The 144,179-nt window shown below is 33.3% G+C and overlaps 3 protein-coding genes across 17 annotated transcripts; all 3 read left to right on the forward strand.

Moving 5' to 3' along the window:
• The first annotated feature begins 15,423 nt into the window (after positions 1–15,423).
• LOC127810544 (caffeoyl-CoA O-methyltransferase-like) lies at positions 15,424–30,348 on the forward strand. 3 transcript variants are annotated; one of them, XM_052350083.1, is made up of 6 exons: positions 15,424–15,595; positions 16,176–16,233; positions 25,350–25,435; positions 29,236–29,380; positions 29,674–29,808; positions 29,912–30,348. In XM_052350083.1, the coding sequence occupies exons 2-6, from the start codon at positions 16,183–16,185 to the stop codon at positions 30,215–30,217; spliced, it is 723 nt and encodes a 240-aa protein (XP_052206043.1). In that variant the 5' UTR covers positions 15,424–15,595; positions 16,176–16,182; the 3' UTR covers positions 30,218–30,348. The 3 variants fall into 3 exon arrangements, with proteins under 3 accessions (XP_052206043.1, XP_052206041.1, XP_052206042.1); XM_052350081.1 differs by lacking the exon at positions 15,424–15,595 and adding an exon at positions 15,628–15,746; XM_052350082.1 differs by lacking the exon at positions 15,424–15,595 and adding an exon at positions 15,647–15,746 and having other exon boundaries at positions 29,927–30,348.
• A 3,420-nt stretch (positions 30,349–33,768) lies between these two features.
• Positions 33,769–94,002, forward strand: LOC127809780 (caffeoyl-CoA O-methyltransferase-like). Of its 12 annotated transcripts, none has more exons than XM_052348855.1 (7): positions 66,407–66,422; positions 66,705–66,870; positions 90,252–90,309; positions 91,614–91,759; positions 91,900–92,044; positions 92,274–92,405; positions 93,655–94,002. In XM_052348855.1, exons 3-7 carry the CDS (start codon positions 90,259–90,261, stop codon positions 93,943–93,945), a joined length of 765 nt encoding a protein of 254 aa, XP_052204815.1. In that variant the 5' UTR covers positions 66,407–66,422; positions 66,705–66,870; positions 90,252–90,258; the 3' UTR covers positions 93,946–94,002. The 12 variants fall into 12 exon arrangements, with proteins under 12 accessions (XP_052204821.1, XP_052204822.1, XP_052204815.1 ...); XM_052348858.1 differs by lacking the exons at positions 66,407–66,422; positions 90,252–90,309 and adding exons at positions 67,533–67,594; positions 68,906–68,970 and having other exon boundaries at positions 66,461–66,870; positions 91,679–91,759; XM_052348854.1 differs by lacking the exon at positions 66,407–66,422 and adding an exon at positions 66,461–66,599.
• On the forward strand, positions 50,154–55,851 carry LOC127809779 (putative late blight resistance protein homolog R1A-10). 2 transcript variants are annotated; one of them, XR_008025244.1, is made up of 3 exons: positions 50,154–50,357; positions 51,025–54,666; positions 54,852–55,844. XR_008025244.1 is itself a non-coding variant. In XM_052348851.1 (2 exons), exon 2 carries the CDS (start codon positions 51,042–51,044, stop codon positions 53,784–53,786), a length of 2,745 nt encoding a protein of 914 aa, XP_052204811.1. In that variant the 5' UTR covers positions 50,154–50,357; positions 51,025–51,041; the 3' UTR covers positions 53,787–55,851. The 2 variants fall into 2 exon arrangements, 1 of the variants encoding a protein (XP_052204811.1); XM_052348851.1 differs by having other exon boundaries at positions 51,025–55,851.
• Positions 94,003–144,179: the final 50,177 nt, after the last annotated feature.

A 144,179-nucleotide genomic window follows, 5' to 3' on the forward strand; every position in this document is an offset into this window, starting at 1 on the left:
GACGCAACCTGACCCTATTCGATTCACCTAGACCTCCCTAACTCTACTGACAACCTTGGTGTACAGGAACTCGTCCCCCAAAATTAACTTAAACTATGCTCTGATACCAACAATGTAAGCACCCCCTCCCAGATATCCCCAACCACCCGGACTACCCAAACGGGAGTGCTTACGGAAGGAGAAAAGCAGTATTCTAAAAGGCGCTAGGCGCTAGTCGGGCGCCAGGTTAGGGCCTAGCGCATAGGGGGCCTAGGAAAACTGCTGTTTTTTTTTTTTTTTTTTTTAACTTTGTAATGTAAACTTGATGTTATTTTCAATTAAATCAAAGTTGAAAAGTATCAATAATGCAACATAAACCAATAATACAACAATAATGGGATGACAAGTGAAATATAGAATTAAGCATGAGAAAACAATTGTTGTAGATCAGTTCTAGGTTCAAACTTCAATAAGACAAAAGCAACAATAATGCAACATAAACCATATTTGAAGAATCTAAGTATCTAACTATCTAATTGGAATTCTTCCTCTCCATATTCTTCCAATACATGATCTTCATCAGACTCAAAATCAAATTCATTGAGCTCTTGCTCATCTTTTTATTCTTCTTCTGATTGAAAATCATCTTCATGAAGCTCTCTCATCCTAGAACTTCTTCGAGGTTGAAGCATCTCGTCTGCTCCGGATGCTTCACCAATCACTTCCCAAGTAAGCCTCGTACCAGGCTTAATTTCTTCATCATCTCCTCCTTCAACAATCCATCCTTGTGCATTACTGGCATCACTAGCAAGTAGCATATCAACATTCTTTTCCTTCTCCCTCTTTTGCTTGTTCATCAGTTTTGCATTAAATTGGACATAGACAAGATTGTTCAATCAATGCACATCTAGTTTATTTCTTTTCTTCGTATGTATCTACATAAATAAAATAAAAGTAATATCAATTTAAATGATAGATAAGTTATTGGTATTAAGGAAATATAGTTCTTATTTTCATATGCACTAACCCCTTCAAAATTGCTCCAATTCTTTCACAACTGGATGAACTACTAGTTAACGAGAGTATTCTTGTTGCCATTCGTTGCAAGTTTGGAGTTTAATTTTCATAAGTCATCCACCATATAACTATTTAAGTTAACAAGTATAAAGTAAACAAATTTATACACTAATACACATTAGGAAATAAGAAAATAATTAAAGGAATTTTATATCTGGATTATAATTGTCATCATTTTTTGCACAGCCTTGAGCTGCCCACACTTTTTCAAAAGCTCTCTCTTTACGAGTATACTTTGGCAACTCAACATTTATGACATGACCTTGCAATTCAAAATGATCATCACCATGATAAAACATCTCCACACAATTAAAAAACTCATCCATCACTTCATTATCAAGATATATAGTCTTATTCTTGAAAAGGTAGTAGGGATTCAAAAGGTAAGCCGCCAAATGCAATGGACTATCTAGCCTATCTTTCACCCTTACTTCAATAATCTCTATAACAGGCTGATAGTTTTTCTCAAGATTATTTAGGGCCTACTTAATATCTTCATTTGCTTGCTTAATCTCTCCATATAAAAAACCCATAGAAGGCTTTCTATCTGCATCAACAATTCGAAGCACCTTCACCAAAGGTGCAAAAACCTTAAGGCATAAAGTTACACCATTCCAGAAAGCAATGCTCATCACAGTAGCATATGCTGCTTTCTCTTTAACATTCTTTGACCATTTACACTTCTCCCATTCAGAGCTGGTAAACATTGACCTCAATTGGGCTTTTTTCTCCATCAAACTTTGCAAAGTAAGAAAAGAAGAAGCAAATCTAGTGACTCCCGGTCTCACTATATCCCTCTTCTTCGTAAATGACCTCATTAAGGACAAGGTCTTATGGTGTGCATAAATGAAGATTGACAAACTCTTTGCCTGATCAATAACTTTCTTATATCTTGCCATTTTTCCAATACTTTCAAGCATCAAATTGATGTTGTGAGTAGCACATGATGTCCAAAAAATATTTGGCCTCTTCAGCTTCAATAATTTTACCGCTCCCATATTGTTGGCAGTATTGTCGGTTACTACTTGGACGACATTTTGTGGCCCAACTTACTCAATGCACATGTCCACATACTCAAATATGAGTTCACTTGTATGTGCTTCGTCTGATGCTTCTTTTAAAGAAAGAAAAGCAGTGCCCATGCTAGAATTAGCACATAGGTTCATGATGCTCCTTATTTTTCTGTCTGTCCAAGCGTCTGTCATAATAAAGCACCCATTTTGTGCCTACTCTTCTTCATGCTTCTTCAGTAAGTCTTTCATTCTGTCAACCTCTTTCTTTAATAACGGTTCCCTCAACTGGTATTGATTAGGAGGTTTGAACCTCGGCCCAAATTGACCAACCACTTCAACGAACAATTTGAAGCTATCATGATCAATAGCATTGAAAGGTATACCAGCTTCGTACACCCATCTAGCACAATATCCTTGTACAGTTTGTGTTCTCTCTTTAAACAATGCTTCACTAATATTTTGCTGTCTTTGCGTCATTCTTGAACTCAAACAAATTTCAAGACTAATGGAGCTTGCAAACTTATCTATAGGGCCAAGAGTACGAGGTGTTTTTTTACTCACTAACTTTTCCAATTCATCTTCATCATCCACCCCTTTCCCCTTGTCAGAAATATTAACTGAGGATCTTATCATATCTTCCTCTTGCTTCTTCTTCTTCTTCTTACTCTTTGCCTCAGCAATAGCATTCTTGCATTTAGCTTTATCATCCGGAGAAGATTTTAGACATGTAGAAACATTTCCGGAAATGTGGCCGATGTGTTCTTTGACTCTGTAAACTCCTCCAGATATAACTTTACCACACAATTTGCATTTAACTTTATCCATGTTATTTGGATTAATTAACATTCCATACTCCCATCCGATATCATTTGATTTTCTTTTAAGAACTGAGGCGGCATCGGACGATGCTTCCGTACTCCCAATTCCATCCGACATGACTTTCTTTTTTCTTCTTTTTTTCTTGAGTAAATTGACATTGAATGATTGAATTAAGATAGATAATTAGGCTAACTAGCTAACAAACAAAGCCAAAAACTAACAATACAATAGCCAGCAACAGCAAGCGGCAACAAAGGCAGCTTGCTACATTTGTTGCTTGCTTGCAAGTTGCAAATATTAAGTTTTTAAATACATTAATAATAATAATTAATAAATATTTGAATAACAAAATATAAATAATCAAATATTAATATAAATACTAAATTAAATAACAGCAAAATAAAAAGAAAACAAAAACAAAAGGGGGAGAGGCAACCGCAAGCAAGTAGTAATGTTGCTGCTTGCTTGTTGCTGGCTACTACTTACCGAAGGAGGCGGAGGCCCGGAGGGTGAGTGAAGATTGAAGAAGATGAAGGCTGAAGCTGCTGCCTGCAAGAGCAAGAGACAACCGCCAACCAGAGTGTGGCAGTGTGCGAGCAGCGAGCAAGAGACGGTGGCGATGACGAGTGAAGAAGGTGAAGCTGCAAGAGCAAGAGACAACCAGAGTGTGGCATGGCGGTGTGCGAGCACGAGAGGGTGGCGATGGGCCGACGACTACTCTGCAACTACAAGAGACGGTGGCGGTGTGCGAGCAAGAGAGAGGCGACGACGATTCAGCAATAGACTGTCGATGGCTGTGCGCGCGCACGTGAAGGGGAAATCGACGAGAGAAAGGGATAATGGGTAAAGAAACAAAACCCTAATCAATTTATACTAAATGCTTCACGCGGCCCAAGCGGTCGATTTGGCCGCGTTGGCGTCCGCCTTGGCTAGGCGATTCAGGCGGCTAGGCGGACGCCTTGGCCGCCTAGGCGCCACCCGGTACCGATTAGCCGAGCCGGCGCCTAAGGTGGCCGATTTGGCCATAACCGCGGTAGCCAGCGGCCACCTAGTGCCTTGGCTCCACCTAGGCGGTCGCCTAGGCTGCGTTTTTGTTCACTGGAGAAAAGAGTGAAACACAAGACGAAAACCATCCTGGCATACATACACGAAAATAAGGACAGCGGAAGCGAAGCTAAACACATGTATTCGCACTACGGGTATCTCGCTAACACAGCGGTCACATGATAAATAAATGAATTCAGACTCCCGTGTCGACATACATAAGACACGAGGAAAGACCCGGCACAATATAAAATAATAGAGTAAATCCTACTCAGTCATCAGAGTTGACAGGGATTGACGGGACTGTCTATACACCATATCGACCCTGCCGCTAAAAGATGACTCCCTTGCCATGGCCCACACTGCTATTACCTGGAATGATGGGAAGCAAAGTGAGTCGAGAGACTCAGCAAGCATAAGAAAAGAAATGCTGAAGGATGTATAGAACCAGTAAACTTCCCCAGAATAAACCCCTAGGTACACATAAGCCATGAGACGCTACAACACAATAGTATAGCATAATAAAAGTACATACCGGTTCTTGAGGCCCACATAAGACACCTGGCACTCAAGTCCCATACTAACTTGCTGCTGCCTTGAAAGGTAACATAAATCTCCACAAACCTGCGTGCGCTGTCCCGGGTCGGTACTCCCGTCATCCGTCCATGTCGGTATTCCCGACACCCGAGCCATAGGCTCCCTCGGAACAGTACTCCCGTCCAAGAACTAAATACTATCAGTAGCCATGCAATGCATATAAAATGCAATGGCGTAGTGAGCATCAACGTGATACACTAGCTCCCATACATCCAGACATCAGGCCATGTTCCGCCCATATAGTAAACCACACGCGATGCATATGCCTGTGCTGGATGCAACCTAACCAAGCTAGAATGTGTTAGAACAGGTAGGTTCTATGGCACACACCAAGAGGGGGGGTGAATTGGTTATTTTAAAAAACCTTTGATAGAACTTTGAAATCCTTTTGATAGAAAATTCGATGCAAGTGAGGATTATTGAATTGCTTGAAATAATAAATGAAATAAAACCACAAGCACAAGAGAAGAACACAAAGGATATATAGTGGTTCGGCTTAACCCAAGCCTAATCCACTACCTTAGCTCCTCACTAAGGATTTTTCAAACCATCCACTAAAACCCCTACTTAAACCAAGTAGGTCCTCTAGTCCAAGATTAGGAATTACAACCTCTTGCTTATACAAGCAAGCCCTCTAGCACCTAGCTAGGAATTACAGCCACTTGCTTCAACAAGCAAGTCTTCTAGCACAAAGCTAGGAAAATAAGAACGATATAAATGAAAGAGAGAAGCTAAGAGTTAACACTCTTAGTTATAAGTTCTCTCACAATGAAAACAAGGCTTAATAATAAATTTACAATGATAGAACAACAAAGCCTTGGATAGAAAATACAACAGTGAAAGTGCAAAGATTGTAAGCTTCGAGTAAAAATGATTTGAACTCTTTAGATCAACTCGTTCCCATCCATTCGCCTCCTCTTGATCATCTATGACATGTATATATAAGTGTCCCACGAAGTTGAAGAGAAATATAGCCGTTTGGAGCCGTTGGAATTTGAAAAAATAGCCGTTGGAACTTTCTGCACAAAGAAATAGTCGACAGAAGAAATATATAGTTGACTATTTTTACAACTAAAACAAGAAATAGTCGACAGACAAAACGAATAGTCGACTATTTTATAACACAAAATTTCAATAGTCGACAGACACATTCCAATAGTCGACAGATGCTGAGATATGAAGAAATTTTTGAAACTTATGAACAAAAATAGTCGACAGATCAAAAGGCATAGTCGACTATTTTTACTCGATAGTCGACAGATGCTAAAATAGTCGACAGATGCTTAAATAGTCGACAGAACATCAAAAATAGTCGACTATTTTGAAGCATAGTCGACAGAATGATCCTGATAGTCGACTATTCTATAGAAAATCTTGAATTTTCAATTCATCCTTATTCGATTCTTTTAAAACCTCATTTTGATTATCTTGAAAGCAAGTTGAGATTATCAAAAGTATATTTTGAAACAAATCACTCTCAACAAGCAAGTTTTTCAAATCACTCTCAACCATACTCAATATTTCTTCTATAAGTTTTCATATCTTGCTTCAAAGCTTATATACTAAAAATTCATTTTCTCATTCATATAATCCACATGATAGAAATTGATTTTTATATAGACATTCATCAAAACCATTTCATTACTAAGAGATATTAGATATCAAAATACTAGGAGATATTTTTCTAAAATGAACACTTTCTAAAATGAACACACTTTCAAAAACATGTTCTAGTTGGTCTTTTGCCTTAGAACAATTTTAGCTCTATGTTGACCAACGACTTCAAAGCTAATTTGAAAATCATTTTAGGAGATTCTTTTAAGACTAAAAACTTGACTTTGCAAATCTCTAACTAAAATAGAAAATCATAAATCTTTTTGGTTTTCATTTTAACAATGCACTTGAAATTGATTTTGTTGAAAACCACCACCTTGATTCATGACTTAGGGATTTAATAACATATGTTTTTCATCATCAAAACTAAGCACAAGGGTAGAACATCAGAATGTCCGTGTCCAACCATACTCAATAAATGAATATCCCAATATGCAACCCGTACCTATGTACATATCAAATCATGAACAGCAACATAACGAATCTAAACGTGCAGTAAATCACATACTGGTAGAGCTAGTCAACAGTGCCCGGCATCGGTCAACGGCCAGTGACTAGGAGTGTCCACCCGACGGTCCACATCAGGGCCGTACAATAGTCTACTCCAACGTCACCAAACAGCCGACCCTTGCCCTACTGCTCGATAGCTCTAACCGAACCATAAATAAATCCAAAAAAAATCATAAATAAACCTGCACGTCTAGGAACCTAGTCCCCAAGCTGGGTTCAGCATCATCCCGAAAGAAATGGGGGCGATACAAACCCTCGTAGGCACTCAACAAATAAAACTCTAGAAGTCTCGGATTTAATTTAAATTAAAACAAATGAATAATAATTCAACAAATAAGGCTAGGCACCGAATTAAAGTAAGGGAGGGCGTAAAATATGAGAAACCACGGAGTCTCTCACGGGAATTAAAGAACATGAAGAGAGGATTAGGAGATTGCCTTTACACGGCTGTTTCATGCCTATCTTGCACTCCCGCTACGAAGTAAAATGCTTCCTTAGTAATTAATAAAATCACGACTCATATTAATTAAATCTAATCGTATAATATAAATAATTTAACCGTCTAAAATCCTACGCAGGCGCACTACAAATAAAATCCCAACGAGTCTCATATTTATTTTAAATTAAATCACGCTAATAACATCCTCAATTTATATAATTAATACACAACACCGAAACAAATTAAGGGAAGATGAGGGGTTCACCAAATGGAAAGAGATCGCAAGGGTAGAGGGAGCTTACCTCGTTTAAGCTGATTACAATGTTTTTACGCTTGAATGCCATCAAAATAATATATGCTGTAAAATAGATTAAACTCCCAAAATTAATAAAATTGAACGCAAAATGAAATTTCGACTATATAAAATGTTTAATACATATTTATTTACATACCTGGCTAATTAAATCGTGATTAAACCACATTAAATTTTGAATTTTTTCCCCAAATTTCCCTCTTTTCTTCACTGTGCGCGCCATCTTCTTCCGCCATTTTTTCCTCTGCAATTTGCTGCTTGGAGACGGCTGAAATCGGCCTTTAAATTGGCCAAAATGAGAGGCTGGGGCGCGGCCACGTGGCAGCCGCTGGGCTGCACAAAGGGCCACTGCCTTTGGGGCTGAAACGACGTCGTTTCGGTCCTTCCCTTAGCCAAATTAAATCAGCAAAACCAAGTCTCGCGCGCGCCCACGCGGATTCAATCCCGCGTCCTCCGCAGGGCAGCTCTCGCGTGCGATCGCCCGTGCCACACACGCCTTTAACATATATATGCATGCGGTTATATTTAAGCTAACTCGCGACCTAGTTTCGAGAATTACTCCAGCACTTAGAACTTTCGAAAATCGGCACTTGCACCCCCACTTCACAATTACCCCTTATTTCACTTTCACACCATAATTTTCAAAAAATTCACTAAATTAATTTATTTTCTTATTTCCATAAATACTTCCAAATTACTAATAATTACTATTAACACCAATTAAATTAATTAAACCTAAATTTCCTATTTTCTCAAAATTACATAATTAAACATTTTTCTTAATTCTCCAAATACCCAAATAAATTAATATTTTTTTAACCCACAAATATTCAATAATCACTGCAACCACAATAATTAATAATTAATATTTCTCTTAAACCCAAAAATATTTAACAATCAACTTATACGCAATAATTATTGAGTATCAACCATTCACCAAATTATTCAATTTCAATAAATCAATATCACTTCAAATGTAAAATTTAGCAATTATTAATTATTCCCAACTAAATTAATAATCATTTATTTAATTCTCAAATTTTGAATTATTACACTGGATATTAAGAAATAAGCGTTTATGTAGCTATACAACTCATATAAAAAACTTTCAAAGAAAATAATTATTATAAATCCCCCTTTTCTGAAAGTAAGTCAATTATTAAATAGGTAGACATTTCTCTTATTCTTGAACCTTCTCCTTTTCTTTGGAGGTACTCGAGCTACCTCACATGTTGAATAGTTGGTTATAATCGTTAGGCTCACTAGTAGTTATTTTCAATGTTAGCTTAATTTTAGTTTGTGTTGTTTTGACAAAAAATTGTTTGTACTTGAGAGTTAAACTTGTATGATTTTGTTAATGGTGAACACTATGTCATCAATTTGTTTTAACTTAATTTTGTTTTGTATTGACAATTTATTTCGTGAAAAATAGTCACGATCAAACCTTGCCATAATTTTTTGAACTTGCAATTTTGAACCAATTATTATAGTTATTATTTACTTAATAAAAATGCAATAAAGGTTTTGCAAAATGTACCCCCCCAAAAAAATAACTAAAGTTAAGGATAAATCAATGTTAATTTATTTTCACTTAATATTTTCATGTAAAAAATTTCCTGATTTTAAACACTTTTTCTCATTTTCTAAACACTAATAGAAAACGTTTTCCACAAGTAAATAGCCCTTTAGTTCTTATTCAAGAGCTTTGACTTTCTTTCTCAAAAGATTTCTTTTTCAAACTTTCCTTTTTCAGAGTCTTCAACCAACTCAATAAAAGTATCATACAATTCATTCAAAGTAAATTTAGAATGACAGAAATTAGAAAATTTAGAACATATCTCATCTTCCACTTTAGCCATGAGGCATCAGTTGACCATTTCTTGGTCACTTAAAGAGTTTCACTTGAGCAGTCTTCGTCACTTCATATAGCTAACACCTTTTTCTTTACCTTCCTGGCATGCTTCTTTATGTTAGGACACTTTGTCCTTATATAACTAAATTGTTAGGATTAAACTAATAATCCTAAATAGTAAAATAATAATAATAAAAGCAAGCACGAAGAACACATGAGATTTATAGTGGTTCACTCTCAATGTGAGAGCTACATCCATTTGCCACCGTTGCAAGATTTTTCACCATAACCAAATTAGAGATTACAAGAGAATACCCACTTATACTCTTTAAGAACCATCATAATATAAGTAAGATTTTTCACTATAACCAAATTTGAGATTACAAGAGAATACCCACTTATACTCTCTAAGAACCATCATAATAAGTAAAAATTAGGGTAACAAAAAAACATGTGTGAAAAATCAAAACTATTCATATTATAAAATTGTATACTAAATTTCACCCAAGAGGCTCTGCCCCCTACAATCCTCAAGATAAGGGTTTATCACCCCCTTTCAACCCCTAGGTTAACTTTATCATGGAGGTCGATCCATGTACTAACTCTGTGTAGGAGCAATGTGTGCCAATGTGATAATTAGGCTCTGCACATTAACATGAAATTTTTGCATTCAAATGACTTAATCTCATTTGTGCCCCCCCCCCCCCAAAAAAAAAAAAAAAAAAACAAAAACAAAAAATTGCTTGTGTTTTTTCTCTTCTTGCATTTTTCCTTTGGCTAAAATCTTCCCAATAACTTGTTGAATTTCCTTGTGGAAAGGGCTATATCTTTATTTTCATCATTCCTTTTTTCCTCACTTTGATCCTTTTCAACTTTAAGTGTCAGTTCTTCTTTTTCTTTGACTCTTCCACTTCTTCCCTCTTATTATGATTTCATTTCATGAGTCATCAAAAGGCACAGAAATTCATCAAATGATAGAGTATTCAAATCTTTTGCCTTTTGAATTGTTGTCACCCTTAAGATTCCATATGCTTGACAAGCTTCTAAGGATCTTCCTTACTCTTTCTTCATTTGAATATACCTTCCAAAAGACTTCTAGGTTAGTGGTGCTATCATTGAATCTTGTGAGCATCTCTTTGATGGTCTCTTTATCCTTCATAAAGAAGAGCTCGTGGTCAGGAGTAAGCAAGTTAGTTTTTGTCTACTTCACTTGATTTATGTTCCTTCATGTGTGACTTCCAATTTGTCCCAAATGTCCTTGGCTATCTTGCATGTAGATACTTCATTGAATTCTTCCAGGCTTAATGAACAAAATAGGATGTTCATTACCTTTGCATTAAGCTCATAATTCCTTTGATCCTCTTCACTCCATTCATTGATATTCTTCATTAAGGGTATTTTCACTCCATTAAGTATGACTTTCAAGATTTTTGCATCTTGTATTAAGTAGCAAAAGATCATTTTCTTCTAATAGCCATAGTTGGTTCTGTCAAAGTAGCGTGGCCTCATGGTACTTTGCCTTTTGGCTTGTCGAGCTCCAATAATATGTGCCATTGATAGAATCCTCCTTAAGCTGTGAAATCACAAGAGACAAGAAAATTTTAGAGTAGTTCGACTATTTCTCAGTCTATATCCATTACTCTAACTCTCAGTTAGAAAATTTTAAATTCACTAGAGATAATTTGAATAAATATAATTTCTAACAATCCACGCTAACCTTCTAACACGCCTAACTTCAAGTTTCAAGATTAATGAAATGAAACATGCAACTCTCAACATAAATCTCATGAAGGTTGAAAATAATATTTTATAGAAAATAAACTAAGTTTTGTGAGAGAAAATATCAATCTGAAAGTTTTTCACTAAATAAACTAGTTGACAGACTCAGAGAAGAAGTCGACAATTTTGAAAAACCAATCGTATACATATGGAATAGATGGGGAGTTTTTCACTAAATCTGAAAGTTTCAACATTTTTTCTTTCTCAAATCTTTTTTTCTCTCCTTTTTTTTTTTTTTGAAAATCAAACAACTGGTATTTACAGCTTTTGAATTTTTTTTTTCATTTAATATAGCCGTTAATAATTTTCTGATTGAAATAGTTGACAATTTCAGTATAATAGTCTATGGTTTATTTTTAATTTTTTTTAAAAATAGTAGACGATTTATTTTGAAATTTTAAAAAACTAGTCAGACAATTTTTTAAATTTAAAAATTAATTAACAAATTAGTTCTAGAGCATTGATCCAAAAGATATGCACTAAACCGGTCAACTTGTTTTAAGAAGCAGTTGATAGTTTTGAAAGACCAGTCGAAAAACTTAGATAAGAAATGGACAATTCTAAAAAAATTAGCTGATGGACATATATAATAGATCAATAGTTTTTCATTAAATTTAATATTTAAATAACTTTTACTCTATTTTAGAACTACTTTCTTTGTCTTTTAAGAACTTTGATAATATTTCATAATCCCCACGATTTAATTGATTTAAAAGACAAGATCATAACCATTTTTAAGAAGCATTCAAAATAATTTGAGAAGCACTTATTTCAAAATCATTGAGGAGAAACTCTATGTGATTTATTAATATGCGCAAACGATTTTCCTTATTTGCATGGATCTCTCTCCATTTAAGTAAGAGCCCCCACTTGAGTCTTTACGATTTGTATAAGGAATTGGTGGGATCTGATTAGTGAATTTAAGGCATAAATAAACCCTAATAACTTTGGATTAAGGAAGATTAATTAAGGAAATGGGATGAATTTAAATCCTAATGACTTTGGATCTGATTAGTGAACTTAAGTCATAATGGGCTAAATTTAAATTAATCATCATAAGTCACATCACCAAATCTAAAAAATCCCATAAATTATGGTAGAAACTTCCAAATCAAAGATACAATCCAACCGACAAAAGAAAAGGGGACACCGCAGGATCAGGAAGAAAAAGAAGAAAAAAAGATTGATTGGGATCTGAATTTGATCGCATTCATACGAGAGCGTTTGGCCAATCATTGATGATTTAAATAATGTTCTTTTATATATGAATTAAGTCGTTTTCACATTCTTAGCAACAAAACTTTTTCACGTAAAATATTATTAGTAAAATAATGCAATGACATATCGTGACAATTAATACAATAATTATTGTTTAAATACAATAATTAAAATTTAATAATTATTTGTATTAATTGTCAATCATTGTTGTTTAAATACAATCATTATTGTTTAAATACAATAATTAAAATTTGTATTAAGAAAAGAGTTTTGAAAATTGGCGAAACCTAGTGGAAAAACAAAACTTGTCTGGGAGAGTGTCAGGAAATGCTCAATCCATTATTCGAGAGAACTATCTAGGAGAAGTTGATTGTTCATGGGAAGCTGGCTCAGGGCAAAGTAGTTGCAAGACAAAAGCAGGTTAGAGGCACACTAGGATTTCTCTCGTGCGGTCTTTTTATTACTTAAATTAGAAGAAATCATGGTGAAGTAAAGATGTAAGTGGAATGCAAGTGAAGGGCGTCCAGGAGAAATCAGGTTGTGCAAGTGGTTGGATTGAAAGGCTTGGAAGAAACCCTCTAACGTGAAAGGTCGAGGGGCATTTATAGCCTAAGGTCATGATTGGGACATGTGACAAGCATACATAGGAAACATGGTGCTCTTCTGCTCACAAGATGCAACATTATCCTAATCACACATGGTTGTCCTAGAGTTTGAAAGAGGGTCTAGTGAGAACCCTTCTAGAGGAATGGTCCCCCAAAGACAAGAGAGCCTGTGCTCAAGCATGCCATGTTGTCTAAGACAACGTGAGGTAAAATTGTTCAAGAGAAAGTTCTTTCGGGTTCTTTCTTGAGAGGTTGGCTCGACCAAGTGGATTATGGCATGTGTGTTGTTCCTTTTAGAGAATGTCGCTTGGAAAAATTATCTGTGAGGTCGTCTGGGCAGAGCCGACCCTGGCCCAGGGCTACCAAGGCTACAACCCGGGGCCCACGACTGAGGGGGGCACAAAGTTTTTTTTTTTTTTTAGAGTAGTGCTACATTCCTTATCTTCTAAATTTTAATATTTCCCCTTCCCCCACTCATTCTTTCTCACAGACTCTCTCCCTCTCAGCTCTCCCTCTCACGAGGCCCCCCATTTTTCTCACCCATTATTCCCCCCTTATTTTTTTTTCTCTCTCTCTCTCTCACATTACTCTCTTCCTTTTGCCTATTTTTTCCCTCTCTCTTTCTTTCTCTCATGAACACCCCATATCTATCTCATTAATTAAACACATCTAATTAATTTTTCATTAATTAAACAAATCTAATTAACTCTCATCTCTTTATCTTATTAATTAAATACATTAAATTAATTAAATATTTAAATTATAAAATTAAATAATAATATATTTATAATACATGTTCTCTATTAGTGATATTAAATTTTTGTAACTTAATAAATTAAATTATTTGATCAATCTTCATTTGATACTATATTTTACTCTATTATTTTAGAACAAATAAATTACATATTTGAAAAAAAGTTTTAATGAGACTTCAAAATATGTTCTTTATCTTTTGTAAATTCTTATAATTTTAATAAAATTAATTAGTTGATAATTTTTATTTTTTTTTATTTAATTTATATAAAAGGGCACACTTGAGAGAAAATTTGCCTTGGGCCTTAGAAAATTTAGGATCGACTCTGCCTCTGGGAGAACTTCTTTTCCCGGGAGAAGACGTTCTTCTCTCAGGTATGATATTTTCTCCGGGATAAACACAAATTTGATCTGTTTTCCCAAATTTTGCCTTTTTTTTTTTTTACTTTTTTTGGTATAAAACTTCTAATACTTGACAATTAACTTAAACTTATATCAGTGATGTGTGCTCAACTCCTAATTTTTAGGTATCAAAAGGAGACAAGTTAGTGGACACAAAAAACAAATGTCCATAAAGTTAGTTTTTTAAATAAAAATAATAAATTACATAATTAAACGGGAGATAATTTGATGAATGATTGCATGTTTGTGTAAAATCATGGATAGTTGTAATAATATAATTGTACATTTAAAACGTTATTACAAGTATAGAAATTTTTTTTTTTTTATTTCATTTTGCTTGATACTTATATTTAGTTGACCATTCTAGTTTCAAATCAAAGCTTTGCCATTGCTTGGGAGATGTAAAAGTAATTTCTATTTATATATTGACATCAATCACATTAATAATGTTTTAAAAATTCAAATTACTCAAAACTTTGTTACATTATATATTTTTTAGTAATAAGTTGTTGACTTTTTGAGAAGGTAAAATCTTCTTTTGAGGTGCTACTAGAAGCCTAAAAAATGGGCTTGAAAATCTACTTAAATTGTTCTATTGACCTTCACAGGCAAGCGCATTTGGTCTAATTTAGAAAAAAAGCATCTCTATTCAAATAAGAGGTGCTTTGTATAGATGTGTCAGCTTTCCTTAATTAATTGCATATTGTTGTGACTGACAAATTAAGTATAAGTCCAAGACAAGTTCAAGAGGAAGGAGTATTAAAAATCTTTCCGTTAATTTTTGGGAGATTCTTTTGGAGGCATTTTGTGGGTAAGTATAGGAGATTGAGTTTCTCCCAAATCTTAAAAATACAATTTCAAGGAAATCTTTTAGTTATGACCCATTAAAAATACATTAACTTACGTTTAAAATTTTTACTTAGAGATTAAAAATAAATAATCTCTAAAAACATAAATTCTCCTTCATATATCAATCTTGACCCTTATAAATATAGAATCATTCTTTCGGTTGAAATTTTCAAAATTTTTTATATAAGTTAGTTGGATATTTCTTTATTTTTTTGGTTGAGACTTACTTAAGAATCAAGAGCCCGAGACACCCTGTGCCTCTTACCATTTTCTATTTTACAAATATCTTTAAAATTAAAAGATGAAAACGGACGTTTTTTCATAATTATAAATTTATTGTTTTATTACAAAAACAACACATATATTTTAACTTTTATCTTTTTTTTTTCAAACAAATCCTAGCTTTTCTTTTCCATTTTATTTACTATTTATATTGCCATTTGAATCAACAAGATCATGACGAATTTCATGTTTTTGCTGGTCCATGTGGAAATAGCCGTGATATGAATCGCTGAGCGGGCACCATTAAATTTAATGCAAACGGCCAATTGGCCAATGGATGGTGCAGACAGCATTTGCAACACTTGGGACGTTGTGACGAGGATGGTGAATAAACAAATCAGAAATGGGGATCTTCATTTGATGCGGTTGGTATGAGCCATGGCGCAAATAAATATGCAGATTTCATGCTTTTGGCAAATCCATCTTCTTCTGATCGGCGAGCAGAGTCGGGTTTGGCTACCTTTCTCTCTTTATTCTCTCTATCTCATGGTTCTCTCGCAGAGATTTCGTTAAATATATATGGATGGATGTGTCAATGCAGTTTAAACAGTAAAGAAAAAGATGTGGTTGAAGTGTGGTTTAAAATATTTACGCCCATAAGGTGTTTGATTAATTTCCTTAGGAGCACATCGTCACTAACAATCCAGTGCTAGCTAGATAGTGAGCTTGAGTTTGCGTGTACTTGAAATGCATACATGGCTTACAGAATTGGAATGGGTGCTTAAACTCATATCGTCGCATCCATACTTCATATAATGATTACATATAATTTAGAAATAGAAATCTAATATTGGAATGCATGCATGAGGATCAGATGGCTCTTTTCAAATGACTAATCTGAAACTTTGTAGTATGATCGGATGGTGGAATTTACGAATGATCTGAAACTTTGTAGTATGAGGATCAGACGACTCTCTCTCTCTCTGTATTTCTATCTTTAAAATTTAGTTGTTAAAAGTTGAGTGAAGTTACCTCTCCTTAACTTATAATGTTTACATTCATTCACAAATCGTTGAGTTCTTTCATGCAGCTTAGTCATGGCTGATGCAGTTTTCAAGACCCTTCTCAAGAGCGAGGCTCTTCAAAAGGTTTAATCTCTGTTTTTACCATTGTCTTCTCGCGGCATTTTCCTATCCTTTTTCTCCGTACCATGGAAACCAATGCAACGATAAGCATTACCATCCTTTATCTTATACATGAGTTCGGTTAATTTTTGTTTATTCCTCTATCCTCTCTGTAATGGCTCTTGTAATATTTTGTTGGGCAAATTACACTAATTAGCAACTCCCAAGGTTACGTAAAATTTAGGAGATTTCCCATGCCATTTAAAATTAAGATAAAATGACCATTTTTTTTTTCATACAATTCTCTCACTATCTCATCTCTCCCTTTTCTCTCTATCATTTAGAAAAATCAAAAAATAAAAAATAAAAAAATATTGGTAATGGTCGCTACCTCATTCTCAAACCCTAGCCATTGTGGGGGTTCTGCCAGCAAACCTAGTGGCCTGGGTTCCAGCGATGAAAAGAGAAGCAGAGGGGAGAGAGAGAGAGAGATGGTTGTATTCAACCTAACCACCACTAGTTGCTTTGAACCCAAACATTGCTAGCGTGAGGGTGAGGGTGGGGGAGGAGGGAGTCAGGTTCTTCCAATCGAAGATCCCAGATCTAGGTTCTTTGATCTGAAGAACCCAAATGTTGGGTTCTTCAAATTGAATAACCTAGTCGTTGTTTTCTTCAAAAATCAAAGAACCAGCATCTCGATCGAGAAGAAGGGAGGTTGGAATTGAGGGAACACGCGGATGTCGACGTTGCCGCCGTCACTGTCATCACCAAAGGAGAGAATGAGGGGGAAAGGGGGGAGAAAAAGACATCAGATAGGATAGAGAGAAGACACAGAAAGAGAGATGCAAATGGAAGGGTATTTTTGGTATTTTGGAAATTTTAATTTTCATCGTTTTAACAGTAAAGGTACCAACTACTACAACTTTTAGACCTCAGCAGTGGTTCCTGCAATTTTTCCAAAAGAGATGGGAGGTCCTCGTCAATTTAACCTAATCTTAGGAGGTGTGTGAGTAATTTACTATTTTCTTCCTTTTGTCAATTGTAATTAATCTGTGCACATGGCGGTTTGTGGGTAACTTAAAAAATAAGCCTCCAGTTGCCAGAACAAGAGTTCCTTCTTCATCAAGCTCTCTCTTTCCCTCCCTCCTTTTGCCGAGTTTTAATCTCCTATCAGTTTATATTGTTTTAGCTCCTCTTTTGATCTACTAGTATTAGCATAGTTGATTTTCTTACAAGTTTTATTCGTTTTATAAATATAAGGAATAGTAATTTGGTAATCCATGATTTGTGAGTTCTTTTGGCTTTGGTTTCGTAATTAAGGGGCGATATTACTAGCACAAAGATTTCAACGTCTTCAACAATTTTTTGAGTCCAAAGTTATCTAAATCTGTTTTCTATGTATTTTTATCTATGTAGGTAATTGTTGTAGATGTTATTAGTCAATTTTTCTGTTTTAGACTTTGTTATTTTTATCACGATGGATGTGTATATATATACACCTAAACTCAATTAATAAACTCATGGCAAACCTTTTATGGTTTTAGGGCCTTTCTTGTGTCAAATAAGTTTTTTTTGTTTCTTTTTCACCACAACTTTCATTCTGCCATGGCCAAAACCACACCATCTGCTGCCAATTCAACCTGTGGAAATTGTAAAAAATAACTCCCCCATAAATACAAAATTTGTTTTTATCCTTTTTTTTACAAAAAAACGTTTTTAGCCCCTCCAAACAAATAATTACAAAAAATAACCACTTTACCGCTTTGAACCATAACCTTTGACTTTTCAACAATCCACTTTTATTAAAAATTAAGAATAAAGACAAAGATAATGAATTTTCAAACTACCCTCAATACAAAAAAAAAAAATAAAAGGGTTAAATTTCTATTTAACCCCCACACAACAGACCCGATAAACCTCCACCCCTTTTAATTATTAAATATATATGTATTATTACATATAAATAAAATTAATTAATAATAATAATTAAAAAAATTTAAATATATATGTATTATTAAATATATAATTGAAAAATTGTTATTCGATGATTATTATTTAATTTTTAAATTGTAATAATAATTGCAAATCATAATTATAATAATATATTTTCAACTATTAAATTATTATTATTTTCTAATAATTACTATTATTTTTTAATTATTATTTTTTTAATATTTTAATAACTGGTTGGGTCTCGAACACATGTTCGGTTCCCCCTAAAAAAATAATTTACTACTAAAGACATTTTTTAATAATTATTATATTTTAAATTTTTAGTGCTAACACACTAATTTGAAAAAAATCAAAAAAATTTAAAAAATTTCATTTTTGGCCTTTACAGACCACAAAACCCGATGGCGAACTTTGTGGCCCACAAAACCCGATAACAAACTTTGTGGGCCACAAAGCCCGATTTTTTTTTTTTTTTTTGTAATGAGATATTTTCAAAGTTGCCCAATAATAGTCTCAAAAAATAAATTATTGTTAAGAAATTACACTTTTGTTCTTGAGTAAATTTATTACCATAGCATTATCTTTGCTTTGTCCAATATTATCTAGAACAATTGATCATGTATTGATTGTGTTGATAGTTGATGGACATTCTCACACAAAGTGAAAAATAATGATGTTTGTTATGATATATACATTCAATTAACCCAATAAACATAAAAAAACATTATTTTAGTGCTAATGGAACATACTAATTTGAAAAAAAAATTAAAAAAATTAAAAAAAATTAATTTCGAGCTTTGTGGGCCACAAAGCCCGATGGGACAAAGCCCGATCGGGCTTCGTGGACCACAAGGCCCGATAGGGGACTTTGTGGGTCACAAAGCCCGATGGGAAACTTTGTTGGCCGCAAAACTTGATTTTTTTTTTTTTTTTTTTGCAATGGGATTTTTTTAAGTTGCCCACTAGTAGTCTAAAAAAATAATTTATTGTTAAGAAATTATACTTTTATTTTTGAGTAAGTTTATTATCATAGCATTATATTTGTTTTGTCCAATATTAGTTAGAACAATTGATCATGTATTAGTTGTGTTGATAATGAATGGACATTCTCACACAAAGTGAAAGATAATGATATTTGTTGGAATATATATATTCAATTAACCCAATAAACGTAAAAAGACATAATTTTAGTACTAATGGAAAACACTAATTTGAAGAAAAAAAATCAAGAAAATTAAAAAAAATTAATTTCGGGCTTTGTGGGCCACAAAACCCGATGGGACAAAGCCCGATCGGGCTTCGTGAACCACAAGGCCCGATGGGGGACTTTGTGAGTCACAAAGTCCGATGGGAGACTTTGTAGGCCATAAAGCCAGATTATTATTATTTTTTTTTTTGTTTTTACAATGGGATTTTTTTAAGTTGTCCAATAATAGTCTCAAAATATAAATTATTGTTAAGAAATTACACTTTTATTCTTGAGTAAGTTTATTATCATAGTATTATATTTGTTTTGTCCAATATTAGTTAGAACAATTGATCATGTATTAGTTGTGTTGATAATGGATGGACATTCTCACACAAAGTGAAAGATAATGATGTTTGTTGGAATATATACATTCAATTAACCCAATAAACGTAAAAAGGCATCATTTTAGTGCTAATGGAACACACTAATTTGAAAAAAAAAATCAAGAAAATTAAAAAAAAATTAATTTCGGGCTTTGTGAACCACAAAACCCGATAGAAGACTTTGTGGGCCACAAAGCCCGATGGGACAAAGCTCGATCGGGCTTTGTGGACCACAAGGCCCAATGGGGGACTTTATGGGTCACAAAGCCCGATGGGAAACTTTGTTGGCCGTAAAGCTTGATTTTTTTTTTTTTTTTTTTTGCAATGAGATTTTTTTAAGTTGCCCACTAGTAGTCTCAAAAAATAAATTATTGTTAAGAAATTACACTTTTATTCTTGAGTAAGTTTATTATCATAGCATTATATTTGTTTTGTCCAATATTAGTTAGAACAATTGATCATGTATTAGTTGTGTTGATAATGAAAGGACATTCTCATACAAAGTGAAAGATAATGATGTTTGTTGGAATATATACATTCAATTAACCCAATAAACGTAAAAAGACATCATTTTAGTGCTAATGGAAAACACTAATTTGAAGAAAAAATCAAGAAAATTAAAAAAAATTAATTTCGGGCTTTGTGGGCCACAAAACCCGATGGGACAAAGCCCGATCGGGCTTCGTGAACCACAAGGCCCGATGGGGGACTTTGTGAGTCACAAAGTCCGATGGGAGACTTTGTAGGCCATAAAGCCAGATTATTATTATTTTTTTTTTTGTTTTTACAATGGGATTTTTTTAAGTTGTCCAATAATAGTCTCAAAATATAAATTATTGTTAAGAAATTATACTTTTATTCTTGAGTAAGTTTATTATCATAGTATTATATTTGTTTTGTCCAATATTAGTTAGAACAATTGATCATGTATTAGTTGTGTTGATAATGGATGGACATTCTCACACAAAGTGAAAGATAATGATGTTTGTTGGAATATATACATTCAATTAACCCAATAAACGTAAAAAGGCATCATTTTAGTGCTAATGGAACACACTAATTTGAAAAAAAAAATCAAGAAAATTAAAAAAAAATTAATTTCGGGCTTTGTGAACCACAAAACCCGATAGAAGACTTTGTGGGCCACAAAGCCCGATGGGACAAAGCTCGATCGGGCTTTGTGGACCACAAGGCCCAATGGGGGACTTTATGGGTCACAAAGCCCGATGGGAAACTTTGTTGGCCGTAAAGCTTGATTTTTTTTTTTTTTTTTTTGCAATGAGATTTTTTTAAGTTGCCCACTAGTAGTCTCAAAAAATAAATTATTGTTAAGAAATTACACTTTTATTCTTGAGTAAGTTTATTATCATAGCATTATATTTGTTTTGTCCAATATTAGTTAGAACAATTGATCATGTATTAGTTGTGTTGATAATGAAAGGACATTCTCATACAAAGTGAAAGATAATGATGTTTGTTGGAATATATACATTCAATTAACCCAATAAACGTAAAAAGACATCATTTTAGTGCTAATGGAACACACTAATTTGAAGAAAAAATCAAGAAAATTAAAAAAAAATTAATTTCGAGCTTTGTGGGCCACAAAGCCCGATAGGGGACTTTGTGGGCCACAAAACCCGATGGGACAAAGCCCGATCGGGCTTCGTGAACCACAAGGCCCGATGGGGGACTTTGTGAGTCACAAAGCCCGATGGGAGACTTTGTAGGCCATAAAGCCAGATTATTATTATTATTTTTTTTTTGTTTTTACAATGGGATTTTTTTAAGTTGTCCAATAATAGTCTCAAAATATAAATTATTGTTAAGAAATTACACTTTTATTCTTGAGTAAGTTTATTATCATAGTATTATATTTGTTTTGTCCAATATTAGTTAGAACAATTGATCATGTATTAGTTGTGTTGATAATGGATGGACATTCTCACACAAAGTGAAAGATAATTATGTTTGTTGGAATATATACATTCAATTAACCCAATAAACGTAAAAAGGCATCATTTTAGTGCTAATGGAACACACTAATTTGAAAAAAAAAATTAAGAAAATTAAAAAAAAAATTAATTTCGGGCTTTGTGAACCACAAAACCCGATGGAAGACTTTGTGGGCCACAAAGCCCGATGGGACAAAGCTCGATCGGGCTTTGTGGACCACAAGGCCCGATGGGGGACTTTATAGGTCACAAAGCCCGATGGGAAACTTTGTTGGCCGTAAAGCTTGATTTTTTTTTTTTTTTTTTTTTTTGCAATGAGATTTTTTTAAGTTGCCCACTAGTAGTCTAAAAAAATAATTTATTGTTAAGAAATTATACTTTTATTCTTGAGTAAGTTTATTATCATAGCATTATATTTGTTTTGTCCAATATTAGTTAGAACAATTGATCATGTATTAGTTGTGTTGATAATGAAAGGACATTCTCATACAAAGTGAAAGATAATGATGTTTGTTGGAATATATACATTCAATTAACCCAATAAACGTAAAAAGACATCATTTTAGTGCTAATGGAACACACTAATTTGAAGAAAAAATCAAGAAAATTAAAAAAAATTAATTTCGGGCTTTGTGGGCCACAAAGCCCGATCTGGTTTCGTGGACCACAAGGACCGATGGGGGACTTTGTGGGTCACAAAGCCCGATGGGAAACTTTGTTGGCCGTAAAGCTTGATTTTTTTTTTTTTTTTGCAATGAGATTTTTTTTAAGTTGCCCACTAGTAGTCTCAAAAAATAAATTATTGTTAAGAAATTACACTTTTATTCTTGAGTAAGTTTATTATCATAGCATTATATTTGTTTTGTCCAATATTAGTTAAAACAATTGATCATGTATTAGTTGTGTTGATAATGGATGGACATTTTCATACAAAGTGAAAGATAATGATGTTTGTTGGAATATATATATTCAATTAACCTAATAAACGTAAAAAGACATCATTTTAGTGTTAATGGAACACACTAATTTGAAGAAAAAAATCAAGAAAATTAAAAAAAAAATTCATTTCGGGCTTTGTGGGCTACAAAGCCCGATGGGGGACTTTGTGGGCCACAAAACCCGATGGGACAAAGCCCGATCGGGCTTCGTGAACCACAAGGCCCGATAGGGGACTTTGTGGGTCGCAAAGCCCGATGTGAGACTTTGTAGGCCATAAAGCCCGTTTTTTTTTTTTTTTTTTTGCAATGGGATTTTTTTAAGTTGTCCAATAATAGTCTTAAAATATAAATTATTGTTAAGAAATTACACTTTTATTCTTGAGTAAGTTTATTATCATAGCATTATATTTGTTTTGTGCAATATTAGTTAGAACAATTGATCATGTATTAGTTGTGTTGATAATGGATCGACATTTTCATACAAAGTGAAAGATAATGATGTTTGTTGGGATATATACATTCAATTAACCCAATAAACGTAAAAAGACATCATTTTAGTGTTAATGGAACACACTAATTTAAAGAAAAAATAAGAAAATTAAAAAAAATTAATTTCGGGCTTTGTGGGCCACAAAGCCCGATGGGGGACTTTGTGGGCCACAAAAGCCGATGGGATAAAGACCGATCGGGCTTCGTGAACCACAAGGCCCGATGGGGGACTTTGTGGGTCACAAAGCCCGATGGGAGACTTTGTAGGCCATAAAGCCAGATTTTTTTTTTTTTTGTTTTTAGAATGGGATTTTTTTAAGTTGTCCAATAATAGTCTCAAAATATAAATTATTGTTAAGAAATTACACTTTTATTCTTGCGTAAGTTTATTATCATAGTATTATATTTGTTTTGTCCAATATTAGTTAGAACAATTGATTATGTATTAGTTGTGTTGATAATGGATGGACATTCTCACACAAAGTGAAAGATAATAATGTTTGTTGTGATATATACATTCAATTAACCCAATAAACATAAAAAGACATCATTTTTGTATTAATGGAACACATTAATTTATAAAAAAAAGTCAAGAAAAATTGAAAAAATTTATTTTTGGGCTTTGTGGGCTAGAAAGCCCGATGGGGGACTTTGTGGGCCACAAAGCCCGATAGGACAAAGCCCGATCGGGCTTCGTGAACCACAAGGCCCGATGGGGGACTTTGTGGGTCACAAAGCCCGATCGGGCTTTGTGGCCCACAAAACCCGATAACGATGTGCAGTTCCGAAAATTTTTTTTATCACCCAAATTAGTACATATTTAGAATGATATCTATCAAAATATGTTCTGTTCACAATTACAATAATTTTACACGACCTTAATAAGCAATGTGAACACAAAAGTTATTTTAAAAAATAAAACAAATACAAATCGAATTGATATCTTGAGATTGAGTGAAATTGTTTGTTGGAGAGAAAAAAACTTGTTGAATGGCGCTGCGATTGATGAAGAAGATTGAATGACTCAACAAGCAAAAAGATTGAATATATAAAGAATTACTGAGTTTTGATAGTTTGATAATGGAGAGAAAGAGACTAACGTGAATGTTGAAAGAGGAGAGAGAAGAAAAGTGATATGAAAGAGATAATGGTATTTTGGTAAAAGAAACTAAGGACAATGTGGGTTTTCTATTTTAAAATCTCATTAAGGGTATTTTTGGTATCTTGCATAAAAGTGGCTATAAGGTGTAATTAGTTTGTTTGAATAGTTAAAAACGTTTTTTTTCTATAAAAAGTACAGAAACGATTTTATACATTTGAATTAGATCAAATATGAATTCCTCCCTCTTTCTTTTGACAATGCTACAAGATTGGTGTTAGCTGCGGTACCCCAATCTTGCGGGGGCATACTAGCACAAATGTCTCAACTTCCACAACAATTTCCTGAGTTCAAAGTTATCTAAATCTATCTATTATGAATTTCTATTTTGTAGATAATTGATGTAGATGTGGTTAGTCATTTTTTTTCTTTTTTAGTCTTTATTATTTCTATCATGATATATATATATATATATATAGCTAAGCTCAATCGAGTGGCCATTTTATTCAACTCATTAAACCTCTTAAATATAGCTGCAAATGCTAGATAATTTTGAAATAGAATTCATTTTATGCATTTTGAAATCACAGGCCCTAGTTTCAGTTATTCATCCTTTAACATCCTAGAGAATCTGATGCATAACTGGACATCACATTAAGCTATATATTGCTGCATTTAAATGCTCAATTGTGAAATCAGTCTGGAGAGCTAACTGTGCCAACTTATTTGTAAGTGAAATTACGACAGTGTGTCCACGTTAGATGGTAAGATAGACAATAGAAAAGAATTAGATGGTTTCAGATTTCAACAAATGCTAAGAAGTTTTTGACGATGATTGGAAGAAAATGGAAGATAACATGCCACATGAATAGATATGTGTATACATATGCATTGTTTTTTATGGATAAAACTTGTTGTTTATATGGTTTTAATTGAATAAAATTCATCTTAGAGAATAGAATGGAAGTACTAAAAAATTTGACAGGTAATAAACCAAGTATCTTGATAGTCCACTTTGTCTCTCAATTGCTGTTTCATTTCTATTTTCCTTTCTAACTGTATTTCTATCTCTTAATTTACACAGATTTTGGCTTTTAAGTCAAAATTCATTTTCTTTTGTGATTATTTTGGCAGTACATCGTGAACACAACTGCATATCCAAGAGAGCACGAACAACTCAAGGGCATAAGAGAAGCAACATTCAAAAAATATGGCCCAAGGTAAGGGTTTGTATATATAAATATTACACTACAAGGAAAATGGGATTTAACAACCGATTTCTAGCTATAAAATAGCGACGAAATTGTGATGGATTACAAAAAATTTTTTTGAGAGAATTAGCAGTGAATTTTAGCGACGGAAAAAAATTCCATAGCTAAAAAAATAAAATAAAAAAATAAAATTATTTTTTAACGACAAAAACAATAATCTGTTGCTAATTTTAGTGACTGAAATAATTTTTCATCGCTAATTTTTAATAATAATAAAAAAACAAAAAAAATTATATAGTGACAGAATTTATTTCTGTCACTAATTTTAGTGACTGAAAATAATTTTCATCGCAAAATTTAAAAATAAAAAATTAATTTTAATATTAATTTTAATAATTAAAATAAAATTTTAATTTTAAATTTTTTGTTATTAAAATTTAGTGATGAAAATAGATTTCTGTCACTAAATTTTATAACAAAAAATTTAAAATTAAAAAATTAAAGTTAGCGACAGATTGTCCAAATCCGTCACTAACATTAATTTTTTAATTTTTTTATTCAATTAATTTATAAATATTTAAATTTGAGATGAATATTTAAATATATAAATATTTAAATTTTATAAAAAATTAAATATACATTTAAACATGAGATTAATATAAAAAAATTAATTTATAAAATTTAAATAAATATATTAATATTAAAAATCATAATATTGCTAAATTCTAACTGTATCAATTAATATATTTTATGTGCATAAAATAAAAATATATTAAATATATAATAATTAATTATTTGTAATATTTAGTAAATGTGTACAAAATGTAAACAAACACTACATTTGACAAATAAATAAAAAGTTTAAAAATCTTAATATTATTTAAAAATCATAATATATGGATGACATTATGTCTTATACTTGATAACAGTGTCATATGTCACTATCTAATATATATATATATAGACATTGTAATACAATTAAATGTACAATTAAATCATTCATAATAAACAATTAGAGAAATGACATCTGTTGATCAAGATAAGAGAGTATCAAGATAATTCAGAATGGTTTTCGAATGAAGATATGGAACAGTTTTTTCCTTTAATAGTTATACTATAAAAAAACTATAGAGGTTAATTTTTATTTTTAAAGTTTAAGTGTTATGTATAAAACATTAATGTTGACAAAAAAAAGAAAGAATATATCTCTTTATTATTTGTACTCTTTAATTTTATCTCTGAGTTATAGATGAAATTCAGTAATCTGGAATGCACTGTATTGATCAAATGGGTTCTGCCATTAGTATTGTTCTACTCTGTAATTGGGAATCCTAAGTGCGATGGAAGTTTTGAATTTTTATTTTTTAATTTTTTTTTGTGAAACTTGAAATTTACCCTAATAATTTATAGATGTTAGGTAGGTTTCGTTTAATATAATTTTTATTTATAAAAAAAAATTAATCTTTTAAGATAACAAACTATTAATAAATAATTCAATATATCAAATTAATTTATTATAATTATTAGATTTATAATATAATTAATTTTTTTTTGATAATTACAATAAGATTTTATTTAAATTATTTAATAATAAAATTTTATTTAAATTACATTATTTTTATCAATTAAATGATTATTTTTATTATTTTTATAAATTATATTATTTTTTATTTAATTAATAAATATTAAAAATAAATAAATGCAAGATGCGGGAAACTCCCCACCTCTTTCTTAGCCAAATCCCCTCTCCCCTTCTCTTCCCCCCCAAAAATCCCTAAGTCTCCAAATCTCCCCCCAAATCCCTAAGTCCTCTCTTCCCCCAAATCTCTAACGCTCTCTAGTTTTCTCTGGCTTCTCGCCCTCTCATCTCGCTCGTTGCCTCGCCCTCGCCCTCGCCCTTGCCCCTGCTTTCGCTCACTGCCTCTCCCTTCCCCCGTTCTCGCTCGCTGCTTCACCCTCGCTCTATTTCGCCTCTCGCTCGCTGTCTCGCTCTCGCTCGTGGCCTCACCCTCGCCATCGCTTTCTCGCCCTCACTTGCTGCATCGCCCTCGCCTCTCGTGCTCGCCCTCATCTCTCGCTTGCTTGCTTTGTCGTTCTCGCTCGCTGCCCCTCACCCTAACCCACGTCTCTCGCTTGCAACCCCTTGCCTTCGCCCTCGCCCTCGCCTTCGCCTTCGCCAAGGTTAAATTACTTTTTATTTTTTATTTTTTGGATATTTATTTTATTTTTTGGATATTTATTTTACTTTTTATTTTTAAAATTTGTTTACAGCTCATGTTAAATTAGTAAATTTATAGCATTTTTAGTATTAGTTTTTTTGTTTAATTTTTTTTATTTTTCTTTCTTTCCAAACAAAAAAAAGAAATTATTTATTTCTTTTATATGTTTTTTCTGTGAAAGAAATGTTCTTTTATTTCTTTCATATGTTTTTGTTTATGTTATTTCATTAAAAAATTATTTGTTATGTTGTTTGCTGCTCATTTATTTTTTATGCTTCTTTCTTTTTTTTTGTGTGTTATTTTATTTATTTATATATTTTATTTATTTTCAATAAATTATTAGAAATGTTTATTAAGATTCTAATTTTATTCTATTTTTTATTATATTTAAAGTTTAAATATTTAAGTATTAATTAATTATCTTCTTTTTTAATAATTTTATTTTTGTCATGATTGTAGTGTTTTTTTCCTAACGTAGTGAAAATATTTTTTTTATTTTTTAATTATTATTATTTTTTATTTTTTATTTATAAATATGCTTTAGCGACAATTTTTTTTAATTTTTAATTTTATAATTTAAAAATAAAAAAATACATTTTATAAAAAAATTTTAAAAATAGCGACGGAATATTCTATCACTAAAATAAATTTTAATTTTTTTATAATTTTTTTTAAAAATAGCAACGAAAATTTCCGTCACTAAATTTAAAAAAAAATACATTTAAATTTCTGTCGCTAATCCATCGCTAAATTGGCGATGGATCTGTCACAAAAAAAGATAGCAACGATTGCTCCAACGATGAAAAAAGTCTGTCGCTAATCCACCGTTAAATTGATTTAGCGACAGATTTTTGGATTTAGCGACAGAAATATTTTGTCACTAAAATCCGAAATTTTTGTAGTGTTATTAGCATCTTCCATCCAAATCATTGAAGCAATGATAAAAGGAATTGTTTCTCAGTAATGCTAATTATGAGGAAGAGACAGAGAAGGAGAGAGAGGAAGAGGGGAATACCCTGGCTAGTTGAAAGAACATATGAGGGTGAATCTTGGTCATAACGCTAAAGTAGTTTTTTTTTACAGAAATGTCCTAAGTTTGGGTTAGGAAATAACCTGTTTTGCAAAATGAGAGTAAAACTACTTAAAAAAAATATCATCCGCCAACCTAATTAGCAAAGTGAGGACCGAAACCTCCAGAAATATTAATATATTCTAAATATATACTACTCCCTGAACTTGTGGACAACTCCTATGATACTTGTAGGAATTTGGTGGCTGACTTATCCGTGGCTGTTAAGTTTTAATTAGAAAATTAGAAAATGTGTGTGGATGGTCCAAAAACGCATTAAACTGTTGAGTTACAAGCATCATTATTTACTATATTAGTCATGATCATAACTCTAGGCCAAATTGGACTGCAACTAGTGATTGCTTACTTGTAGGATTGTGAGAGCTTTATGTGGTCCATGAAGTATTTATATTATGTATATGTATGTATATATAAATATAATATGTTTTGAAAGTTTTATCTTTTCTGTTGATTGACGAGCCCAATTATTGGATAAAAAGTTGGAAAATTTTGAACTGTAGAACGGTGATTATGGTACCACCTGATGAAGGACTACTACTTTCAATGCTTTTGAAAATTATGAATGCAAAGAGGACAATGGAGATTGGGGTTTTCACGGGCTATTCTCTTCTTACTACAGCCCTTGCCTTGCCTGATGATGGCCAGGTAATTGAAACTTCTTTAATTATCTTGTATGCAGCTGCTGGTGACATTGTACGCAGTTGGCCTGTTTTCACTATTTATTAATTAATTTGTTTGGCACTGTTCAGTTAGAACAAGTATATTCGACATAGGAGCCATGCGAGACCAAGTTTTAGTGAGACTGATTAGAAAGCTAAAATGCTGGGAAATTTATAAGAAAAGTTAAAAGACTTAAGAGGGGATATTTTGTCATTCTTGTTATCCTTTAAAGTAGCCACATGTTTTCTTTCTTCTAAAGTTTATGCTTTATTTTACAGGTAGTTGCAATAGACCCCAGTCGAGAAGCATACGAAATTGGACTTCCATTCATTCAGAAGGCTGGCGTGGAGCATAAGATCAACTTCATACAGTCAGAAGCCAATTCAGTTCTGAATGAAATGTTATTAAGTAATGTAAGCTTCACTTGAGACTTTTTATTTGGAATGTTTATGCCAATCACACACGCACGCACGCACACCTGTATGTTAAAATCTGTTTACTACTGCTGCTAGCTAGTTTACTTTAATGCAGGACAAATGCAAAACGGAATTTGACTTTGTGTTTGTGGACGCTGACAAGGACAACTACATTCACTACCATGAGAAACTAATAGAATTGGTGAAGATAGGTGGCGTTATTGCGTATGACAACACCCTGTGGTACTCTACAGTTGGTAGTGAAGAGGAAGAAGTTCCGGAGCATCTCCGAGCAAATAGAAAGGCCATAATGGATCTCAACCATCGACTAGCCCATGATCATCGGATAGAGATCGCGCAGATTTCCATCGCTGATGGTCTCACTCTTTGCAGGCGCGTCGCCTAATGATAAATTGCATGCTGATTGTAGCAATATTAATGGATGTTTTAACTAGGGGTTGGTGTGTGTTAAGAGTACGTACTGACTGCTCTCAATGCATGGAATAAATGTCTGTCCCCCAGGGATGATTCACGATTGCTCTTGTTCTTGTTCTTGGCATGTTGTTTGTTGTTATCTCTCTTAGCCTTTATCTGTCAAGACTGTCAACCTCAAGACCCATTCAAACTTAGCCGTACCAAAATTCCTTCCTTTCTGCAGGACCCCTTCAATTTCCTCAGAACAGGACCTGTCCAACATATTCCTTTATTTTTCCATTATCCTTTAGTTTCGGTTTGTTGTCCTTATTTCTTGAATCCTTACCCTGTGAGTTGTTGGGACTCCTAGTATAAATGGGGAGACAAGTCTTGAATAAAGAGGTAAGCTAAGTTTTCCACTTTATCTCTCAAGTTTACTGGATCAAGCTATCCAATTTAGCCAAAATTCTCTTCACAGCCTACAGCCTGAGCAAAAGATTTTCTACTTCCCATTTTGACTTCACTGTTTGTGACATTATCCTTCCATCTCTTAGGTTGGATAGCAGTTCTTTTCTAATAGCCACGCTTACATGGTTCCCTCACCATACAAGGTTATATAGTTTCTCCACATTAATTTCATGTTGCCACTGAGCTTAATTAATTATTGAAGCGTGCCCAGTCATGATTTTTGTGGTCAAATATTGTTTTAAATGTGTGCATTAATATAAACATACATGGTAAAATATGAATTTTAGATCTTACTAATAGTATTATTATTATAATAGTCATTAACATTATAATATTAATAACAAAAAATATTGGTAAAATAAAAGGTAAACATAATAAAATTAAAATTGACCATAATGTTAACAACACCAATAACAATATTGTATACTTTTTAAAGTTTGACTATACAAATCCATTGGGCCGGGGCCCCAAAGCCTAGCACCGAGCTCGGCTCCTTGCTCCAGCACAAGAGGAACTTATAACGACTGTTCGATCATCTAAAAGGAAGGCAAACATGTCTTGTTGAGAGGTTACTTTGAAGTAGCCGACCTTGAAGTTCTTGTATGAGTTGTCAAAAGTCTTCAACAGCTTCCTCCTTGGCAACCCATTCAAAGAAACTCAGCTACTTTTGCTGATGCCCTTCAACTGGAAGAAGGAAAAGAAGACTCTCGTGCTTACTTCCCGACCTAGGAATGGACAATACTTCGAAGGCTCTCACAAATGCCTAATTGTTTGGGTGTAGTTGAGTCGGGGCAACATTCAATATTGTCAACACTGAACTTTGGAACTCAATGAACGGAAGTCAGTGTGGGTCAATCGTCCAAGTACAAGGAAGTGAAGGAATGATCGGGACTATTATCAATATGGGTCGTCGATGTGGCTCTGACAAAAGAGATGAAAGGGATGGCCAAACAACGAAAGGAAATGCAAGGGTGACCAACTGCCGACGGCAAGGGAACAGGCGTGGAAGGCGGAGATGACCATTACTGATGGTGATGCGAGGGTCTCTCTCTCTCCATATATCAGTTTTGGTCTCTAGGCTCCAGGTGAGGTGAGTGGCCGAGAAAGGAAAGGTTAGGTCACGAGTAATAAAAATTAACACGCGAGAGTGTTACACGGTGTAGTATTGACTCGATTTGGAAAGTGTTTTACAGTGCATTTTAATTCGATTTTTTAATTATTTAATTTGATTTTCTAATTATTTCAGTAAAATAATTAAATTGAATTGAATAATTAATTTAAAAAAAAACATAATTGAATCGAATATTTTTTTATGAAAAATCAAATCAATCGATTTTATTAATGGATTTGATTGGATTAATTCGATTTATCGAAATTTTCCTACCCATGATTATGGGAATGACTACTGCAGCCAACGCAGGCTGCACCTAGAACATTGTGCCAAGAAACTTAGAAAAGCATTCCCCAGGCATTATTATGTTGCCCACCGTTGGGTAGGCAACATAACAGTTGCCAGCATTCCCCATGCGGACTTGGATGCGTGACTTTTACTCCAGATGATGTTATCACAAGCCCAGATCACGAGCCTAGATCTATTGTCTTAAAATGCTGTCCCTGGCTGTCCCTCCAATCACAAATGGCCACCTCACCAGATAATTAAACATCATCAAAATGCTGTATCTCCAAGTTAACCGCAGCCAAGTTAACGTCATCTTCCAAAATCTGCCAAAGAAGACATTGACCTTCTTCTTGCCCAGATCTTCTCAGCCCAGATTTGGTCGGGAACCGGCGCCAGAGCAACGGTGACGTCTCGGCGGCGTTCGAATGGTCATCCTCCATCATGTCAGTGATCTTACATAAATTCCTTCTTCGCAGAGTCACATTAAGGGTGTTCAAAAAAATTGACAAATCGTGAAAATCGATCAAATCGAACCACATTGCACTGCATCGTGTAGTTTTTTGAGATAAACAATCCGACACGGTTTGAGAAATCTTCAAACCGTGCGATTTATGATTTGAGAATTTTTTGGTTCTATTTAAAATTGAACCGCCCGAGTATAATGTAATAATAAAAAAATTATAAAATAATTTATTTTCAAACTAGAAAAATAGATCTACTAAACACTAAACAAATTGTAAACAATCTGTTCTATTTGTATAAACAAATTACAGATTAATAAACAATCTGTTTGTTTATATATAAACAATCAAACTGATTGTTTTGTAAAACAAACTGTTTGTTGTTAACAACCTGCTTACAAATTGTATAAATAAAAGATTATTTTATTTATTTTGATTTATAAATTAAATAGTTGATGAAACAATTTATTAAATAATAAAAATTGTACTACGAAAATGACTGAATTAATATTTTGAACAAATCGTGGAAACCGCATCGAACCGCACTTCGGTGCGGTTTCTACTCACCAAATCAGACTGCGTGATCTGTCTTGATAGAAAAACCGCACAAGCGGTTTGACATATTAAAAATATCAAAAACGACCAAACCGGACCGTGCACACCCTAAGTCACAGCAACAAATTTTCCTTTCTCACTAGAAGCTGCTTGTTTGGGGAAGTAATGCACACTAGGTGTTTGAGAAAATGTCTAGTTAGTCTTTAGTTAGTCTTGAACACGAGAGATGGAAATGTAGAAATGGAAGAAAGAGAACTGGGTTTTAATAGTGCTATATAGCTTGTGCAGCATCAAGAATTACTAGATTTAAACTTCTTGTAGCCTGAAAATGTGTACATTAGCAAGAAGTCTCTTGAGTTTGTATTTTTTAGTTATTTCTTTTTTAATGGTATCTCTTTTAAATCATAATCTTGTATTGAAGTCAATTATAGTCATTTGAATTATTGGCCGTATCTTTGTTGGCTGATATAGCTTTCAGATCCAGCCTCAACCAGAATAATCCATATCAAAGATCATAGCTGCCCTTTCTGATACCTGATTCTGTTAAGAATCCCAGAAAACATGTTCATGCTTTGGTGAATCAACACTTGAACAAGAAGTGATAATTCGAACATAAAAGAAGTTATTCACAGTGAACCACTCACAATTGGGCATAAATTATTTCTTAGCTGAAATTAGTTGTAAGTTGATATTTCTAGAGTTCACAGATGACCAAATTTACAAAGACAAAAAAAGCACCCGAAAAAGAAGAGATTGGAAGTAAATAAAATAGAAAAGCTGCTCAACCAGCAACCCCAAGTCTTCTTCATGCAACCAGATCTGGGCTGACGACGGAGGTGGCGGTGCTGATCGGCTTCCTTCTGGTGCTGGTGTGGCGGAGGTCGTCCTCCGGGAAGAAGGTAAAGGCGGTGTCGTGGCCGCCGCTGGTGACTGTGGAGCCGGACCCCGAGAGGTGGAAGAAGATCTGGGCAAGAAGAAGGTCAATATCTTCTTTGGCAGATTTTGGAAGATGACGTTAACTTGGCTGCCATTAACTTGAAGAGACAGCATTTTAGTGATGTTTAATTATCTGGTGACGTGGCCATTTCTGATTGGAGGAACAGCCAAAGGGACAGCATTTTGAGACAGCAGATCTGGGCTCATCACCACGAGCATCATTTGATTGTCACCTCCGCAACGCACTTGGGGAATAAATATGCAGACTTCATACTTCTGATCGACAAATCCATCTTCTTCTTGTAGGTGAGGAGGCTCAGGTATGACTCTCTTTTCTCTTCTCCCTCTCTCGTTCACTAGCAGAATTTACTCCATATGGCGGTTGAGGTGTGGTTTGGATTGGAATATTTACGCCCATATGGTGTTTGAGGGATTTCGATAACGCATCATCACTAACAAGTGATTGCTTGCTAGATAGGCTGGCATGAAAGGAAATAGTGAGCTTAGAGGGAGTTATGCCGGTTAATTTTCATTTTCTAGTGTTTTGAAGGAATTTTTATATTGTTTCTTGTCTCCTTGTATGTGGTTTTATTTGAAGTAATTGGGCGCGTGTGTGGTTGAAATACATGGGTTCCAGAATTGGAATGGATGCTCAAAGCCCCGTACTTAATATAACAATTAGAATTTAGAATTAGAAATCTGAAGTTGGAACGTTTGCATGTGGGTTGGACGACATTTTGTTTTCGTTTTTGTCTTTTTTTGGGAAAGTGACTACTCTGAAACTTGTGGATCCTAAAAGTCACAAAAGACAATAATTTTTGGGTGGTAGTATTTACGAAAAAAGAACCGAATTGGCATTAAGCAAAATGTTACGCCTGGTTTAGTTAGATCATTCTCTTTCTCTCTCTGCCTTCCTATCCTAAAGTTTAGTTGTTAAAAGGTAAGTGAATCCATCTGCCCTTAATTGAATGTTTACTTTCATTTCCTGAATCATTGAGTTTTTTTATGCAGCTTAGTCATGGCAGATGCAGTTTTCAAGACCATCCTCAAGAGCCAGGCTCTTCAACAGGTTTAACATCTGTTTTCAGCATTTAGTGTTTCTCGTGGTACTATCCTGTCCTTTTACTCCACAGCATGAAGACCAGCAAAGCAATTAGAATGACCGTTATTTATCTTATACATGATTGGATTATTATTATTTTTTTTCTCCAAAATGGTTCTGGTAATATTTTCTCTCTCTCTCTCTCTCTCGCTCTCTCTCTTCTATGTGGAAATGGGGGAGCGTGTAACATAGCAAATAAGACTTCAATTGCTAGGAGAGTTCATCTTCGTCATGCTCTCTTCTTCTCTCTTGTTTTGCTATGAGTTTTGGTTAAGCATGATTCACAACCAGGGGCGAATGTGGGGGGGGGGGGGCGCGCCGTGTCAGCCCCAACTGAACAGTAATAAATATACATACATATATAATATATATAAAAGTCTAGGCAGCCCAGCCCAACTAAATATTAATATAGCCCACCCCCAGAGCCCGCCTACATCCGCCCCTGTTCACAACTCCTTTTGGCTTTGGTTCTGTATCTAAGGGGCAACTAGGATGCAAATCCTACCCAGACGGTAGGGGAGATACATGCATTTATCTAGGAATAATATAACTTGCCTGAAGTGTGAAAATGAATTGGAGGAGACATTTTTTATTTAATCACCTGCAAGAATCATCATTTCATCATAAGGAGCACTATGGTTGGCATTTTGAAGTCATCGCCCTGTTTCAGTTGTAAAGCCATATCTTATTTTGGCTCAAGTCACAAGCCCCGTATTTGTACGGTTCACATTTTCAGTTCTATATTGAAAGCCCTGTATCTCTATCTCTTTACATGTAGATGTTTTAGTTAAGCAATTCATTGACTCTGGCTCAAGTCATAAATCATTTACTTTTTTGATTATTTTTTCAGTATATCTTGAATACGAGTGCATATCCAAGAGAGCACGAACAACTCAAGGGCATACGAGACGCAACATTCAAAAAATATGGCCCATTGTAAGGGATTTGTTTAGATATTATTGGTATCTTCTCATAATAACTAAACTAGTCATGATAACTCTAGGCCAAATTACAGCAGAGAATACTGCAGACTTGTGACTGCACCTAACTAAGCTCCTAATTCTGCAACTTCGGCCTGTTCAGTTGTAGGATTGTGAGAGAAGTGTGGTGGTCCAGGAACCATTTAAATATATGCTTTCAGACCTTTTCTTTTCAAAGTTGGGGACGAATGTGCTAGGTTTACCAGAAAGTTTCTGTTCATTGACGAGCTCAATTGTTGGATAACAAGTTTGCAATTTGAATTGTAGAATGGAGATGATGGTGCCGCCTGATGAAGGACTACTACTTTCAATGCTTTTGAAACTGATGAACGCCAAGAGGACACTAGAGATTGGGGTTTTCACAGGCTATTCTCTTCTTACTACAGCTCTTGCCTTGCCTGATGATGGCCAGGTTGGGACTTCTTGTCGACTGCACGTGCTGTTATTTGTCATCAAGCCAAAAACAGTTGGTTGCATTAATTATAGTTGGCCTGTTTTCACTTTTTTATGCGTTTTGCATTCTCCATTTAGATCAAGTATATTCAATATTTGAGCTACCTGGCGACCAAGTTTTAATTAGATTAGAAAGTTAAAATTAATGCTGGTGAAATTTACAAGAGAAGAAACAGCGGATATTTTGTCATTCTTCTTACCCCTAAAAACGACTTTCTTTTCTTTCTTGTGAGGCCTATCTTTTATTTAACAGATAGTAGCAATAGACCCAAATCGAGAAGCATATGAAGTCGGATTGCCATTCATTCAAAAGGCTGGCGTGGAGCATAAGGTCAACTTCATACAATCAGAAGCCAATCCTGTTCTCAATGAAATGTTAAGGAATGTAAGTTTCACTTAAAGACTTTTAGCTTGTCATCATCACGGGATATTTACCCACATAGACATATATGTACAAATTAATCTGCTTACCAGTCTTAAGAACCAAACCCATCTTCTAATGCAGGATAAAAGAGAAATGGATTTTGACTTTGCCTTTGTGGATGCTGACAAGAGCAACTACATTCAGTACCATGAGAAACTGATAGAGTTGGTGAAGGTAGGTGGCATTATTGCGTATGATAACACTCTATGGTACTCTTCAGTTGCTAGTGAAGAGGAAGAAGTTCCTGAGCACCTCCGAGACAGCAGAAGGGCCATAATAGAACTCAATAATCAACTAGCCTTGGATCCCCGGGTAGAAATCGCTCAGATTTCCATCGGTGATGGTGTCACTCTCTGCAGGCGCGCCGTCTAATGGAATAGCTATTGTACTACTGGCTGCTCAACCTTATGCAGAAACCAAGGGTTGGTATTAGGAGTACTGACTCCTCTATATGCATGGAATAAATGTCTTAAAAGGATGATTGCCCTTGGTCTTGTTATGTTATTTGAAGGCTTTTTATAGGTTATTTCTCTTCATCTTTACTATTTTGTTTCGATGTGGAAAGCATCATTACTTTCCTATATGCAATGGACTGATGAATGGAGCAAGAAGAGAAGGAACAGGATTTGGGGGTTCTATTTCATCCAAAACAGATGCAATGAATTAACCAAACATACGTATTGGTGGTTGTGGTGTACTCACCCCCGAGTATGCATATTTAAATACTATTTGAGTATAAAAGATACTATCTTCATCAAATTATTTAATAAAAGAATAATATTAACAAGTGTTTAACTTTTTCAAACTTATAAATAATGTTAAAATTGAAATTATTTATAATATTTTAAAATTAATTAATAATTTTGTAAAAAAATATTTATAATTACTTTAAAAAATATTATAATTTTAGGAGCCTTATTTATGTATAAATAGCATCTCCGATGTAAGAAAACGGTTGGGATATACTGTTTTGATATTTCTAAGACATTTCTCGTTTTGAAAACATTGAAAACGTTTAAAAAAAATTTTTAGGTCATTTCTATAATTTTAGAAACATTTGGGGGACATTTCATAATAAACCCAAATTATTAAAAATTTTCTTCCATCTCTCACGAGAAAATATATTTTCAAATCAATCGATTTTGCATGCTTTCTTCTCTTCAGTCCTCACGCCTTAACCTTAATTTTTGAAGTTTGAAATATCTCTCAACTCAATCCTTTCATTTTTGGCCATGACCAATCATTTATTTGTCATCGCTCCCTTGCTAGTCAGTTGCTTAGTGCTTGGTGCCTTTGTCAATTCAGTTGCTTAGTGCGATTGCTCATGAGGTCCCTGTTTCTAACTCCGATTGTTAAATTCCATCTCACCATCGATTGCTCAATTCTTGGTGTCTACGTCGATTCAGTTGCTCGGTGCAATTTTTCGCGAGGTTGCTATGTCCAACTTTGATTGCTTGGTTCCCTTTGGTCGCCGATTGCTCGGTGTTTGTGTTACCATTGATTTAAATTAATCATTTTTTTAGATTAAATAAATATTTTTTATATTAAAAATTATATTTATAAAAAAAAAACTCATATTTTTTATGTACACTTTTACTTTGTGTTTCCATTTTCTATTTTTTTTAAAAAAAATATCATGTCTTTATTTTTATTTCGTATAAAAAATATTTATTATTTCCATTTCTATTTTTCCTTCCGTGCAATTTAGAATATCATTAGTCCATAAGAAATTGCTTACAGGGCTTTAGTTTCTGTATAATCCTAATATATGCAGCATGTTGGGTTTGACCTTTCGCCGGTGAACCTTTCAGCTTCCCTCCCTGCCACCCGATCTTATTCTCCGACAGTTCCCTTCGTCGCCCCCAGTCTTGCGACGCCCACGCCCTTTGGTCAAGCGCAAAACTAGGCCTTCGCTAGCTCCACGGGTAAGATCAGTTATTCCCGAAAATTATTGTTTATTCAATGGCTGCTTGACCGACCGTGGCGCTCAGCCTCTCCAAGCACGTATAGTGACTACTGTCTAATGATAAATCTAGTTAAGATTATGTGAACTCGCAATCTAATTTTTTACAGATTCCATGGATGGACCTTGTTATGTAGGATCTGTTTCATCGCCACTTAAGTTTACTCGATGCCTGTTATTGTTCTGGTGCTGTAATCCTCTTTTATTCTACTTGCTTCTAATTCTATTTGAATTCTTGAACAATAAAATAAAATCCCAAAATGGTTTTTGACTTTGTACGTTATTAAGTTATTATAATAGTTTGGTTGGGAATTGAAAGACAGTTGCATCTCCGCCGCCTTCTTGAGATAAACATTAGACACAATGGTGTCTGAAATTGCAGTCAATTCTCTTATGGAGAATTTAATTAGAGCAGGTATCAAATTGCAAGAAGTTTATGATTCTTAGAGTAAAGGGTGGGATCAAATTGAATCTCTTTAGATCCATGCGCACGAAGAAGTGAAGAATTTGGGCAGACGAATCAAATTAAGAATGTGGTGTATGCGGCAGAAAACACCATTGACTTGATCGTATTTGATTCCATCTTGTAGAAGTTGTCTTGAGAACGTGGGCATTATTTCTCCTAGTATCATGATGAAGAAACAGATGACTGCGAAGAATGTGGCTGACAAAATTGATTTGGTCTTTGATGGCTCATCAAACCTCGAGAGGGAGGTTACAGAAGTGCATGAGAAACATATTTGTAACACCAGTGTCGTAGAAGTTGGAAATTCACCGAAAGCAAATGTGCCTGAGTGGGAGGAGAAAACAATGGTGGGATTTGTCGAGGAAAAGATGATGATCATATTGAATGAACCTGTTGGAGTTGAGCTTTATTGAGCTTGGGATCAGCTCAATGGACAAGTATTGAGCTCGAGTTCGAATTGAGCTTGAAAGTTTGTTAAATATTGAGCTTGAGCTCAAATTGAGTTTGAAAGTTTGTTCAAGCTTGATTTACATTAATCAAGCTCAAGCTCAACTCCCAAGTAACTCATTTAGCTTTTAAGTTCAAACTCGCGATATTATATTATTGGTGTGAATTAAGGGAAAATTATTGTTTTAATTAATTAAGGGAATACTTTATTTTCTTGTAAGAGATCTTTTCCAGATAGAAAGTGTGAACAATGACTCTACATAACAAAATTTTTACACCCTCGTATAAATCATGTGTTAGAAACTCATATTAAATTTTTTTCAGGCTCAAGTGGGTTCATTTCACATTGATGAATTAATGCGAAATGTTTAAAAAATACTTTTATTATTTAAGCCGCAACAAAATATAAACAAAACAAAAGTGTTTTGTTTTTTGTTTTGAGCTATTACCATTCACAAATGTATTTAGAAGCTAAATACGAAAAATGAGTTTTATTTTTATTTTATATTTTTTTATTTACAGGAGTCGTAGAGTTAAATTGACTTTATATTTTGAAAAAATTATTAAAATTAAAATGACTTACAATTATAGAAATCCACATATCTTATAATTTTTTTTTATAAATAACCTTAGATTAATATTATTTTTTGATAAATAAAAATATTTCTTAGTATTTAGTAATGCTTATATATATTAACAAATAATAATTCAATAAAACTCATAATCGTAAAAAAAAAGTTCATAATGTGTGTACCCTAAATAAGTATTATTTTACAAAAATATTTTCACTATACATAAACATGAGATGTAAAAATAAAGGGTAATTAATAAAAGCAATTTTTGAAAAAAAAAACCATTTCCAGAAGCAACGAGAGCACTTACATAGTATTATTAATTGAAATGTTTGATGAGTCCATCGATCATTCAAAGACTGAATTCAATTGGGTTTCACGGGGACTGTAATATTTACGAACTTGTCTGGGAAAGATAATATAAAGGATAATGATTTTAATGGAAGAAGTCAGCGGATTTGATTGGTAATTGTTGTGGAAAACTCTGCAAAACAGTGGATTAGAACTCAATCAAAATCAAACAAAAAATAATTGAATGTAAGAACAAATCAAGGCAGAAAATTAAACTCCTTGTTCAGCAACATTGCAGTCACGAAGACTGCTTCAAGCTCAGATCTGGGCTCGTTCAAACACTACTTAGGTAATGCCAACGAATAGGGACACCAAGCCACAAATGAGCCCAAAAGCCCTAAGAACCGAAGCCCTCAAACCCCCAAATCTCTCGACCGATCGACACCCCTTACCCAAGCCACACAAGCTTCCACACACAGTAGGATCCACCAAGGAACAGAGGGAAATCACAAAGATATGGGTTCAACAATGGCCGAAAAACTTACCTCAAAGAGAAGACCAAGGTTGTTAAAATCGAGATTTTAAGTGGGATCGAAAAAGTGTCCATAAAATCGAATCGTAAAATCGTAAGATTTTAGAGATAATTAAAAACACCTTTCAATTTTTGTAAATATATGTTTATAATAACATAATTTTGTAAAAAATGAATTAATATCTTTTAATAACCTGATTATTCCTTATTATAGTTCAAAAAATGATATTTCCAAAATATAGCTCAAAAACTAACAGGTTGGTATAGACAATTTAGAGGCAAAATATAGGTAATTTAGAGTTAAAATATAGCTTAAAATTCTTTACAGGATTCTTTCAACGTCTTCCATTAGATTTATGTTGCATTTTTTTTCTTGATTTAACATTGATTAAATCAAGTAAAATCCCGATTTGGGGTTTGGTGGTCCATTAATTAATTACTTGTTTGTCTTAATTTACTTATGCAATCAATGTTAAGTCAAGTAAAAATTATAATTTAAATCAAGTAAATTGGAACTTATGCAATTAATGTTAGATGTTATGTGACATTGGAACTTATGCAATCAATGTTAAATCAAGTTCCAATTTAGAGGCAAAATATAAAAATTTATTGCATAAGTTCCAATGTCAGATGCTATGTGACATTGAGACGTTGGAAGCATCCTCTAAATTGTAACTTAAATCAATGAAAGTCTTTGAATCGTAAAATCGTTTAGGGATATCTGAAGCGTAAAATCGTATATGTAAAATCGAGATTTTATAGGATTTTATCTCAAATTGGATTTTACATGGGATTTGAATCGATTAGGGGTCTTTGAATCGTAAAATCGTACTCATAAAATCGGGATTTTAACAACAATGGAGAAGACAACAACTCGGACTAAATAGCCGTTGCAAACGCCATTGACGAACAACCACCACGCACAAGGAAAGTGCAACACACAGCAAAGGAAAGAAGCATCCATCCAAGAAAGAAAGAAACCCCAAGAGGATCGCCATCAATGAGAAGAGATTCGGCCGAGAGAGGGAACAAGAGAGAGCACACAATCGGCCGCCACACCTAGGGCACAAACTGGGAAAAAATCCCTTTTATATTGTGGGCTTAGGGCAAGAGAGGAAATGGGCTTGGGCTTCATGGGCTTCCTTCCTCCCTCGAGCAAATGGGTCAAGGCCCATTTCTCTTCCAAAGGGAGGGTTAAGGGCTTATGGCCCGACTCCTATAAATGGGCTGCCAATAAGTGGGTTGAATCGTTGCTTCAATCCTGAGTCGAAGCCTATGAAGCTAACCTGAACCATCGTCATCGCCTTGGGCCTTATTAGGAAACACAAAATCCAACAATCTCCACCTTGATTCCTAATGAGGCTAGCATACACAGGCAACATGCAACAAATGCAAAGCATGCAACAGATGCAAAGCATGCAACAAATGCATAGGATAGGCAACAAATGCTTAGACTAGCAACAAAAGCTTAAATATGCAACAAATGCATGAACTTGCAACAAATGCATATTATCCACATAGGAAATGCAACAAATGCATATCATTCACATAGGAAATGCAACAAATGCATAAACTTGCAACAAATGCATATTATCCACATAGGAAATGCAACAAATGCATATCATCCACATAGGAAATGCAACAAATGCATATACATGTTTTTAAGGCCTTTTCTCATCCTTCCACTTAGGCTAGGATCTCTCTAATCCTCCCACTTAGACTAGGATCTAACTCATCCTACCACTTAGGTTAGGATCTTACTTTAAAATAAGTTGGCTAAGACTCTCCACCTTGCTTGAGGTTTTATTCATGACACTCAAAATGCTCTAAAAGTGTGAACACCTAACCACCCTCACTAGGATCATAGGAAGTCACTACATTAGCCTCTTCTTTTTCTTTTCTCGTTTGTTTGTCTTTCTTGACATAACAATCCTTAATAAAATGTCCGATTTTCCCACAACCATAACACTTCTTACCCTTCCCTTGGGTTTTGGACTTTAACCTACCTTTCCCTTTCTTGCTACCTTCCTCTTGACTCTTTAATTGAGACCTACCCCTCATCACGTGGACCTCACCATATTTTCTCTCACTTTCAAGTTCCATTTCTTTACTCCTAAGAGAATCTATGACAATTTCTGGTGTTAGAGTATCCCTAGCATACTTAATGACATTTTTTACCTCCTTAAAGGCATCAGGAATGGCATTCAAAAGAATTACATCCTTATATTCCTCTGACATTTTTTCACCACAATTCGTGATATCTTGAACCAACTTGTTAAAGACATCTAAGTTGTCATCTAGGTCCCTAGAGGGGTCAATCTTAAAACTAAAGAAACTTTCAAGCAAATAAAACTTATTAGGAGTTGATTTCTTAACATATAATTTTTTCAATTTTTCCCAAAGTTCTTTAGTTGTATCAAGTTTTCCTACTTTCCTTAACATTGAATCAGAAAGATGCAATATTATAGAAGTATAGGCAAATTCATCTATTTCTAATTTTCGTTCAGCTGTTGTGTTTTCAGGATATTTGCCATCTATGGCTTTTGATACTTTTTGTTGAACTAAAATCCCTTTCATTTTCTATTGCCAAATAGAAAAATCACCTTTCCCATTGAACATCCCCATTTCAAAATATGTAGCCATGTTCTCAAAGAATATGCTCAACACACAAATAAGTAGTGCAACCTATAAAACACTAAGTTTTTTCACACTGTATCCTAAACAATGGGTATGCACAAAACAGATTCAATCAAAAGCAGATTTTTAACAGGGATAATACTGATTTAAAGCACTAAGTAGTTAAAACAGTCACAAGTAAATCATAAAATATCAAAACAAACACTGGATACCCACCAAGAGTATAAGAAAATAGATATGCAACCTAAGGAGATTTAAAAGAAAAACACAAAGTTTTAATTTAAACAAAATTTAGGCAGCAGATTCACAAAGAATCAAAGATCGATTAGAAACAGATTTTTCAAGCACTTAGCAATTTTAGTAATCACATAGATTAGCATAAGTTTACTCAGTAATATTGAAAAAAAAATACTAAGCAATTTAGATAACAGTAAATCATAAACAACCACTGGAACCCACAAAGGATTAGACTAGACATAATTCACACACAACACTAAGCAACTGATTTTCTAAGCAAGACTTAACCGCATCAAAACAGGTTATGCTAACATAAGAAAATCACAGATAATCCTAATTCTAGCAACAAGTAATGGTTACCACCACAGGGTAACCCCCAATCCTAATGGCCACCCCTGCACAATGACCTGCTAGTTGCTGGAAAAGGAAATAGGGTTTGGAAATTTCTGACCGAACGAACTGTTTTTAACAGTCCGTAAACAGAAGATGGTTCGAGCCACTGCCTCTGCCGGAGTTGGCACGGGTCGCTGTCATCGGCTCCTCACGAGCTAGTGCCGGTTAAAAGGACTCTCCTTTGTCGATTGATTTTCGGCTATGGTCTGTTTCACCCCCCAAATCGAATCCTGCACACAGCAATCAAGGAAACGCAGATTTGGCTTTGATAAACTCTTACCGTGAAATCGAACCCAAAACCAAAAGGGGATTCTCTATTCAGTCTTGATTTCGAGTAACCCAGGACCCACACGAGGCTTTGATACCAATTGTTGCGGAAAACTCTACAAAATAGTAGGTTAAAACTCAATCGAAATCAAACCAAAAATAACCGAATGCAAGAACAAATTAAGGCAGAAAATTAAACTCCCTGTTCAGCAACAATGGCAGTCACGAAGACTACTTCAAAGCTCATATATGAGCTCGTTCAAACACCACTTAGGTAACGCCAATGAATAGGAACACCAAGCCACAAAGGAGCCCAAAAGCCCCAAGAACCAAATCCCTCAAACCCCCAAATCTCTCGGCCGATCGACACCCCTTACCCAAGCCACACAAGCTTCCACACATAGTAGGATCCACCAAGGAACAGAGGGAAATCACAAAGATATGGGTTCAACAATGGCCGAAAAACTTACCTCAAAGAGAAGACAGCAACTCGGACTAAATAGCCGTTGCAAACGCCATTGACGAACAGCCACCACGCACAAGGAAAGTGCGGCACACAGCAAAGGAAAAAAGCATCCATCCAAGAAGGAAAGAAACCCCAAGAGGATCGCCATCAATGAGAAGAGATTCGGCCGAGAGAAGGAACAAGAGAGAGCACACAATCGGCCGCCAAACCTAGGGCACAAAAGGGGAAAAAATCCCTTTTATATTGTGGGCTTAGGGCAAGAGAGGCAATGGGCTTGGGCTTCATGGGCTTCCTTCCTCCCTTATGCAAATGGGTCAAGGCCCATTTCTCCTCCAAATGGAGGGTTAAGGGCTTATGGCCCGACTTCTATAAATGGACTGCCAATAAGTGGGTTGAACCGTTGCTTCAATCCCGAGTCGAAGCCTATGAAGCTAACCCGAACCATCATCATCGCCTAGGCCTTATTAGGAAACACAAAACCCAACAGTAATGGTTACCAGCATCCTAATATAAAACACAAAAATTAGGTTTAGGCTTACTTTGGCTAGGATTTTATTTTTATAATTTTTTTAAGTTAGGTACTGTTTAAACTAGTTATAATATTTAAATTAGGTAGCGTTTAAGTTAATAATGTGTTTTGATAAATATACTTTTAAGCTATCAGTTAATAGTTTTATATTTGTTTTGAAAGAGCTCATAAACTATTAGAGATTGATAAGAAAACGAAAATAGACATATTATTAAATAATATAAAAAATATTAATTTTTAATAATTTCTTATAAATTAATATTTAATTGATAAAATTTTACTATTAAAAAATATATACGTTAATTTTACTCTTATAAATAAACATTGTATTAGTATAATTATTAAAAAATATGTTTCATTAAAATTAATATATATTATATGTTATATATAAAATTATTGTACGTGTTATATACATACATATATGCAGTCAAGAAGAAGCCCAGCAACGGAGGAGGAGATGGGCGACGACAAGAGAAGATAAAGTAGGTAGCAGGAGACACGATGGCACTGGGTGGCTTGCGGAGACGGATTTGAAAGAAGAGACGACGATGGTGGTAGCAGGACTGAGGTGGTTATTAGCATCCGAATTGGGCTTGCGATGGCGGTGAACTTGCGGCGACCAAACTGGGTGATGGTAATGGAGGAAGGGTGACGACGATTATGGCAAATACGAAGGATAGAGAGAAAAGATAGCAGGGATAAGGGGTAAATATTGAAAATATTATAGGGCAAAATAGTAAATGATTCAGTCAATGCAATAAGCTGTTGATAGCTTTTTTAGAAAAGTTGGAGGCTAAAAGTTTTTCTCAAACGCTATTATATTAGCGTTTAAGCTACATAGCTTTTAAGTTATGTAGAGTTGCCAGATGTGTAAGAAAAAAACGCTATATAGCTTATAAGCTACATAGCTAACTTATAAGCAGTCAAATTGCATAGCCAAACTAGCGATTAGTTTGGCTAGACCTTTTTTTTAGAGCTTTTAAGGTGGGTAGTGTTTAAATTGTTTAATAAAGTTTAAATTAGGTAGTGTTTAAACTAATAACATATTTCACAAAATATATTTTTAAACTATTAATTAATAATTATGTGTTTGATTTAAAATAGTTGACACTACAACAAATTTTAGATTAAGAGGTATTTAAAAATGCCTTAATAGATATTTTATTGGGGCATTTTAACTATTGGGGCACTAATAATAATGCCCTAATTGTGCCCCAAAAACGTATTGAGGCATTTACAAATGCCTAAAAAACAACTATAAATTTAAGTTTGTTGTGACACTTAAAAATGCCTCAAAAATCACTATAAATTTATTTTTCATATCCCCCACAAAAGCCTTCTCTTAACTCTAACTTACTTCTCCCTCAACTTGAACCCTGAACCTTTCCTTCTTCTTGCACACGTGTGACCACCTAATCTACACATCATCTTATTAATATATGTGTCTATATTTATTTTATAGTATATCTAAGTTTCATTAGAATTATTTTATTAGGGCATTTAAGATTTGTCTATTAGGGCACTTCATTAGAGTGTCTTGTTAGAATTATTTTAATGGTGCATTTCAAAAATTCTGCCCTATTAGATTTATCTATTAAAACACTTATATTTGTCTATTAAGGCATTTCATTATCGTGCCTCATTAGAATTGTTTTATTGGGGCACTTCTTTAAATTGTGCCTTAAAATGGTATTTTATAGGACACTTAATTGTTGTGCCTCGTTAAAGTTATTATATTGGGGCACTTTTTTAGATTGTGCCTTAAAATAGTATTTTAGATGACACTTTCTAAAAAATGCCATAAAAAAGATGCCTTAACAAATCATTTTTGTTGTAGTGTGATAAACTATTGGAATATGATAAAAGGACGAAAATAGATATGTTATTGAATAATATAAAAATATATATAAAATATTTATTTTTAATAAAATTAATTATAAATTACTGTTATATAAATATATATATAGAGACAATGACGAGAAAATGGATGGACTGCCAACCAGCAATGGTGGATGGTGGGGGCGATGAAGGAGACGAGAGCGATGGGGTGGGAAAATGGTGGATGATGGGGCCAATGAGCGATGGCCGAAAAAGCTGGGGCAATGGTAAACAGTGAGGGGTGACGGCTGAAAAAGTTGGGGGTGACAGCAATGGTCAAAAAAGCTAGTGGTGATAGTGGCGAGCAAGAGATAGAGGGTTGAAGAAAAAGGGCAATGGTTAGAAGTTCAAAAGATTGAAGGTAAAATGGTCATTTAGTTAGTAAATCCAACTTATTTACTGCTCGTTTGACTATGTGGTTTGATCGCTTATAAGCTACATAACATTTTTTCTTACACTTTTGGCAACTCTACATAGCTTAAAAGCTATGTAGGTTAAACGCTAATATAACAACGTTTGAGAAAAGCTTCTAGTCTTTAGCTTTTTTAAAAAAAGCTATCAACAGCTTATTGCGTTGACCGAATCATTTACTATTTTGCCCATTAATATTTTCAATATTTACACCCTTATACCTGCTATTTTTTCTCCCTATTCTTTGCATCCGCCATGTCGTCGCCTCTTCTCCATTACTACCGTCACCATCACCCAGCTCGACCGCCGTAAGCCGGCTCTTTCACCGCCATCGCAAGCCTAGTTCAATTGTTGCAAATCGCCTCAGTCCTACTACAGCCATCGCCACCTCTACTTCTAGATCCTTTGCCGCAAGCCACCCAGTCTCTTGCCGCCTACTTCACCTCCTCTTGCTGTTGCCTTTTGCGCCGTCGCTGTCCCTTTTTGCTCGATTGCCCATCTCCTCCTCTGTTGCCAGTTTTTTTTTCACTGTATATATATATATATATATTTAACACGTATAATAATTTTGTATATAACATATAATATATATTAATTTTAATAAAAACATATTTCTTAATAATTATACTACTACAATGTTAATTTATAATAGTAAAATTAACGTATTTATTTTTTAACAATAAAATTTTATCAATTAAACGTTAATTTATAAACAAAATTATTAAAACTTAGTATTTTATGTATTTTTATATGATTTAATAATATATCTATTTTCGTCTTTTTATCAATGTCTAATAACTTATCAGTTTTTTCAAACCAAACACATAATTATTAATTAATAGTTTAAAAGAATATTTATCCAAATATATTTTCAGTTTAAACGTTACCTAATTTAAGCGTTATAATCAGTTTAAACACTACCTAACTTAAAAGGTATAAAAATAAAGGCCTAACGAAACTAAGCATTAATAATAGCTTTTCTCAAAAACTGATAGTGAAAATTTGTGTAAAAAGCTGATATATGAGTATTTAAGATATATAACTTAAACGTTCTTTATTAAAGCCAAACGCTTATAATATATAAGTTTGGGTAGCTTAAATCTACTACACTAACTTATAGACAGTCAAATCGCCCAGCCAAATGAAGCGTTAGAATATCTCCAACCACACTCCTTATTCTACGCCTTATTATATTATAAACAATTCAGTCCCTATTCTGATTTTGTTTAGAAAATTGTATGTATTCTAACCACACTCCCTATTCTCCTCCCCATCCCACTTATTTATTAATAAATTTTAATTCTATTTATTTTATCTCATTTATAATTTTTATTATTATAAGATTTTATTATTTATTTGATAAGTTAATAATAAATACGACGGTATTAGATTTTTATAATACTTAATATATTTATAAATAAATTTACTAATATGTTTTAAAAATGATTATTTAACAAAATTATTTAAAATATTTCCATAATTTGAAATTTAATTGTCAAATTGTGTAAAAAATCACAAAAATAAATATTATCCTTACGATATAATAATAATTATTTTAAATACAATATTAAATAATCTAATTGAGTAATTTTGACATTCATTTTTAGATCAATTCAAAACATTATATTAAAACATATAGAAAAATTATGTACGTAATATACAAAATGAATTAAATACACATAATAAATAATCAAATACACACATACACATTACATTAAAATAATAAGATACACACATAGACATAATCAATAATTAAATACATAAAATAATCAAATACATACAAAATAAATAATCAAGTACACAAAATAATTAAATACATGCATACACAAAATATATAATTAAATATTTACATATAAATAAATGTATAATCAAATATAAAAAATAATTAAATATATGTATGTAAAAAAATAATAATTAAATACATAAAATATAATTCACTTAATATTTTAATATATATAAAATATATATAAAATTAGAATAGGGAGCAAATTTCAACTCCTCATCTATAGGAAGTAATTTTAACCAAAGTCAAATTTTAAGCAGCGACAAAACATATAGCGAGCTATAGGTGATGAATTCAAACACTTTCCTCTTTTTCTGCCTTAGGAGAATTCTGGCCATACCTTGGAGATGGCCTTAGTAATATAATACCAGAGAAGTAGTATGAGAATACAAGGAAGAAAGAGCGGATCTTGAAGGTGAAACGGGCTTTTCCAGTTTCCCCTTGGCGCACGCACGGCACAAACCTCGGCCTTCGTTCCACTGGTAGGACAGACCAGTTATTTGTGGAAAAATGATGTTGATTTGGCTGCTTAACCTGCAATTTTTTTGCAAGAAGGATCTCATGAACTAGATGGGTCTAGTTGGATCTGAGAAATGTTGATTATATATATCTACTTTTTCTGTTTTCATTCGACAGCCCACCTCCCTTTACCCCGTGATTATATATCTACTTTTGTGCTCAATGCGTAGAACTGACTTAGTGGCGCTAAGCCGCCTTCTTCGTTCTAGTTAAGATTATTTCAGTTTGGAATCTAATTTTCATACTTCATGAATATACTATGTTTGAGTAGGATCTGCTTTCTTCACCACATAATACATTTTACGCCATGCTTATTATAGTTCTTTTGTTGTAATCCTCTTTTATTTCGTTTGCTTCTAGTTTCTATTTGATTGCTGAAAAATACAAGTAGTAAAATGAAATTCCAAGATGATTTTTGGCTTTCCTTTCATGGGTATGGGGTATGGTCACAGTCAACATTACTTATTTGCTACACTAGGCTACTTTTGCACTTTTTGGTTTTTTTCCCTTTTGGCAGTTTTGTACTCAATTATTTGATTTTACTATATTATTTATTTTTGTTTTTAGAGCAGATGTCTAATTTCAGTATGGGAATTGATGGGGAGTTCTCTCTCTGTACCCCCTTCGCAGGAAAGCTACTACACATAATGCTGGTTGAAACTGCCATCAGCTCTCTTATGGAGAATTTGAAGCAGTTGTTAAATAGCAAGGTGGATTTTTTTCTTACTAAAAAGAGGAGTTATCTAATTGAATCTATTTACAAGGATCTTGGATTATTGAAAGCTTTCTTTGAGGATCAAGACCAGGAGTTTCACAAGAACGAAACAGTGAAGAATTTGAAGAGACGAATTAGAGATGTGATGTATGAGGCAGAAAACACCATTGACTTGTACGTATATAATGCTATCTTGGGGAAGGAGAAATCTAAAGAAGAGGAGGAGAAGAAGAAGAAGACGAATGAGAAGAGGAAGAACAACAAGAAGAAGAAGAAGAAGAAAAAGGAGAAGGAGAAGAAGAAGAAGAAAAACCAAAAGAAGAAGATGGAGGAGGACGAGGAGGAGGATGTCTCATTAAATGTTGAATGTGTCAAGCAAAAGATTAATACCATCAAGAGGGAGGTTATGGAAATTCATGAGAAACAGATATGTACGATGAGAGGCCTGGAAGTTGGAAATTCATCAAAAGATAGTATACCTAAGTGGGAGAAGGAAACAATGGTAAGACTTGTGGACGAGACAAGGATCATACTAGAGCAACTTTTTGGAGAAAGAAAGCAGCTAGAGGTTATTTCAATTGTTGGGATGGCTGGAATAGGCAAGACCACTCTGGCTAGAAGAGTTTACAGCGATCCTCTTGTTGAATATCGCTTCCGTATTCGTGGATGGGCATATGTTTCTCAAGAGTTCAACAGGAAAGATTTTTTGCTTCGACTCTTAAGTTCACTTGGTCAAGATGCCGAAGGGATTCAGCAAATGACTGAAAACGACTTGGCGGGAAGGCTGTACAAAGGCTTAAAGGGAAAGGTATATTTCATTGTGATGGATGATATATGGGACAGCAAGGCCTGGATTGATTTGATGAATTGTTTTCCAAATGACAACAATGGAAGTAGAATTTTGTTCACAAGTCGACTGGCAGATGTGGCTTTGCATGCCAATCCTAGCAGACTACCTCTTTTTCTACGGTTTCTAACTCATGTTGAGAGTTGGGAATTGCTACAAATCAAGGTATTTGGAATAGAAGAAACTTGTCCTTCAGAGCTCATGGAGATAGGGAAACAAATATCACAAAAGTGCCAGGGACTACCATTGGCAATTGTTCTAGTGGCTGGAATTCTCGCAAGGAAAGAGAAGAGGGTAAACTGTTGGAATCAAGTTCGGGAAACCATGAATTCATGGATAGGTAGGGATCCACGACTATGGATGAAAACACTAGCACTAAGTTACTACCACTTGCCTCATCATTTGAGGCCTTGCTTTCTGTACTTAGGAGCATTCAGAGAGGACTTTGAAATTCGTGTTTCCAGGTTGATTAGGTTGTGGGTTGCTGAGGGATTTATTCATGAGATGGAGGAAAAAAGCTTGGAGGATGTTGCCGAGGAGTACTTGATGGATTTAATTAGAAGAAGCCTTGTACTAGTTTTGAGAAGAGGGTTTAATGGTGCAATCAAAGCCTGTGGTATTCATGATTTGGTCCATGATTTTTGCCGAAGAAAAGCAAAGGAAGATTGTTTCCTGGTGAATGTTTCTAATCCACATGTTGACTATTTGCCTTTTACGCCCAAGCATCAGTTTTTGGGTGCACGTCGCCTGAGCATTGATATTTCAAATTCTGAAAGTATCTTCTTAATCCCTCCATCACTTAATGTCCGCTCATTTCTGTGTACTTGGTCTAGGATTCGCAATGATATAGCACCTATTGAATTCATCTCTAAAAGCTTCAAACTTGTTAAGGTTTTAGAGATGAGCTCAATTAAGTTTAATAAGTACCCCAATGTGGTAGAACAACTACTTCTCTTGAAGTACTTGAGCTTTTCTTTGCTCGTGTATTCTAGAAAGGAAAACATCCCAAATTCAATATGTGACCTCCATTATTTGGAAACTCTTACCATTTACATCACAACCTATTGGTCATCTGATGGACCTTGGGTAGTTGGTTTGTCTAGATTCACAAGAAAGATGGAAAGCTTAAGGCATCTCCGTCTTATTGGACCAATGATTTGCAAAATTGAACAACCAGTTTCCCCAGTTCATTTCTTATTGGAAAACTTACAAACTCTGTCAATGGTAGATCCATGGTCTTGGAAAGATCTATTGACAGGAGCTCCTCATCTTAGGAAGCTTGGGTTTAGGGGGGACATGTTACAGAATGAATGTTTGACAATTCCTGATCTAGCCTTTCTAAAGCACCTACAGGAATTGAAGTTGTCTAACACTCAATTTTCTTGGTTGTCACATAAGCTGGGATGCTTTCAATTCCCCCCCAATCTTAAGAAGCTTACTCTGGAGGAAACCTACTTGAAGTGGGAGGAAGTATCGTGTCTGGCCGAGTTAGTGCCCAACCTCGAGTCTCTCAAATTGTTAAGTGAGGCATGCACCGAGGACCAGTGGGAAGTAAATACAGTGTTTCAAAAACTCAAATTCTTGAAACTCTCCTTTCTAGACATTGAGGACTGGGTCGTTCGTGATTATCAGTTTCCCAGCCTGCAACATTTAGCTTTGGATGGATGTTTTTCTCTCAACGGGCTCCCATACGAAATAGGGGATATAATGACACTAGAGATGATTGAGGTAAACTGGTGCGATCTTTGCGTTGAAAATTCTGTTAAGCAAATTGTGGATGACCAAAAAAACATGGGAAAGACAATTTTGTGCAACCTATTGGATCCATGAACTCCTTGTGGGGAGGCAGGGGGTGGGCAGCAATTTTAAAAAAAAATGGATTTTATACTCTAAAAAAATATTTTTTAATTTCAAGCCAGTCCAATCCCCCCTTGCTTCTTTTCTTTCTCAGAATCCAGATTCTGTTAAAATCCCTCCACAATGTCCGGCGTGTGTTTCTCTCCAACAGCTTTCCGATTTCTCGACTGCTTTTTGAAATTCCAACGATGGTGTCATACGTCCAGATACTATCGCGACGCCAGCAACCTTTTCGATTTTCCTTCACGTGTTTCTCTCCAATATGTCTCATGGACTTTTTGTAAATTTTGTGGCTGATTTTGCGGAGTGTCTGTCTCCATGTCGGGTCGGGTCTGGTTGTGTATAACCGAACTCCGTTCATCTGCTCAAGGTTAGACGAAAATCAGAGAGTCCATTGTTCACCAGAGAGCTCTTTTGCCAGCTAAAAACTGAGAGCCCAGTTCATTTTTCTAGTCTTCATTCTGTCCAAAAGCAGAGAGCAAAAACCACTTCAAGTTCTGCCATGGCCACCAACGCTATTGAAGCTGATGTTGCTCCCTCAATCTCTTTTGCTATCTCGGTTGTAGTTCTGGCCATAATTTCTGCATCTGGTTCTCAATACGATGCCTGTAGATTCTTTTGAAGAAAATGTATCCAAGAGTGTTTTTGCCCCTTACTTCAGCCATGAACAAGGATCTACTTCTTTTGCAACTATAACACGATTTTTGGTGTCAGAAATGTCTCTAAGCTCCTAGCTCGATTTTTGGTAAGTGATCATTATGCGGTTGCCGTTACACTCTCATATGAAGCTCAAGTTAGGTTTCAAGATCTCATTTATGGTTGTGCATCCAAAATTTTTGCCCTCCAACAACAGGTATGATGAAATCCTAAATTGTTAACCTCTTTGAGTTTTTAGATTTAATTTGTTAATATATGATTTTTAAGTTGATAATTTGCAAGTTTATCTAGCATTATTAAAAGAGTTTGCAAACTCTTGTGCAAACCCTCAAAATGTTCAAAATTGGTTTCACTTATAAACTAATTCAAATCCTATTCCAGAATTGGATTCGAGATTCGCCAATAATTTTGCACACATCCCAGAAGAAAATGTCGATGAACTTGAATTCGTCATGTTTAGCAAATATCATCAACACTAAGCATTGTTTATGAACTTAGATTCGTCGTGCCAGAAATGTCTCTTTTTTTGTGTTGTTGGAGTGTTTGTATGATTTATTAAGTTGCAATAATGAGAATTGGGTTAGAAGAAATGAATGGCTTTTTCAAATTGCTGAATTTTTTTTTTATTTTTTTTCTTTTTTCTATTGATAAAGTTCATAGTTGGAAAAAAATTTTTGAAGCCCCAAGTAAAAATTTCTAGTTCCGCCCCTGTTCTTGTGTTATATTTGTTCTCTTTTGGTTTCTTTCTGTTTGCTTTTTTGGCATTTTGCTACTTAATCCATTTGAAATGCTACACCCTTCACAAGCTGCCTCTGGGTGGCACTTTATAATAAAATATTCTAGGGGTTTGGTTTCGTTTCATTTCAATTCCAGAAACCCGGCCCTAAGTGTGATGCAATGACTTTCCAGTCTCATCAACTAGTTCAAACCATGACGCTGCGAAGTTAAGATATAGCCCCCACAATATCCAATTATGATGTTAGGATTTTATCATTTTGAAGACTTGAAATTGTGAATCCTAACATGGAATTTCTATCATGTAATGACCTTTGAGTTTGTCTTGAATTCTGATTGTGATAACCCAACTCAAATCCAAGAGTCAATGACTTTTAGATTTAGGATATGTTGACACACATTTTTGTAATACCTCCAGCATTCTGGGTCGGTACTCCCGCCACCCGTATCCCTGTCGATATTCTCGATAGCCGAGCTATAGGCTCCTTCGGAACGGTACTTCCGTCCGAGAACTAAATACTACTAGTAGCCATGCAATGCACATAAAATGCAATGGCGTAGTGAGCATCAACGTGATACAAGGCGCCCATACATCCAGTCATCAGGCCATGCTCCGCCCATATAGTAAATCACACGCGATGTGTATGCCCGTACTGGATGCAACCTAACCAAGCTAGCATGTCCATGTCCAAGCTGTAAAGATCCAAAAAAAAAAAAAATTAATTTAATTAAATTATTTATATAATAATTAATTAAAAAAAATGGAAAAAATATAAAAAGAAAATGGGGAGGCGCTCGGCAGCCCCCCCCCAAATCAGAATCTCTCTCTCTCTTTTATTCTCTCATTTTCCCTCTCGAATTTTCGGCGATTTTGAGCAATCCGACCGTTCGATCGACGATTCGACTTCGTTTTCACCGTTAAAGTGCCCCCGATCTACAAGGAGGTAAGTGCTTTGGCTTCATCTTTTCGATTTTTCTTGTTGTTTTCGTGAAATATGGGTTGAGGCGCGATGGGGTTTATGGCCGAATGTTTAAGGTCAGATCTACGAAGATCCGACCGTTAGATTTCTTTGATTCTTGGATATGTTGGTCGGTTTGCTTGAGGGGGTTGGGTGGCGGTCTTGGATCGTCGAAAATCGCCGGCCACGGTGGCCGGCGACGTTGGCAGTTTGTTTATCCATTTTGGCCGAGAGGTTGACTCTAGATCTACAAAGATCTAGCTGTCCGATCTTTCTCATTTTTGGGTATGTTGCTCTCCTTAGTGTTGCGCACCTTGGGGTAGTTTCTGATCGTCGAAAAAATGGCCGGCGGTCGGCGAACGGCGATGGCTAGATTTGCCTCTATTTTTGGCCGAAAATTAATTTTTAGATCTATTAAGATCTGACCATCCGATTGGTTTCATTTTAATATATGTTGTTATTCGTGGCGAGGGCTTCGTATTGGTATATTGGTCGGTCGTTTTTGGCCGGCCGGCGGCGGCAGTTTGATGGCAAGGAAAAAGAAAAGAAAAAGAAAGAAAAGAAAAGAAAAGAAAAAGAAAGGAAGAAAAGAAAAGAAAAATAAAAATAAATAAAATATAAGGAAAAAGTAAATGAGGGCTTTTGGGGTTGGGCATGTCGGGTTAGGTTTTAGCTTAGGATGGCGGGGCCCGATTGGGTTTTAGGATGGCCCAATGTGTTGGGCATGATTGACCCAATTGTGGCAGCCCTTGGGCTGGCCCACTCGGCTTGTTCTCCCTTGTCGCTTGTCCGTGGACTTAGGATGACTTGATTAGGTTGGTCCTACTCAGGATATCGAGGTTGATTTAATTTGGGTTCTCTTTAGGTCTCCTAGAATTGGCGATATGATTGGCGAGTCATTTTGTTGATCGGAGTCTTAAGGACGAAGCCCTATTAGATGACTCGAGGCCGAGCAAGACTGACCCCGAGTGCGTTCTAAGTTAGCCTATGATGATGACGTGGGTTTATTTCGAATCCTGATTTCTGATGGATTCCTTCTATTTTGAGGCTAGAATATTACAATTTATTCCTTTTAAACCATTTATTAAATTATTAATGAATTATTAAATTTTTAAGAAAATTTATCAATTTAGTTATAAATATATATATGTATGTATTTTTGATAAATGAGGAATTTAGATAAAAAATATATATTATCTATATTAAAAGAAAACTAGTTTATGGGTAAATATATATATATATATATTATGATATTGCAGCCTATAAGTGGGTATGTAGTTCCACTATACACTTACGCGTAGCGAGCAAAGCGAGACATAATGACGTAGTCGATGGCTTAGCTCGACGAATTTCATGACGCCAGATTTGAATATTGCGCGGGCCAAGGTACCAAATAATCGATTCAGGGTGTTAGGCAATGGTTAGGATTTTCGGTAATTTCATTACGTCGTTATTCTTGTTACCTAAATGTGACACCCCATTCTATTTATTGTAGGCTCAGATTCTCAGGATTTTGTTCGATCTTCTCCCCAGACTCGGACTTAAGTCATCGTTTCCCAGGCGAGTAGACAGGATATGTTATGTTTACCATATTTTTATGCACGTATATAAATTGTTCTATGCATAACTTGTAAATGATTTCTATATTCAAATCATAGAAAATATTCTCTTTTAATTGTTCCTAAATTACATGAAATATTTTCATCATACTAGAAGAGACATAAACAGAAAGATACCCTAACTGATTTCTTGTTTTGAGAATGTGAAATGTTGAATGATATGGTGTATTTTAGACACCACATGAAATGATAAATGATTATGACTTGTGCATAAATTAGGGTATCATTTGCATTATTATTAGAGGACTATCTAGTAGATTCCCTGGTGACTCACAGTAGGAAAAGATCATGGTACTGTGAGGCTTGGTGTAATATCCCCAAAAAAAAATGAAATTAAATCAATTTTGTGTGGTTGTGTGCAGGTGCGTGGAAGCCATGGAATGGCCAGTGGCCATATTTTTTTCAAAGTGAGCAGAGAGTGAGAGATTGCGATTGGGAGAAGGAAAAAGAGCTGATGCGAAAGAGAGAGAGAGCTCGGCCCAGAGGGAGAGATCGAGACCGGGAGAGTGAGAAAGAGAGATGGAACGAGAGAGAGGGATGGCCAATCGGCCATGGCAGCCGCTGTCATGGCCGACGAGGAGCAGCCGCGGCTTGAAGAAGTCGTGGCCATGGCGACATGAAGCAGCGGCAGTTGGGGCGGCGCGGTGGCGCGCGGTGATGGCCGAAGGTAGGCCCGGCGACCAGCGGAGGGCCGGACAGCGAAGGCCGGCCACAGCCATGCGTGGTTGCAGGCGGCCGGACGCGTGGGAGGAGAAGAATGAGGCAGCAGCGCGGGGAAGAAGAAGAAGAAGAAGAAGAAAGGAAGAAGAGGAAAATGAAGAAGAAAAGAAGGAGGAGGAAAGGAAAGGAGAAGAAGAAATGGAGTTACAGGTGCGGGAGATGCAGGGAGGAAGAAGAAAAGAAGAAGAAGGAGAAGAAGAAGAAAGCAGAGAAAAGAAAGAAAAGAAAAGGAAGAAAATAAAGGAAAATAAAATAATTTTGGGATTTTTCGGCATGGGAAGTGATCAGGTACGTGGGTAAAAATTAGTAGAAGTATTACGTGTTTAAATTATAAATTTTATGCGATTAAAATTAATTAATTTGAGTCCCGGTGGTGTTATTTGCCAGGAAATGATTTAATTTGCATCGGGAGCTCTAGTGAGGTCGGAATCAGCTAATTTCAGGCAAGTTCTCAACCCTCATATCCTGATCTTTAATTTCCGTGAGAAACCTTGTGATTTCTCGTATTTTATACGCTCTTTTCGTCTGTTTCGGCTCGTTTAGTAATTATAGAATTTGGAGTCGTTTGATTTAAATTTAATTTATTAAGCTGGCTTCGAGAATTTTATTAGCGTGATTTGATTTAAAATAAATATGAGACTCGTTGAGATTTTAATTGTGGTGCGCTTACGTGGGATTTTAGACGGCTAAATTAATTATATTACACGGTAGATTTATTTAATTAAAATTGCGATTTTATTTATTGTCAGCGAGCATTTTACTTCGCAGCGGGTGTGCAAGAAAAGCAAGGAACGACAGTGTAAAGGCAAGCTCTTAACCCTCTCTTCCTAATCTTTAATTCCCGTGAAAGACCCCGTGATTTCCTGTACTTTATCCTCTCCCTTACTTTAATTCGGCACCTAACTTTATTTGTTAAATTATTATTCATTTGTTTTAATTTAAATCCGAGACTTCTAGAGTTTTGTTTGTTGTGAGCTTATGGGGGTTTGTACCGCCCCCATTCCTTTCGGAATGATGCTGAACCCAGTTGGGACTAGGTTCCTAGACGGGCGGGTTTATTTATGATTTTATCGGGTTTATTTACAGTTTTTCTTAGATTTATTTATGGTTCGATTAGAGCTATCGAGCAGTGGGGCAGGGGTCGGTTGTTGGTGACGTTGGGGTAGACTATGGTACGGCCCTGATGTGGACCGTCGGGTGGACACCCCTAGTCACTGGCCGTTGACCGGTGCCGGGCGCTGCTAACTAGCTCTGCCGATATGTGATTTACTGCATGATTAGATATCTTGTATTACTGTTCATAATTTGATATGCACATGGGTACGGGATGGATGTTGGGATATTCATTTATTGAGTATGCTTGGACACGGACATTCTAACTTGGTTAGGTTGCATCCAGCGCGGCATATGCATGGCGTGTGGTTTACTATGTGGGCGGAGCATGGCCTGATGCTTGGATGTATGGGCGCCTTGTATCACGTTGATGCTCACTACGCCATTGCATTTCTATGTGCATTGCATGGATACTGGTAGTATTTAGTTCTCGGACGGGAGTACCGTTCCGAGGGAGCCTATGGCTCGGTTGTCGGGAGTACCGACGGATACGGGTGACGGGAGTACCGACCTGGGATTGCGCGCGCAGGTTTGTGGAGATATTTGTTGCCTTTCAGGGCAGCGGCAGGTTGGTATGGGACTTGGGTGCCAAGTGTCTTATGTGGGCCCCAAGGACCGGTATGTGCTTTTATTTTGTTATGCTATTGAGCTGTTGTGTTGTAGTGTCTCATGGCTTGTGTGTACCTGGGGGTTTATTTTGGGGAGAGTTTTCTGGTTATGTTTAGCCTTCAGCCTTTCTTTTTTTATGCTTGCTGAGTCTCTCGACTCACCTTGCTTTCCATCATTCCAGGTAGTGGCGGCGTGGGCCATGGCAAGAGAGTCAGCTTTAACGGCAGAATCGGTGTGGTGTACAGGCAGTCTCGTCAATCCCTATCTACTCTGATGTCTAAGAAGAATTTACTCTATTATTTCGTACTGTGCCGGGTGTTTTCTCGAGTCTTGTGTATGTCGGCATAGGAGTTTGTGTTTATTTATTTATCTTGTGACCGCTGTGTTAACGGGGTACCCATAGTGCATGCATGTCTTGAGCTTTGCTTCCGCTGTTCTTATTTTCGTGTATGCATGCCAGGGTGGTCTTTGTCTTGTGTTTATCTCCTTTCTCCTCCCGTAGGCGCTCCCGTTCGGGTAGTCCGGATGGTTGGGGATATCCGAGTGGGGGTGCTTACACTTGGCATGCCAAGGCCATGAGAGACACGGATAGTATGTTTCAGCACTGCTATCACGTGGGCCTTTATGATGATATTGAGTGATGATGATGTATGTGCCGATATATATACTTGTGTGCATGTGTATATAGGCGTTAGGCCAGTTTCTACTAGTGTGTTCTCAGAATCAGTGCATGCATCTCATACAAAAGTATAGGGAACTTAGGTGGTTAGGGAACAACTTATGAGGGTTGTCTTTAGGCACTTATTTTTCTTACACTATGTTTTCCTTTGAAACCTCAAATTATTTAAACTTATGGTTCATATTTCCACTGTTTATACTGTTATTACGTTATTATACTCATGATAATCATCCTAGCATTTTATTGTATACTCTCCTAGTGGGCATGACATACCTTATACTCGCGAGTCTACAAGACTCACCTCGTTTTATTAAAAATATTTTCAGGGAATTCTCCTTTTGATTATTGGTCCAGCAGATCTTCTGGTATGATATCATACCCTCTTTTGATTCCGAATGTATTATAGGATGCTCTGTGGAGACATACACGTGTTGTAGAGTCTGATGTTTTGTCTTTTATTTTTGTTGGCATATAATTGTGCTAAGGGCCCGAGGTACGGGATCAGATATGTATTTATGACAGCAGTGTGATAGATATTTTGTACAGCTGCTGTATATGAAATATTGAGATATTATGTTAGAAGGTGAATTGGTATTTTATTCATGTTCTATATCTTGTCAGTAATATTGTTTTATTCAAATCGAACTAGAGAAGAGGCTTACTAGTCCATTTTGGGGCCGCTGGGCCTAGGGCTTAGTGCCGGTCATGATATACCAGATTTTGGGTCGTGACACAAGCATACTCAGTAAATGAATATCCCAATATGCAACCCGTACCTATGTGCATATCAAATCATGAACAGCAATATAATAAATCTAAACGTGCAGTAAATCACATACTGGCAGAGCTAGTCAGCAGTGCCCGGCACCGGTCAACGGCCAGTGACTAGGAGTGTCCACCCAACGGTTCACTTCAGGACCGTACAATAGTTTACCCCAATGTCACCAACAACCGACCCCTGCCCTACTGCTCGATAACTCTAACCGAACCATAAATAAATCCGAAAAAATCATAAATAACCCGGACGTCTAGGAACCTAGTTCTCAGGCTGGATCAACATCATTCCCAAAAGGAGTGGGGGCGGTACAAACCCCCGTAAACTCACAACAAACAAAACTCTAGATGTCACGGATTTAATTTAACTTAAAACAAATGAATAATAATTCAATAAATAAGGCTAGGTGCCGAATTAAAGTAAGGGAGATGATAAAATATAAGAAACTACGAAGTCTCTCACGGGAATTAAAGAACACGAGGAGAGGGTTAGGAACTTGCCTTCACACGGCCGTTTCCTCTTTTTCTTGCACTCCCGCTGCGAAATAAAACGTTTAATAACTATTAATAAAACCTTGACTCGCATTAATTAAATCTAACAGTGTAATATAAATAATTTAATAGTCTAAAATCCCATATAGGCACTCTGTAAATAAAACCCCAATGAATCTTAAATTTAATTTAAATTATATCACACCAATAACATTCTCAATGTATATAATTAATTAATTAATTTATAATAATAACAACTTACCTATATGCACTTACGGCTAGCATTGCTCAACTGTTTTTTCATTTCAATTTCATTGCACTCACCACTGATTCACACTTACACTTTGATTACACATATATACATATGGATATATAAATTGGCACACGGCACAGTCACTGCCACACAAATCCTCACAATCAAAATAATATACGCATAACAAAATAATGGTTTAATCAACTAAAATTAATAAAATTACACCATAATTTAAATTTCAAACCGTATAAATTTACTTGCATAATTTACACAACTTACCTAATTATTCAAACCTTAATTTGCTTGAACTTTCCTCCAATTTTCATCAGATTTCTCCTCCAATTTAGCTTCCGCGCGGGCTATTTCTTTCACTGTAATCTCTCCCCTCTCACTGCTGTTAATTCCCTCGGCCAAATGCTCCCAAAATCGGGAGTTAAAATAGCAAAAGAAAGAAGCTGCCAGAGACTGCCGCGTGGCAGCCAGCGCATGACCGCCTCTGGGCCACAAAACGACGTCGTTTAGGGCGCCATGAAAAATCAATGAATTTCTCCCCCAGCGCACGCGCATGACCCGTGATTCGATCTCTCGCCCAGCACACGAACACCCTCGCGCGCTACCGCTCGCGCCAACCGGCTTCCTCAACCTATATGCACACTATATTATACTTAAGGTTATTTTTGTCCGCTTCTGGAAATCGCATTTCAGCCCAATATTCCCATTAATTACACATGCCCCCTCACTTTCATTTCTTTCTTATTTCACTCATACCCTGACATTTCCATAATTTCACCAATTTAATTTATTTTCCTATTTAAAAAATACTCCCAAATTTCCTATTTCCTCAAATTACATAATTAAACATTTCCAAATAATTTAATTATTTATCTTTAATTCCTTACTTTTCTCAGAACCACATAAATAAATACTTTTTCTTAAAATCTCAAATATTCAATAATGTCCTCAAACACCGATCTGAATAATTATTTTTGACTTTTTGAGATATTATATCGGATCCCTCCATTAAACACTTATATTAAAAGAACTATAATTAAAAATTATTAATTTAAAAGAGAGAGAGAGAGAGACTCTGTCCATTCCTTAAAGGGAGGGAGACTGGAGAGTAAACAATTGATTTATAATTGTTAAACGACTTCAATCCAACAGTTGTTCTAGATCATGAATTTTCCATCGACCAGTCTTTCTGCTGATCTGTCTCCATGTGGCGGCAGCCATGACAGTCGGGTCACCACCGCGGAATTTTCACCAATACTGGGAATAAACAATGTAGAAAGCCGATTCAAACTTCTTGTTAAACTATAATTAATTTAATGTTTTGTTGTTATATAGAAAAATCACTCCTTCCGTTATATCATTTTAAAATAATGTATAGTCATGTTTACAGAAAATATGTACAATACAAAAATGCAACTTAAGGACATAAGAAATACACAATTTCACCCAAAGTCCTAAGTAGCAAATATGCATAATAAATTCACTGAAGAATTGATATTCTAGTAATATAATAGCAACAAAAGAGAGATATCGTAGGTTTATTAAGTAGTATTTAAAGGCACTGAGCAATTAAATACACACATAAATCACAAAAATATCTAAATCAAATCACTATTGCCACCATGAAGATCAGAACCAAATTCTGATATTGAAGAGAGAGTCGAAAATCGAACCGTCGCAAAGTCCATGCACCGCCACTGGTTGCTCCATACGTTGCCGCCGGCTGGCGAGTGGGCTTACATGCTCCACACAGATGGGAAGCCCAACAGCCGCTGGTTTCGAATATGAAGTTCTTTCACTCCAACTCAAAGCCTGCACAAAGTAATATAAAGAAAACGTATTTTGTTAAGCCCCCAGAGGCATAGTGCAACAACAAAGCAAGAGGAGGTTAATGAGAGGGCCAGGAGTTTGAATCTCACTAGCATCCTAAAAAAGCTGAGTACTGTTGGGGGACAGCATAGAAAAGCTAAAACGGTTGATATTAAGGGAGTGCAAACATGCTAAGAGTTAGCTCCGAGTATGTATAGGTTGTATTTGTAATTGGATTTATCTGGGGGTGCAACAGGGGGAAGGTCACCAACCCTCCTGGGAATTAGTCAGGCAAATCTCGGACACCCCAAGATAATAATAATAAAAAAAAAAGAAAACAGATTCGATTCGATCACTACTTACCGCGAAATCGAATTGAAAAACTCAAGAATTTTTCCAATCTAGTTCAAATTTTGCACAACCCAGAAGTCTAACAAGGCTTTGATACCATTTGTGAACGAAAGATCTACAAAAAAATATATGGTTAATGTAAGTATTAATCGAAATTAGAAAATTGAAAATACATAAAGTATAGAAAATTTCCTAGCAGACACAATAGAGACGTCAAAGGCTCAGATATGGGCAACCAAATCACCACTTAATCAACACCGAGAATAGAACCACCAAGTCTCAACAAAGCCCAACCCCAAATTGCCCTTATCTCTCCCAACCGAAACAAACCCTTATGGCCAAGAACTGAACTGCTCTACATGAAGTAGAGTCCACAAATGAAACAACAAATATCACAAAGATAATGGGTTGAAGAAAAAAAACTGAGAGAGCTTCTTCGTGCACAAAAGAGGAAGCCAAGAATCGATATATATAGGCAAAGCACGAATTTTCCATCCAATCGGCCAAAACGACAAAGAAGATTCGAGATATGCAACATAAAATAGCAAAAGAGATGTTGCATGAAGCAGCAAGTCAGACACTGCCAATAGAAAGGAAAAAGACGTTGGTCGACAGCAAAATGGGGATGGGGGAGGAGAAACGACGTCGATATGAGGGAGGAAAGAAGAGAAAGAGAGTCTCCGAGACCTTTTATATGTGGACAACTAGGGCAAAACAAGAAAATGAGTTGGCTTCTCATTTCTTGAGCAAATTGACTTAGCCCATTTCTCCTCCAAAGAAATTATTAATGAGTTTATGACTCGATTTCTATTTTGGTTTGTCAATAAGTGGTGATATGAATTTGGGTTATACTTCAATTCAATCACAAGTTGAAACCTATAAAAATTTGATTCACTCGAAAAATCGTCACCGCTTAAGTCTTGTTTGAAAACACAAACTTATATGAGCATGATGTGGAGGAAGAAGATCATGGTGAAAGACTATGAAAGAAAAAAATTATTTGGACTTTGATAGCACATTAGACTTTAACCTCGAGAAGGGTAAATAAAAAATTTTCATCTTATAAAAAGGACTATTATATTTTTATTTGTGTGATTGCAATTATTAAATTTTAATTTATGTTAAATTTCAGTCCTCTTTTTATCTCCATCATCGCAGAAATAAAAATATAATTTAAAAATTATAAATTGCCAACCATAAAAAAAATCTTATAATTAATTAATTATTTTTTTTCAAAAAAAAAAGTACAGCTATATTTAAAAAAGTATACAAGTTGATAATACTGTTGAGGTGGCATCTTTAAGTTGAAGATTATGTTGTTTGAATATTTGGGGTTTAATATTAATTAAGCCAAACACCAATCAAAAAACTATGGTATATATATTACATTCAAATCACACCTCCCATCTTGACAGCAATTTGCTAAACCCATGTGTGAAAGGAGCCAGACATCGGATCTCCATTAAACACCTATATTAAAAGAACTATAATTAAAAATTACTATTTTTTTTTTTAAAAAAAAAAAAGAAGAAGAAGAAGAAGGGGGGGGGGGGGGGGGGGGGGGGGAGAGAGAGAGTAAACAATTGATTTATAATTGTTAAACGAATTCAATCCTTTTAATGACTTTGTTGGCAGAGTAATGCAATGTAATGTGGGGCGAATTGTTAAGCGGACAAATTAAATTAAATTAATTAACCTTTTGGCCTAATTTAGATTTTTTTTTTTTTTGTTGAATTTCTTAATTTAATCTAAAATACTTGGGCAGCAAGTTATCTGAATGGAACAGTTCTTCTAGATCATCAATATTCCATCTCTACCTCGTCGAAGGTCAGTCTTTCTGCTGATCTGTCTCCATGTGGCGGCAGCCATGACTTTCGGCTCATCACCGCCATTTCGGAATTTTTGCCAATACCGTGAATAAACAATGTAGAAAGCCGATTCCCTCGTGGAGTTGGTAATGTAGAAATTTTATCTGTTGGATAATTTGTAGGATTTCATCTTGAGGTTGTCAAGTCAATCTTGGTCTTTTTGTTGACCATGTGGTTTCAGTTTCTTAGGAGATGACGATTCGCATGTTATTGGGCTTATTTCCTTGATGGTTTGTTGCAGTCAGATGTTATTTAAAGGGTGGTTCGTGGAGTGAATAAAGGGCAGTTTCCAGTTCATTCTTTCTGCCTGCCAAGTGCTGGATAAAAAGTCTCTTTGAGATTTTGTAATCCTTTTGTTGCAGCCTTTTATTAACTAACATCTTCTTCTCGTCGGTTAGCGCAGTCAGGTATGGCTCTCTCTTTCTCCTCGGTTTAGTTTGGTCTCCTCGGTTTGGTTTTGTAAAGTTTACGCCCATATATATAGTGTGATTGATAGAATTCCCAGTGCTTGTATGTTGGGTGTAGTTGAGCTTGGAGGGAGTTCTGGACCTTATGGTAATGAATCTGCACTTCCCGGCCCAGTGTTTTTTAGTCATTTTTTTGACGTGGGTGTTGTCATTGAAGGCTGCGGAGATCATCCATTTTGTTCTTTTTTTTTATACTCGGCTCTTTTGTGTGTATTTGCAATATTTTGGTTGTAGAACTCAAATAGATGCTCGAATCCATATCTACGGATCCATACTTCAGATAGTAATTAGAATTTAGAATTAGACACTAACTGATGTGGATCAGAATGACACTTTCTCTATTAACTGATCAGATGAAACTTCTGAATCCTCCAAGTAGTAAATGATTGAAGTATTTGGATGGTGGAATTTGCGAATGAGTACTTAATGGGGGTTAAAAAAAATTTGTTACATGTTTAGATAGTCCGTCCCTCCCCCACCCCCCTCCTCTCTCTCTCTCTCTGTTTTATTCCTATAATTTTGTTTCTAAAAGTTGAGTGAAGCTGTCTATCTATCAATTGAATGTTTGCTTTCATTAACGAATTAAGAGTTCCTTTATGCAGCTTAATTAGTCATGGCAGATACAGTCTTCAAGAACCTCTTCAAGAACGAGGCTCTTCAAAAGGTTAACCGCTTTTCACCATTTAGTGTCTTCTTTTAGCATTCTCCCTAGTCTTCTACGGATAATGATAATTTGGTTCCATGCAGTCGTCAACACAGTCGGACCATATTCATCCCCCTCTTGTCCGATGTAGTTGGATGACTGCATTGAACTCTAAAATCATTATCCTTCTCTTAATCCATTCCCTGGAAACTGGTAGGCTGGTAGCGATTCTGCGTACCTATCCTTTTATCTTATACATGAGTGGATCATTAATATTTAAGAAGGAATATTATTCATGTAAAATTACGGTTCTCCCACTAGTTGAAAAAGCAAGTAGGGGCAAATTACCATTTTGCCCCCTGCCGGCTGATTGGGTCGGCACACAAATCACAGTCCTATTAAGAATTCTAATTTGGTTGTGCATAATTAACAACTTCTTTTGGCTTTGGTTCCGTACTAAGGAACAATTTAAATGCAAATCCTACCCAAACAGTAAGACTTGTGGTCAAAATTGAAAGACTTGCCTGCAATATGAAAACAAATTGGACAGGCCTTTATTTATTTAATTACTTATAAGAATTTTGAGTACGTTACAAGTTAATTTACAACTCTGAAGAATTATGTTTGACATTTTGAAATGACAGGTCATGTATATCAGTTGTTCAGCCATTAACATCCTAGATAATTTGGTGCATTCCGTCACATCACAATATGTTGTATTGCTGCATTTAGATGCTCAGTTTTGAATTCAATCTAGAGATCTAATCTAACTATATCAGCTTAATATGCAAGTGAACCTATGATTTTAGATGGTAAGATAAACAAAATACAAAGAATAAGATGGTTTCAGATTTCAACAACTACTGAGAAGTCAATTCTTGATAATGGTTGGAATAAAATGGATGGAAAGTTGGTAGGACACTCATAAATTTGTTTTATGGAAAATCTTTTGATAAAAATGTGTTGCTTATATGGTTAAGATATGAAGGAACTAGTCCTACATAGAATTAGTCCTACAGTATTGAAGGGCGTGCTAAGAAGTGTGCCAGCTTCCATGAACCAAGTATCTTTATGATCAAGTTTGTTATCTCCATTATTTGGAAGTTTTGTGCATTTAGTTGATGTTTTGGGATATTAATTATAGAAAATCATTTGATGGCAATAATTCTTACCGCACATCCATTTTCAAAACAATGCACCTTCATTTTTGTTTCTTCTCTCTTTTCCTTTCTAATTTTATTTCTTTTCCTTTTGATATGCATGTTCTTCTTGAGCAGTTCATAAGTTTTGGCTTAAGTCATTAGTCATTTTCTTTAGTGATTATTTTGGCAGTACATCTGGGATACCAGCACATACCCAAGAGAGTGCCAGGAACTCAAGGGCTTAAGGGAAGCAACCTTTAGAAAATATGACCAAACTGTTGCAGCTTCTATAAGCTCCAAATTCACTGGAAGCAATGATGAAGGATTTGTTTCTCGGTAATGCTTACTCAAACTCGTGTACTTTTCAATTTGAAAAATTATTAAAAAGGAAAAATTATGCGGTCCATTATTTTCAAAGTTTATGTTCATTGATGATCTCAATTGTTGTATTACAAGTTTGTAATTTGAATTGTAGAGCGGAGCTTATGTCGCCACCTGATGAAGGACAACTACTTTCAATGCTTTTGAAACTGATGAATGCCAAGAGGACAATAGAGATTGGGGTTTTCACAGGCTATTCTCTTCTTGCTACAGCTCTTGCCTTGCCTCATGATGGCCAGGTTGGGCCTTCTTACCGAGTGCACGTACTGTTATTTGTCATCAAGCAAAGACGGTTGCATTGTAGTTGGCCTGTTAGCACATTTTATTAGTTCTGCGTTTCAGTTAGAACAACTAAGTTACAATACCTGTGAAATTATGAGAAAATTTACGAAGGATATTTTGTCATTCTTATAGCCCCTGAAAACAGAAACTTCTTATCTTGTGAAACTTCTTTATTTTTCTACAGATAGTGGCAATAGACCCAGACCGAGAAGCTTACGAAGTTGGACTGCCATTCATTCAGAAGGCCGGCGTGGAGCATAAGATCAACTTCATACAATCAGATGCCCTTTCTGTTCTGGATGAGATGTTGAGGAATGTAAGTATTAAGTTCCACTTAGAATTTTTTTTTTTTTCCCCAATCTGAAAATGGAGAAACCCTTAAGCTCTTGAACATATTTTTATTTGCCATCGTCGTGGGATATGTAGGCCTTTGAGAGGATATGGATAGATGTGGTTTAAGGTATAGAATTAGTTCATGCAGATTGTCATTTGTGTTGTATCATGCAATATCTACCTACATAAATGTGTCCAAATATGCTTACGTGTCTCAAAATAACGATCTCCTAATGCAGGACAAAAACAAAATGGCTTTCGACTTTGTGTTTGTTGATGCTGACAAGGACAACTACATTAACTACCATGAGAAAGCCATACAAATGGTGAAGATAGGAGGTGTTATTGCATATGACAACACTCTATGGTTCTCCACAGTTGCAAGTGAAGAGGAAGACGTCCCTGAGTTTTTTCGTCCCTATAGAAAGGCCATAATTGATCTCAACAAACGACTAGCCTCCGACCATCGGGTGGAGATCGTGCAGATTTCCATTGGTGATGGTGTCACTCTTTGCAGGCGCATCATCTAATAAAATAGTAGTATCGGGATCAAGTTGGCCCTTGCGAACAACTTTATGCACTATTTCCCTTTTTAACTTTTTGAATTCAATAAGAGAGTTCAGATCGGATGAGTAATATTGATAGTATGGTGCCATCGGATGTTCGAGAAGTTACGCAGAATAAAAGGTTGCCTTTGGGACGTACAATGCCCAAAGGGATTATTGTTGATGTTGTTGCTCATATTATTGACAATTACTCAATGTAAAACCCCGTAATGTTACTGCCAAGATCTGATTGTATTTATGGATGCTGATAAGGACAACTACATCCACATCCACTACTACCAAACAACAACAAAACTACATATATAGCCAAGATTAATTGGAGTTATTATGGCATTCAATAAAAAGGGCTATGGCCTCTTATTATCCATATATTCACCAATATCATATGACAATTCAAAAATATTCGTTATAACTGTTATACAATGTTATTTTGTTGATATTATAGTAAGTAAAAAATTATTAAGAAAAAAATCCCACTTCATACGAATTTATTTTTTAGATAAAATTGTACAATTACACACAAGCCAAAAACAAATCAAAGTTGGTTGAACTGTATTAAGGTTGCCACAACTCGAAAAAGAATTAAACCTAATCTCACTGTTAATTGTTTGGTTAATATATGATAGGATTAGAGATAAGTTTATGATTAATTTCCTCCACAAAGAGAACACTATTGGTGGCCATGGAAGCCATCCATTTTGCTAGTGGGATTAATTACTCTTTTGTGATTTAGTGGGTTTAAGGGCCCATTCTTTGCTTGCTTTTAGCTCTTCCTGCAGTCCACAGATCGAATATTTAACTAATGGGTTTTTGACTTTTATATATTTACATATACATAAAAAAAAAAAAAAAGAAGAAGAAAGAAGAAAGAAGATGGTAGATGTCAATCTTAAGTGGCTAAGGCTAGCTCTACGTGGGCGCGCAGCAGGGCCGCGCAGGGCCCTGCATGGCGCGCTTGGTCGCCTGGCCCGCGCATGCGGCCCACGTGGCGCACGGGCTTGGGCCTGACACCAGCTGGGCTGCTCCGAATTTTTATTTATTTTTTTTAAACATAAACCCAGCTTTAAACTTGTTTAGTCGGGGTTCTATCCCGCGACCTTTTCCTCCTCAATTAATTGAAAATAATTACTCATTTTTATACAAAATGCCATTAAATTTCAATTAATCAATTCATTACAAAGACTCTCTCCTTCTTGTTCTTTTTTTTCTTGGATTATGTTCTATTTTCTTCTTCATCTTTTTCTTTTATTGAGTTTTCTTTCTATGTGTTCTAGATTTGGTTAGACCTAAATATAGATTCCATAAAACGCTTCTTTTTCTTCTTTCTTTGTTATTTGGGTTTGACGAAATATCTAGGTTTTGTTAAACCTTTTTTTTTTTTACTTATTCTCTCTATTCATCACAAGCCGTCAATAAATCTATTTGGGTTCGTCACAATTTGTTGTGACAAACCTAGTAGGTTATGTCCAGTCAATTAATTTTTTTAGTTTAACTTTATTTTTTATTTTTTAATCAAATAAGATAGAACAGAAAATAAAAAATAGATTTATCATTTTATTCATTTATTTAACAATAAGAGTGGTTATTAGTATTTCTCAAACGTCGAGAAATTCTTTACAAATTTACCAAACCTCAAAAGCATTGTTTGCAATTTACCCATTTATAATGTTATGATTAGGGTTGCCTTAAGTTATAAAAATTAGCAAAATACATAAAATTTAGAATTTAGGAGAACCAATGTAATAGAATATAGTCTCATTTAATAAATATTTATATATTATAATTCATGATTTACACTTCCGCTTTGATTTTTTGTCCCAACTCCAACCTATTTTTCATATCTGATGATGATCTGTGAGACTGACCACCATGCGTCGCCTCGACAAGTGGACCTCGAGAGTGGAAGTTTCGAACTTGGGTATGTCAGGCCTTGAGAATACAACTTACAGGACAACAGAGTGACGAGGCTGGGATCCCCCATGGTAGACTCCGATGTTCAAGTCAGTAGAATAAAAACGAATCTCAGAAAATATAAAAGTTTGAGAGTTTGTCTATACCTGACGAGAGCCATTGCTTTTTATAGACGAAACCGTTATAGGGTACTCGAGATAAAGCCTGAGGTGGTCGAGCACGATTCCCGAGAATCTCAGTCGAGTTGGCATAAGTCGCCTAGTGGAATTCAAATTTTCTAGACTCCATTCCAAATTTTCTACCAATGCTTGCCATGTGCTAGTTTCTTAGGAGATCCACATGGCAAGTGGGACTGTTAGTGCGTAAGGCTTATTTTTGGTAATTTATATAATATCTCATCACTTGTCCCCACTCCTTAAGTTGACTTTGAGAATCATGTTGGGTCGAGAAGCAACCTAGCTCTTGAGATCATCTAAGTGTGGACTTTCCCGACGTGTACAGTAAGTATTTTTAAGTATGAGATTAACGCTCCTAACTTTTGAAGTTAGTCTTTTCCCCTTTCACTTTTACTTCTCTTCTTTTTTCTTATATTCTTTATTTTTATTTATTTATTATTTTTTACTTATATTTTTTGCTTAGCCAGGCATTGGTCGAACTCAGCTAAAGAGGTCGGGCATTGCTTGGCCATAGCTGTGCGTCGAGCTCGACTTTGAGGCTGAACTCGACCCTGCCCGGCTCTAACTGAGCTCAGCCTGGCCGATCAGCCATGGCCGAGTGCCGAGCTCAGCCAAGGGAGAGCTCTTCTATGGAGCTTTTTGCCCTCTTTTTTTTTTTTTTTTTTTTGCCATTAGTCCACATTTGACTTGGGGATGGTCTAGGACACTTGACCATTGCATTTTAATCATTCCTACGCGAAAGAAGGTGTTAAGTTTCTTCCGGCCATTAGTCCACCTTCGATTTGGGGACGACCTAGAGCTCTTAACCTTTGGATTTTAGTCACTCCATCGCAGATGAGGATGTTGAGTTTCTTTCGACCATTAATCCAATTTCAACTTGGGGACGGCTTAGAGCTTTTGACCCTTGGATTTTAATTACTCTCTCACGGATGAGGGAGTTGAGTTTCTTCCAGCCATTAGTCTACGTTTGACTTAGGGACAACCTAGGGATCTTAAACCTTGGATTTTAGTCACTTCCTTGTGAAGGAGAGTGTTGAGTTTCTTTTGGCCATTAGTCCACCTTATCTTGAGGATGGCCTAGGGCTCTTGACCCTTGAATTTCTTTAATCTAAAATACTTGGGCAGCAAGTTATCTGAATGGAACACTTCTTCTAGCATTATAAGAAAAATGTATTTTAGTGACGGAATTATTCCGTTGCTAATTAGCGAAGGAATTTTCATCGCTATTTTTTTAAAATATTTTTTTAAATTTAGCAACAGGCACAATCCCGTAAACAAAAAATAAAAATAAATAAATTAATTAATTGAAATTTAACGATGAGGCCAATCCAATCGCTAAAAATTAAAAAAAAATTAAAATTTAGATAAAAAGAATTTAAATAAAAAATAAAAAATAAAAAAATTAAATAAAAAAATCAAATTTAGCGACGAGGATGGGCCGTCGTTAAAAAATAAAAAAATTAAATAAAAAATTAAAATTTAGCGACTAGCTCAATCCCGTCACTAAAAAAATAAATAAATAAATAAAATTAAATGAAATAATTAAATTTAGCAACGTGGCCAATCCCGTCGCTAAAAAATAAAAAAAATTAAAATTTAGCGACTGTCAAAATCCCATCGGTAAAAAATTAAAAAAAAAAAAATTAATTAAATTTTTGTGACGGGCTTAACACCGTCACTAAAAAATAAAAATAAATAAATAAATAAAATAATTAAAATTTAGCGATGGCCAATCGGTTGCTAAAAAATTAAAAAAATTAAATAAAAAAATAAAAATTTAGTGACAGGGTCAACTCGTAGCTAAAAAAAAAAAAATTAAAAAAATTAAAATTTAATGATGGGGCCAATCCAGTCGCTAAAAAAAATTAAATAAAAAAATTAAAATTTAGTGACGGGTGCTCCCGTCGCTGAAAAATAAAAATAAATAAATAAATAAAATCAAATTATAGCGATGGGGTCGCCCCTCACTAAAAATAAAAAAAACTAAGTAAAAAATTAAAAATTTTACATTTAAACATATCATAATAATTTTTACTAACATCAATATTAGTAAAAATTAAACTAATAATTTTTAAATATATTACAAATTAAAATCAAAATAAAAACATAATTTTTTACTACTAATATAATAATTAATAAAGTTTTATTTGAATTAATAATGAAATAAAATTAAAATTAATATTGCTTTCCCTTTATGTTAATATTATTAAATAAGTTTGAGAAATTTTGGTGTATAAATATAATTCTGAAATATTTAGAAGAGAATACTATAAATATATTTTATGTATAACAATAAGCAAGAAGGATTTCAGATTGACTAGTTCGCACGCGAAACTTGGTCATGAGAGGTTGGGGTTCGACCGGTAGAAAGCTTGAGAATAATAGCTGGGGGAGTAATATCCCAGCGTTGCCATGCGGCGAGCAGAGGTGTAGCCACGTGGCGTACAGAGGGGTGGCTAGAGCCTGGCGCGCGCGTTGAATTTTGAATTTTAGGGTTGAATTTAGCGACGGAGTTAACTCTATTGCTAAAAACTAAAAGAAGTAAATAAAAAATAAAAAAATTAAATAAAAAATAAATTTAGCGACGAATTAACAATAGGGTCAACCCCATCGATAAAAAATAAAAAAATTAAATAAAAAAATAAAAATTTAGCAACGGGATCAGCTCCGTCACTAAAAAATAAAAGAAAAATTAAATAAAAAAATTAAAATTTTGGGACGGGCTCAAACACGTCGCTAAAAAATAAAAAATATTAAATAAAAAAATTAAAATTTAGCGACGGGGTCACTAAAAAATAAAAAAAATTAAATAAAAAATTAAAATTTAACGACGGGGTTCAATCCCGTCGCTAAAAATTAAAAAAAATTAAGTAAAATAATTCAAATTTAGCGACCCGTCAACCTCGTCGCTAATTCCGTCATTAAAAAATGCCCGTCGCTAAATTTTAGTGATGGAAAGATACTCGTCACTAAATTCGTTGCTAAAAAATTTAGTGACGGATTTTGATATTTTAGTGATGGAATTTTCTGTTACTAAAACGCTGATTTTTTGTAATGTAAATAATGAATTTTCCATCTCTATCATGCAAGTCAATGGTCAACCAATGTTTCTGCTGATCTGTTTCCATGTGGCGGCGGCCAAGACGTTCGGCTTACCACCACTATTTCGGAATTTTTACAAATACTAACAATGTAGAAAGTCGACTCAAATTTTTTATTGAATTAGAATACCTTTTGATCTTTTATAGTTATATAGAAAAATGACTCTTTTAATTGAAAACTCTCATTTTAAAATAATATATAGTCATATTTACAAAGAATATACACAATACAAAAAAGTAACTAAGGACATAACACTACAAGAAAATAGCAATTTAGAGACGGATTTAAGATGTATTTTGAGACGAATTTTTTTCAGATGGATGTAAAGACGGAAATTAATTTGTCTCAAATTGAGACGGATGTAGAGACAAAAAAAAATTCGTCTCTAATTTGAGACTAAAAAATTTATGTCTCTAAAATTCGTTTCAAATTAGAGACAAATTAATTTCTGTCTCTACATCCGTCTCAATTTGAGATGGATTTTCGAGATAAAAAAATTTTCGTCTCAAATTAGAGATGAATTTTTTTGGTCTCAAAATCCTTATTGAGACGGATTTTGGAGACGGAAACTAATCGGTCTCAAATTAAGATGAATATTTTTCCATCTCAAAATCCTTCTCAAATTGAGATGGATTTTGAGACGAAAATTATTTTTCCTCTCAAATTTATAAAATATAAAATTAATTTATAAAATGTAAAATTTTTATCTATAGATATAGAAATTAAATTCTAAATATATAAATTAATATATTTCATGTGCATAAAATATAAAATAAAGTATATATACATGGCAAAATTTTAGAAAATGTATAAAAAATTAAAAAAAAATATATTAACCCTTTTTTATTTTAATCAATTAATTTATTCTAATTTATTCCATTATTTTTTATTTTATTATTAAATTTTAATTTAATTTTTTAAACAATTACTCACACAATTGGTAATAAACAAACACTACAAATGTTATATAATAATTAACTATATAAGATCAAGGGTATGATGAAAATATGAAATATCTGTTTAGTTAGAACGCAAAGAAACAATGATTACAGTTCATCTATCAGAGAATTACGTGATAACCTTTCTAACTACAGATTCAAAGTTACACAACATCTAATAAAGTAATTATAGAATATTCAAGGGATACAACTTCGTTACAGAATCTATAAAACAATAATCTAATTCATCAACGTTGATAGATTTGGATTTCGTTTATACTCAGTGCTGATGATGGTTGACAAACACAACGGATTCAAGTTCATCGATATTATCTAGGAATGGCCACTAGCTGCTGCTAGTTTCGACTGGGTAAGGTTGCGAACTAGCCTCTTGAAAATAAGGAAACGACACATTTTCTTCTTGGATGACTAGGTTTTCAAAATTCCAAATAAGGTTTGGATCATCCTTGAGGAAAGATCCAAGTTCATCGATATCATCTGGTAATAGCCACTGGCTGCTGCTAGTTTCGACTAGGTAAGGTTGCGAACTAGCCTCTTGGAAATAAGGAAACAATACATTTTCTTCTTAGATGATTGAGTTTTGAAAATTCCAAATAAGGTTTGGATCATCCACGAGAAAATATCCATTGTTATAATATGGGTTTGAATTGGTTTCTAGGTGAAACCAATTTTGAATATTAAGAGGGTTTGCATAAGAGTTTACAAATAGTAATTCCTCCAATAAAACTTAATGAAATTGAAGATTGACGACCTGCTATTGGAGGGCAAAAATGTAGGATCGATACATAGCCATAAATAGGATCTTGAAGTCTAGCTTGAACTTCATACAATAGTGTAGCGGCAGTCCCATAACGGTCACTTACTAGAAGCTGAGGCAGAAGCTTGGAGGCATTTCTGACACAAAAAACCACGTGGATGGCTACAAAATCAGTAGGTTCTTTTTCATGGTAGAAGTAAGGGGCAAATACGCACAATTGGGTACCTTTTCTTCTCAAGACTTTGCAGGTACCGCACAAAAAATAGGGTCCTGATATGATCTTCTAGTTTTTTTTTTTTTCAAAGACTGGGTAGATCTGGTCGTGTAATACCCGAGAATGATTTGAGGTCATAAATAATATTTGATGAAGGGCATAAATGGACTTTGTGGAAAATAAGACTATAGGGTACACTAACGCAACTTTGGACGATCGAATTAGTCATAGGGAATACCCTGGACCCTAGATAGCCAAGGAAAATGGTATAGTATCGACAAGTAATACGAGTTATGATTTTAGGCATCAAAAGAAGTTGGATCGGGAACGGTTCCCGGTACAGCTAAAAAAAGGCAATTGTGATTTAGGCTGAAATACCGAATTATCGTACGGGGCATCCGGGACGTCAATGGAACCCCAAGGAAGTTCATATTTGGCATATAGAGTAACCCTTCAGTAGTTTTTGGAAGAAACAAAAGGGTTTGTAGCTAAAACGAAGATTCGGGCCTAAGTGCAGTTTTTTTCGAAATTGACGGAGGGAGATCGAAACGATATTTTTTCGGAATTTTAAAGAGAGTGTTTTGGGATATTTCAAAGGTTATAAAGGTCTTTAAAGAGAAGTTCAGTTTTTGAGCCGGGGGCAAAATCGTAATTTTTGAGGTTGGGGGTAAAAGTGTAATTTACCGAAAAATTAGGGGCATTAGTGCAATTAGTCCATTTTTCAGGGACTAAAATGCAATTAAAAATTAGCCCGGGGACCATGTTGAAAAGGGTCTAAGTGCAATTATCCAAAAGTTCGGGCCAAAGTGTAATTCTTGAAATCTTTTTACTATGGGCATTTGGGAGATTCAGGAAAAAGCTTCATAAATGACTTTAGAGATAAGATGAAGGCTCATGATGACGTTAGAGATAAGATGAAGGCTCATGATGACTTTAAGGATAAGATTTGTATAAGATTTGATTGGATAAGAAAAGATTTGATTTGGATAGTAATGATTGCAGAAGATCTTACAAGATTTTGGAATGAATATATAAAAGATATTAGAAGATTTGGAATGATTATAGAAGATTTACAATGATTGCAGAGAATCTTAGAAGATTTTGGAATGATTACAAAAGATATTAGAAGATTTGGAATGATTATAGAAGATTTACAATGATTGCAGAGAATCTTAGAAGATTTTGGAATGATTACAAAAGATATTAGAAGATTTTGAATGATTATAGAAGATTTACAATGATTGCAGAGAATCTTAGAAGATTTTGGAATGATTTGCAAAAGATATCAAAAGATTTGGAATGATTATAGAAAATATTAGAAGATTTGGAATGATTGGAAAAGATTTTGAAAGATTTGAAATGATTGCAGAATATATATTTCTTGGTGGCTAAGTTTCCTAAACATATAAATAGGGGCTCAAGGCTAAGGATTCTCTCATTCGAAATTGTGATACATTTGTGCTAGACGAGAGTGCTTCAGGTTTAGTGGATAGAGGGTTTTTAAAGCATACGCGAGGCATCACACGCGTAGAGCACTTAGGCAGCGCGTGAGGACCTGTAAGAAGGTGGTTTGGTTAAAAGACTTGAGGAGTTGCACGAAAATTGAGGTTGGGCACAGGATTCGAGGTGTTCTGAGTTTCGTTCAAGGTGAGTTGTTCGCTACCAAAATTTGGCTTTCTTATGAGTGGTTCTCCTCCAAAACTTGATTTATTGTGCTTGTTCTATCTGAACATATGGTGATTTCATGCAAAATGGTTTTGTGCATTAAAATGGTAACCGGTGACGGTTGGATTTATGAGGGAGGTTTGTCCCTAAACGTTTTGAACTGTGCATTGCATTTTATAAATGTTGTTTATACGATGCATTGAATTGTGAATTGTGGCATTGTCTTGAGTTTTATGTGTACGTATGGAATGTCAGCCTCGGATGTTGTCTGGATAGTGTAGCCATAATTCTCCAAGGGCGTGACGGAATAATAGGGGTATCTGATGCTGGTGTGCATGTCAGGATAGCCGCCTTGGTTTCCGTGCCAGACCGTTTGGTCAGGGAAGTTGCACTAGGACGACTAGGTGGTCCATACTGTGTTGTTCATGTGGGATGTCAGCCTAGGATGTTGTCTGGATAGTGTAGCGGTAATTCTCCAAGGGCGTGACGGAATAATAGGGGTATCTGATGCTAGGTGTGCATGTCAGGATAGCCGCCTTGATTTCCGTGCCAGGCCATTTGGCCAGGGAAGTTGCACTAGGATGACTAGGTGGTCCATGTGAAATTTTGGAGTTGGGATTGTATGGTGGTTCCTGGATGCTTAAGGTGGGAACGTATTCTGGTGAGATGCGTTGGCAGCCCCATTTAAGCTAGAATCGCGTCGCGTCGTCGTGTCGTCGAGTCGGTGTGGTGGCATAGCTTTTAGAGAGATTGCTCTTTCCCCATGGTAGGGTTAAGCGCGTGGGAATTCTCTTGAGCTAGGGCTTACCGGGTATATTGGTTTATTTCATGTCTTGCATTATTCATGAAAAATGTGTTTTGAACTCTCACTTAGATGATTCATCATCTAATTTGGACTTTGTCCCTGGAATATTCAAACGTTCCAGGTGAAGGCAGCGGTGCAAAAGGGAAAGGAATCGTCGAGGAGTGACGGCGACTAGCGGATAGTTTACATTATGTCTTTACTGTTATGTTATTTACTTTTGAAAACGTCATGTAAACGTTGGTGCAACTTTATATATAAATAAAGTGGTTTTGGTTATGACCTGTTGAGGTTTCGATCTAGCTTCCACATTTGTGTTGGTGAACCTGTCTTGGTTTATTAATGGTTCATAGTTGATATACTGAGAAGGTGTAACGGGATCTTCGGGGAATGGTTTTTGTGTTGGATTTTTGTTTGAAAAAAATTTATCCCCGGAATCTTACGTTACGTTAACGCTCCCGAGAATTGGGGTGTTACAATTGGTATCAGAGCGAAGGTTTGGAATTTAAGAGACTCTGATTAGGGTTTGAAATGTAAGGGATTCTGATTAGAGCGATGGTTATTTAAAGATTATAGATTTCATTGGAAATTTAGAAACTATCGATTCGAGGGCAATAGTTGAAATTTCATGTGGAGTAATGAGATAACTGGTAGTTATCGGGAATGATCGAGTTACAAATAATTCGATTCGGATCAAGGATCCTAGGGATATTAAACTCAGGATGATTTGATAAGTGTTTTGGAGAATCGAGTTTAAGGATTTTGAGGATTGATTTTGATGATAGGGATCTCAAAATAAATGTTGTGAGGATCGAGGTAAGGTACCTCAAGGAAACAACTCATAGGAACGAGTCAAGAGTGTTTAGTTCAAATGTTGATCTAGAAAATGAAGTGGTCGGGTTGTAGGATTGAGTCCCGTAAAGATGATTGGAGATTAGAAATTGTCACTATTCATGATTTGAGATTTGGACAGGGTATCCTTAATGGTTGTGGGACCTGAAAGATCTTTTAGCAAGATAGAGATTATCTTTACGTGAGGTTTGCACTGATTAAGGAAGTGTTTTTCTTTTTCAGATGGTGAAAACTCGGAGAGTCATGGATCTCAGCGAGCGAGATGAAAGTGACAGTAGTAGCAGTCATCATAGCCGTTCTGCGAATCGTGTCACAAACGATGGACGACAAGAGGAGCGATCAGGTCCTAGTGAGAATAGATTTGATCGAATGGAAAGAATCTTAGAAGGCATGCTGACACATGTAACGGGGAATGAGCCATCGAGGCATACAACTCATGTGTTGGATCAGTATCGCCGACAGAGACCCCCGGTGTTCAGGGGAAAAGCAGAAGACGACCCCTGCATGGCGGAATACTGGATGGAGCAAACCGAGAAGCTGCTCCAACATTTGCAGTGCAGTGACGAAGATAAGGTCAACTGTGCTACATTCATGCTGGAGGAAGACGCTGCACGATGGTGGCAATCAGCCCAGCGAGCTTTGCAAAGGACACCTAGGCAAGTGGAACAAGATCCAAGGCCAAGGCAAGCTCAACCTGTGACTTGGGCTAGATTCAAGGAAGCGTTTGACACAAAATATTTTCCTCGAAGCTGGAGAGAAGAAAAGACTTGGGAAGATTATCTTTTCTCCCCATGGAAAGGGGATCAACCTCTCCTTTTGAAATATATCTTATCTCCTAAGGGAAAAGCCACGGGACATCTATAAATAGAGGACAGGCTCTACAGGTATCGGATCTGACTCTAAAGGGACTCATATATTATTTTTCCATTACTATTATACTCCTCAAAAACCCTATGAACTGACTTGAGCGTCGGAGGGATCACGGGGAGCAAGTCCCCACCCCTTTTGCAGGTACTTGGTTTGGGACAGAAGAAGGTGATCGGCTCCGCATCATCAGGTTCTCTCTTTCATTTGTTCACACACACACACACACACATATATATATATATATATATCAAATTAAAAGCTTGCATTAATTCGTTAGTAATATATGAGCATGTTAATCTGTTGCAGGGTGGTGATGAATGCCTTGGATCATTGAGAGAGAGGAAAGTGCTGGTTTTTGTGTGAAAATCATCAGTTGCAGTCATTCACACTTGTAAATAGATATATATATATATATATGAATATCCAATATTACTTACTGTACATTATGCATATTTGTGTATGATTATGATAATTAAGGGTGATTATCGTCCAGCAGATTAATTAATGCTTCTAATTGGAGTTGTGAAAGAGGAATCAAGAGCTGAGCTTTGGAGGAATCCCTACTGCCCTATATATTGTGTACAGCTGCTGGTGGTGGGAGTGGTGGTTTTGATCCGTCTACAGAAGATTTAATGGAAAATGATGTCTTTGTAGCACTTTAACACATCATTCTAATGAAAAGTTATTAAATTTCCTATTTGGATAGCATAACCCAATTGTGCATTTCTATTTGCTTTTTGGGTTGTGTTTGTAAATATAATCTTCTGTAATCTCAATCCTCTCTCGTTAATGAAACTGCATTTGAAGTTGCTATGATTATCTCTTGCACTACCTATGTACGTATGCATGTGTATATGTATATATAGTGAAAAGTTGGCCAAATTTATATTTTTTTTCTTGTATTTTGACATTTTCTTATATGGTCATTTGAACTCTTCATTGTTTCAATTACAAAACTGAAAAAATCGACAGAGTGAAAAAATTCATCTCAAATTTGAGAGGGATTTTTCTGTCTTTACAGATTTAGAGACGGAAAAATTTGACTCAAAATCCCTCTTAAATTTGAGATAAAAAAAATCTGTTTCAAAATTCCTCTCAAATTTGAGACGAAAAAATCCGTTTCAAAATCTATCTCAAATTTGAGATGAAAACTCCGTCTCAAAATCTCTCTCAAATTTGAAACGAAAAAATCCGTTTATAAATTTGTCTCAAATTTGAGACGGATTTCGAGACAGAAAAATCCTTCCCAAATTTGAGATGGAAAAAATCTGTCTCAAATTTGAAAAGGAAAATTCGTTTCAAAATCCCTCTCAAATTTTGCGATAAACGACCCAAAATCCGTCTCAAACCGAAAATTCGTGTTTAAATCTGTCTCTAAACAGCTATTTTTTTGTAGTGTAAGAATTACACAATTTCACCCAAAGTCCTAAGTAGCAAATATGTACAGTAAATTTACTCAAGAATTGGTATTTTAGCAATACCAACAAAAGAGAGATACCACATATTTATTAAGTAGTATTTAAAAGTACTGAGTAATTAAATAGGCACAAGTAAATCACAAAATTATCTAAATCAAATTAATCACTATTACCACCATGAAGATCAGAAACAAATTTGAATATTGAAGAGAGGGTTGGAAAATTGAATCGTCGTTGGGTCTATGCACTACGGCTAGTTGCTCTACGAGCCACTGCTAGTTAACGAGTGGGCTTACACACTAGCTCGACACAGATGGGAAGCCTAACGATCGCCGGTTTTGGATATGGGGTTCTTTTACCCCAACTCAAAGCCTGCACAAAGTAATATAAAGAAAACCGGATTCAGTTCGATCACTAGTTACCATGAAATCAGATTAAAAAACTCAAGGATTTTTCCAATCTGGTTCCAATTTTGCACAACCTAGAAGCCTAACAAGGCTCTGATACCATTTGTGAGTGGAAGATCTACAAAAAATATATGGTTAGTGCAAGTATTAATCAAAATCAGAAAACTAAAAATACACAAAGTATAGAAAACTTCCTAGCAGTCATGATAGAGCGTTCAAGTCTCAAATATGGGGAACCAAATCACCACTTAGGCAACATTGAGGATAGAACCACCAAGCCTCAACAAATCCCAACCCCGAATTTCCCCCCTTCCCTCTCGACCGATACAAACCCCCCCTCGCCAAGAATTGAACTACTCTACATGGAGTAGAGTCCACAAAGAAAACAACAAGTATTACAAAGATAATGGGTTGAAGAAGAAAAATCGAGAGAACTTCTTCGCGCACAAAAGAGGGAGCCGAGAATTGATATATATAGGCGAATCACGAAACTTCCATCGAATCGGCCAAAAGGAAAAAGGAGATCTGAGATATGCGACACAAAACAACAAAAGAAGTGTTGCTCGAAGCAAGTAGCAAGTTGGGGCACCGCCAACAGAGAGGAGAAGGCGCTGGCCGACAATAAAACGGGGATGGGGGAGGAGAAACGAAGCCGATATGAGGGAGAGAAGAAGAGAGATAGAGTCTCCAAGACCTTTTATATGTAGACAACTAGGGCAAAACAAAAAAGTGGGTCGAGCTTTTCATTTCTTGAACAAATAGACTTTAACCCATTTTTCCTCTAAAGAAATGATTAATAGGCTTATGACCCAATTTTTATTTTAGACTATCAATAAGTGGTGATATAGACTTGAGTTATATTTCAATCACAAACCGAGGTCTATAAAGATTTGATTCATCCAAAAAATTGACTTATGAGGTGGAGGAAGAAGATGATGGTGAAGACTATAAAAGAAAAAATTAATTTGGACTTTGATAGCACGTTAGACTTTGACCTCCACTACGGTAAATAAAATTTTTATCTTATAAAAAAGATTATTATATTTTTATTTGTGTAATCACAATTATTAAATTTTAATTTATGTTAAATTTCAGTCCTCTTTTTATCTCCATCGCAGAAAAATACTCTTTTCTACAAAATCGTGAAAATAGAAATATAATTTAAAAATTATCAATCGCCAACCATAAAAAAAAAAAAATCTTATAATTAATTATTTATTTTTTTGGAAAAACGAAGTACAACTATATATTTAAAAAAGTATACAAGTTGATACTGTTGAGATGGCATCTTAAGTTGAAGATTATCTTGTTTGAATATTTAGGGTTTAATATTAATTAAGCCAAACATCAATCAAAAAACTATGGTATATATATTATATTGAAATCACACCTCCTATCTTGACAGCAATTTACTAAACCCATGTGTGAAAGCAACCAGACATTGGATCTCCATTAAACACCTATATTAAAAGAATTATAATTAAAAATTATTAATCTTTTTTTAAAAAAAAGAGAGAAAGAGATAGACTTTCTACATTCATTAAGTGGGCATTTGGTATAATTTTTTTTTAAAAAAAAAATCCTAAAAAATAGGGTTCATGTGAATTATTTTTAAGCAACTTTTTCACAAAAAATTTTTCATGAGGGAGGGGTGGGAATCCAAGTTTCCCATAGAGTTGGGAATGTTTTTAGCAAAGAAAAAAAATTAAAACACTCCTTACTCTTTTATAACCCCATACAAACATATTATATATATTATTGTTACGTGCATTTTCCAAACCGGCTTAGGCTATTGTTTGGACTGCTTTGGGTTGAGAATAATCCAATGATTGAGCCCTAGCCACTCGAAGCCCAATGGGCCTAAGATCGAAGAGCATCTCAGCGAGCTCGTACAATGTTAAAGCACGAGCTCAAATCGCGATAGCAAGCGAGCTCCTACTGATGCCTTTAGCTCGTTAGTCGATCTGATCTGCTCGCAAAGAAAACCACGAAGCAAAATAATCGGAGATGATGTCTGCCTGTCTTGTCCGTGATAAACCAAGTCCCAAATGGTGCCGAACTTTTTCTCTCGATTTTATGGAGATAATGACACATTGTCCCTCACGACGTGGCCCTACTATTTTGAACTTTTTGTAACTTGTAAATGCCCCACACTATGAATAGGGGGTCAAAAATCATTGTACAGACATGGAAAAAATACATAATGTTACTCTGCCAAAATTATCAGAGAACAGTCGTGGACTAGGCATCATTCCGGCTGAATCACGTAAGAATTTTCGCGTATTGTTTGTTGATTGTGCTATTGTTTTCTTCCCCTTGTGTTGGTGATCATTCTATCAGAACAGGCCGATAAATCATAGTCGACCAATTCTGAAAGTTGATAATTATATATATAATATATTTGTATTGTATATATATTTATATATTATTTATTAAATATAAACATATTGTAACACCCTAGGTGTGAGTGTGAATTTAATTAAATAAATTATAAAAATAGAGGTATGTAGCGTTCCAAAATTGTCCTAAATTAGCTAATAGAAGTTTATAAATTTGATATGCCTTTGGAAAGGCAATATGATAATTTGGATATTATCCAATTAAAAGAGAATTATTATGGGTGAAAATATGTAAATAAATCCTATGTGAAGGATTTAATTTTGATTAATTTATTGAGAAATATTGGATGACCAAGATTGTGGGTTGGAGGCCAAATACGTGTCAAATAGTAACACTTGGCAAGTTCTCAATGAAGAAGATGAGGTATTAAAGAAATAAGAAATGGCTAAATTAACTGTTTGAGTGACACTTGGCAAGATCTCATTAAAAGAGAAATAAGATTTAATTAAAAGGAAAAGAAAAAAAATGGGTCATTCTTGCCTTTAATAAGAGCCATCATTATGTTGCATAAAGAAAATGCAAAGAAAATAGAAGGTGGCCATGCAATTATGGTAAAAAATTGAAGAATTAAAATAAATTGGAGAAAAATTAAAAGTTCAAAATGGATCCAATGGATGAGATATGGTCTTGGAATGGGAGGTGATCCAAGGGCCACAAATGAGTCTTAAAAATTAGCATAGATTGCCAATATAATTAAAATTAATTTTTAAGTGATTAGAATGGATGGATGTGATAACTCTTGGATATGAATCAAGGGCTAAAATGGTGTTATCTTTAAGCATATGGATTGTGCTTCTTTCAAGGGTAGAGATTCAATCTTCATTTAAAATTCTTGGTTAGGATTAAAACTTTTTTTTACCAAGAATTGTGTTTTTTCTCAAGGGTGGAGATTGAATCCTATGTAATCAAATGATGAAATTAAAAGTTTATTAAGCACATGAATTGTGCTTGTAGTGAATGGTGGAAATTAATTCTCTCAAACCAATAAAATCCAAGGGTTTAGATTAAATTTTGGAATGGAAATAATTAAAGAAAAAGAAAAAGAAAGGTAATATAAAGAGGAAGAAGGAATATAATGCCAAATTTCTTGTCCAAAATACAATTAGAAGAAGAAGAAGAAGAATATGAGAAGAGAAAGGAATGTAAGATTCTTGTACTTGGGTTTTCTTAGAAAAGAAAAGAAGAAGTTTTATTAATCCTTCTCATCTCTTAATTTTAGAAATCTTCTAATGTTCGAAAAAAAAAATTCTCTTTAGGTTGTTGGAACCAAAGAGGTACTTGAAAGAAATCGTTTGAAAAACATCTAAAAGTTAAGATAAGGGATGACCCCATAGGTAATTGTAAGTATATATGCAATTGTATACTCTAGTGGACCTTTGGCCATAAGGAGAACTAGGAGTTGGGAACAAGGGGTTGGTTGAAGTCTCCACCTTGAAAGGTTGTGAAGGCTAGAACTACTTATATTTGCATTACATCTCGCATTATATGGTTATTTATGCTCTCATTTACTTTCCATTGCACCCTTACTGAGCAATAGCTCATAAGGTCATTTTGGATCTCTTTGTAGGTGGTGAAAGCTCAAAGGGAAAAGGGATCTTGGAAGGGGTAAGGGCTATGAGCATGGAAAACTAGTTGTATAGACTTCATATTTTGTAATGGTGTTTAAGAGTTTGATGGAGTTTAAACTTGAATATGTATCCTAATTTGGTGTATATTGTATAAGTATCTCATGGTTGTATGACCTTATGTTGGGATGAATGTAAGGGTTTATGTTTTTTTTTTTAATTTTTGTAAATTAAAAATTCTGGAATGCATGTGGGATTTAAAAAAAAAAAATTTCTAGGCTGTTGCAGCTAGCTGGCGCACGGCTGGCCCGCGGCGGGCTCGGCCGTGCGCAGCAGGCGTGCGGTGCGCGTGCGTGGCCGGTCCCGCAAGCGCAAAGGAGGCCCGCGCGTGTGGCTGGCACGGCTAGGTTGCTGCTGCCACTGTGATTTTGTTTTTAATTTTTTTTCTTATTTATTTACATTATTTCTAAAATTTTTGGAATAAAATCAAGTTTATATAAATAAATAAATGGGGGTTCGAGCCTCCAAAATATTTATTAAATTAAGGTAAATTTTGAGACAATTCTGGAAAAATTCCTATATTTTGGAAAGGAAATAAAAGAGTATTTTTCTTGAATTTTTTTTTTTAAAAAAGGGGATGAGAATACTTGATATTTGAATTTCAAAAATTTACTCCTCAAATGCTGGAAATTTGTGAAAATTTTGAGATTAAATAAAGGAAAATAAATGAAGATTTGGCTAAAGGAAAAAATTATTAAAATTTTCAAGAGGAGTTTAACCCAAGTATTTTTCTAAGGCTATTGAGAATGAGAAAATGAGTTAATAATTAGGCCAAGAATTTATTTTCTAATAATTAAGGCCTCATGCCGTTGTTAAATTAAGCGAGTGTGATTTGTTTATTTTTGTCGAATCCTGGGAAAGGTTATCTTTAACTCTTCATTAAGAATTAGAGAAGGATGACGTTTCATCAAGATTTCGGGTTTTATTTGCGTGGGGTCTTTTCGATATGTTTCCGAACCCTTGAGTGAAGCGAAGGAAGGGCAAAACCTAGTTTCCACCTATGACATTTTTTATTAAAACATAGCCGTCTCTTCATTATTATCTTAGTGAGTGAATAGTTAATTGATTATTCATGAATAACAACCGTAAATGGGAGCGGGGCGTTACATATATATATTATAATATATTTATATTATTTATTATAAAATATTTTATATATTAAAGTAGATATATACAAACATATATATTATATATATACACACGCATATATATACATAATGTATAAAAAATGATATTTTTTCATTTCCTAAAGATGTTATGGGTCCCAATATTTTATATAGTAGAAAAAATTTATTATTTTTAAATAAAAAATTAAATAAAGGTAATTTTGGAAAAAGAATATGAATTTTCAAGAATGTTGCATTTAAACCAAATATATGAATGTAAGATTCTCAAAAAAGAATACTCAATATTTCTGAAAATATTTAAAATTAATCAAATATAAAATTGCATAAATCCCAAAAATTAAAGATCTCCAAGAACAAAAATTATAAATTTCAAGAATTTAAAAACTTCTCCCGTCCCTAAGGAGGGAGATTGGAGAGTAAATAATTGATTTATAATTGTTAAACGACTTCAATCCTTTTGTTAAGCCCCCACAAGCATAGTGCAACAACAAAGTAGGAGGAGGTTAATGAGAGGGTCAGGAGTTCGAATCTCACTAGCGTCCTAAAAAAGCTTAGTACTACTGGGGGGACAACGTAGAAAAGCTGAAACGGTTGATACTAAGAGAGTGCGAACATACTAAGAGTCAGCTCCGAGTATGTCTCGGTTGTATTTGCAACTGGATTTATCTGGGGCTGCAATAGGGGGAAGGTTACCAACCCTTGGAGATTAGTTGGGCGAAACTTGGACACTCCAAGATAATAAAAAAAAGAAAACAGATTTGGTTCGATCACTAGTTATTGCGAAATCGAATTGAAAAACTCAAGGATTTTTCCGATCTGGTTCAAATTTTGCACAACCCAGAAGTCTAACAAGGCTCTGAATAAAGGGCAGTTTCCAGTTCGTGGAGTGAATAAAGGGCAGTTTCCAGTTCATTCTTTCTGCCTGCCAAGTGCTGGATAAAAAGTCTCTTTGAGATCTTGTAATCCTTTTTTACAACCTTTTATTAACTAACATCTTCTTCTCCTCGGTTAGCGCAGTCAGGTATGGCTCTCTCTTTCTCCTCGCTTTAGTTTGGTCTCCTCGGTTTGGCTTTGTAAAGTTTACGCCCATATATATAGTGTGATTGATAGAATTCCCAGTGCTTGAATGTTGGGTGTATTTTAGCTTGGAGGGAGTTCTGGACCTTATGGTAATGAATCTGCACTTCCCGGCCCAGTGTTTTTTAGGCATTTTTTTGACGTGGGTGTTGTCATTGAAGGCTGCAGAGATCATCCATTTTGTTCCTTTTTTTTATACTCGGCTCTTTTGTGTGTATTTGCAATATTTTGGTTGTAGAACTCAAATAGATGCTCGAATCCATATCTACGGATCTATACTTCATATAGTAATTAGAATTTAGAATTAGACACTAACATCAGAATACATGGATGTGGATCAGAATGACACTTCTCTACTAACTGATCAGATGAAACTTCTGAATCCCCCAAGTAGTAAATGATTGAAGTATTTGGATGGTGGAATTTGCAAATGAGTACTTAATGGGGGTTAAAAAAAATTGTTACATGTTTAGATAGTCCGTCCCTCCCCCACCCCCCTCCTCTCTCTCTCTCTGCTTTTATTCCTATAATTTTGTTTCTAAAAGTTGAATGAAGCTGTCTATCTATTAATTGAATGTTTGCATTCATTAACGAAATAAGAGTTCCTTTATGCAGCTTAGTCATGGAAGATACAGTCTTCAAGAACCTCTTCAAGAACGAGGCTCTTCAAAAGGTTAACCGCTTTTCACCATTTAGTGTCTTCTTTTAGCATTCTCCCTAGTCTTCTACGGATAATGATAATTTGGTTCCATGGAGTCGTCAACACAGTCGGACCATATTCATCCCACTCTTGTCCGATGTAGTTGGATGACTGCATTGAACTCTAAAATCATTATCCTTCTCTTAATCCATTCCCTGGAAACTGGTAGCGATTCTGCGTACCTATCCTTTCATCTTATACATGAGTGGATCAATAATATTTAAGAAGGAATATTATTCATGTAAAATTACGATTCTCCCACTAGTTGAAAAAGCAAGTGGGGGCAAATTACCATTTTGCCCCCTGCCGGCTGATTGGGTCGGCACACAAATCACAGTCCTATTAAGAACTGTAATTGGTTGTGCATAATTAACAACTTCTTTTGGCTTTGGTTCCGTGCTAAGGAACAATTTAAATGCAAATCCTATCCAAACAGTAAGACTTGTCAAAATTGAAAGACTTGCCTGCAATATGAAAACAAATTGGAGAGGCCTTTATTTATTTAATTACATATAAGAATTTTGAGTACGTTACAAGTTAATTTACAGCTCTGAAGAATTATGTTTGACATTTTGAAATGACAGATCATGTATATCAGTTGTTCAGCCATTAACATCCTAGATAATTTGGTGCATTCCCTCACATCACAATATGTTGTATTGCTGCATTTAGATGCTCAGTTTTGAATTCAAACTAGAGATCTAATCTAACTATATCAGCTTAATATGCAAGTGAACCTATGATTTTAGATGGTAAGATAAACAAAATACGAAGAATAAGATGGTTTCAGATTTCAACAACTACTGAGAAGTTAATTCTTGATAATGGTTGGAATAAAATGGATGGTAAGTTGGTAGGACATTCATAAATTTGTTTTATGGAAAATCTTTTGATAAAAATGTGTTGCTTATATGGTTAAGATATGAAGGAATTAGTCCTACAGAGAATTAGTCCTACAGTATTGAAGGGCGTGCTAAGAAGTGTGCCAGCTTCAATAAACCAAGTATCTTTATGGTCAAGTTTTGTTATCTCCATTATTTGGAAGTTTTGTGCATTTAGTTGATGTTTTGGGATATTAATTATAGAAAATCATTTGATGGCAATAATTCTTACCGCACATCCATATATTCTCAAAACAATGCAGCTTCATTTTTGTTTCATCTGTCTTTTCCTTTCTATTTTTATTTCTTTTCCTTTTGATATACATGTTCTTGTTGAGCAGTTCATAAGTTTTGGCTTAAGTCATTAGTCATTTTCTTTAGTGATTATTTTGGCAGTACATCTGGGATACCAGCACATACCCAAGAGAGTGCCAGGAACTCAAGGGCATAAGGGAAGCAACCTTCAGAAAATATGGCCAAACTCGTGTAACTTCCATAAGCTCCAAATTCACTGGAAGCAATGATGAAGGATTTGTTTCTCAGTAATGCTTACTCAAACTCGTGTACTTTTCAATTTGAAAAATTATTAAAAAAGGAAAAATTATGCGGTCCATTATTTTCAAAGTTTGTGTTCATTGATGATCTCAATTGTTGTATTACAAGTTTGCAATTTGAATTGTAGAGCGGAGCTTATATCGCCACCTGATGAAGGACAACTACTTTCAATGCTTTTGAAACTGATGAATGCCAAGAGGACAATGGAGATTGGGGTTTTCACAGGCTATTCTCTTCTTGCTACAGCTCTTGCCTTGCCTAATGACGGCCAGGTTGGGCCTTCTTATCGAGTGCACGTACTGTTATTTGTCATCAAGCAAAGACGGTTGCATTGTAGTTGGCCTGTTAGCACTTTTTATTAGTTCTACATTAGTCTGTTAGAACAACTAAGTTACAATACCTGTGAAATTATGAGAAAATTTACGAAGGTTATTTTGTCATTCTTATAGCCCCTAAAAACAAAAACTTCTTATCTTGTGAAACTTCTTTATTTTTCTATAGATAGTGGCAATAGATCCAGACCGAGAAGCTTACGAAGTTGGACTGCCATTTATTCAGAAGGCCGGCGTGGAGCATAAGATCAACTTCATACAATCAGATGCCCTTTCTGTTCTGGATGAAATGTTGAGGAATGTAAGTATTAAGTTCCACTTAGAATTTTTTTTTTTCCCCAATCTGAAAATGGAGAAACCCTTAAGTTCTTGAATATATTTTTATTTGCCATTGTCGTGGGATATGTAGGCCTTTGAGAGGATATGGATAGATGTGGTTTAAGGTATAGAATTAGTTCATGCAGATTGTCATTTGTGTTGTATCATGCAATATCTACGTACATAAATGTGTCCAAATATGCTTACTAGCAGGGGCGGATCTACATGTGAGTTGTCCTAGGCTGAAGCCCAGGGCAGCCCATAAGAAAAATTAATTAGATAGGCTAAAATTTTTAATTGTTTGGTAATAGCCCACCCCAAATTCACCCCAACCCACCCTAGCCCACCCTCAACCTAGCCCACTTCCCCTCTGGAAACCCTTCTCTTCTCCATTTCTTCTTCCTCTCTCGACTTCTTTCTCACCCTCGCCGCCTCTCACTCTCTGCCTCCTCTCTCTTTCTCATCCGACGTTAGGCGCCCGCTCGCGCTGGCACTCGCTCTCTACCTCTCTTTTGCTCGCGCTTGCTCTCGGCCCCTCGCTCTCTGCATCTCTCTCGCTTGCGCTCACCCTCGGCCCCTCTTGCTCTCGCTCGCGCTCGCTCTCTGCATCTCTCTTGCTCGCGCTCGCCCTCGGCCCCTCTTGCTCTCGCTCGCGCTCGCTCTCTGCATCTCTCTTGCTCGCGCTCGCCCTCGGCCCCTCTTGCTCTCGCTTGCCCTCGCTCTCTGCCTCTTGCTCTCGCTTGCCCTCGGCCCCTCGCTCTCTTCATCTCTCTTGCTCTCGCTTGCCCTCGCCCTTTTCTCTTGCTCTCCCTCGATCGCTCTCGCTCTTGCCGGCCCTAGCTGCTGCAAGGCTGCGACGTTGCCTCTCGGGTCTCGGCTTTCGCCCTCTTGCTCCCCCCGACGCCCTTTGCTCTGCCTCTTAGCCTCGCCCTTACTCGCTGCCTCTGCTTCATTCGATTGAGAGATAGGTAACTTTTTTATTTATTTATTTTTGCCATATTTTTTTTACTTGTTTATGCTTGATTTGTTGTTGATTGATTCGTTGAAGCTGCTGTTTTTTTTTGAGCAAGTTATAAGTGATTTTTTTGCTAATTTTGTGACTACTGCATTCAGTTAGGATTAATAATACAATTGTCTATTATTACATTAACTTTTTAAAATTTCAGCCCCTAACCTAAATTCCTAGATCCGCCCCTGCTTAGGAGTCTCAAGATAACGATCTCCTAATGCAGGACAAAAACAAAATGGCTTTCGACTTTGTGTTTGTTGATGCTGACAAGGATAACTACATTAACTACCATGAGAAAGCGATGCAATTGGTGAAGATAGGAGGTGTCATTACATATGACAACACTCTATGGTTCTCCATAGTTGCAAGTGAAGAGGAAGACGTCCCTGAGTTTTTTCGTCCCTACAGAAAGGCCATAATTGATCTCAACAAACGACTAGCCTCCGATCATCGGGTGGAGATCGTGCAGATTTCCATCGGTGATGGTGTCACTCTTTGCAGGCGCATCGTCTAATAAAATGGTAGTATCGGGATCAAGTTGGCCCTTGCGAACAACTTTATGCACTATTTCCCTTTTTGTCGGGAGGAGTCAAAAAACTCAACCCTAATCAACCCCCTTAATACTCAAATAGCAGCGACCCAAAAACATATACAAAAGAATGGACAGAGAACCATACACAAGCATAAAAATGAACACAATATAAACACAAGAGATTTATCGTGGTTCACCCATTAACGAGGGCTACGTCCACGTTGAGCTCCGACAAAGGGAGTTCACTGCACTATAGGGATAAAAGTTTTACACAGCCAGCGAGCCTCCGATTACAACACCCAAAAACAACAACTCTCTGATCTCACTGTACAAAGAATAACCCTCTGAAAACATTAGCTCGACCCCATAACCACAATCTAAGGTTAGAGGCTTACAACTTAGAAAATAGAGCAAAAACAGAGAACATCCAAAACTACGAGAATGAGAACAGAAGAATAATCAGAACAAACCCTAATGCAGCAGATAATCGGAGGTTGTTGCTCTCTTGATCCCGAGGAGATTGAAGCTGATATAAAGGCGACTCAAGCGGTGGAGATCGTGCCGTACAAAGGAAAGAGCAGAGCATCGACGATCGGAAGAGAGGCAGGCTAAAAGACAAGAACCAGCACGCCAAACAAAACGGCAGGGAGGTTGCCGTTTTAGCCCTCCACCTTGGGCCCAAAACGCTGCCGTTTTGGGCAGCCATAGGGGTTGCCAAAAGACCCTCCAGCCCCTGCCAGAAAACGATGCCATATTTGGAGCTTCACTAATAACACTTTTTAACCTTTTAACCTTAAAGACATGCATATTCCCTTTTTCTACTTTATAAGAATAACCTAATTCATCTAAGGTTCCAAGAGATATGAGATTTCTTTTTAGTCCAGGCACATATCTAACATTTGTAAGAATCTTAATCTTGTTATCATGAACTTTCAAAGATATATCACCCATGCCTTGAATACAACAAGATTGATTGTTACCCATAAAAACAGTTCATGTTTCTTTGTTACTAAAATTTTGAAACCACTCAATGTTTGGACACATGTGAAATGAACAACCCGAGTCCATTATCCATTCATTAACAACAGTTGAGCTAGAAACAGTAAGAACTTCAGCTAGGTTATTAGAGCTGCTTGCAGCTACCGATGCATCCCCCCCTTGTTTTTGTTTCTTTAGCAAGTCATAACAATATTTCTTTATATGACCCTTTTTCCCACAATGGTAGCATTTCCATTTAGGCTTTTGCTTACCCTTTTTACCCTTACCCTTAAAACCTAAGCCTACAGTTTGGTTACTGTTTCCTATGTTGTTTCTCTTATCAGATTTACCTTTAACAAACAGGTTATTAGCTGGTTTCTTAGATGCATTTAATTCTAATTCTCTTGCCTTAATTCCTGAGATAACAAGGTCTAAACTAGGCACAATACCAGTATACTGTAAAGCATGTTTAACCACATTGTATTCATCAGGCAGAGAATTTAAAAGAATCATAGCCTCACTGGTATCACCAAGGGCTTGATCAGTACCTCTTAGTAATAAACTAAGTTTGGTAAACTCATCTATGTTTTCATCCATAGATCTAGAGACATTCATCTTATAGTTAAATAGCATACCCTTTAAATAAACTAAATTTGGAGCAGATAAAACAGAGTATAATGAATCTAGTTTATTCCACAATTCAAGAGGGGTATTCATGCCATCTACTTTACGTATAACACTATCACCAAGATGCAGAAAAATAAGATTGAATGTTTTTTCCCTTACCTCATCAGCTCTTGAGAGCTGTTCTGCTGTCCATTTCTCTTCGTTGGATTCTAGTGCAATAAGCACTTTATGATGAGAGAGCAGAACTCTCATCTTTTTCTTCCAACTACCGAAATCGCTTTTACCATCAAATGTGCCGATTTCAAATCGGGTTGATGTCATCTTCGCTTTGCACGAAGGTACCCTAGGAAACCCTAGACACTGACCAGACTCACTCAGCAAAAAATAATAGACCGACGAGAGACTTACAATAAACCCTAGGAATCCAAGACAGACAACACCACACCAGTAAACCCTAATCGAGACAAACCTCAGTCAAAGGTACCGTGAGTATAAAAGGCTCTGATACCACTGTTGGAAGGAGTCAAAAAACTCAACCCTAATCAACCCCCTTAATACTCAAATAGCAGCGACCCAAAAACATATACAAAAGAATGGACAGAGAACCATACACAAGCATAAAAATGAACACAATATAAACACAAGAGATTTACCGTGGTTCACCCATTAACGAGGGCTACGTCCACGTTGAGCTCCGACAAAGGGAGTTCACTGCACTATAGGGATAAAAGTTTTACACAGCCAGCGAGCCTCCGATTACAACACCCAAAAACAACAACTCTCTGATCTCACTGTACAAAGAATAACCCTCTGAAAACATTAGCTCGACCCCATAACCACAATCTAAGGTTAGAGGCTTACAACTTAGAAAATAGAGCAAAAACAGAGAACATCCAAAACTACGAGAATGAGAACAGAAGAATAATCAGAACAAACCCTAATGCAACAGATAATCGGAGGTTGTCGCTCTCCTGATCCCGAGGAGATTGAAGCTGATATAAAGGCGACTCAAGCGATGGAGATCGTGCCGTACAAAGGAAAGAGCAGAGCATCGACGATCGGAAGAGAGGCAGGCTAAAAGACAAGAACCAGCACGCCAAACAAAACGGTAGGGAGGTTGCCGTTTTGGCCCTCCACCTTGGGCCCAAAACGCTGCCGTTTTGGGCAGCCATAGGGGTTGCCAAAAGACCCTCCAGCCCCTGCCAGAAAATGATGCCGTATTTGGAGCTTCACTAATAACACTTTTTAACCTTTTGAATTCAATAAGAGAGTTCAGATCGGATGAGCGGTATTGATAGTATGGTGCCATCGGATGTTCGAGAAGTTACGCAGAATAAAAGGTTGCCTTTGGGACGTACAATGCCCAAAAGGATTATTGTTGATGTTGTTGCTCATATTATTGACAATTGCTCAATGTAAAACCCCATAGTGTTACTGCCAAGATCTGATTGCATGTGTTTATGGATGCTGATAAGGACACTACATCCACATCCACTACTACCAAACAACAACAAAACTATATATATAGCCAAGATTAATTGGAGTTATTATGGCATTCAATAAAAAGGGCTATGGCCTCTTATTCTCCATATATTCACCAATATCATATGACAATTCAAAAATATTCGTTATAACTATTATACAATGTTATTTTGTTGATATTATAGTAAATAAAAAATAATTAAGAAAAAAATCCCACTTCATACGAATTTATTTTTTAAATAAAATTGTACAATTACACGCAAGCCAAAAACAAATCAAAGTTGGTTGAACTGTATTAAGGTTGCCACAACTCGAAAAAGAATTAAATCTAATCTCACTGTTAATTGTTTGGTTAATATATGATAGGATTGGGGATAAGTTTATGATTAATTTCCTCCACAAAGAGAACACTATTGGTGGCCATGGAAGCCATCCATTTTGCTAGTGGGATTAATTATTCTTTTGTGATTTAGTGGGTTTAAGGGTCCATTCTGTGCTTGCTTTTAGCTCTTCCTGCAGTCCAAAGATCGAATATTTAACTAATGGGTTTTTGACTTTTATATATTTACATATACATAAAAAAAAAAAATTAGAAGAAGAAAGAAGAAAGAAGAAAGAAGAAAGAAGATGGTAGATGTCAATCTTAAGTGGCTAGGGCTGGCTCTACGGAGAATTGTTGTTTATCTTATAAAGTAGGACTCGTCTTTTAGTGGGAATATCCATTGCCTAATGGTCCTTGTTCAACAAAATGCTGCAATTAATTAAAGATGTCTCCACAATGCTTTTTGCTATCTAATTGGTTTGGAGCTTAGCCTACTATATTATGTAGGGTAGGGGTGGGGTGTCCATTAGCCGGTTCGGTTTGATTTGAAAAAAATTGAAGGTCATTTCATAAATAATAGTTTGTTTATAATTCAAACTAAATTAAATTATTTTTTGGAAGGAGAAAACCTTTCCTCTATTTTTGAAATTTATAGGGTAATTACAAAAAAAAAAAAAAAAAGAAGTACTTTTTACATTTAGAAAAATACAAAAGATATCCTTGAGATTTAACATAATATTGTAATTTTTTTCTTATCAGTAATTAACTTCATTTAAATATTAAAATACCCTTATATTTAACACTTTTTCTTCATTTTTCATTTACATTTCTCTCTCATTTCAAATATTTAGTATGGTTCCCTCTCTCTTCAAATGACTAGTGACGACCATGAGTAATGACAACTTGAAAGGATAAGACTCTCTCTCTTTCTTCTTCTTTTTTTTTTTCTTGGATTATGTTCTATTTTCTTCATCATCTTCTTCTTTTATTGAGTTTTCTTTCTATGTGTTCTAGGTTTGGTTGGACCTAAATATAGATTCCATCAAACGCTTCTTTTTCTTCTTTCTTTGTAATTTGGGTTTGACGAAATATCTAAGTTTTATTAGACTTTTTTTTTTCTTATTCTCTCTCTATTCATCACAAGCCAACGATAAATTTACTTGGGTTCATCACAATTTGTTGTGACAAACCTAGTAGGTTATGTCCAGTCAATTAATTTTTTTAGTTTAACTTTATTTTTTATTTTTTAATCAAATAAGATATAAGAGAAAATAAAAAATAGATTGATCATTTTATTCATTTATTTAACAAAATCGTTGTTATTAGTATTTCTCAAAGGTCAAGAAATTCCTTACAAATTCACCAAACCTCAAAAGCGTTGTTTGCAATTTACCCATTTATAATGTTATGATTAGGGTTGACTTAAGCTATAATAATTAGCAAAATACATAAAAAATTTAGAATTTAGGAGAACCAATGTAATGGAATATAGTCTCATTTAATAAAAATTTATATATTATAATTCATGATTTACACTTCCGCTTTGATTTTCTTGTCCCAACTCCAACCTATTTTTTATATCTGATGATGATCTGTGAAATTGACCACCATGTGTCGTCTCGACAAGTGGACCTCATGAGTGGAAGATTCGGACTTGGGTATGTTGGGCCTCAAGAATACAACTTGCAGGACAACAGAGTGACGAGGATGGGATTCCCTAGGGTAGACTCCGATGCTCAAGTTAGTAGAGTAAATACGAGTCTCAGAAAATATAAAAGTTGGAGAATTTGTCCATACCTGGAGAGAGCCCTTGCTTTTTATAAGTGAGACCGTTATAGCGTATTCGAGATAAAACTTAAGGTGGTCGAGCACAATTCTCGAGAATTTCGATAAAGTTGGCATGAGTCGCCTAGTTGAATTCAGATTTTCTGGACTCCACTCTAGATTTTCTGCTAGTGCTTGCCATGTGTCAGTTTCTTAGGAGATCCACGTGGTAAGCGGGGCTATTAGTGTGCAAGGGGTATTTTTGGTAATTTATATAATATCTCATCACTTGCCCCTACTCTTTGAGCCGACTTCAAGAATCATGTTGGGACAAGGAGTAGCCTAGCTCTTGAGATCATCTAAGTATGGACTTTCTCGACGTGTACAGTAGTATTTTTAAGTATAAGATTAACGCTCCCAACTTTTGAAGTTAATTTTTTTCCCATTCTCTTTTACTTCTGAAGTATAAGATTAACGCTCCCAACTTTTGAAATTAGTTTTTTTCCCTTTCTCTTTTACTTCTCTTATTTTTTCTTATATTTTTTATTTTTATTTATTTATTTTTATTTTTTGCTTAGCCAGGCCTTGGCCAAACTCGACCAAAAGGAGGCTGGGCATTGCTTGGCCATGGTCGTGCACCGAGCTCAACCTTGAGGCCGAACTCAGCCTTGCTCGGCTCTAACTGAGCTCGGCCTGGCCGATCGACCATGGCTAGATTTGGCCATGGCCGAGCATCAAGCTTGGCCTCAATGGCCAGATTTGGCTTGGCCTCAAGGCCGAGCTTGGCCAGGGGGGAGCTCCTCTATGGAGCTTTTTATTCTTTTTTTTTCGGCCATTTGTCCACATTTGACTTGGGGACAATTTCGGGCACTTGACCCTTGGATTTTAGTCACTCCTATGCTGAGGAGAGTGTTGAGTTTATTTCAGCCATTAGTCCAGCTTCGACTTGGGGATGACCTAGAGCTCTTAACCCTTGGATTTTAGTCACTCCCTCATAGAGGAGGATGTTAAGTTTCTTTCGGCCATTAGTCCACCTTCAACTTAGGAACGCACTAGGACTCTTGATCCTTGGATTTTAGTTACTCCCTTACAGATGAGGGTGTTGAGTTTCTTCCAGCCATTAGTTCATATTTGACTTGAGGACGATCTAGGGCTCTTGAATCTTGGATTTTAGTCACTCTCTAGCGAAGGAGGGTCTTGAGTTTCTTTTGGCCATTAGTCCACATTCGTCTTGGGGATAGCCTAGGACTCTTGACATTTGGATTTTAGTTACTCCCTCGCGGAGGAAGGTATTGAGTTTCTTTTGGCCATTAGTCCACATTCGTCTTGGAGACGGCTTAGGACTCTTAACCCCTTGGATTTTAGTCACTCCCTCGCAGAGAAGGATGTTGAGTTTCTTCTGGCCATTAGTCTACCTTCGTCTTAGGGATGGCCTAGGGCGACCCTTAGATTTTAACCACTTCCTCGCAAATGAGGGTGTTGAGTTTCTTCTGGCCATTAGTCCAACTTCGTCTTGGAGATGAAGTAAAGCTCTTGACCTTTGAATTTTAGCCACTCCCTCGCTAAGGAGGGTGTTGAGTTTTTTTCAGCCATTAGACCACTTTCAACTTGGGGACAGTCTAGGGCTCTTGACTCTTAGATTTTAACCACTCTCTCGCAGAGAAGGGTATTGAGTTTCTTCTAGCCATTAGTCCACTTTCGTCTTTGGAATGGCCTAGGATTCTTAATCTTTGGATTTTAGTCACTCCCTTATGAAAAAAGGTGTTGAGTTTCTTCTAATCATCAGTCCACCTTCCTTTTGGAGACTGCTAAGGGCTCTTGACCATTGACTTAATTGTATGTTATCTTTAAGGAATTGGAGAAAATGGGATTTACCTCTTCGATCACGTGGTGGAGGAAGAAGATGATGGTGAATACTATGGAACAAAAAATTAATTTGGACTTTGACAGCACAGTAAATTTTAATTTATGTTAAATTTCAGTCCTTCGAAAAATACCCTTTTTTTACGATCCTCTTAGAAATAAAAATATAGTTTAAAAATTATCAATCAGCAACCATACAAAAACTTATAATTAATTAATTATTTATTTTCAAAAAACAAAGTACAACTATATTTAAAAAAGTATACAAGTTGATAATACTGTTGAGATGGCATCTTAAGTTGAAGATTATCTTGTTTGAATATTTGGGGTTTAATATTAATTAAGCCAAACACCAATCAAAAAACTATGGTATATATATTACATTCAAATCACACCTCCCATCTTGACGGCAATTTGCTAAACCCATGTGTGAAAAGGAACCAGACATCGGATCTCCATTAAACACCTATATTAAAAGAATTATAATTAAAAATTATTATTTAAAAAAAAAAGAAAGAGAGAGACTTTCTCCATTAAGGGGCTTACATTACATGAGAAATTTTAAGATTTCTGAAAATATTAGGTTAAGAATCTATATTCCCATATTTGGTATAATTTTTTTATAAAAAAATCCTGAAAAATAATATTCATGTGAATGATTTTTAAGCAACTTTTTCACAAAAAAAATTTCATGAGAGAGGTTGGAAATCCAAATTTCTCATAGATTTAGGAATGTTTTTAGCAAAGAAAAAAATTAAAACATCCCTTACCCTTTTATAATCCCATACAAACATATTATATATTATATATTATACATATAATATATAATATATTTATATTGTTTATATTATATATATACATATATGTATATATATTTATATATTATTTATTATAAAATATTATATATATATACACACGCATATATATACATAATGTATAAAAAATGATATTTTTTTACTATTCCTAAAGATGTTGTGGGTCTCAATATTTTATATAATAGAAAGAATTTATCATTTTTAAATAAAAAATTAAATAAAGGTAATTTTAGAAAAAAAAATATAAATTTTCAGAAAAGAATACTAACATTTCTGAGAATGTTTAAATCTAACCAAATATAAAATTGTATAAATTTTGAGAATCAAAAAATTTTTAAGAACAAAAATTATAAATCTCAAAAATTTAAAAATCTCTTCTGTACCAAGCGTCCTCGAGAGAGATGGGAGAGTAAACAATTGATTTATAATTGTTAAACGACTTCAATCCTTTTTAATGACTTTGTTGGCAGAGTAATGTAATGTAATGTGGGGCGAATTGTTACGTGGACAAATTAAATTAATTAGGTTGCGTTCTCTTTACTGTTTTTAAATCATTTTTAGTTTTTAATTTTCTAAAATAATAAAAACGCGTTCTCTTTGCTGTTTTTAAAAATGTATTTTTGAAAACAAAAAAAAAATTATAAAGAAAACTCAAAACAACAAAAAGTTATTTTAAGTGTTTTTATCCAAAACAAACTCAAAATCAAAACATATTTATTTATTTATTTATTCATATTTTATTATTGTAATGGGAAAAAATATTATAAAATTCATTAACTTTAAAATGTATATATATTTTTTAATAATATATTAACATTAAATATTTATAATTTACTTAATAATCAAATTTATTGAATAAAATATCATTAAAAAAATATTTTCAAAATTTCAAAGAGAACGCGTTTTCTAATTTTCTATTTTGAAAAATAATTTTTCAAAATGACAAAAAGAACGCGTTTTCAATTTTCTAAAAACAAAGTATCAAAACAGAAAACTGAAAATGAATTCAAAACTCAAAACTGAAAATTGAAAAGTAAAGAGAACACACCCTTAGCCTTTTGGCCTAATTTAGATTTTTTTTTTGGTTGAATTTCTTAATTTAATCTAAAATACTTGGGCAGCAAGTTATCTGAATGGAACAGTTCTTCTAGATCATCAATTTTCCATCGTGGAAATTGCAAAAAATAACCCCCCACAAGTACAAAATTCGTTTTTAGCCCTTTTTTTTGACAAAAAAAACATTTTTACCCCTATAAACAAATAGTTGCAAAAAATAGCCACTTTACCACTTTTGACCCCAACCTTTGACTTTTCAACTCCCCACTTTAATTAAAAATTAAGAATAAAAATAAAGACAATAAATTACCAAATTACCCTCAATACGAAACAAAAAGATTGAATTTCTATTTTACCTCACAGGCAAACTGGAGAAACCCCTCATAATCATAATAATAAATTTTTAACTATTAAAGTATTATTATTATTCCTCATTACTAATTCTTATTTTTTAATAATTTAATAACTGGGTGGGTCTTGAACCCACGATGGGTCCCCCATCTCTTTTTTATTTATAAATATATGTATTATTACATATAAATAAAATTAATTAAATAATAATAATTAAAATTTTTAAATATATATGTATTATTAAATAAATAACTGAAAAATTGTTATTCAATGATTATTATTTTATTTTTCAATTGTAATAATAATTACAAATCTTAATTATAATAATAAATTTTAGCCTATTAAATTATCATTATTTTCAAATAAATACAATTATTTTTAATAATTTAATAACTAGTTGGGTCTCGCGGTTCCTCCCTTCATTTTTTTATTATTAAATATATATATGTAAAAATATTACATATATAATAATAAAAAGGACTAAATAAAAATAATTAAAAAATTAAAATATATATGTATTATTAAATAATTGAAAATTTGTTATTCAATTATTAATAAAATGGTTTTTTGATTTTTTTTTTTATCTTTTCTTGGCCATCGGATTTTTCCAAGCTATCTAATAGTCCCAAAAATAATCATTACATCAATTTAATCCAATGTTGTTAGTAGTTAGAACACTTAATCATGTATTGGTTGTATTTTATTATCATTTCTTTGTTATTTATTGTGAATTATAAATTCAATTAAGTCAAAAAAGTAAAAAGATATACTTTTTTTATTGGTTAACTGTGAAAAATCCCATGGCCAAAAAAAAAAAATTCAAAAAATCTATTTTTATTAAAAACTCAGGTTTTGTGGCCCCACAAAACCCGATTTCTTTTATTAAAATAGTTTTTCTGATCTTTTTTTTTTCTTTTCTTGGCCATGGGATTTTTCCAAGTTATCCAATAGTTCCAAAAATAAATTATTGTTTAAAAATTATACTTGTATTTTTGGGTAAATTTTATAATCAATATATCAGTTTGATCCAATATTATTAGTAGTTAGAACAGTTAATCATGTAAAAATATATCATTTTTTATTGGTTAACATTGAAAAATCCAATGGCCAGAAAAAAAAATCAAAAAATCCATTTTTATTAAAAAATCAAGTTTTGTGACCAACAAAACCCTGGCCGGGTTTAGTGGCCCCACAAAACCCGATTTCATTTATTAAAATAGTTTTTCTGATTTTTTATTTTCTTTTCTTGGCCATGGGATTTTTCAAAGTTAGCCAATAGTTCCAAAAATAAATTATTGTTTAAAAATTATTTTTGTATTTTTGGGTATATTTTATAATCATTACATCAATTTAATCCAAAGTTGTTAGTAGTTAGAACACTTAATCATGTATTGGTTGTGTTTGATTATCATTACATTGTTGTTTATTGTGAATTATAAATTCAATTAAGCCAAAAAAATGTAACAGGCTTCATTTTTTATTGGTTAACTTCGAAAAACTTCATGGCGAAAAAAAAACTAAAAAGATCAAAAAATCCATTTTTATTAAAAAATCAGGTTTAGTGGCCCCACAAAACGTGATTTCTTTTATTAAAATGGGTTTTTTGATCTTTTTTTTTTCTTTTTTGGCATGGAATTTTTCCAAGTTATCCAATAGTCCAAAAAATAAATTATTGTTTAAAAATTATACTTGTATTTTTGGGTAAATTTTATAATCATTACATCAATTTAGTTCAATATTGTTAGTAGTTACAATACTTAATCATGTATTTTATAATCATTACATCAAGTTAGCCAATGTGTTTGATTATCATTACATTATTTTTTATTGTGAATTATAAATTTAATAAAGCCAAAAAATGTAAAAAGATATCATTTTTTATTGTTTAACTTTAAAAAATCCTATGGCATAAAAAAAAAAAAAAAAGATCAACAAATCCATTTTTATTAAAAATTAGGTTCTGTAAGCACCCTCGCCCGGATATCTCCAACCACTCGGACTACCCGAACGGGAGCGCCTACGGGAGGAGAAAAAGAATGAACACAAAACAGAAATCACCCTGGCATGCATATACGAAAATAAGGACAGCAGAAGCAAAGCAAAACACATGCATGCACTACGGGTACCTCGCTAACACGGCGGTCATATGATAAATAAATAAACACAGACTCCTGTGCTGAAATACAGGTGACTCGAGGAAAGACCTGGCACAGTACAGAATAATAGAGTAAATCATACTCAGACATCAGAGTTGACAGGGATTGACGGGACTGCCTATACACCATACCGACTCTACCACTAAAAGCTGACTCCCTTGCCATGGCCCACATCGCCACCACCTGGAATGATGGAAAACAAGGTGAGTCGAGAGACTCAGCAAGCGTAAGGAAAGAAAGGCTGAAGGCTACACAAAATCAGAAATCTCTCCCCAGAATAAACCCCCAGGTACACACAAGTCATGAGACGCTACAATACAATAGCATAGCAAAATAAAAACACATACCGGTCCTTGGGGCCCACACAAGACACACGGCACCCAAGTCCCATACCAACCTGCTGCTGCCCTGAAAGGCAACAAATATCTCCACAAACCTGCGCTCGCGATCCCGGGCCGGTACTCTTGTCGCCTGTCCCCGTCGGTACTCCCGACAACCGAGCCATAGGCTCCCTCGGAACGGTACTCCCGTCTGAGAACTAATAACTACCAGTAGCCATGCAATGCACATAAAAATACAATGGCGTAGTGAGCATCAACGTGATACAAGGCGCCCATACATCCAGGCATCAGGCCATGCTCCGCCCACATAGTAAACCACACACGATGCATATGCCCATGCTGGATGCAACCTAACCAAACTAAAATGTCCGTGACCAAGCATAACCAAATCATGATAATCCCAACATGCAGCCCGTACCCATGTGCACATCAAACCATGTAACAAGAATAAAATAAAAACAGGCATGCTATAATCACATAACGGCAGAGCTAATTAGCAGTGCCTGGCACTGGTTAGCAGTCCGTGACTAGGAGAGACCAGCCAACGACCTAAGATAGACCGTACAACAGTCGCACCGTCACCGAACAGCCAATCCTTGCCCCCGCTGCACAACCGCTCTAGCCAATAAATAACCAAAAATCCAGTAATAATACCCGAACAGCTAAGAACCTAGCCCCTGGTGAGTACAGCATCATTCCCAAAAAAAGTGGAGGCGGTACAAACCCCCATAAGCGCTCAACAAATAAAACTTTAGAAGTCTTGGTTTTAATTTAAATTAAAACAAATGAATAATAGTTTAACAAATAAGGTTAGGTGCCGAATTAGAGTAAGGGAGATGATAAAATACAAGAAACTACGAAGTCTATCACGGGAATTAAAGAACACGAGGAGAGGGTGAGGAGCTTGCCTGAAACCAGCTGATTCTAACCTCACTCGAGCTCCCGATGTAAATTAAATCATTTCCTAGCAAATAACACATTCGAGACTCAAATTAATTAATTTTAATAGCGAAAAATTTATAATTTAAACATAACATGCTTCTATTAATTTTTACTCACGTACCTGGTCACTTTCCATACCGAAATAATTCCAAAATCCCTTATTTTTCCTTAATTTCTTCCTTTTCTTTTATTTTCTTCTCTTTCTTCACCTTCCTTCTTCTTCTTCTTCTTCTTCTTCCCTGCGTCTTCCTCCTCCTGCAACTCACTTCTTCTTCTCCTTTCCTTTCTTTCTTCTTTTCTTCTTTCTTTTCTTCTTCTTCTTCCTTTCTTCCCCGCGGCTGCTGCCTCCTTCTTCTTCTTCCTGCAACCAGCGCACCAGTGGCGCGGCCGAGCTCCATAGGCCGCCGCCTCGACCAGCACCGCCCTCGCCCGCCCCTAGCAGGCCTCCACGCGCCACCGCGCCTGCTGCCACTGCCGCTGCTCTCGTCGCTCCCCACCGGCTGCTGCCATGGCCGAGCAAAGCTCGGCCAGCCTTCCATGGCCGCCAGCCACTCCTTCCTTCTATCTCTCTCTCTCTCTCTCTCCTGATCTCTCTGCCACCAGCTAGCTGCCTTGGCCGATTCGGCCATCTCCCTCATTCCTCTGTTTCTCTATTCGGCCAGAAGCTTCAAGAAGCTTCAATGAGAGACACATTTGATGTTTAGCACACCAACACACGCGCACCGCCTCAAATTTTAACACAAATTAATTAGTTTAAATTAATTAATTAACTAAATTTAGTTTACACTTTTATTATTATTATTTTTATTATTATTATTATTATTATTATTATTATTATTATTATTATTATTATTATTATTATTATTATTTTGGATATTACAGGTTTTGTGGCCCCACAAAACCCGATTTCTTTCTTAAAATTGTTTTTCTGAGTTTTTTCTTTTCTTTTCTTGGCCATGAGATTTTTTCAAGTTATCCAATAGTCCCAAAAATAAATTATTGTTTAAAACTTAAACTTGTATTTTTGGATAAATTTTATAATCATTACATCAATTTAATCCAATGTTTGGAAGTTAGAACAATTAATCATGAATTGATTGTGTTTTATTATCATTACATTATTTTTTATTGTGAATTATAAATTCAATTAAGCAAAAAAATGTAAACAAACATCATTTTTTATTGGTTAACATTGAAAAATCCCATGGGCAAAAAAAAAAAAGATCAAAAAACCCATTTTTATTAAAAAATCAGGTTTAGGGGCCCCACAAAACCCAATTTCTTTTATTAAAACAGTTTTTCTAATCTTTTTCTTTTCTTTTCTTGGCCATGAGATTTTTCCAAGTTAGCCAACCAAAGTTGTTAGTAGTTAGAACACTTAATCATGTATTGGTTGTGTTTGATTATCATTACATTGTTGTTTATTGTGAATTATAAATTCAATTAAGTCGAAAAATGTAAAAAGTCTTCATTTTTTATTGGTTAATTTTGAAAATTTTCATGGCGCAAAAAAAAAAACTAAAAAGATCAAAAAATCAATTTTTATTAAAAAATCAAGTTTAGTGGCCCCACAAAACGTGATTTCTTTTATTAAAATGGTTTTTTTGATCTTTTTTTTTTCTTTTTTGGCATGGAATTTTTCTAAGTTATCCAATAGTCCAAACAATAAATTATTGTTTAAGAATTATACTTGTATTTTTGGATAATTTTATAATCATTACATCAATTTAGTCCAATATTGTTAGTAGTTAGAACACTTAATCAGGTATTGGTTGTGTTTTATTATCATTACATTGTTGTTTATTGTGAATTATAAATTTAATAAAGCCAAAAAATGTAAAAAGATATCATTTTTTATTGTTTAACTTTAAAAAATCCCATGGCATAAAAAAAAAAAAAAACAAAAGATCAACAAATCCATTTTTGTAAAAAATTAGGTTTTGTGGCCCCACAAAACCGGATTTATTTTATTAAAATTGTTTTTCTGAGTTTTTTTTTTCTTTTCTTGGCCATGGGATTTTTCCAAGTTATCAAATAATCCAAAATATAAATTATTGTTTAAAAATTATATTTATATTTTTTGATAAATTTTATAATCATTACATCAGTTTAATCCAATACTGTTGGTAGTTAGAACACTTAATCATGTATTGGTTGTGCTTTATTATCATTGCATTGTTGTTTATTGTGAATTATAAATTCAATTAAGTCAAAATATGTAAAAAGACATCATTTTTTATTGGTTAACTTCAAAAAATTCCATGGCGAATAGAAAAACAAAAAAGCTAAAAAAAATCCATTTTTATTAAAAAATCAGGTTTAGTGACCCCACAAAACCCGATTTCTTTTATTAAAATGGTTTTTTTTTTCTTTTTTGGCATGGGATTTTTCCCAGTTATCCAATAGTCCAAAAAACAATTATTGTTCAAAAATTTTACCGGTATTTTTGGATAAATTTTATAATCATTACATCAATTTAGTCCATTATTGTTAGTAGTTAGAACACTTAATCATGTATTGGTTGTGTTTTATTATCATTGCATTGTTGTTTTGTAGTGACCCGAAATTTACTGTTTTTAAGTTTTTTTTTTTTTTATCTATGCTTTGATAGTTTAAGGTGTTAGATCTATTAATTAAAATTTGTCATGTGTTAGTGGATTTTAATTATACTGTGTATGCATACTAATATCAATATTAATAATATTATTATCATTATTATTTCTACTACTATATTATCATTGAAATTATTATTATTATTATTATTATTATTATTATTATTATTATTATTATTATTATTATTATTATTATTATTATTATTATTATTATTAATTTATTTGTATTTTCTGCTATTAACATTATTATTGATATGTAATGCCGTGTTTATGTATGTGGTTATATAAAGTGTGTGTGCATATATGTATATCTAAACGCGAGCACTACTGATCGGGCAGGGGTAGGTTCCAGATAATATCATTTGTTCTCGAGTTCCCAAGTCATTGTCTAATCAAAGAGAGGCGGTGGAAATAGAGGGAGTTTGGCGTTCAGCTAGCAAAGGAAGGCAGAGGAAATTGCTTGAGCAGGGGAAGAAAGAGTGCAGAGCAGGGGCGATTTTCGGTTTGCTGTTCGGTCTTGGCAGGTTTATTAGGCAAGCTTTTCCTCCCTTCTTTCTTCTTCTAGGGTTATGAATGGCGGTATGTGAGGGTTTTCTTTGGGGCAGTCCAGCTGTTCGGTATATATATATATATATACATATATGTATGATGGATTTATGTTTATAAATGGGAGAGATGGCAGCCGAGTGGGAGTTTCTTCTCTATCTTTTGAATGTTTTTCCAGCATCCCTTAGCTAATAGATTTCTTGGAAGTGGTTTCAGTGAGCTTGTTTTTGTGTAGATAGATATATGAGCACTTATATATACATATATATATATGCACGCAGTTCTGTTTTGGCCGAATGGCCAGCCTCCTCTTGCTTTTAAAATCCCCTATGAACTCTAGATATAATTCTGATTAATTGGATGTAAAAGCTGGTGGCTGGCTTTCATTGAATTGAAGCGGTATAGCTTGGCCGAAAATTGGTTATGGGGGGGAGAAGGCAAGCTCTGCGTGTAAGTATAATGGTATATATATATATAAGTAATGTGAAGATGGGTTGCATCCAGCCACTATGTGGTGAATATGGGGGATATTTAGCATTTAAATAATACTAGTGTTAACATATATTATATTATTTGTTAGTCTTATAAATAATATGGATTTTAGTTATACTTAATACTCTTGATTTTAATAATAATAACTAATATTATTATTGTTATCAGTATTATTGTTATTATTTTTATTATTAATGCTATTATTATTATTATTACTGCTATTAGTTTATTTACTATTTTGTTTCTTTAAATCCTCAATAATTGCTAATAAATTATCCTTGTCCTTAACCACGATCAGTCGGGATAAGTATCGATGAACAGTAACCGAGTCGTGAATAGTATCAGGTCGTGAGTAGTAAATTGGGTTTTGTTCTTGTTTCAATGGAGAGTTAGTTTCCTCTCCTATTCCTTTGTTGGAATGAAGCTAAGAACCCGTGGGTAGGATCTTGTTAGAGGTTGTTGTGGCTGAGAGTATTTGCAAGTGATTCTTTTTTCTAGTATCTTGTCAGTTCTCATGCATGCATGGGCTTGGGAGATTCATATGGGGGTTTCATGTGACTGGTGTGCTTGGACATGGGCATGTTGTTGTATATTTGTCTTCCCTTCGGGGTGAGCAGGGCATGATGCATGGCTTATGGGGGCTATGTATCATCATTTGTGCTCATTATGCCTCTGCATTACATGAGCATTTCATTCTATGTGATTTCCTATATGGGCGAGGCTTGACGGGATGCTTGGCTTATGGGGGCTTTGTATCCTATTCGGTCTAATACGCCACCCCTTATTTGTTGCATTTGCACAGACTTGGCGCCAGTTTTGAGATACAGCTGTACGGTGTCGGGTTTTCCGAACCGAGTTATTAGGGACGCCTTAGCTTGCCCAGTTTTTATTTTGGTCGCTTATGCAGGCCAAAGGGTGTGGTCACTCCTACCCAGGCGAGCTTTGGCTTGTAGTACAGGCACAGTATGCCCTAAATGCAGTAGCAGGTTAGAGATAAGGACTTGGGTGCTAGTGTATTCTTTATTTGGGCCCCATGATCCTATATATGTGCATTGATACCTATGCAGTTTGTACCTGTGACAGTATATGAGATTACATGGCATGTTATGCATGAGTTTTGATTTGTTATGCCCTTGAGACGCAGGTTTACTCTTAGCACCTATTCTATTCGTCCTTTAATTCTTTATAAGCTTGCTGAGTCTTTTGGACTCACCTTGTTTTCTCTTCATTCCAGGTAAAGGCAAGGACCCAGTTGTGGGCGAGTCTAGTGGGTCTCAACTTCCGGGTTAGACGGTGTACAGGGCCATGCAGATCTAGTAGTTGTCAGCCTGGGGGTCTCATTTTGCTTATTTTGCCGCTTCCGGACTGTATTTTCTTCTGTGTATTATGGTCTGTATGGTTTGTGTGTATTTTTATGGCCGGTGTGCCAGTGTTGTATGTTATGCATGCCTGGGCTATGTAAGCTTAGAGATCAGTTGTTGTGTAGAAAGTTAAGATTTTGATATGCATGTCGGGAGGGCAAGTTTCCTTTAGCAGTTTTCTCTTGATATTTATCAATGGCATGCATGATAGGTCTTTTCAGTTCAGTTTGCCTCTATTTTAGTAGGGCACCCGCCCTGGTTCTTTGGGGACCTGGGTAGGGGCCTTACATGTTTATTGTGAATTATAAATTCAATTAAGCCAAAAAATGTAAAAAGATATCATTTTTTTATTTTTTAACTTTAAAATATCCCATGGCCTAAAAAAAAAACAACAAAAGATCAACAAATTCATTTTTATTAAAAAATCAGGTTTTGTGGCCCCACAAAAGTCGGGCCGGGTTTAGTGGCCCCACAAAACTCGATTTCTTTTATTAAAATTGTTTTTCTTAGTTTTTTCTTTTCTTTTCTTGGCCTTGGGATTTTTTCAAGTTATCCAATAGTCCCAAAAATAAATTATTGTTTAAAAATTATACTTGTATTTTTGGGAAAATTTTATAATCATTACATCAATTTAATCCAATGTTGTTAGTTGTTAGAACAATAAATCATGTATTGGTTGTGTTTTATTATCATTACATTGTTTTTTATTGTGAATTATAAATTCAATTAAGCCAAAAAATTTAAAAAGACATCATTTTTTATTGGTTAACTTTGAAAATCCCATGGGAAAAAAAATAAAAAAAATCATTATTATTAAAAAATCAATTTTTATTAAAAGATCAGGTTCGGTGGCCTCACAAAACCCGATTTCATTTAATAAAATAGTTTTTCTGATCTTTTTTTTTTCTTTTTTGGCCATAGAATTTTTTTAAGTTATCCAATAGTCCAAAAAATAAATTATTGTTTAAAAATTATATTTGTATTTTGGGGTAAATTTTATAATCATTATATTAATTTAATCCAATGTTTTTAATAGTTAGAACACTAGATAATGTATTGGTTGTGTTTTACTATCATTACATTGTTGTTTATTGAGAATTATAAATTCAATCAAGCCAAAAAATGTAAAATGATATCATCCTTTATTGTTTACCTTTAAAAAATCTGATGGCCTTAAAAAAAAAAAAAAACAAAAGATCAACAAATCCATTTTTATTAAAAAAATCAGGTTTTGTGGCCCCACAAAACCCGGTCCGGGTTTAGTGGCCCCACAAAACCCGATTTCTTTTATTAAAATTCTTTTTCTTAGTTTTTTCTTTTCTTTTCTTGGCCATGGGATTTTTTCATGTTATCCAATAGTCCCAAAAATAAATTATTGTTTAAAAATTATACTTGTATTTTTGGGGAAATTTTATAATCATTACATCAATTTAATCCAATGTTGTTAGTTGTTAGAACAATAAATCATGTATTGGTTGTGTTTTATTATCATTACGTTGTTTTTTATTATGAATTATAAATTCAATTAAGCCAAAAAATTTAAAAATACATCATTTTTTATGGTTAACTTTGAAAATCCCATGGGAAAAAAAATAAAAAAATCAACTATTATTAAAAAATCAATTTTTATTAAAAAATCAGGTTCGGTGGCCTCACAAAACTCGATTTCATTTAATAAAATAGTTTTTTTGATCTTTTTTTTTCTTTTTTGGCCATGGGATTTTTTTAAGTTATCCAATAGTCCAAAAAATAAATTATTGTTTAAAAATTATATTTGTATTTTGGGGTAAATTTTATAATCATTACATTAATTTAATCCAATGTTTTTAGTAGTTAGAACACTAAATAATGTATTGTTTGTGTTTTACTATCATTACATTGTTGTTTATTGTGCATTATAAATTCAATTAAGCCAAAAAATGTAAAATGATATCATCCTTTATTGTTTACCTTTAAAAAATCTGATGGCCTAAAAAAAAAAAACAAAAGATCAACAAATCCATTTTTATTAAAAAAATCAGGTTTTGTGGCCCCACAAAACCCGATTTCTTTTATTAAAATTCTTTTTCTTAGTTTTTTCTTTTCTTTTCTTGGCCATGGGATTTTTTCAAATTATCCAATAGTCCCAAAAATAAATTATTGTTTAAAAATTATACTTGTATTTTTGGGAAAATTTTATAATCTTTACATCAATTTAATCCAATGTTGTTAGTTGTTAGAACAATAAATCATGTATTGGTTGTGTTTTATTATCATTACGTTGTTTTTTATTATGAATTATAAATTCAATTAAGCCAAAAAATTTAAAAATACATCATTTTTTATTGGTTAACTTTGAAAATCCCATGGGAAAAAAAATAAAAAAATCAATTATTATTAAAAAATCAATTTTTATTAAAAAATAAGGTTCGGTGGCCTCACAAAACTCGATTTCATTTAATAAAATAGTTTTTTTGATCTTTTTTTTTCTTTTTTGGCCATGGGATTTTTTTAAGTTATCCAATAGTCCAAAAAATAAATTATTGTTTAAAAATTATATTTGTATTTTGGGGTAAATTTTATAATCATTACATTAATTTAATCCAATGTTTTTAGTAGTTAGAACACTAAATAATGTATTGTTTGTGTTTTACTATCATTACATTGTTGTTTATTGTGCATTATAAATTCAATTAAGCCAAAAAATGCAAAATGATATCATCCTTTATTGTTTAACTTTAAAAAATCTGATGGCCTTAAAAAAAAAAACAAAAGATCAATAAATCCATTTTTATTAAAAAAATAAGGTTTTGTGGCCGCACAAAACCCGGTCCGGGTTTAGTGGCCCCACAAAACCCAATTTCTTTTATTAAAATTTTTTTTCTTAGTTTTTTCTTTTCTTTTCTTGGCCATGGGATTTTTCCTAGTTATCCAATAGTCCAAAATATAAATTATTGTTGAAAAATTATATTTGTATTTTTGGGTAAATTTTATAATCATTACATCAATTTAATCCAATGTTGTTAGTAGTTAGAACACTTAATCATGTATTGGTTGTGCTTTATTATCATTACATTGTTGTTTATTGTGAATTATAAATTCAATTAAGCCAAAAAATGTAAAAAGATATCATTTTTGATTATTTAACATTAAAAAATCCCATGGCCTAAAAAAAAAAAAAACAAAAGATCAACAAATCCTTTTTTATTAAAAAATCAGGTTTAGTGGCCCCACAAAACATGATTTCTTTTTTTAAAAATAGTTTTTCTGAGTTTTTCGTTTGTTTTGTTGACCATGCGATTTTTTCAAGTTATCCAATAGTCTCAAAAATAAATTATTGTTTAAAAATTATACATGTATATTTGGGTAAATTTTATAATCATTACATTAATTTAATCCAATGTTGTTAGTAATTAGAACACTTAATAATGTATTGGTTGTGTTTTATTATCATTACATTGTTGTTTATTGTGAATTATAAATTCAATTAAGCCAAAAAAAGTAAAAATATATCATTTTTTATTGTTTAACTTTGAAAAATCCAATGGCCTAAAAACAAAAAGATCAAAAAATCCATTTTTATAAAAAAAATAGGTTTTGTGGCCCCACAAAAAATTTGGGCCAGGTTTAGTGGCCCCACAGAACCCGATTTCTTTTATTAAAATAGTTATTCTGAGTTTTTTCTTTTTTTTTTTGGCAATGGATTTTTTCAAGTTATCCAATAGTCCCAAAAATAAATTATTGTTTAAAAATTATATATGTATTTTTGGGTAAATTTTATAATCATTACATCAAATTAATCCAATGTTGTTAGTAGTTAGAACACTTAATCATGTATTGCTTGTGTTTTATTATCATTACATTGTTGTTTATTGTGAATTATAAATTCAATTAAGCAAAAAAATATAAAAAGATATCATTTTTTATTGGTTAACATTGAAAAATCCCATGGCCAGAAAAAAAAAAAACAAAAAATATATTTTTATTAATAAATTAGGTTTTCTGGCCCCACAAAAAAAGATTTCTTTTTTAAAATAGTTTTTCTGATCTTTTTATTTTCTTTTCTTTGCCATGGTATTTTTCCAAGTTAGCCAATAGTTCGAAAAAAAAATTATTGTTCAAAAATTATTTTTGAATTTTTGGGTAAATTTTATAATCATTACATCAATTTAATCAAAAGTTGTTAGTAGTTAGAACACTTAATCATGTATTGGTTGTGTTTTATTATCATTACATTGTTGTTTATTGTGAATTATAAATTCAATTAAGTGAAAAAATGTAAAAAGACATCATTTTTTATTGGTTAACTTCGAAAAATTTCATGGCAAATAAAAAAACAAAAAAGATAAAAAAAAATCCATTTTTATTAAAAAATCAGGTTTAGTGGCCCCACAAAACTCGAGTTCTTTTATTAAAATGTTTTTTTTTCTTTTTTGGCATGGGATTTTTCCCAGTTATCCAATAGTCCAAAAAAAAAATATTTTGTTAAAAAATTTTACTATATTTTTGGGTAAATTTTATAATCATTACATCAATTTAGTCCATTGTTGTCAGTAGTTAGAACACTTAATCATGTATTGATTGTGTTTTATTATCATTGCATTGTTGTTTATTGTGAATTATAAATTCAATTAAGCCAAAAAATGTAAAAAGATATCATTTTTTTATTTTTTAACTTTAAAATATCCCATGGCCTAAAAAAAAACAACAAAAGATCAACAAATTCATTTTTATTAAAAAATCATATTTTGTGGCCCCACAAAAATCGGGCCGGGTTTAGTGGCCCCACAAAACCCGATTTCTTTTATTAAAATTGTTTTTCTTAGTTTTTTTCTTTTCTTTTCTTGGCCTTGGGATTTTTTCAAGTTATCCAATAGTCCCAAAAATAAATTATTGTTTAAAAATTAGACTTGTATTTTTGGGGAAATTTTATAATCATTACATCAATTTAATCCAATGTTGTTTGTTGTTAGAATAATAAATCATGTATTGGTTGTGTTTTATTATCATTACATTGTTTTTTATTGTGAATTATAAATTCAATTAAGCCAAAAAATGTAAAAAGATATCATTTTTTTATTTTTTAACTTTAAAATATCCCATGGCCTAAAAAAAAACAACAAAAGATCAACAAATTCATTTTTATTAAAAAATCAGGTTTTGTGGCCCCACAAAAATCGGGCCAGGTTTAGTGGCCCCACAAAACCCGATTTCTTTTATTAAAATTGTTTTTCTTAGTTTTTTCTTTTCTTTTCTTGGCCTTGGGATTTTTTCAAGTTATCCAATAGTCCAAAAAATAAATTATTGTTTAAAAATTATACTTGTATTTTTGGGGAAATTTTATAATCATTACATCAATTTAATCCAATGTTGTTAGTTGTTAGAATAATAAATCATGTATTGGTTGTGTTTTATTATCATTACATTGTTTTTTATTGTGAATTATAAATTTAATTAAGCCAAAAAATTTAAAAAGACGTCATTTTTTATTGGTTAACTTTGAAAATCCCATGGGAAAAAAAATAAAAAAATTGATTATTATTAAAAAATCAATTTTTATTAAAAAATCAGGTTTGGTGGCCCCGCAAAACCCGATTTCGTTTAATAAAATAGTTTTTTTTATCTTTGTTTTCTTTTTTGGCCATGGAATTTTTTTAAGTTATCCACTAGTCCAAAAAATAAATTATTGTTTAAAAATTATATTTGTATTTTGGGGTAAATTTTATAATCATTACATTAATTTAATCCAATGTTTTTAGTAGTTAGAACTGTAATACCCCATGTTTAGATAAGGTTGCTACATAATTTTAATAAGTTTAGAATACCAAAAAATTGATTTTATAGCAATTTCAGGTACCGAATCAACTGCAGGGAATGCCTCGAAGTGAAATTGTCTAAGGAAAATTATATGGTCTCAATGAGCGTATTAAGATAGGATTTATGGTATCGAAAAAAATCGAATTCGGAACGATTTTTGGTACAACTAAAATACAGCTGCCATTTAGGCTATAAAATCAAATTATCGTAGGTGGCTCCCGAAAAATCAACGGAACCCTTAGGGGGCTCCGATTTTACGTAATGAGCAACCTTTCAGTTGTTTCGGGATGAAACAGCTGCCCGAAAAGGACAGTGGGGCGAATCGTCCTTTTTGACTAAGTTTTGAGTTATTAATTTTGGATTTTCGGTATTGTAATGCAATTTAATTTGGCGTTTGAGGGTATACTTGCAATTTGGGAAGTTGCATAAATGAAATAGAAGTAAAAATTGTGGTTTAAGGTGTAATATATAATTATATATATATATAAATTTATATGTATACACGTAGCAAAGCAGGCGTCTCTGCAAAGATTGATGGTCGATTATAAATGCGAACTCCATGCCCTGCACCTCCCATTCTCTACAACCAGCCGTGCTTATGCAAAATCGGCCGAGATTTACGCAAGAATAGGAGATTATGCCAGCGGGATTTGAGGAATTAAATGCGAGGCGTAAATATATCAGTGTGCGTGTGTACTATGCCCTGCAACTTGATGGCCAAATTTCTTTGACAAGTGGGTTGCTAGAGGGATGGGCAAGGCAGCGGAGGTGGCTATAAAAGGAGAGAAATGTGAGCAATTGGAGAATAGAGGAAGAAGCATGAGAGAGTGAAGAGTGAAGGAGAAAAGGCCGAATTCGGCCATGGCCGCAAGTTGGCCAAGAGTTCGCGAAATAGAGGCTGAGCTTGAGAGAGAGATCGAGATCGCGAGAGAGCTGGGATCGTGATGGTTGGCCGGAGAGCATCAAGCGGCTGCCATAGCCGCAAGTCCAAGCTTTCAACAAATGCAGCCATGGCAGCCCGTTGCAACGCACAAGGAGACTGCTGCGACGATGGCGGTTCGAGGCGAGGCTAGGTGATGCTTGAGCAAGCAGTGAAGGCGATAGGCGAGGTGGCCGATGGTGGAGGCAGCCGCAAAGGCGGGTGGCGAAGCTGGAACCGCAACCATGGCAGCCGCGAAGCTGCATTGTAGCAGCTGGGCCGCAACGCAGTCGGCGTCGGGAGCGGTGTGGCAGCCTCCGGGAAGGCCGGGGAAGGCCAACGAGGGCGGCCACGGTCGGAAAAGATGGCGGCAGGGCGAGTCTTGTCGTGCATCCATGGCGGAAGAAAAAGAAACGGAGGGAGGAAGAAAAAGGAGAGAAGGAGAAGAAAAGAGAAAAGAAAAGAAAAGAAAGAAAATGGAAGAAAAGAAAAGAAAAAGAAGGAAAATGGATAAAAAAAAATTGTAGAAAATTTTTCAGAAAATAAGAAATTATATTTTGGTAATATTTCGGAGATTTTGGCAGGAAAAACGATTCAGACACGCGTTTCGGGAATATGGCACACATACCGAGGAAGTCAAAGATGCTAAGTTAAGGTGAGTAAAAATTCCTGGAAAATTCCAGAAATTCAAGAATATTATGTTATGAATTTTCGTAGTGAAATATTTGAGAAAATATTTTAGAAATATTTAATCTGGATTTATTGAGGAAAAATAGAAAGAAATAGAGAAAAAATGATAGCAAATGCCAAAAATTATGGAAAAATAGGTTTTCATATTTATTTAAATAATTATGGTGATTATGATGCTTTGAGGTTTAATTTGAAGTGACTTGTCAAATTTTGAGGTTGGCACGCAAATCGAGGCGATGTATGAGGCAAGGCACGAATATCGAGGTAGCCCCGATAAGCTTGAGAATGTAAGTGATAGTCCCCAATTAAAGTTAGTTTTATGGAAAATGCTTGGTTAGTAAGTGGTTTATGTTCCTCGAAAATGTTTTCATCATATTGACATGTCCTGATATGAATCCATCACGTAGACTGCATACATGACATGACTATAAAATACATAAATACACATTGATATCATTAATCACTCGCATTTGAGGCTGTAGGGAGTACGAACTGGCACCGCTGCTTTACCAAGGGTGCACCCATACACCTCGGCTTCGAAAGAAGGGGCCGCAAAAATGGTAGGTAGCATGAGAGGTGCAGTTGACACCTGCGATGAAAGACATTGCATTCATGCACGAAATATGTTTTCTGTACCCTTACTTAGATGATTCATCATCTAACTTGGGTTTTGCCCCTGGAATATTCAAACGTTCCAGGTGGAGATTATAGCAGATACGAGGATAAATGAGGCATGAAATGGCACTTAGCAGAGTACATGAGAAATGAAATGTATGTAACGTAGCCCCTGTATTTAAGTTCTGCTACTTTAGATTTTGAACGTTTTGAGGAATGTTGAAGTTGTAAGAATTTATTTATGATTAATGTTAAGATATCAGGTTTCGATTTTTACTTCCGCTTTTGATGTGTATAGTGATTCTCTTTCGAGATTAATGTATGGGAATTTTGGGATGAATTTGAGGAATGGTGTGGTTTAGTTTTAGTGTTTGAAAGAAAAAAATTTATTGTCCCGGAATTATCCCAATTTATAACATGCCCGGGAAACCGAGGCATTACAAGAACACTAAATAAGGTATTGGTTGTGTTTTACTATCATTACATTGTTGTTTATTGTGAATTATAAATTCAATTAAGCCAAAAAATGTAAAATGATATCATCCTTTATTGTTTAACTTTAAAAAATCTCATGGACTAAAAAAAAAAAACAAAAGATCAACAAATCCATTTTTATTAAAAAAATCAGGTTTTGTGACCCCACAAAACCTGGTCCGGGTTTAGTGGCCCCACAACACCCGATTTCTTTTATTAAAATAGTTTTTCTGAGTTTTTTTTTTTATTTTCTTGGCCATAGGATTTTTTCAAGTTATCCAATAGTTCCAAAAATAAATTATTGTTTAAAAATTATTCTTGTATTTTTGGGTAAATTTTATAATCATTATATCAATTTAATCCAATGTCGTTAGTACTTAGAACACTTAATCATGTAGTGGTTGTGTTTTATTATCATTACGTTGTTGTTTATTGTGAATTATAAATTCAATTAAACCAAAAAATGTAAAAAGATATCATTTTTTATTGTTTAACTTTGAAAAATCCCATGGCCTAAAAAAAAAAAACAAAAGATCAAAGAATCCATTTTATTAAAAAAATCAGGATTTGTGGCCCCACAAAACCTGGGCCAGGCTTAGTGGCCCCACAAAACCTGATTTCTATTATTAAAATTGTTTTTCTGAGTTTTTTCTTTTCTTTTCTTGGCGCTGGGATTTTCTCAAGTTATCCAATAGTCCAAAAATTAAATTATTGTTTAAAAATTATACTTGTATTTTTGGATAAATTTTATAATCATTACATCAATTTAATCCAATGTTATTAGTAGTTAGAACACTTAATCATGTATTGGTTGTGTTTTATTATCATTACGTTGTTGTTTATTGTGAATTATAAATTCAATTAAACCAAAAAATGTAAAAAGATATCATTTTTTATTGTTTAACTTTGAAAAATCCCATGGCCTAAAAAAAAAAACAAAAGATCAAAGAATCCATTTTATTAAAAAATCAGGATTTGTGGCCCCACAAAACCTGGGCCAGGCTTAGTGGCCCCACAAAACCTGATTTATATTATTAAAATTGTTTTTCTGAGTTTTTTCTTTTCTTTTCTTGGCGCTGGGATTTTCTCAAGTTATCCAATAGTCCAAAAATTAAATTATTATTTAAAAATTATACTTGTATTTTTGGATAAATTTTATAATCATTACATCAATTTAATCCAATGTTATTAGTAGTTAGAACACTTAATCATGTATTGGTTGTGTTTTATTATCATTATATTGTTGTTTATTGTGAATTATAAATTCAATTAAGTCAAAAAATGTAAAAAGATATCATTTTTTATTCGTAAACATTGAAAAATCCTATGGCCAGAAAAAAAATAAAAAAATCCATTTTTATTAAAAAATCAAGTTTTGTGACCCCACAAAACCCGATTTCTTTTATTAAAATAGTTTTTCTGATCTTTTTTTTTATCTTGCCTTGGCCATGGGATTTTTCAAAGTTATCCAATAGTTTAAAAAATAAATTATTGTTTTAAAATTATATTTGTATTTTTGGGTAAATTTTATAATCATTACATCAATTTAATCCAATGTTGTTAGTAGTTAGAACACTAAATAATGTATTGGTTGTGTTTTATTATCATTACATTGTTGTTTATTGTGACTTATAAATTCAATTAAACCAAAAAATGTAAAATGATATCATCTTTTATTGTTTACCTTTAAAAAATCCCATGGCCTAAAAAAAAAAAACAAAACATCAATAAATCCATGTTTATTAAAAAATCAGGTTTTGTGGCCCCATAAAACCCGATTTCTTTAATTAAAATAGTTTTTCTGAGTCTTTTCTTTTCTTGGGCATGGGATTTTTTCAAGTTATCCAATAGTCCCAAAAATAAGTTATTGTTCAAAAATTATTCTTGTATTTTTTGGTAAATTTTATAATCATTACATCAATTTAATCCAATGTTGTTAGTAGTTAGAACAATTAATCATGTATTGGTTGTGTTTTATTATCATTACATTGTTTTTTATTGTGAATTATAAATTCAATTAAGACTAAAAATATAAAAAGATATCAGTTTTTTTTGGTTAACTTTGAAAAATCCCATGGGAAAAAAAAATCAAAAAATCAATTTTTATTAAAAAAATTCATTTTTATTAAAAAATCAGGTTTAGTGGCTCCACAAAACCTGATTTCTTTAAATAAAATAGTTTTTTAGATCTTTTTTTTTTCTTTTTTGGCCATGGGATTTTTCCAAGTTATCCAATAGTCCAAAAAATAAATTATTGTTTAAAAATTATATTTATATTTTTGGGTAAATTTTATAATCATTACATCAATTTAATCCAATGTTGTTAGTAGTTAGAACACTAAATAATGTATTGGTAGTGTTTTATTGTCATTACATTGCTGTTTATTGTGAATTATAAATTCAATTAAGCCAAAAAATGTAAAATGATATCATCTTTTATTGTTTACCTTTGAAAAATCCCATGGCCAAAAAAAAAAAAAAAAAACAAAACATCAACAAATCCATTTTTATTAAAAATATCAGGTTTTGTCGTCCCACAAAACCCGGGCCGAGTTTAGTGGCCCCACAAAACCCGATTTCTTTTATTAAAATAGTTTTTTTGAATTTTTTCTTTTCTTTTCTTGGGCATGGGATTTTTTCAAGTTATCCAATAGTCCCAAAAATAAATTATTGTTTAAAAATTATACTTGTATTTTTGGGTAAATTTTATAATCATTACATCAATTTAATCCAATGTTGTTAGTAGTTAGAACATTTAATCATGTATTGGTTGTGTTTTATTATCATTACACTATTGTTTATTGTGAATTATAAATTAAATTAAGCCAAAAAATGTAAAAAGTCATCATTTTTTATTGGTTATCTTTGAAAAATTCCATGGCCCAAAAAAAACAAAAAAGATCAAAAAATCCATTTTTATTAAAAAATCAGGTTTAGTGGCCCCACAAAACACGATTTCTTTTTTTAAAAAGGTTTTTTTGATCTTTTTTTTTCTTTTTTTGAATGGAATTTTTTCAAGTTATCCAATAATCCAAAAAATAAATTATTGTTAAAAAATTATACTTGTATTTTTGGTTAAATTTTATCATCATTACATCAATTTAGTCTAATGTTGTTAGTAGTTAAAACACTTAATCATGTATTGGTTGTGTTTTATTATCATTACATTGTTGTTTATTGTGAATTATAAATTCAATTAAGCCAAAAAAAGTAAAAAGATATCATTTTTTATTCGTTAACAATGAAAAATCCTATGGCCAGAAAAAAAATAAAAAAATCCATTTTTATTAAAGAATCGGGTTTTGTGGCCCCACAAAACCTGATTTCTTTTATTAAAATAGTTTTTCTGATCTTTTTTTTTTCTTGTCTTGGGCATGGGATTTTGCCAAGTTAGCCAATAGTTCCAAAAATAAATTATTTTTTAAAAATTATTTTTATATTTTTGGATAAATTTTATAATCATTATATCAATTTAATCCAAAGTTGTTAATAGTTAGAACATTTAATTATGTATTGGTTGTGTTTTATTACCATTACATTGTTGTTTATTGTGAATTATAAATTCAATTAAGCCAAAAAATGTAAAAAGACATCATTTTTTATTGGTTAACTTTCAAAAATTCAATGGCCCAATAAAAAAAAAAGATCAAAAAATCGATTTTTTTTTAAAAAATCAGGTTTAGCGACCCCACAAAATCCAATTTCTTTTACTAAAATGGTTTTTTTGATCTTTTTTTTTTTCTTTTTTGGCATGGGGTTTTCCAAGTTATCTAGTAGTCCAAAAAATAAATTATTGTTCATAAATTATACTTGTATTTTTGGGTAAATTTTATAATCATTACATCAATTTAGTCCAACGTTGTTAGTAGTTAGAAAACTTAATTTTGTATTGGTTGTGTTTTATTATCATTACATTGTTGATTATTGTCAATTATAAATTCAATTAAGCTAAAAAATGTAAGAAGATATCATTTTTTATTGTTTAAATTTAAAAAATCCCATGGCCTAAAAAAAAAAAACAAAAGATCAACAAATCAATTTTTATTAAAAAATCAGGTTTTGTGGCCCTACAAAACCTGGGCCGGGTTTAGTGGCCTCACAAAACCCAATTTCTTTTATTAAAATAGTTTTTCTAAGTTTTTTCTTTTCTTCTCTTAGCCATGGGATTTTTTCAAGTTATCCAATAGTCCCAAAAATAAATTATTGTTTAAAAATTATACTTGTATTTTTTGGTAAATTTTATAATCATTACATAAATTTAATCCAATGTTGTTAGTAGTTAGAACAATTAATCATGTATTGGTTTTATTTTATTATCATTACATTATTTTTTATTGTGAATTATAAATTTAATTAAGCCAAAAATTGTAAACAGATATAATTTTTTATTGGTTGACTTTGAAAAATCCCATGGGAAAAAAAATCAAAAAATCTAATTTTTATTAAAAAATCAGATTTAGTGGCCCCACATACCCGATTTCTTTTAGTAAAATAGTTTTTTTGATCTTTTTTTTTCTTTTTTGGCCATGGGATTTTTCCAAGTTATCCAATAGTTGGAAAAATAAATTATTGTTTAAAAATTATATTTTTATTTTTGGGTAAATTTTATAATCATTACATCAATTTAATCCAATGTTGTTAGTAGTTAGAACACTTAATCATGTATTGGTTGTGTTTTATTATCATTACATTATTATTTATAGTGAATTATAAATTCAATTAAGCCAAAAAATGTAAAAAGATATATTTTTTAGTGTTTAACTTTAAAAAATCCCATGGCCTAAAAAAAACAAAACAAAAGATCAACAAATCCATTTTTATTAAAAAAATCAGGTTTTGTGGCCCCACAAAACTCGAGCCTAGTTTAGTGGCCCCACAAAACCTGATTTCTTTTATTAAAATAGTTTTTCTGAGTTTTTTCTTTTTTTTTCTTGATCATGGGATTTTTTCAAGTTATCCAATAGTCCCAAAAATATATTATTGTTTAAAAATTATACTTGTATTTTTTGGTAAATTTTATAATCATTACATCAATTTAATCCAATGTTGTTAGTAGTTAGAACAATTAATCACGTATTTGTTGTGTTTTATTATCATTACATTATTTTTTATTGTGAATTATAAATTGAATTAAGTCAAAAAAATGTAAAAATATATCATTTTTTATTGGTTAACTTTGAAAAATCCCATGGGAAAAAAAGAAAAAAAAAGATCAAAAAGTCCATTTTTATTAAAAAAATTAGGTTTAGTGGCCCCACAATACCCGATTTATTTTAATAAAATAGTTTTTTGATCTTTTTTTTTTTCTTTTTTGGTCATGAGACTTTTCCAAGTTATCCAATTGTCCAAAAAATAAATTATTGTTTAAAAATTATATTTGTATTTTTGGGTAAATTTTATAATCATTACATCAATTTAATCCAATGTTGTTAGTAGTTAGAACACTTAATCATGTATTGGTTGTGTTTTATTATCTTTACATTGTTGTTTATTGTGAAATATAAATTCAATTAAACAAAAAAATGTAAAAAGACATCATTTTTTATTGGTTAAAATTTAAAAATCCCATGGCCCAAAAAAAAAAAAAAAAACAGATCAAAAAAATCCATTTTTATTAAAAAAATTAGGTTTAGCGGCCCCAAAAAACCCGATTTCTTTTATTAAATTTTTTTTTATCTTATTTTTTTTCTTTTATGCCCATGGATTTTTCCAAGTTATCCAATAGTCCAAAAAATAAAGCCAAGTTATTCAATTAAGCCCCAAAAAATGTAAAAAAACATTATTTTTATTGGTTAACTTTGAAAAAACCCAAGGGCAAAAAAAAAAAAAGATGAAAAACTCCTTTTTTTTTAAAAACAAATCAGGTTTAGTGGCTCCACAAAACCTGATTTCTTTTATGAAAATAGTTTTTCTGAGTTTTTTCTTTTCTTTTCTTGGCCATTGGATTTTTTCAAGTTATCCATGTAACGACCCGAAATTTGGGTTTAAGTTGCTTGGGTGATATTATCATGGAGATAGAATATTTCTTTGATTAAAGTAGTAATTTGGAGGAATGATATGTGATGTCATAGGTGATGTGACAAAAGAGGCGAAAGTAAGAAAAGTCAAAGGTTTGACTTAAGCAGAAGTGGGACCCATAATAAGCTAAGGTATGCCATGAGGTGTTATTTGAAATTTATTTATGAAGTGTAGTTAATGTCTAAAGTGCCCTTGGAATGTAAGCAAATTCCATTTAAGTTGGTATGTATGAGGGGAGGGCATTTAAGTAATTGTGCCATGTGTGGGTGTATATATATATAAGAAGGCTAGCTTTGCAAGGAAAACAAACAAGGGAAAGAAAGAAGAGAGGGAGCCGATTGGGAGGGCAAGAAAGAAGGAAGGTAAGGGCTTTCTCCTTCTCTTTGTTGTTTGATTGATTGTGTGCAAAAGGGGTTGGAAGGTTAAGGGTTTCTTCTTCTCCTTTTCTCACTTCTTGCTAGTATTGTTGTAGGGAGTGTGAAGTAAAAGGGTTTGGGGGTTTTGTTGGCTCAAGAAGGATCATCAAGAAGGACTCTTTAAGGCAAGTTCTTATTCCCCTTACCTCTCATATGCTTCAATCTAAGGTGTTTGGAAATTTGGGTATGAAAACTCCATGTTTTCTCAAAGAATGGTTGGTTTGAAAAGCTATGTAGAAACCATTGTAAATATCTCTCATCCTTGGTTTAATCTTGTTAGTCTCCCTTGAGTCTCAAAATAGAGCCTATCCTACCTCATAAACTTAAAGAAAGTGGTGGTTTCTTGTTATGGTGGAGTTTGGGCAAGTGTTTGGGGTTGGAGTGCATGTTTGGGATGAGTTTCGGGGGATTCTGGTAGCCACCGATCGACCGTTTGTCCATAATCAGTTGACAGTTGGGTACAGAGGGTTCTGCCGGTAGACCGTTGCCTTAAACGGTCGACAGTTCACTTCCCAACGGTCGACCGTTTTCCCCATTTTCAGCCTGCGCATGCTCCGCTGTTTCGAGCATAACTTTTTGTAGAAATATCGGATTTGCGAACCGTTTGAAGTGTTGTAAATTAAACTCGATAGGATTTATTTTGGTATATTATTTGGGTTATTTGGAGAAGTATTTTTTCTGTAGATGCCCCATGAATTACCACCTTAGAATCTGGAATTTTTATTTCAATCCAATAGCGCTTCAGTCTTTGGGCCACAACTTCCTGTGGTATTATCTAAATTGAAATCCTCTTTTTGTCCCATAAACTAGACTCCTTAAGCTTTGTTTTTATATATATATATATATATATTGGTTAAATTAGTTATGTTTTGAAGTCATGGAAACCCTGCCAATCTTGGCCTAGAATATAGAGTTCTTCCACTTTGAATGATCTTCCTTGATTTGATTTTTGGGAGATGAATAACTTACTTTGGTGTATGATTGGAGTATGATGAGAGAAATTTATAGAATAAATGATGATGCTTTTAGATGTGGTTGCTTGAGAGGTTAGAAGGGTTTTCTTGAGTATCGTCGATGCATTTTTGTACTCATCGGCCAAGTAGGGCTTGTCCTCCCTACATTTCTTTGTGGAATGATGTTGCACCCCTGGGTTAGGTTCCAGATGGTTGTTGTGTAATTCTGCTTATTGCTTTATTGCATTGTGTTATGTTACTATATTGCTTTGCATGATGATGCTGGGCCACGGGGTGCATTCATTGGGGGTCATGCTTTGTATGTATTGGGGGTATGAGCATTGGCATGACACAGTTGGCCCATTGAGTGCTGACTTGTGTATGATAGGCGAGCATATGCATTTAGACCATTCTCTTGTGTGTGAATTCTTACTTGGGAGTAGCATGGCCTGATGCTTGGTTTATGGGGGCCTTGCCATCACGTTAATGTTGCAAGAGCCATTGCATTCCTTATGTGTAGCATTGCATGGAGAGGTTATGGGAATTGATGGAAAGGAAGCGCGGCTTCCATTGTTATGTGATATGAGATCTTGATATACGAGCCAGGGGCTCAACGTGATAGGATGTGATTGTGTGCTTTGGCACGTGATGATGACGGCGATTGGTATGTTATTTGTGGATGTGGTATTGATTTGGTAACTTGTCCTTGGCTACTAGCAGGTTTGTATACTGAGTCTTGGGTGCCAGTGTATGCATCTTATGTGGGCCCCAATGACCATATATGTGTATCTGTGCATTTATGTTATGGCTGGATATCATGATATGTAATCGCATGGCATGGATTGTGTGTCGGTTATGTATACGAGGTTGGTGTGTGTTTTCCATATACTGCATGATGTATTGGGGAAGTCCAGCCATAACCATTTCCTGTTCTTTTTATATACTTGCTGTGTAAGGGCCCACTCTCGAATATTCCCGCTACCATAGGATATTCGAAAGGAGGTCATCACAGAGATGATATAGAACAAACCATAATAAAACATACAACTCAATTTATTATTAGCAGCGGAAACTAAATTAAGATTCAATTACACTTCCAATATCTCAAGAGTTCGGGCTCAACGGCCATACAAAATAGATAAGAGACTCTAATGTTAACTAACAAAATAAGAGTCATTTCGTCTCAAGTCTCACCAAAATGCTAAACAGGATCTTTAAGTTAGGACGCATCCCCGTACACCACTATCCTTAGGCCTTAGTCCCACTGGACTCGCCTCCAATAATAGCTTTCACTTTACCTGGAATGGCAAAGAAGATCAAGTGAGTCACAAGGCTCAGCAAGTTCTAGGACAATAAATAATGATCATGAACCGAGAATAAGGTGACACCAAAAAGAGAGTAATCCAGAACTCAACAATTGTATACAAGTATCACAATTTAAGAATTGATCAATTCCAAGTTAAATGTATCATGCCACCATGTACTATTTTGAAAATATGCATATAAATTAATGTTAGTATCAAATCTCATAGGCTCGCAAGCCATCAATTCACACACACCCAAGTGCATCATGTAAATAGAAACTCACAAATAAATATGGAGCCAACCTGCCGGGCTATGGCCATCTCATCCCGTGCCAGGTGCTCTAGGGTACCCTTTCCTTCCACGCAAGATAATAGGTGCGCAAAGATAAATAATACAAGGTATCATAACATACACATGTTAAACATGTACGGAACATATCATGCATTCCTTTCCATATATATATATAGAATCCACGAAATTTCATCTCACAAATTATTGTCATACTTATACAAATAATTTCTTCCCATTCACATTATTGAGTAGCTTTTCGCTTACATCAAGCATACACACGCTACAATAATTTATTCAAGAGTTCATTAAATCGATTACTAAGATTTATAATTTACCGGGTGCATAACAAGTATTCACATATATATATATATACCTTGAGCTATTAAAATTTAGAACATCACCAACTATATAAGATATTTTCTATTATGATTATAATAGAAATATGTGGCCAAGGATAAGGTGCAACGCAGGGTCATTCCAATGGGCTTTTAATATATTGAATGGCTTGGAATATATATATGGACCTTGAATATTTATGTGGGTGGGCTTGAGTATTTATATAAGTGGGCTTGAATATGTACATAAAAATGCACTCTAATAGTATATATGAGTTTGCTTGGACATCCAGTAGCTTATCTTGGACGTGTGTAGATATATATATATAAATATAGAATTTTAAATGGGTTTACATGGAGCATCCAGTGGGTATGGATATATAGATATATGGCTTCCAAATGTGAACAATGGTTGGACTTCACTTCTTTACAGTGGGTACTAATATATGTATATATTTATATATATATATAAGTGAATGTAAATGGTTTCCAGTGGCTTGAACGTGTATATGTATACATATATATATATATAAATGTAGATGAGTTGTTTGGAGCAGAGTATTTGCTTGGACGTGTAAATGTACGTATATATATATATATATATATAAATGTAAATTGGGTTACTTGGAGCAGGGCGTGGACGTGGATATATATATATTATATATGAATGTAAATTGGTTGCTTGGGGCAGGGCATTGGCTTGAACGTATCTGTAAATATAAATGTAAATGGGTTCATTTGGGGCAGGCATCCAGCAACTTGGGTGTGTATGTATATAAATATATATATATATCTGCAAATGTGGGGTGGCCGAACAGAAACAAAGCATGTTGTATATGCATATATACATCTTGGGTGGTTCAAATGGGCAAAAAGGAGCTTCCGGGTGTAACAGTGAGGGGAGAGAGAACCCCATTTGGATGGTTTTATTATATATAGAGAGAGAGAGAAAGAGAGAGAGCTTCCAGTGAGCAGCTACTCTGCTACGCACAAAAGTATATAAGTATGAAGATGTAAATGGGTCTATTGGGAACAGAGCATCTATGGCCGAACTGTGTATGCATATATATTTATATATATATATATATGTAAATGTAGATGGGTTGCTTGGGACAAGGCATTCAACGGCTGATACAGCTACAACAATATATATATACAAATGGGTTTGCTATTCTGGTTAACGCATTCAACAGAGATGGTGCATATATATAAATATGTGTATATATACATCTCTATATAATTTAGCTGTTATGGATATAATGAATTAAGATTTGCATCCTTATCTACCAAGGAGCCATTCACTTGAAATAAATAGGGCGATCCGAGTCCCCACTGTAACTTAATAATTTTGTATGTATATGCTATCTACCTTACAGCATGCTAGCAAGTTGCAAAATGCTAAGAAGTTGAGTACGAAATGTAAAGAGTGTAATAGAGGTTGAGTAAGAAACTTACTTGATGAAGATGTAAGCAAGAAAAGCTCCACCAGCATAAAAATGGAAGGCAGCAGCGAGATGAACATAAAATGGAAGGGGAAGGAGAAGGTGAAGGTGAAGGTGAAGTATAAGAAGATGCTAGGGAGTGAGGAAAGGAATCAAACAGTGAAGAAAGGAAGGGTGATATGCACTTAAATTAGAAATTTTCTGCACACAAAAAGGCTGTACAAATTGCACGCCAACTCTAAAATTTTACCAACATGCCCCTCTTCTCATATAATAGACAAAAATATTTAGGGGTTTTATTGACAAATGCTAACTTAATTTATTTTCTTATTTTTATTTTATTTATTATTGTTATTATTATTCTTATTTTAGTTTATTTTTATTACACCACCAATTTCATTATTTTCAAGCTATTTATCACCATGGGCCTAAGCACAGCCCCATGTACTCCATATATATATATATCAAGCCCACTAGGCTTGATTTCCCACCCTGGTCAAACCCGTGATCTCGTTAACTAATTAATTGCGGCCCATTACATTATTTCTAAATTCAAAAAAAAATTAGACCCACACACTTATCTTCCGACCACATGAACTATAAAATAAAATTGTTCGACCTAAAATTATTTCTACACCCTCAAAGAAATTTTATTAAATATTAAAATAATTAGACCTCACATTTAAAATACCATTAAACTAATGTTAAGTGTTAAAACATCTAGACCCACTTCAGGGCCGTTACATGCTGAGTCTTGTGACTCACCCTTGTTTTCCATCATTCCAGGTAAAGACCAAGATCAGGCTAAGGGCAAGTCTAGCAAGGGTTGATCTTTTGATGGTAGATGTGTACAGAGCTCTCAACGGGGAAAAGGTCTTGGGAACTTTTGTGATAAAATGCTAGAGCAAGTTAGACCCTTGTTCCTTGAAGGAACGTTTGTGTTTTGTGGCTATGGCTTGATGTATAATACTCAGAGGATGTATCTTTTACTCTGATGGATGTATATGCTTAATGGTTATGTTGTGATGTTTCATATGAGAGATATGTGGTATTTTTATGAGGGTTTTGGTTTGAGTTGCTTTTATATCTTTCTATTAACGACCCTCTAACGGATCCTCAATGCTAGCGGGGGCTCCGGGAGGCAGGCCGTTACAATCCAATAGTCCCAAAAATAAATTAATGTTTAAAAATTATGTTGTATTTTGGATAAATTTTATAATCATTACATCAATTTAATCCAATGTTGTTAGTACTTAGAACACTTAATCATGTATTGGTTGTGTTTTATTATCATTACATTGTTTTTTATAGTGAATTATAAATTCAATTAAGTCAAAAAATGTAAAAAGATATATTTTTTATTGTTTAACTTTAAAAAATCCCATGGCCTAAAAAAAAAACAAAAGATCAACAAATCCTTTTTTATTAAAAAATCAGGTTTTGTGGCCCCACAAAACCCGAGCCTGGTTTAGTGGCCCCACAAAACCAGATTTCTTTTATTAAAATAGTTTTTCTGAGTTTTTTCTTTTCTTTTCTTGGCCATGGGATTTTTTCATGTTATCCAATAGTCCCAAAACTAAATTATTGTTTAAAAATAATACTTGTATATTTGGGTAAATTTTATAGTCATTACATCAATTTAATCCAATGTTGTTAGTAGTTAGAATAATAAATCATGTATTGGTTGTGTTTTACTATCATTACATTATTTTTTATTGTGAATTATAAATTCAATTAAGCCAAAAAAAAGTAAAAAGACATCATTTTTTATTCGTTAACTTCGAAAAATCACATGGGCAAAAAAAAAAAAAAGGTCAAAAAATCTATTTTTATTCAAAAATCAGGTTTAGTGGCCGCACAAAACCCGACTTCTTATAATAAAATAGCTTTTTAAATCTTTTTTTTCTTTTTTGGTGAGATTTTTCCAAGTTATCCGATCATCTAAAAAATAAATTATTGTTTAAAACTTATATTTGTATTTTTGGGAAAATTTTATAATCATTACATCAATTTAATCCAATGTTGTTAGTAGTTAGAACACTTAATCATGTATTGGTTCTGTTTTATTATCATTACATCGTTATTTATTGTGAATTATAAATTCAATTAAGCCAAAAAAATGTAAAAATATTTCATTTTTTATTGTTTAAGTTTGAAAAATCCCATGGCCTAAAAAGAAAAGCAAAAGATCAAAAAATTCATTTTTATTAAAAAATCAGGTTTTGTGGACCCACAAAACCTGGGCCAGGTTTAGTGGCCCAGAAAACTAGATTTCTTTTATTAAAATAGTTTTTCTGAGTTTTTTCTTTCCTGTTCTTGGCCATTGGATTTTTTCAAGTTATCCAATAGTCCCAAAAATAAATTATTGTTTAAAAATTATGCTTGTACTTTAGGGTAAATTTTATAATCATTACATCAATTTAATCCAATGTTGTTAGTAGTTAGAACACTTAATCATGTATTGGTTGTGTTTTATTATCACTACATTGTTTTTTATAGTGAATTATATATTCAATTAAGCCAAAAAAGGTAAAAAGATATATTTTTTATTGTTTAACTTTAAAAAATCCCATGGCCTAAAAAAAAAAACAAAAGATCAACAAATCATTTTTTATTAAAAAATCAGGTTTTGTGGCCCCACAAAACTCGAGCCTGGTTTAGTGGCCCCACAAAACCCGATTTCTTTTATTAAAATAGTTTTTCTGAGTTTTTTCTTTTCTTTTCTTGGCCATGCGATTTTTTCATGTTATCGAATAGTCCCAAAAATAAATTATTATTTTAAAATTATAATTGTATTTTTGGGTTAATTTCATAATTATTACATCAATTTAATCCAATGTTGTTAGTAGTTAGAACACTTAATCATGTATTGGTTGTGTTTTATTATCATTATATTGTTGTTATTGTGAATTATAAATTTAATTAAGCCAAAAAATGTAAAAAGATGTCATTTTTTATTCGTTAACATTGAAAAATCCCATGGCCCAAAAAAAAACAATCAAAAAATCAATTTTTATTAAAAAAAATCAGGTTTTGTGGCCCCACATAACCCGGGCCGGGTTTAGTGGCCCCACAAAACTCGATTTCTTTTATTAAAATAGTTTTTCTGATCTTTTTTTGTTCTTTTCTTGGCCATGTGATTTTTCCTAGTTAGCCAATTGATCGAAAAATAAATTATTGTTTAAAAATTATTTTTGTATTTTTATGTAAATTTTATAATCATTACATCAATTTAATCCAAAGTTGTTAGTAATTAGAACACTTAATCATGTGTTGATTGTGTTTTATTATCATTGCATTGTTATTTATTGTGAATTATAAATTCCATTAAGGCAAAAAATGTAAAAAGATATCATTTTTTATTGTTTAACTTTAAAAACTGCAATAGCCTAAAAAAAAAAAAAAAACAAAAGATCAAGAAATCCATTTTTATTAAAAGAAAATCAGGTTTTCTGGCCCCACAAAATCGGATTTCTTTTATTAAAATAGTTTTCTAAGTTTTTTCTTTTCTTTTCTTGGCCATGGGATTTTATCAAGTTATCCAATAGTCCCAAATATAAATTATCGTTTAAAAATTATACTTGTATATTTCGGTAAATTTTAAATTCATTACATCAATTTAATCCAATGTTGCTAGTAGTTAGAACACTTAATCATGTATTGGTTGTGTTTTATTATCATTGCTTTGTTATTTATTGTGAATTATAAATTCAATTAAGTCAAAAAATGTAAAAAGATATCATTTTTTATTGTTTAACTTTGAAAAATCCCACGGCCTAAAAAGAAAAAAAAAGATCAAAAAATTCATTTTATTAAAAAATCAAGTTTTGTGGCCCCACAAAACCTGGGCCAGGTTTCGTGGCCCCACAAAACCTGATTTCTTTTATTAAAATAGTTTTTCTGAGTTTTTTCTTTTCTTTTCTTGGCCATGGGATTTTTTCAAGTTATCCAATAGTCCCAAAAATAAAATATTGTTTAAAAATTATATATGTATTTTTGGGTAAATTTTATAATCATTACATCAATTTAATCCAATGTTGTTAGTAGTTAGAACACTTAATCATGTATTGGTTGTGCTTTATTATCATTATATTATTTTTTATAGTGAATTATATATTCAATTAAGCCAAAAAATGTAAAAAGATATATTTTTTATTGTTTAACTTTAAAAAATCCAATGTCCTAAAAAAAAAAAACAAAAAATCAACAAATCCTTTTTTATTAACAAATCAAGTTTTGTGGCCCCACAAAACCCGAGCCTGGTTTAGTGGCCCCACAAAACCCGATTTCTTTTAATAAAATAGTTTTCTGAGTTTTTTCTTTTCTTTTCTTGGCCATGCGATTTTTTCATGTTATCCAATAGTCCCAAAAATGAATTATTGTTTAAAAATTATATATGTATTTTTGGGTAAATTTTATAATCATTACATCAATTTAATCCAATGTTGTTAGTAGTTAGAACACTTAATCACGTATTGGTTGTGTTTTATTATCATTACATTGTTTTTTATAGTGAATTATATATTCAATTAAGCCAACAAATGTAAAAAGATATATTTTTTATTGCTTAACTTTAAAAAATCCAATGTCCTAAAAAAAAAAACAAAAGATCAACAAATCCATTTTTATTAACAAATCAAGTTTTGTGGCCCCACAAAACCTGATTTCTTTTATTAAAATAGTTTTTCTGAGTTTTTTCTTTTCTTTTCTTGGCCATGCGATTTTTTCATGTTATCCAATAGTCCCAAAAATGAATTATTGTTTAAAAATTATATTTGTATTTTTGGGTAAATTTTATAATCATTACATCAATTTAATCCAATGTTGTTAGTAGTTAGAACACTTAATCACGTATTGGTTGTGTTTTATTATCATTACATTGTTTTTTATAGTGAATTATATATTCAATTAAGCCAACAAATGTAAAAAGATATATTTTTTATTGTTTAACTTTAAAAAATCCAATGTCCTAAAAAAAAAAAACAAAAGATCAACAAATCCATTTTTATTAACAAATCAAGTTTTGTGGCCCCACAAAACCCGATTTCTTATATTAAAATAGTTTTTCTGAGTTTTTTCTTTTCTTTTCTTGGCCATGCGATTTTTTCATGTTATCCAATAGTCCCAAAACTAAATTATTGTTAAAAAATTATACTTGTATATTTGGGTAAATTTTATAGTCATTACATCAATTTAATCCAATGTTGTTAGTAGTTAGAACAAGTAATCATGTTTCGGTTGTGTTTTACTATCATTACATTATTTTTTATTGTGAATTATAAATTCAATTAAGTCAAAAAATGTAAAAAGATATCATTTTTTATTGTTTAACTTTGAAAAATCCCACGGCCTAAAAAGAAAAAAAAAGATCAAAAAATTCATTTTATTAAAAAATCAGGTTTTGTGGCCCCACAAAACCTGGGCCAGGTTTCGTGGCCCCACAAAACCTGATTTCTTTTATTAAAATAGTTTTTCTGAGTTTTTTCTTTTCTTTTCTTGGGATTTTTTCAAGTTATCCAATAGTCCCAAAAATAAAATATTGATTAAAAATTATATATGTATTTTTGGGTAAATTTTATAATCATTACATCAATTTAATCCAATGTTGTTAGTAGTTAGAACACTTAATCATGTATTGGTTGTGCTTTATTATCATTACATTGTTTTTTATAGTGAATTATATATTCAATTAAGCCAAAAAATGTAAAAAGATATATTTTTTATTGTTTAACTTTAAAAAATCCAATGTCCTAAAAAAAAAACAAAAGATCAACAAATCCTTTTTTATTAACAAATCAAGTTTTGTGGCCCCACAAAACCCGAGCCTGGTTTAGTGGCCCCACAAAACCCGATTTCTTTTAATAAAATAGTTTTTTGAGTTTTTTCTTTTCTTTTCTTGGCCATGCGATTTTTTCATGTTATCCAATAGTCCCAAAAATGAATTATTGTTTAAAAATTATATTTGTATTTTTGGGTAAATTTTATAATCATTACATCAATTTAATCCAAGGTTATTAGTAGTTAGAACACTTAATCACGTATTGGTTGTGTTTTATTATCATTACATTGTTTTTTATAGTGAATTATATATTCAATTAAGCCAACAAATGTAAAAAGATATATTTTTTATTGTTTAACTTTAAAAAATCCAATGTCCTCAAAAAAAAAACAAAAGATCAACAAATCCATTTTTATTAACAAATCAAGTTTTGTGGCCCCACAAAACCCGATTTCTTTTATTAAAATAGTTTTTCTGAGTTTTTTCTTTTCTTTTCTTGGCCATGCGATTTTTTCATGTTATCCAATAGTCCCAAAAATAAATTATTTTTTAAAAATTATATTTGTATTTTTGGTTAAATTTTATAATCATTACATCAATTTAATCCAATGTTGTTAGTAGTTAAAACACTTAATCATGTATTGGTTGTGTTTTATTATCATTATATTGTTGTTTATTGTGAATTATAAATTTAATTATGCCAAAAAATGTAAAAAGATGTCATTTTTTATTCATTAACATTGAAAAATCCCATGACCAAAAAAAAAAAAAAAATCAATTTTTATTAAAAAAATTAGGTTTTGTGGCCCCACATAACCCGGGCCGGGTTTAGTGACCCACAAAACTCGATTTCTTCTATTAAAATAGTTTTTCTGATCTTTTTTTTTTCTTTTCTCGGCAATGGGATTTTTCCTAGTTAGCCAATTGTTCCAAAAATAAATTATTGTTTAAAAATTATTTTTGTATTTTTATGTAAATTTTATAATCATTACATCAATTTAATCCAAAGTTGTTAGTAGTTAGAACACTTAATCATATATTGGTTGTGTTTTATTATCATTACATTGTTGTTTGTTGTGAATTATAAATTCAATTAAGCCAAAAAATGTAAAAAGGCATCATTTTTTATTGGTTATGTTTGAAAAATTCCAGGGCCTAAAAAAAGACAAAAAAGATCAAACAATCCATTTTTTAAAAAAAACCTAGTTTAGTGGCCCCACAAAACCCGATTTCTTTTTTTAAAATGCTTTTTTTGATCTTTTTTCTTTTTCTTTTTTTGCATGGGATTTTTCCAAGTTATCCAATAGTCCAAAAAATAAATTATTGTTCAAAAATTATACTTGTATTTTTTGGTAAATTTTATAGTCATTACATCAATTTAATCCAATGTTGTTAGTAGTTAGAACACTTAATCATGTATTGGTTGGGTTTTATTATCATTATATTGTTGTTATTGTGAATTATAAATTTAATTAAGCCAAAAAATGTAAAAAGATGTCATTTTTTATTTGTTAACATTGAAAAATCCCATGGCCCAAAAAAAAAAACAATCAAAAAATCAATTTTTATTAAAAAAATCAGGTTTTGTGGCCCCACATAACCCGGGCCGGGTTTAGTGGCCCCACAAAACTCGTTTTCTTTTATTAAAATAGTTTTTCTGATATTTTTCTTTTCTTTTCTTGGCCATGAGATTTTTCCTAGTTAGCCAATTGTTCTAAAAATAAATTATTGTTTAAAAATTATTTTTGTATTTTTATGTAAATTTTATAATCATTACATCAATTTAATCCAAAGTTGTTAGTAGTTAGAACACTTAATCATGTGTTGATTGTGTTTTATTATCATTGCATTGTTGTTTATTGTGAATTATAAATTCCATTAAGGCAAAAAATGTATAAAGATATCAATTTTTATTGTTTAACTTTAAAAACTCCCATAGCCTAAAAACAAAAAAAAAAACAAAAGATCAACAAATCGATTTTTATTAAAAAAATCAAGTTTTGTGGCCCCACAAAACCCGGGCTAGATTTAGTGGCCCCACAAAACTGGATTTCTTTTATTAGAATAGTTTTTCTATGTTTTTTCTTTTCTATTCTTGGCCGTGGGATTTTTTCAAGTTATCCAATAGTCCCAAAAATAAATTATTGTTTAAAAATTATACTTGTATTTTTGGGTAAATTTTATATTAATTACATCAATTTAATCCAATGTTGCTAGTAGTTAGAACACTTAATCATGTATTGGTTGTGTTTTATTATCATTACTTTGTTATTTATTGTGAATTATAAATTCAATTAAGCCAAAAGATGTAAAAAGATATCATTTTTTATTGTTTAACTTTGAAAAATCCCATGGCCTAAAAAGAAAAACAAAAGATCAAAAAATTCATTTTTATTAAAAAATCAGGTTTTGTGGCCCCATAAAACTTGGGCCAGGTTTCGTGGCCCCACAAAACCCGATTTCTTTTATTAAAATAGTTTTTCTGAGTTTTTTCATTTCTTTTCTTGGCCATGGGATTTTTTCAAGTTATCCAATAGTTCCAAAAATATATTATTGTTTAAAAATTATATATGTATTTTTGGGTAAATTTTATAATCATTACATCAATTTAATCCAATGTTGTTACTAGTTAGAACACTTAATCATGTATTGGTTGTGTTTTATTATCATTACATTGTTTTTTATAGTGAATTATATATTCAATTAAGCCAAAAAAGGTAAAAAGATATATTTTTTATTGTTTAACTTTAAAAAATCCCATGGCCTAAAAAAAAAAAAACAAAAGATCAACAAATCCTTTTTTTATTAAAAAATCGGGTTTTGTGGCCCCACAAAACCCAAGCCTGGTTTAGTGGCCCCACAAAACCCGATTTCTTTTATTAAAATAGTTCTTATGAGTTTTTTCTTTTCTTTTCTTGGCCATGCGATTTTTTCATGTTATCGAATAGTCTCAAAAATAAATTATTATTTTAAAATTATAATTGTATTTTTGGGTAAATTTTATAATCATTACATCAATTTAATCCAATGTTGTTAGTAGTTAGAACACTTAATCATGTATTGGTTGGGTTTTATTATCATTATATTGTTGTTATTGTGAATTATAAATTTAATTAAGCCAAAAAATGTAAAAAGATGTCATTTTTTATTTGTTAACATTGAAAAATCCCATGGCCCAAAAAAAAACAATCAAAAAATCAATTTTTATTAAAAAAAATCAGGTTTTGTGGCCCCACATAACCAGTGCCAGGTTTAGTGGCCCCACAAAACTCGATTTCTTTTATTAAAATAGTTTTTCTGATCTTTTTCTTTTCTTTTCTTGGCCATGGGATTTTTCCTAGTTAGCCAATTGATCCAAAAATAAATTATTGTTTAAAAATTATTTTTGTATTTTTATGTAAATTTTATAATCATTACATCAATTTAATCCAAAGTTGTTAGTAGTTAGAACACTTAATCATGTGTTGATTGTGTTTTATTATCATTGCATTGTTGTTTATTGTGAATTATAAATTCAATTAAGGCAAAAAATGTAAAAAGATATCATTTTTTATTGTTTAGCTTTAAAAACTCCCATAGCCTAAAAAAAAAAAAAAAACAAAAGATCAAGAAATCCATTTTTATTGAAAAAAAATCAGGTTTTGTGGCCCCACAAAACCGGATTTCTTTTATTAAAATAGTTTTTCTAAGTTTTTTCTTTTCTTTTCTTTGCCATGGGATTTTATCAAGTTATCCAATAGTCCCAAAAATAAATTATTGTTTAAAAATTATACTTGTATTTTTGGGTAAATTTTAAATTCATTACATCAATTTAATCAAATGTTGCTAGTAGTTAGAACACTTAATCATGTATCGGTTGTATTTTATTATCATTACTTTGTTATTTATTGTGAATTATAAATTCAATTAAGTCAAAAAATGTAAAAGATATCATTTTTTATTGTTTAACTATGAAAAATCCCATGGCCCAAAAAAAAAACAATCAAAAAATCAATTTTTATTAAAAAAAATTAGGTTTTGTGGCCCCACATAACCAGGCCAGGTTGAGTGGCCCCACGAAACTCGATTTCTTTTATTAAAATAGTTTTTCTGATCTTTTTCTTTTCTTTTCTTGGCCATGAGATTTTTCCTAGTTAGCCAATTGATCCAAAAATAAATTATTGTTTAAAAATTATTTTTGTATATTTATGTAAATTTTATAATCATTACATCAATTTAATCCAAAGTTGTTAGTAGTTAGAACACTTAATCATGTGTTGATTGTGTTTTATTATCATTGCATTGTTGTTTATTGTGAATTATAAATTCCATTAAGGCAAAAAATGTAAAAAGATATCATTTTTTATTTTTTAACTTTAAAAACTCCCATAGCCTAAAAAAAAAAAAAAAAACAAAAGATCAAGAAATCCATTTTTATTGAAAAAAAATCAGGTTTTGTGGCCCCACAAAACCGGATTTCTTTTATTAAAATAGTTTTTCTAAGTTTTTTCTTTTCTTTTCTTTGCCATGGGATTTTATCAATTTATCCAATAGTGCAAAAAATAAATTATTGTTTAAAAATTATACTTGTATTTTTGGGTAAATTTTAAATTCATTACATCAATTTAATCCAATGTTGCTAGTAGTTAGAACACTTAATCATGTATTGGTTGTGTTTTATTATCATTACTTTGTTATTTATTGTGAATTATAAATTCAATTAAGTCAAAAAATGTAAAAAGATATCATTTTTTATTGTTTAACTTTGAAAAATCCAATGGCCCCAAAAAAAAAAACTCAAAAAAAACAATTTTTACTAAAAAAAAATCAGATTTTTTGTGGCCCCACATAACCAGGGCCAGGTTTAGTGGCCCACAAAACTCGATTTCTTTTTTTAAATAGTTTTTCTGATCTTTTTCTTTTCTTTTCTTGTCCATGGGATTTTTCCTAGTTAGCCAATTGATCCAAAAATAAATTATTGTTTAAATTTTTTTTTTGTATTTTTATGTAAATTTTATAATCATTACATCAATTTAATCCAAAGTTGTTAGTAGTTAGAACACTTAATCATGTGTTGATTGTGTTTTATTATCATTGCATTGTTGTTTATTGTGAATTATAAATTTAATTAAGTCAAAAAATGTAAAAAGATATCATTTTTTATTGTTTAACTTTAAAAACTCCCATAGCCTAAAAAAAAAATAAAAAAAAAGATCAATAAATCCATTTTATTGAAAAAAAATCAGGTTTTGTGGCCCCACAAAACCGGATTTCTTTTATTAAAATAGTTTTTCTAAGTTTTTTCTTTTCTTTTCATTGCCATGGGATTTTATCAAGTTATCCAATAGTCCCAAAAATAAATTATTGTTTAAAAATTATACTTGTATTTTTGGGTAAATTTTAAATTCATTACATCAATTTAATCAAATGTTGCTAGTAGTTAGAACACTTAATCATGTATTGGTTGTGTTTTATTATCATTACTTTCTTATTTATTGTGAATTATAAATTCAATTAAGTCAAAAAATGTAAAAAGTTATCATTTTTTATTGTTTAACTTTGAAAAATCCCACGGCCTAAAAAGAAAAAAAAAGATCAAAAAATTCATTTTTAATAAAAAATTAGGTTTTGTGGCCCCACAAAACCCGATTTCTTTTGTTAAAATAGTTTTTCTGAGTTTTTTCTTTTCTTTTCTTGGCCATGTGATTTTTTCATGTTATCCAATCGTCTAAAAAATAAATTATTGTTTAAAAATTATAATTGTATTTTTGGGTAAATTTTATAATCATTACATCAATTTAATTCAACGTTGTTAGTAGTTAGAACACTTAATCATGTATTGATTGTGTTTTATTATCATTACATTGTTATTTATTGTGAATTATAAATTCAATTAAGCTAAAAAATGTAAAAAGATATCATTTTTTATTGTTTAACTTTGAAAATCCCATGGCCTAAAAAGAAAAACAAAAGATCAACAAATCCTTTTTTATTATCAAATCAAGTTTTGTGGCCCCACAAAACCCAAGCCTGGTTTAGTGGCCCCACAAAACCCGATTTCTTTTATTAAAATAGTTTTCTGAGTTTTTTCTTTTCTTTTCTTGGCCATGCGATTTTTTCATGTTATCCAATAGTCCCAAAAATGAATTATTGTTTAAAATTTATATTTGTATTTTTGGGTAAATTTTATAATCATTACATCAATTTAATCCAATGTTGTTAGTAGTTAGAACACTTAATCATGTATTGGTTGTGTTTTATTATCATTACATTGCTTTTTATAGTGAATTATATATTCAATTAAGCCAACAAATGTAAAAAGATATATTTTTTATTGTTTAACTTTAAAAAATCCAATGTCCTAAAAAAAAAAAACAAAAGATCAACAAATCCTTTTTTATTAACAAATCAAGTTTTGTGGCCCCACAAAACCCGATTTCTTTTATTAAAATAGTTTTTCTGAGTTTTTTTCTTTTCTTTTCTTGGCCATGCGATTTTTTCATGTTATCCAATAGTCCCAAAAATAAATTATTGTTTAAAAATTATATTTGTATTTTTGGTTAAATTTTATAATCATTACATCAATTTAATCCAATGTTGTTAGTAGTTAGAACAATTAATCATGTTTTGGTTGTGTTTTACTATCATTACATTATTTTTCATTGTGATTTATAAATTCAATTAAGCCAAAAAATGTAAAAAGGCATCATTTTTTATTGGTTAACTTTGAAAAATTCCATGGGCAAAAAAAAAAAAAAATTCAAAAAATCAATTTTATTAAAAAATCTGGTTTAGTGCCACAAAACTCGATTTCTTTTAATAAAATAGTTTTTCTAATCTTTTTTTTTTCTTTTTAGGCCATGGGATTTTTCCAAGTTATCCAATCCTCTAAAAAATAAATTATTGTTTAAAAATTATATTTGTATTTTTGGGTAAATTTTATAATTATTACATCAATTTAATTGATTGTTGTTAGTAGTTAGAACACTTAATCATGTATTGATTGTGTTTTATTATCATTACCTTGTTATTTATTGTGAATTATAAATTCAATTAAGCCAAAAAATCTAAAAAGATATCATTTTTTATTGTTTAACTTTGAAAATCCCATGGCCTAAAAAGAAAAACAAAAGATCAACAAATCCTTTTTTATTAACAAATCAAGTTTTGTGGCCCCACAAAACCCGAGCCTGGTTTAGTGGCCCCACAAAACCCGATTTCTTTTGTTAAAATAGTTTTTCTGAGTTTTTTCTTTTCTTTTCTTGGCCATGCGATTTTTTCATGTTATCCAATCGTCTAAAAAATAAATTATTGTTTAAAAATTATAATTGTATTTTTGGGTAAATTTTATAATCATTACATCAATTTAATTCAACGTTGTTAGTAGTTAGAACACTTAATCATGTATTGATTGTGTTTTATTATCATTACATTGTTATTTATTGTGAATTATAAATTCAATTAAGCCAAAAAATGTAAAAAGATATCATTTTTTA

This window comes from Diospyros lotus, chromosome 9, assembly GCF_014633365.1.
Source record: "Diospyros lotus cultivar Yz01 chromosome 9, ASM1463336v1, whole genome shotgun sequence".
Classification (NCBI taxonomy): domain Eukaryota; kingdom Viridiplantae; phylum Streptophyta; class Magnoliopsida; order Ericales; family Ebenaceae; genus Diospyros; species Diospyros lotus.

Excerpts from the sequence above, each read along its gene's own strand:
- LOC127809779 (XM_052348851.1), top strand. The coding sequence starts at position 51,042 with ATGCTGGTTGAAACTGCCATCAGCTCTCTTATGGAGAATTTGAAGCAG.
- LOC127810544 (XM_052350081.1), top strand. The coding sequence starts at position 15,673 with ATGTGTCAATGCAGTTTAAACAGTAAAGAAAAAGATGTGGTTGAAGTG. Across the intron at positions 15,747-16,175 it reads AAAATATTTACGCCCATAAG|CTTAGTCATGGCTGATGCAG; the intron begins GTGTTTGATTAA and ends TCTTTCATGCAG. Across the intron at positions 29,809-29,911 it reads ATGAAATGTTATTAAGTAAT|TTTACTTTAATGCAGGACAA; the intron begins GTAAGCTTCACT and ends GCTGCTAGCTAG.
- LOC127809780 (XM_052348852.1), top strand. The coding sequence starts at position 90,211 with ATGTTTGCATTCATTAACGAAATAAGAGTTCCTTTATGCAGCTTAGTC. Across the intron at positions 90,310-91,613 it reads AGAACGAGGCTCTTCAAAAG|TACATCTGGGATACCAGCAC; the intron begins GTTAACCGCTTT and ends TTATTTTGGCAG. Across the intron at positions 92,045-92,273 it reads CCTTGCCTAATGACGGCCAG|ATAGTGGCAATAGATCCAGA; the intron begins GTTGGGCCTTCT and ends ATTTTTCTATAG.